The sequence below is a fragment of the Heterodontus francisci genome, unplaced genomic scaffold, assembly GCF_036365525.1.
Source record: "Heterodontus francisci isolate sHetFra1 unplaced genomic scaffold, sHetFra1.hap1 HAP1_SCAFFOLD_837, whole genome shotgun sequence".
In the NCBI taxonomy this organism is placed as follows: Eukaryota; Metazoa; Chordata; class Chondrichthyes; order Heterodontiformes; family Heterodontidae; genus Heterodontus; species Heterodontus francisci.
This window is the reverse complement of record NW_027140645.1, coordinates 1-144,179: the sequence shown is the minus strand read 5'-3', so window position 1 is coordinate 144,179 and position 144,179 is coordinate 1. Positions and strand designations below refer to the sequence as shown.

General features: G+C 45.0%; 7 protein-coding genes across 12 annotated transcripts in view; 4 read left to right on the top strand and 3 right to left on the bottom strand.

Moving 5' to 3' along the window:
• Positions 1-11,961, top strand: part of dxo (decapping exoribonuclease) — a 20,571-nt gene extending 8,610 nt beyond the window's left edge. Inside the window, exons 2-7 of the mRNA XM_068025841.1 lie at positions 3,856-4,344; positions 5,914-6,140; positions 7,384-7,603; positions 8,561-8,696; positions 9,850-9,944; positions 11,099-11,961. Coding sequence (XP_067881942.1) covers positions 3,887-4,344; positions 5,914-6,140; positions 7,384-7,603; positions 8,561-8,696; positions 9,850-9,944; positions 11,099-11,219 — 1,257 coding nt within the window. The 5' untranslated portion in view covers positions 3,856-3,886 and the 3' untranslated portion in view covers positions 11,220-11,961. The remainder of the gene's footprint in view (positions 1-3,855; positions 4,345-5,913; positions 6,141-7,383; positions 7,604-8,560; positions 8,697-9,849; positions 9,945-11,098) is intronic.
• Positions 11,962-11,967: 6 nt separating this feature from the next.
• On the bottom strand, positions 11,968-27,132 carry slc25a17l (solute carrier family 25 member 17-like). Of its 2 annotated transcripts, none has more exons than XM_068025842.1 (9): positions 27,036-27,132; positions 22,797-22,857; positions 21,322-21,388; positions 17,618-17,772; positions 15,108-15,224; positions 13,394-13,539; positions 13,102-13,197; positions 12,931-13,013; positions 11,968-12,778 (listed from the first exon to the last, which is right to left on the bottom strand). In XM_068025842.1, exons 1-9 carry the CDS (start codon positions 27,102-27,104, stop codon positions 12,631-12,633), a joined length of 942 nt encoding a protein of 313 aa, XP_067881943.1. In that variant the 5' UTR covers positions 27,105-27,132; the 3' UTR covers positions 11,968-12,630. The 2 variants fall into 2 exon arrangements, with proteins under 2 accessions (XP_067881943.1, XP_067881944.1); XM_068025843.1 differs by having other exon boundaries at positions 11,968-12,773.
• A 13,256-nt stretch (positions 27,133-40,388) lies between these two features.
• anks4b (ankyrin repeat and sterile alpha motif domain containing 4B) lies at positions 40,389-48,386 on the top strand. 3 transcript variants are annotated; one of them, XM_068025861.1, is made up of 3 exons: positions 40,409-40,979; positions 44,378-45,508; positions 47,517-48,386. In XM_068025861.1, the coding sequence occupies exons 1-3, from the start codon at positions 40,816-40,818 to the stop codon at positions 47,518-47,520; spliced, it is 1,299 nt and encodes a 432-aa protein (XP_067881962.1). In that variant the 5' UTR covers positions 40,409-40,815; the 3' UTR covers positions 47,521-48,386. The 3 variants fall into 3 exon arrangements, with proteins under 3 accessions (XP_067881964.1, XP_067881962.1, XP_067881965.1); XM_068025864.1 differs by lacking the exon at positions 40,409-40,979 and adding an exon at positions 43,444-43,506; XM_068025863.1 differs by lacking the exon at positions 47,517-48,386 and having other exon boundaries at positions 40,389-40,979; positions 44,378-45,512.
• A 1,110-nt stretch (positions 48,387-49,496) lies between these two features.
• On the bottom strand, positions 49,497-84,674 carry crym (crystallin, mu). Its single transcript, XM_068025865.1, has 8 exons — positions 84,445-84,674; positions 83,065-83,212; positions 77,026-77,088; positions 75,956-76,057; positions 55,859-56,042; positions 53,509-53,630; positions 52,561-52,645; positions 49,497-50,094 (listed from the first exon to the last, which is right to left on the bottom strand). The coding sequence occupies exons 1-8, from the start codon at positions 84,609-84,611 to the stop codon at positions 50,018-50,020; spliced, it is 948 nt and encodes a 315-aa protein (XP_067881966.1). The 5' UTR covers positions 84,612-84,674; the 3' UTR covers positions 49,497-50,017.
• A 6,162-nt stretch (positions 84,675-90,836) lies between these two features.
• On the top strand, positions 90,837-114,557 carry si:ch211-256e16.3 (kelch-like protein 3). 3 transcript variants are annotated; one of them, XM_068025847.1, is made up of 9 exons: positions 90,837-90,912; positions 95,141-95,840; positions 98,719-98,905; positions 100,475-100,621; positions 102,120-102,248; positions 105,056-105,232; positions 106,028-106,174; positions 107,576-107,741; positions 113,296-114,557. In XM_068025847.1, the coding sequence occupies exons 2-9, from the start codon at positions 95,166-95,168 to the stop codon at positions 113,420-113,422; spliced, it is 1,755 nt and encodes a 584-aa protein (XP_067881948.1). In that variant the 5' UTR covers positions 90,837-90,912; positions 95,141-95,165; the 3' UTR covers positions 113,423-114,557. The 3 variants fall into 3 exon arrangements, with proteins under 3 accessions (XP_067881948.1, XP_067881947.1, XP_067881949.1); XM_068025846.1 differs by having other exon boundaries at positions 112,561-113,385; XM_068025848.1 differs by lacking the exon at positions 100,475-100,621 and having other exon boundaries at positions 112,561-113,385.
• Positions 114,558-120,809: 6,252 nt separating this feature from the next.
• Positions 120,810-128,390, bottom strand: snu13b (SNU13 homolog, small nuclear ribonucleoprotein b (U4/U6.U5)). The gene is made up of 3 exons (XM_068025849.1): positions 128,216-128,390; positions 122,131-122,251; positions 120,810-121,245 (listed from the first exon to the last, which is right to left on the bottom strand). Exons 1-3 carry the CDS (start codon positions 128,216-128,218, stop codon positions 120,983-120,985), a joined length of 387 nt encoding a protein of 128 aa, XP_067881950.1. The 5' UTR covers positions 128,219-128,390; the 3' UTR covers positions 120,810-120,982.
• A 6,208-nt stretch (positions 128,391-134,598) lies between these two features.
• Positions 134,599-143,681, top strand: LOC137360386 (cytochrome b-c1 complex subunit 2, mitochondrial-like). The gene is made up of 5 exons (XM_068025866.1): positions 134,599-134,707; positions 138,373-138,462; positions 139,910-140,059; positions 140,896-140,960; positions 143,605-143,681. The coding sequence occupies exons 1-5, from the start codon at positions 134,663-134,665 to the stop codon at positions 143,663-143,665; spliced, it is 411 nt and encodes a 136-aa protein (XP_067881967.1). The 5' UTR covers positions 134,599-134,662; the 3' UTR covers positions 143,666-143,681.
• The last annotated feature ends 498 nt before the right edge of the window (positions 143,682-144,179 follow it).

The window sequence follows — 144,179 nt, the reverse complement described above, 5'->3', positions numbered from 1 at the left end:
AATGTCTCCTCATCTCCATCTTAAATGGGAGATCCCTTATTTTGAAACTGTGTTGCCTGGTTCCTGATTCCCCCACAAGGGGAAACATCCTCTCGGCATCTACCCTGCCAAGCCCCCTCAGAATCTTGTATGTTTCGATAAGATCACCTCTCATTCTTCTAAACCCCAATGAGTATAGGCCCAACCTGCTTAACCTTTCCTCATAAAACAGACCCCTGCATCCCAGGAATCAACCTAGTGAACTTTCTTTGAACTGCTTTCAATGCAAGTATATCCTTATTGAAGTAAGGAGACCAAAAATGTACACAGTGCTCTAGGTGTGGTCTCACCAACACCCTGTACAGTTGTAGCAAGACTTCCCTACTTTTATACTCCATCCCCCTTGCAATAAATGACAACATTTTATTTGCCTTCCTAATTACTTGTTGTACCTACAAGCTAACGTTTTATGATTCTTGTACAAGGACACCCAGATCCCTCTGTACCGCAGCATTCTGCAGTCTTTCTTCATGTAAATAATAATCTGCTTTTCTATTCTTTCTGCCAAAGTGGACAACCTCACATTTTTCCCGCATTATATTCCGTCTGGCAAATTTTTGCCCGCACACTTAACCTATCTATATGTCTTTGCATACACTTTGTGTCCTCTTCACTACTTGCTTTCCTACCTATTTTTGTATCATCTGCAAATTTGGCTACGATACACTTGGTTCCTTCATCCAAGTCATTAATCTAGATTGTAAATAGTTGAGGCCCCGGCACTGATTCCTGACACACTCTACTAGTTACAGTTTACCAACCTGAAAATGCCCCATTTATCCTGACTCTCTGTTTCCTGTTAGTTAGCTAATATATTACTCCCAACACCATGAGATTGTACTTTCTGTATTGACCTTCTATGTGGCATTTCCCTTTTGGAAATCCAAATACATTACATCTACTGATTCCCCTTTATCCACCCTGCTTGTTGCATCCTCAAAGAACTCAAATAAATTTATCAAACATGATTTCCCTTTCATAAAACCATGTTGACTGTGCCTGTCGTAAACTACTCCATCACAAGGACCTTCATGGTCTGTATGCCTTAGCACCAACCACATGATGCATTTTGCCGGTGAGCTAAATTATACTAGATTGCACCAGATGGAAAATGTGTAAGGGAATTTGATATTTAAGAAGATAGGAAATTATTAATACTGAATCATATTCCCTTCTGTTTGTTAGTGTCAATCACGCATTGCTTTTTCCTAACTTTAATTATTGGATTGAGTATGATGAGAATTTGTGAATAGACCAAAACTGAACTGTACAAATCGATAGTGAGATCCTCATTACTAAAATTAATTGCATGTCAGAAGATATTTGCAGAAGCACCCAGTGCAAGGACATGGTATTGAGTCTGAATTTTGGACCAGTAAGAACACACTTTCAATATTGGATTAACTTTGGTCACCTAAGGGAGCAGAGGAAAGTAACAAGGATGATCATTTCCAGTAAGATAGGTTAAGGAGGTAAGTTTAATGAGAATGAAAGGACAAGTGTTTTGAAGTAAATTCTTGCATATCCCACTGCTGAGCCTGGCAATCTACAACCAAGAATCTTTAGCGAAGGATACTGGATTACGGCATGAGGCAAAGGGGACAAGATAGTGATAGGTCTTGTTCAGAGGGAGGGGACATTGTTACGACTGAGGCAGGAGGAGTGCACTGTTAATTCAGTCCCACTTCTCCACAGGTCACAGCATATCATTAAATGTTCCCACTTACCAAAATAGCTAATTAGGTACTCTATTTGACCCAGAATAAAGCACACCAACCAAGTTTCTTTAATAAACAACAAAATTGTCCATTTATTATAAAACCAAGTCTTAACCAATAATGAAGTAAATAGATATGCGAATCAAAATATTAAAGCCCCGCATTTTTTTTTATGCCCTAGCCCTCGCACGCACACATGCGTCCAAAATCCGATTTAACCGGGAAAAAGGGGATTTTTGCTTACAGCTGTTTCAAAGGAATAAAAAAAAAACTTAGACTGCCGTGATCTATAAGGAAGTTCTTTGGTTTGGTGAGGTGTTCCAAGTGGAATAGTTGGCTGCCACTAAGAATTGTTCTAGGCGAGGTTGCTGAACAGTCTGTTTGGTAGGTGTTCAAAGAAATTCAACTGTAGAAGGCTTCACATTGGTCTTCCATCAGGTGTGTAGCAACAGGTGCCAGTTCTCTCTCATTTGATGCAAAAGTCCTATTTTTAAAGATGCAAGGTTTCTGCAAGCATTCAGGATGTCTTCAAAATTACAGGAGGGAACAGTACAACTTCATACCAGCTTTTGCTTTTCCAGAGCAGGGATTCTTTAAATAGAGGTAATAGTTGTCTGATTGTTCTTCTTAGTTTACTGGTCAAAGCCAGGAATCTCTTGTTGACCCTGCTTTTTTTTAAGGCATTCATAAAATTCAGCTACCTCCAGATGTTTCGATGTCAATGAAATTTTTTTTTAGTTCTTTAAAACTAGGAATCTATATTTTTTTAACAAAAATATGGACTCTTGTAACAACATGAAGGAATTGGAGGATATCAATGCACAGAATCTGACTGCTGCACTGTAGAACGAGCTTGTGTGACCTAAACTCAAGCCACAAAAAGTTTCTGAAGTGCGCTGTGTACAAGCCTTTTGATTAGTTTAAGATCACACTTGCCACTTACCTGCATGTTCTATTCTATTCTATGTGGGCGGCACAGTGGCGCAGTGGTTAGCACTGCAGCCTCACAGCTCCAGCGACCCGGGTTCAATTCTGGGTACTGCCTGTGTGGAGTTTGCAAGTTCTCCCTGTGTCTGCGTGGGTTTCCTCCCACATGCCAAAGACTTGCAGGTTGATAGGTAAATTGGCCATTATAAATTGCCCCTAGTATAGGTAGGTGGTAGGGAAATATAGGGACAGGTGGGGATGTGGTAGGAATATGGAATTAGTGTAGGATTAGTATAAATGGGTGGTTGATGGTCGGCACAGACTTGGTGGGCCGAAGATCCTGTTTCAGTGCTGTATCTCTAAACTAAAACTAAACTAAACTAAACACAGTCTTGAGTGATGGGAAGCATCAGGAATCATCATTCTTTGAAGTGCATTCCCATTGCTGACGGTCATACAGGATCATTGTGGGTAACAGCCTGATCAACATCACCACATTGTAATTGATTACCCTTGTCCCACTTGTTCCCAATGGCCTATTTCTGTGATGGAATTCTATTAACTCGTGGATCAAATGCCCTGATTTAAAAGCAAAATACTGTGGATGCTGGAAATCTGAAATGAAATAAAATAAAAACAGAAAATGCTGGAAATACTCAGCAGGTCTGGCAGCATCTGTGGAGAGAGAAGCAGAGTTAACGTTTCAGGTCAGTGACCTTTCATGAGTTCAGATGAAAGATCACAGACCTGAAAGGTTAACTCTGCTTTTCTCTCCACAGCTGCTGCCAGACCTGCTGAGTATTTCCAGTACTTCGTTTTATTTCAGAATACGTAACAGTTCCATACTTTCAGTACACCGATAATGCAAATTATCTATTATTACACACTTTAACATTTTAAGGGTTTTTAACAAAAAAATGTTAATTGTATTTGAGAAAGTATCATTCACTGTTAATAAAAGTTTCCAAAAATAGAACAAGCCATTTAATTACCATCAAAATGGGTTTGATCGATCGATTGATCGAGGTTGGGAGCCACATGAGTCTTTTAATGAGTCATGTGCAAGTCTGGAGCCGCAGGTTGCAGACTCCTGGTCTAAACTAGAGATGTGTCACAGAACATTGCTTCTGTTGATTACATTTAATCTGTTATTTTTCTTAATTTCTTGCAGGTTTTTTTATTAAATCAAAAAACGTGACAATATGGATCGGCATTTCAACGCTAGCAGGGAATCGTACAGGGGAGTCTTTAAACGAAAATCAGGTGATACACAAGAGAGTCTGACTACATTACCGAGGATGGATGCTGTTAAACAATGCATTCCACACACAAACAATGAGGACAAATGTGAACTTTCCCTTCCTGTACAGCCAGACTATTATGACAAGAACTTCCCCGATTACCGGCAGCCTGTTGAGATTGGCTGTTTCTCGTTAGATTCACGTCGCCAACTCTTCAATGATGCCAGGCAACTAAAATACTGTGTGAAACCCACCAGCAAGAATCCAAATTTCAATCTGAGAGATGGTTACAAAGACAGATACATAAAAAGGAACGATAACATTAAGGAAAAGCTGGACCATATCCTGAAGTGGATATTACTGAACAAACACAAATTCCCCATGCTGTCTGGCAATGACAAATCGCCTCCTTTGACAAAGTAAGTTGTGACGTTAGCTGTTAAATAATATATTTTGTAGTATAGATCCTGAGGGATGTGGTGTGGAACATTTTCAGCTTCAGAATCTATTGTCAGCATCCAGCACCCTGCAGTAAAATACAGTGAAGTTCCTTGGATGCTGCACTGAACCACATCCTCGGTTTCTACCTCAGAAGAGCATCCCCCAAATGCACACTACCACGGAGTGAAAGTGCCAGTTTAATGATGAATTAAGGGCAGACTTCCACTTCGCCGCCAGGAACTGATCAAGTTCGTTTTATATGTGACCCTTACAATCAGCCGGGGATACATTTGAAATCAAAACAAAGTGCTGGAAATACTCAGCAGGTCTGGTAGCATCTGTGGAGAGAGAAACCGAGTTAACGCTTCAGGTCAATGAGCTTTCATCAAAACAATCGTTAACTCTGTTCCTTTCTCCACAGGTGCTGCCAGATCTGCTGAGTATTTCTAGCACTTACTGTTTTAATTTCAGATTTCCAGCATCTGCAGTATCTTGCTTTTATTTTGGGGGATACATTTGAACCCTGGCCCAGAGCTGAAAAGCCAAAGCCTGGCCTACTATGCAGACCGTTCAGGAAATACGAGCAGACAAAAACTTTTTAATGATATAGCTGTTTTGTTCATTATATTTTTGTATGAAAATATCACCCTGAAGTTACCAGTTTTTTAACTATACGGTAGCTGAGCACTTTGTGGCTGTGTGCATTTGTGAAATGACGTGATAGTCTATCATCTTGACTCCTTCACTTTCTCTCCCTTTGTTTTATGTTCCAATGCTACATTTATAGAAGTTTTCTCAATAGGTGAACAAAACAAGTTTCATGTTGGTGCAAAGTAAATAAAGCTGAGCTCGTTGTGAAAGTCAGATATTTAAGGCCTGAACTGATTCCGAAGTGAAGTGAGATTTGCTCCCCCAGGGAAGCTCACTCTGCTGTCAGTCTGAGCTCTGTATTCAGGCTGCAGTTGCACTATATGATGTGAAGCAAAGGGCTTTGCAGTTGTACAGTGAATGCTGCTTAAAACTACAATTCCCAATATCACTTCAGGGAGAATGGAACTTGTCAACAGAAAACGCAGGAGACACTCAGCAGCTCAAGCAACATCTCTTGAGAAAATAGGAGTGAGGTGATGTTTTCTTAATCAACCCTTCCTTAGGACTTTTGTCATTGCTCTTGCTGGACAAAGAAGTTTTTCTTTTACAATAATACAATTGTACTGAAATTTACATCTATTTTTAAAAATACAGAAGCTAGATAAAATGGCATTACATTTCTCTCACATTCATAAATCAGACTTCAGTCCCAGATTTAAATCTCAATGTTCTGCCTTTCATCCTACTGCAGAGGATAAGGTGAGAATCATATTTTAGGAAGAGGGATATGGAATGAATTGTGCACATTGCATGCCTGACTATTAGTCAATAACAGTATACCCCTGACTGTTTGACAATGGAAACAGATCAGCCGTGCTGCGATTTTTTTTTTTTTTTTTTTTCCCTTCTGTGCATGTTTTTTGCTGGTTTGAGAAGTTGTCTATTTCTACTTGCAGTCAGCTGCACACAGACTTCATCACATGGAGAGGACATCTGACTAAAATTCTAACCACCCCTTATGAGAACCGGGAGGGCTGGCTGATGGCAGTGACTCGATTTAATGGAACCTATTACATGAGTGAGGTAGAGACCGAGGAAGCTAGACGGCAGAGAGAGCAGCGGACCGAAATGCAGGAGAAGTTGATGTATGGAGGATATAAGTTTGAGCAGTACTTGTGTGCAGGTGAGCGATTTATCCATTGCTTTGGGCCAGACCAGCTGTCAAAGGTTCGTAATGATCAGATGGAATTAATTAAGGTAAATTTGAGTATTGCTGAAAACAGAGACATTTTTGTCAAAGCTTTTTGTCTTGCACTCATCAGGACAATTCACAAGAATACCAATGTAAGGGAAAGCAACAAACGTATACTGTATGCTGATTGGTTGGCAAGTGGACTCTGTTAGAGGCTTTGCCATGGAGAATGCACCAGAGAAATTTATCTTTTCAGCAAGTTGATTTTTATTTGCTTTGACTTCAAAGAGCTACAAGAAGGTTTAGCTAATAAAGAAAGTATAAAGAACAGTTAAAAATGCCATTGATTACCCACTGCACTGGTGATGTGACACTAGCTTGTTTAATATATTAATATCCATATGCTATGGGGAGGAAGATTACATTTATGCACTTAATGCTTTATGATGCTCTTAATTATCTCACATTTCTCCTGCGCTAAATCACCTGTAGTTACCAGTGTTTCAACCCCGTGTTATAAAGTTCAAAAGAATCTCGCCAGCCACAATCAAGTTTCACAGAATCTTTGAAAGGACATCATCTATAACTCTTGTCGCTGGGTGTTTATCACAGTACAGATACAGAATTAAACTTTCCCATCCTCACACTTCACTGAAATCCTAACAAAGACGAGTGCTTATCCAATCTCATTTAAAGGACAAGGAGATTAAATTTGTAACTCAACTGGTAGGTGCAGTCACTGTTGTTTGTTTGACTGTAAAAAGCTGAGCAAATATCATCTGTTTGGAACAAGACTATGGGTTATAAAGATAAGCACAGATAGAGGTGTACAAATTCCTCACGGAATTCCCCAGATAATTACTGAAAGACCATACTATCAAAGAAGAGGTGTTTTGTTTTGCAATTCTCTTGCAATCTTCCTTTAAATCTCATTTATCGTAGGCCAATAAAGATCCAGGTCTGTGTCAAGTTAACGCTCAGCCAGAGCACTTTGATTGCTGTTCAACGATCACCATTAGAATATGCACATCTGTAGATATTGGTTGATGCTTTACATGGTCAAATAGCTGACAATACTCACTGTGCAGCTTTACATGAACAGCATGAAAAGTAGCCACATGTGTAATCCTGGAGGCCACCTGGTAATCCTGGGGTCATACGTCCACCATCCACCCCCAGACCATGAGGGATAGGAAAGCGGAAAATTGACTAATATTCACAGTATTTCTTTCAGCTAAACCAGGTGAGCATCCCAATCCAGCAGGCGTGGTAAACACCAATGAAGCATTTTGTTGCGTGGTTCGAACTCGGCTGAATGGCCACTCGCTCGTATTCTCTGGTGAGGTCGACTGCAAAGACAATTCTGACCCGAGGTTAAAAGCCCCACAGTGTTACGTGGAGCTAAAGACAAGCAGGGAGATGTACAGTCCAAACCAAGAGAGGAATTTTCACAGGTTGGTAGCCTTTTCCTCCTGCACCACCATGAAGATGATTAAATTAACCTGTTCTAAATGTCTGCCTGGTTGATGCACATCCAGCTAATTAATACATTCCTGTAAACATCTGCAGGGCGCAGCTGTAGTGTTGTATGAGGTGCTTGACTGAAGTGGTTTCAGAGAGTCTTGTAAATATCCACATATGTTCCACTGCTACACTGTGACCTCAGGATAAAATTGCTACAAACTGTGTGGAACTTAACCATCAGTGATCGCTGTTTGCCAGACATTTTTGAAATGGGAAATAATTCATTTTAAAAGCAATAGAATTATTGTATTTTTTTGTATTTTATTGCTAAATTTCAAAATGACACCAGAAACACGAGACTAATGGTGTCGATCATTGCTGTTTGTGAGAAGACTGGAAATAACAGATCAACACAAAGATGCTGATTATACAAATTCTTGGCAGGACTAATCCCAGTAAAAAGGTGGAAGGCAGAGTAAAGAGTCACAATTCAAAGGGGGAGAATATGGCAGCTCTGCAGGGAGATGTTTGAGAGTGTGTTCATTAGCTGAATAATCACGAGGGAAAAATATAAGTAAAGCAGACCTATTTTTAAAAAGGAACTTTAATTACATTCTTCCCCATCATAGTTCACAATGCGAACCTGCTCTTACCTGAATTTGTCAGTGTACAAATTAACTATGAACTGTTGAAGGGTGCACATCAACACTATTTCGGGCAACACTCTGCATCCTTAAATCTAAAGTATGCTTTCTCCATACTGTGTTTTTAAATGCTTGTGTGATTGTGGTGCAGCTGTCATTCCCACTATTACACGTTGCCACAGTCCTGTTTTGGCTACAGTCAGGATGAAGGAACACAAGTTCCAGTTGCCAAATGAGATGCATCTCAACAATGGGCACAACAAAGGCATTTGGAATTTCTGACTGTCATCCTTGTCTTTGCAGATTTAAATTGATCAAATGGTGGGCACAGTCCTTTCTGCCTGGAGTACCTCGGATAATTGCAGGCTTTAGAGATGATAATGGGATAGTTGTTTCACTTCAGTCTTTCGAAACTATGAAGATTCATCACCTCGTCAAGGTTTGCACAGACAAACTCAATTAAATTTCAGAATTAATTCTCCGTTATAGTGTGCAGGCTGTGTAATTATAGAAAAAGGAGGAATATAAGATAAGCATACAATAAAAACAGTGAAGCTGGCCGTCACTTTGCTTATACCAGTTACACCCACAGAATTAACGCCAACTATTAGAGTAAGCTCTTCAAAGGTAAGAATTTTGGGGGTGCTAAAACAGATGAACAAAAATCTCAATCATGAAGCACTGTCCAAAGTTCTCGCTAACTCCAATCTATCTTTGGAATTAACAACCAAATTGTTCTAGACTGGATTTCTATATCTTTGTGTAGTTTGTGGTACAGCTCAGAGGGGGAACAGTCAACTCGTGATGCCTTACATAGACGGCAAAAAGCACCTCCTTAAATAATAATTTCACTGTAATAACTCAAGCCTACACTTGCTGCGGTAAGAATTATACTAAGGTCAGTGCGGTCCGATATAAATTTTCACCACTGGTGAAAACTGGAACTTTCCAGATATATGCGAAAATATATCAGAATCCCTGCTTAACATTTGAACAGAGATCAAAAGTATTTAATTTAGACAAGTTTTCTGAAAATTCCATACAAAATGGTCATGTGATAAAATGACCTCTAATGTGGAGGATTTTACAATAGATCTTTTGTTAAAACCTGGCAGCAGCCTTTTAGTCCCACTTGATAGGATCTTCACATCCTGTCATTGGACCGTGTCCATAAACAAAGTAGGTTTGTTGTCCTTTTCTGGATGATGTATTTTCCTCCAGAAAGAGATCTACCACTGACCACACCCCAGGTTGTTTTAACTGAGCCAAGTGGGCAGCTCCCTGATGGCTAGACTCAGCTGCACAGACCAGGAGGTCCCATGTTTGATTCTGTAAGAGGTCAACAGTTGAGATGCTACATTTGGCCTGTGCTCTTTCAGAAGATTGGGACTAATTTTGATTCTTGCCTTCAGGATGTTAAATAACTTGGAGCTGCCACAATAGCACTGATTGGAAGTAATGAGGTGAATGACCTATTTCTGTATTCCTGGGTGGGGGGTTTCATGTAATTGTGTGATTACCAGAGCAGTGCCTCTCTGTTCATGCCAGACTTCAGATTAAAGACACTTACATTTTGTTCCCATCTCAAACAGAACGAACGGAATTGCTGGAAGCCTGCAGTCTGTCTAAACTTCTGCAACGCTTTTCTGTCCTTTGTGAAGCAGGTGGTGACCCAAGATAATCACCGGTACGAATCTATTTAATTGTCCATTGGGATTCTGTTCTATTTCAGTAAAAGGTTATTTAAAGTACAGATCTAAAGGGACTTGCAAAAGCATTTATAGACCCATTTTTAAAAAAAAGTCTATTTTGACCTTTTGCTTTGTCCACCCCAATTGCTGTAACTAAGATACCCATTCAGTCCAATGATTTTAATTCACTGGACTAGCATATATAATATAGGAAGATTAATCTGTAACTTTAATGACCTAATCAGGTCAAACTACAAAACATTATGGGCGGCGCAGTGGTTAGCACCGCAGCCTCACAGCTCCAGCGACCCGGGTTCAATTCTGGGTCCTGCCTGTGTGGAGTTTGCAAGTTCTCCCTGTGTCTGCGTGGGTTTCCTCCGGGTGCTCTGGTTTCCTCCCACAGCCAAAAGACTTGCAGCTTGATAGGTGAATTGGCCATTATAAATTGCCCCTAGTATAGGTAGGTGGTAGGGGAATATAAGGAAAGGTGAGGATGTGGTAGAAATATCGGATTAGTATAGGATTAGTATAAATGGGTGGTTAATGGTCGGCACAGACTCGGTGGGCCGAAGGGCCTGTTTCAGTGCTGTATCTCTAAATCTAAAATCTGATTGGCTGGCTAAAAAATTCAGAACACTATTGATTTCAATCAGAAATGGATTTTCAGTGAGCTGTTGCTGGGTTCAAGAGTGAAGACAGAAGTAAACTGGGTAAATTCCATAAACAGCTTTTATAAAAAGCTCACATTAAACAGAAGGCATAGGAGGAAAAGACTAGCTAGCCAAGAAACAGAAGAAATGCTAATTCAAATTCAACCATTTATTTTTTCTCTATAAGTCTTACTAACTTCAGAACTAAATGTACTCAGATGAACAGCAAAGTACAATATTATTCCCCACTTTATTTTTCTCCTCTCCATAATAGAGGGAAGCCCTAATGATCCTTATCTGACACATGGGATTCAATGTTTTTTTCAGGTCTGATAAGCTAATATAAATCAGTAGTTACTGTGCATTGTAATTGTACCCGGTTACTGTGCAACAAAAGTTGAGGCATCAAACACTGGTGTGCTCCTGTTGTACGGATGCTGTTATTACCATGGATCTTTAAAACACTTCAGATTAATAGTCTAACTTTTTCTTTGTCTTAGGATGGTGACCCTTTTCTCTTGGGAGCCTGGTAAAGATATTTCATATTCCGTGCACACAGACCAGACGTACACCTTCTTACCAGACTGGTACATGGAAAATATTGTACAGAAAAGTAACTAGTGCACTGTGGGTGAGAAACAATCCCATCATCTGACGGAGTATGAAAGGAAATGTGATGCTGAACTGCTGTCTTGTAATTTGTGGTTCTGTACAAAGTAACTTTTAAAATGTACATAATATTGCAGAAAATAGAGACATATTGTCGAAGCTTTTCATCTTGCACTCATCAGGACAATCGCAAGAATAACCAATGTAAAGGAAAACAACAACTTATACTGCATGAGAAGAGAGTGCTGATTTGATTGGTAAGTGAACTCTGGGGGTAGAGGTGTTGCCATGGAGAGTGCACCAGGTTATAGTGACTGATAGTTAACTGCCAAGCTTTGTTTAAAATGTAAACCAGGCAGCTTGACTCTGGTCAAGACATTGCCCTGAGGAATGAACCAGACAAAGAATATGTACAAACATTGTGCCTGTTTCAGCTGAACAAAATAAGTGATAGCCATTTGCTGGTTCAGTCTGCAGGGCAATGCCTTGACCTAAGTCAAGCTGCCTGTTCTTTAAATTTCAGACAAAGCTTGGCAGTTAACGCAATCACTGTAACCTGGTGCATTCTGCCAAGCAGTACTCTCCAAGTTATCTTCCCTTACATTGGTTATTGCGGATTGTCCTGATGAGCGCAAGATGAAAAGCTTCGACAATATGTCTCTAATAGTAACAGAACTTGAGTATTGCTGAAAATATACTATTAATGTACATAGTCTTCATAATAAAAGTGTTAAAATACACAAGTATAAATCTCCCCAGCCATGGAAACAGTCTTTTATTTGTTTTGTTTCAATAAGTTACAATTTCCATAGTTAACTACTCGTTTTGAGGAAACTATAACAGTGCACACAGTAACAGTCAAACATCTGCAAGCTGAGAGCCAGCATCTTCTACAACTCCCCTTTAACAAACAATGTCTGTCGTTAACATTGCAAAAAAAATTCAACTGAGGTTCTTCACTGCAGCTCCATTTTCCTCACTGGATTGAACTACATCCAGTGCCATGTAATCAAAATACAACTTAAAAGTACAGAGCCAGTGTTACAAATTATTAACGCACGGACACCGAGACACCCATACTTTAAGAAAAAAGTGCACACTTTTTCACCCAACACCCACTGTTTTATCCTGCATGCAGATTTCCCCCACTTTTGTCATTTGTGAAAAAGTAATTAACATAGTGGCTACATTATGTACCATGCTGTTTTTGAAAGGACTTCTCTTTTGTAATTTCTGTTCCTCAGTATTGCAACAGCTTTGCAAACTCAAATGATACACACATGACAATGTGCAGCTTTCCCACCTTAACATAATCCCTTCAAGGAAACAAGATGGTACCACCCAGCTTTAATGCTACTTCAGCAGTAAAGCAGAGGTTGAACAGTCACTCTGCAAGTCTCTGATCAGCTTTCTGATTGTTCACTTAGTGCTTGGCCACCTTAGATAATCCCATGATTTTGAAGGTTACCCCTGCAATCCTCTCGTAGACCAGAAACATAAGAGCAGCCGTAAGAACTGTCTGAAGTAACTTGGCTTCGAGACCCTTGTAGAGCCCTGGGAAACCACCTGTTCTGTCAAAAAGAAATAAAAGCTCATTTAAAAGAGTTACTCATATATAATTTACTGAAAATTAGAGACCATTTGAAATTATCAATAGCTTGCTTGAAAAGTAGTGCAAAACTAAATACTGTCAATCAGATTAATGGCTTAGGTTTTCCCTTACTTAATCCGCTTTGATATCAGGTTAATAACTGCACGGATGCTCTCCTGGATCGTACTCTGTGACTGCCTTTTATTCGGTTCAAACTGCAAAAGAAAGGAGGGAGATAAAGCTAAAGGAAAAGATGTATGTAACTGCCGAGAATTTGATATATGCATATGTTGCTCTCTGTACCCGTAGTATAGCCTGCACAATCTGCAAGGGGTAGGTCACTGTTGTGGCAATCGCTTTTGCTATGGCTCCGATCAGGAATATTTCCCAGGACGATATCTGCAGAGAGATTCATCATAATGTTAAATCCTGTGTTCTTTTGAAATACTGCTGGTAATTATCATGTCTTTTTAATGCCAGAAAGATAATCATCTGTCCCCACACAGTTCAAGGAAGAACTACAGTTCTACCATTGAAATACTACAGCTCAGGCAGTGAGACCATGAGCTTGAAAGTGCTAAATGCCTGCACGTACCCGTCTCCCTGCTTTGTTGGCTTGTCGTTTCAACCCCTCATAAAACATGAACTGGATTCCAGGATTACAGACCAAGATAAGGGATGGTAGGATCCCATTCCAGAGAGTTCCCACACCTTCGTTTGTGATGATTTGTTGAAAGGCATCTAAATAGAAAGGAACGGTTAAGTTTGACTACACCATTTTCTTCCCCCCCCCCCCCCCCCCCCCCAACTTCTGACCCACTGCATATTTATTACAATGTCCCCCATCTCCACATCTGTGGGCGGCGCAGTGGTTAGCACCGCAGCCTCATAGCTCCAGTGACCCAGGTTTGATTCTGGGTACTGCCTGTGTGGAGTTTGCAAGTTCTCCCTGTGACCGTGTCGGTTTCCGCTGAGTGCTCCGGTTTCCTCCCACCGCCAAAGACTTGCAGGTTGGTAGGTAAATTGGCCATTGTAAATTGCCCCTAGTGTGGGAAGGTGGAGATGTGGTAGGGAATATGGGATTAATGTAGGATTAGTATAAGTGGGTGGTTGACTGTCGGCACAGACTCAGTGGGCCGAAGGGCCTGTTTCAGTGCTGTATCTCTGTATGACTCTAAATAAATGGCCATTAACGTTCCTCAGTATGGCACAGCTAGCATTGTGTGGCTAGGTTATTACATTGTTTTCAAATCCCGCTATGGCCTCGCCCCTCCCTATCTCTAATCTCTCCAGCCCAACAACCCTCCAAGATATCTGTGCTCTAATTCCGGCCTCTTGTGCATCCCTGATTTTACTCGCTCCATCATTGGCCATGCCATCAGTTGCCTGGGCCCCAAGCTCTGAAATACCCTCCCCGCCTCACTTTCCTCCTTTAAGTTAAAACCTATCTCTTTGACCAAGCTTTTGGTCATCTGACCTAATACTTCCTTTTGTGGCTCACTGTCATACTTTGTTCTATAACGCTCCTGTGAAGCACCTTGGGACATTTTAGTTTGTTAAAGACGCTATAAATTGTTGTTGAATTATATAGAATACACGGCACAGAAACAGGGCGAGCGGTCCGTGCCAGCATTTATACTTCACTTGAGCTTCCTCTCATCTTTCCTCATCCAACACCCAGAGTAACCCTCTATTCCCTTCTCCCTCGTGTTTGTCTAGCTTCCCCTTAAATACATCTATACAATACACCCCAACCACTCCTTATAGTAGCAAGATCCACATTCTCACCACTCTGGGTTAAGTAAGTTTCTTCTGAATTCCCTATTGGATTTCCTGGTGATCGTCTTATATTAATGGCCTCTAGTTTTTCTCTTCCCCATAAGTTCTTATTGAAAATAAGGAAAGAACTGGGGACCGACTAATATATTCAGACCTGATTGTCCAGTTTGATCGGTGTGTAAGAATATTTCATTTTCAGATATTGGGGTATAATGGTTTTTCGGAGGGAAGGGAAACCCTCAACTTCAATATTTGGTATGTTTTACAGAACCAATTCTGAAGTTTTCTCATCACTAAAATTAAAATTGATAAACAAAGGGGTTGTGTATACTGTGAATTTCCACACCATCACATCCCTTTAGTCAATACTGTTAGTTTCTACAATTTAACAGCAAAAAGGGTTTCTTTTCCTTTGACTCACTTGCAAACCCTTTTTTAATTACCCCAGTACACTTTGTTTTTTGCATTTCTAACCATTGAAGCAGAAATGAGTTACTGAATGCAGTACATTTACCAGTTGGAAGACTCACCGAGAATACCTTTGTACTCAGTCTGTTGGATATCCTCCTTTCTAAATTTTGCTCCTTGCAGTTTCAACCTTGTGTTAACGACCCACATTGGTGTCGTTAGGAAAACATTAGTAGCACCTGATGAAACAAACAGACTGTTATCTCTAAAAAATCCTCGACAGTCCTTTGGTAAGTGCAAGTTGATCACTGTATGCCAGCGTACAACTTGAGTCTTAAATTGCTGTACAGTACATCACAGTTAGTAGCACAGGAATGGGCTTTTCCTATTAATACTCACATTCTATCTGAAGATTTACTGCCTTGATTAAAACACAATGTCAAGAGTTGCACCAAAAATTTGGATTTCATTTCAAAATGGATTATTCCAGCAAAGCAACTGTATTTTTTTTATTTTTATGTGTACGTTCAACTTTCCAAGAGGACAGTTCAAGTCTATTGTTAAATAATCTCAAATTATGCTGACTCCCCATCATAAGTCAACTTTTTTTTTTATATACAGTGCCTTGCACAAATTTTCTACATTAAAGGTGCTATATAAATGCAATTTCCCTATAGTTATGTCCACTTATCACATAGGCAGATACCTCCCACTTGAAAGGTGGTTAAAATCAGGGACCCCATAACCTTCAGTATTTATTTTAAGTATTATTTACTAAACAATCAACTATAATGGGTACAATAGCGTAGTGGTTATGTTACAGGCTTAGTAATCTAGAGGCCTGGACTAATAATCCAGAAACATGAGTTCAAATCCCACCACAGCTGGGGAATTTAAATTTACTTAAATAAATCTGAAAAGCTAGTCTCAGTAATGTGACCCATTCTAGTTCACTAATGTCCTTTAGAGAATTACAGAAGATTTAGGGAAGGAAACTTACTGACCTTATCCGGTGTGGACTACATGTGACTCCAGATCCACAGCAATGTGGTTGACTCGGAACTGCCCTTTGCAATAGCCTACAAGCCACTCAGTTGTACCAAACCACCTTGAACTCCCTACCTAACAGTACGGTGGAAGTACTTTCACCAGACTGCAGTTCAAGGTGGAAGCTAGTCACCACTGTCTCCAGGGCAATTAGGGATGGGCAATAAATACTGGCCATGCCAGTGATGCCCATATCCAGTGACTGAATAAGGTGGAGAAGGGCTGGTTTTAGTTTTTTTTTTGAAGTATAGAAACTTTTAAGATAATGAAATAAGTTGAGATGTGATCTGTTAGAACGATATTTTTGTTTCTGATCTGTGCCTGAAATCTCCTTTCCAATCAGAACTACCCTCCACCCCACAGCCATTCCATTTACCAACTCATCAATCCTAATCGTTGTAAAGATTCTACTTGGTGATCTTTGCCTCTGTTTCCTCAGCCCTACCTCAGCCCCTTGTTATATTTCCTCTCTCAGTTTTTGCCCCTCTCTGTGACATGGTTACTAGATTACAGTTCCATTGATGCTGGTCCTGTGCCAATATGGCCATTTATCATGGGTAAGTTTAATCCTCATGCACCTCAAGCAAGACAGAGGATCAGTGGTGGGCACCCTGTCCTATTCTATCCCTCCCTAACTGAAAAGGGCCAAGGCCAGTGGAACAACCTTGTACCCAGCTGAGATCAGCTCATTTAGATCAGACCGAGGAACTGAATTTGGGAGATTCCTTGTCTGTACTGCTCACCCTGTCAAAGATGGATAAAACCAACCGAGCAGTCAACAAAACCCTGCATTTTGCTCTTACCTTATAATTGCCCGACCCAATGAAAAATGACCAGGCTTTCTCTCCCCCACCCGCCCCACACCACACGCCCCCCACCCCAAAGAAAAGTTTGTAATTTGAAACAAAGTTCAAGAATTTTACTTTTACAGGTTCTCTGACTCCACCCACTGTCCCTATGTTTCACCGCTCACAAACCCTCTTCAAATCTGAAGTTTCATTGTTCAAGTACAGACTTCCTTTCTTTCAAGAACAGTCACTTGTTTTATGGTTTTGGCACTCGTTCCAACATCTGCATGGTACAGATTTTCACATTAAAGTTTCAGGAACGCAAGGAGCAGCTGAGTGTATTGTGAAGTTGTAGAATAAAAAATATCTTTATTGTTCAACCCTCTGTAAACTTGAGCTGGTGCAAAACTCTGCTGCCCACGAGCCTATTCCCACCTCTCTGTCATCCAAGACACTCCTTAAAACCTACCTCTTTGACCAAGCTTTCGGTCACCTGCCCCTAATATCTCCTTCTGTGGATCAGTGTCATATTTTGTTTTATAATGCTCCTGTGAAGCACCTTGAAAGGTTTTATTATGTTAAGAATGTTTTATAAATGCAATTGTCATCGTTGCTGCGAAGACTTTTAATCAGTGTTTGTCATTAAATGTTCAGGAACTAAAGATCAAATTCTAGCAATGATATTCTAGCACATTTCTCAACTGATTAACAATCAGTGCTGAGAATCTAGCAATTCAAATAAAGTCTGTATTTGGTACGTTGAGCTGCTTGCAAACCCATTAAGCATCAGTCTTTACCTGCAATGCAGCCCATGAGCAGATCTTTGCCTGGTGTCGCCCTGGCATTACTCTTCACCAACATTGCTTTCAGGCTGTTGAATGTGTAGAAGTAAACAAAGTTTGAACAGCAAAGGCTAGAAATGACAGGGAACCATCCACGATACAGAGCTGATCTGGAACAGAGAAAAAGTAGTTTCAGCATTTCATGGTTGACGTTGCAAATCCCTCCAAATGAACTGAACCAGGAAGTATTTAATAATTCACAGTCTCTAAACTAGTTAGAAATGACACATTCCCACTTGTACCTCAGTCAGGGCTCAGAGCAGCTAAACCTGCAAATGCTGATAGACATTATTTCTGGTTTTCACTTGAACCATTTGTAAATGGAACCTGTTTGTGAAGGTCAGCCAACATCTGGAAGGCGGGAAAAAATAATTTGGGAATTTCCTGTGTGTGCATATCCATCAGAGCCATAGAGAGATACAGCACTGACCAAGGCCCTTCGGCCCAACGAGTCCATGCCGGACATCAATCACCCATTTATACTAATTCTACATTAATCCCATTTCCCTCTCACATCCCCACCTACCCTCAATTCTCATACCACCTACCTGCACTAGGGGCAATTTACAATGGCCAATTTACCTATCAAAGAACAGTACAGCACAGGAACAGGTCATTCGGCCCTCCAAGCCTGCGCCGATCTTGATGCCTGCTGAAACTAACACTTCTGCACTTCCGGGGCCCATATCTCTCTATTCCCTTCCTATTCATATATTTGTCAAGATGTCTCTTAAACGTCGCTATCATATCTGCTTCCACCACCTCCCCTGGTAGCAAGTTCCAGGCACTCACCACCCTCTGTGTAAAAAAATTTGCCTTGCACATCCCCTCTAAACTTTGCCCCTCGCACCTTAAACCTATGTCCCCTAGTAACTGACTCTTCCACCCTGGGAAAAAGCTTCTGACTATCCACTCTGTCCATGCCGCTCATAACTTTGTAAACCTCTATCATGTCGCCCCTCCACCTCCGTCGTTCCAGTGAAAACAATCCGAGTTTTTCCAACCTCTCCTCATAGCTAATGCCCTCCAGACCAGGCAACATCCCGGTAAACTTCCTCTGTACCCTCTCCAAAGCCTCCACATCCTTCTGGTAGTGTGGCAACCAGAATTGCACGCAATATTCTAAGTGTGGCCTAACTAAGGTTCTGTACAGCTACAACATGACTTGCCAATTTTTATACTCTATATATATCAACCCGCATGTCTTTGGCTGTGGGAGGAAACCAGAGCACCCGGCGAAAACCCACGCAGTCACAGGGAGAACTTGCAAACTCTGCACAGGCAGTACCCAGAACTGAACCCGGGTCACTGGAGCTGTGAGGCTGCGGTGCTAACCACTGCGCCACTACACGCCTGAAACACCAGGACCCATCATCTCTGCCCAGATGCTGTTTGACCCATTTATATCCAGACTTGCCTTTCTTAGTTTAAGAGTGACCATAGAAAAATTACGGCACAGAAGGAGGCCATTCAGCCCATCGTGTCTGTGCAAAAACTAATCATTTAATCTGTTTGAATTGCTTTGGTACAAAATAAACAACATTTGGACTTGCCACTTATTCCTGAAACTTAATTCTCAATAATTACAAAAGAAAAACAGGAGCAAATAGATTTACTTTGCACTCAGGCAAAAGTTGTTACCTGCTGAGCATTGCTTACAGATTAAATACATTAAATAACACAGCTGTTAAAAACTCAGCATTCTTTAGTAAGATGAGGCTAGTAGTGTTTGTCCTTCATAGTCAAAAATGAGCATGATAAAAATTAGAATTCACTGAATTGAGTTTCAGGGACAATTAGAATTCACTGAATTGAGTTTCAGGGACAATTAGAATTCACTGAATTGAGTTTCAGGGACAATGTGTTCAATCAGTCCAATTTGAGCACAAAAAGATCTGTTGCACGTCAGACACACACGGTGTGAAAGAGGTGCTTGCAACTTTGGACTTGCGAACCTCACATTTCCTCTTGGCCAGTGCACTATGTTCTGTTCATAGGAGGTGGCACCTTTGTTGATGACACTGTCATATAGAGTGATCCTGTGGGAGGTTCTCCCATGTCTCAGGGCAACGTTAAAACTCTTCAGAGAAACCTTCAGGGTGTCCTTGAAGTGCTTTTTCTGCTCTCCATGTAAATGTTTCCCTTCAATTAGTTCATCGTAGAAGAGCTTTGTTTGGTAAATGCTCATCAAGCATTCTGGCAACATGTCCTGCCTGTCTTATCTGAGCTTTCTTCAGGAGTGTGGATGGATCATAGGAAGTAGGAGCAGGAGTAGACCATTCAGTCCTTCGAGCCTGCTCCACCATTCAAACATGATCACCTACCTCTACTCCATTTTTCCCCACTATCCCCATATTCCTTGATGTCATTAGTATCCAGATATTTATCAATTTCAGTCTTGAAAATGCTCAATGATTGAGCCTCCACAGCCCTCTGGGGTAGAGAAGTCCAAAGTTTCATCACCCTCTGAGTGAAGAAATCCCTCCTCATCTCAGTCTTAAATGGCCTGCCCCTTATTCTGAGACTGTGTCCCCTGGTTCTAGACTCACCATCCAGAGGAAATATCCTATCCACATCTACCCTGTCACACCCTGTAAGAATTTTGTAAATTTCAATGAGATCACCTCTCATTCTTCGAAACTCTAAAGAATACAGGCCTAGTTTCCTCAGTCTCTCCTCAAAAGACAATCCCACCATCCCAGGGATTAGTTTGATGAACCTCCGTTGCACTCCCTCTATGGCAAGAATATCCTTCCTTAGGTAAGGAGACCGAAACTGTACACAATACTCCAGGTGCGGTCTCAACAATTGCAGCAAGACATCTTTACTCTGTATTCAAATCCCCTTGCAATGAAGGCCAACATACCTTTTGCCTTCCTAATTACTTGCTGCACCTGCATGCTGGCTTTTAGTGACTCATGAACAAGGACACCCAGGTCCCTTTGGACATCAACACTTCCCAACCTCTCACCATTTAAGAAATACTCTGCCTTTCTGTTTTTCTACCAAAGTGGATCACTTCACACTTATTCACATTATATTCCACCTGCCATGTTCTTGTCCATTCACTTAGCCTGTCCAAATCCCCTCGAAGCCTCCTAGCATCCTCCTCACAACTTACATTCCCGCCCAGTTTTGTGTTATCAGCAAATTTGAAAATACTACAATTGGTCCCCGCATCATGTCAGCCAGGGAGAGAATCTCATTATTAGGTACCTTGTCTTGCTATCTGATCTTGAGTCGTCTCTGCAAACAGGTCATGTGAAAGTGGTGTAGCATCTTTGTGTGCCTGGAGTAAACTGTCTACATCTCAGGCATACAACAGAGTAGGAAAGCCAATCGCTCTGTATACCTTCACTTTTGTCGAGAGACTAATTCCTCTTCATACCCAGGCAGTTTTTTGTAGTTTGCCAAAGGCAACACCGGCCTTGGCTATTGTAGCATTGACTTGGTTGTCAATGTGAAATGCTCAGGAGAGAGTTCTGAATTGCAGCTGTTAAAAGATCAGTACTCTTTAATAAGCATGGCCAGATAAGGGAGAAGAGAATAGAAGTATATGCTAATAGGGTGACCTGAAAAGGGGTGGGAAGCATAAACACCAGCATGGACCAGTCAGGCCGAATGGCCTGTTTCTCTGCTGTAGACTTTGTAATACTCACAAGCCTTCCTCTTTCACAATCTCCGCCAGTATCACAGGTGTGGAGCTAGATTTCCGTTTCTCATCAACTAAAATAAATGCAGGCACGAGGGAGGAGAGTTAGAAACCAGAGTCACTACGATTAAACAATATACATTACTGGCCAAACATGTACGTGTACTGACCTCGTAATTTAGACAAATATTGTATTTGATTTCTTTGCTCTTGTTTAAAATACATCCATCCCATGATCACTCTGCTCCAGGGGAGTGGAAACTACCACACCAATGCACAGACAGACTATAAATGTGCCTGTACAACTACAGCAATACATTAACTGGTGTCCAAGTTTCTCCTTTACATCAGAACCTTAATTCCCAGTTCGACAGCCAAACCCTTCCATGTTAAGCAGCCCACAGTTTATTTTAGAAGGATCATGCTGCTGGTTTGAGGGTAATCGAGGACTCGAGTCTTCTTAGTTGGGTGGGTGGTCAAGGCCTCATTTGTTTAACAAGAGACAGCTGGATCATATCATGGGGAGGTGGTAGGGCTAGTATGAGATCAGAAGGGCTGAAGGACCTTCTCTATCCAAAGCAAGCTTGTGCTCATGAGACTGCCACGGAAATAATTGGAATGTTGCAAAATAGCAGAGGAGGCGGGACTGAATTCATTTTCATTAATGAAATGAGAGGACCATTAAAAAGTAAATAATTAGTCAGTCAGGAGCATCTAGGCTGTAAGTGATGAAAGTTTGTGGGTATTTGTTGCTCTACTGAGCCTATAAATCAATCTGAAGATCCTCATTTCACCTTCAAACACCCCAGTGGCTTTGCCCCACTTGAAATACCAGAGGTCATCCCAGTAACCTCCTTCAGCCTGTGCCCCCATTCACAATCTTCACTTATTCACCACAATCCCGCCCTCAGGAATACCCAACCAAAATCCAGAATTCACTTCCCCCAAAAAAAACTGTTGAGGAGGGGGTCGCCTCATAGATTTTTGTTCAGTAAGGGTTTCAGAAGCAAGCCGGGTAGATGAAATTAAGGTACACATCAGCCAAGATCTAACTGAATGGCAGAGTGGGCTAAAGGGGCCAAATGGCCTCCTCCAAATTCCTAAAATGCCTCCACCTTCCTCCCTCCCTGTTCTCTTCCACTGCTTGTTTAGCCTTGCCTCTTATCTCTCTCTACCTTGTTGCCCATTTTATTCTCAGTATCTATAAAACTCTGATGCACCTTCCCAACACAGTCAGAGCTTCAAATATTTCTCAGTATCTATAAAACTCTGATGCACCTTCCCAACACAGTCAGAGCTTCAAATATTTTAATCAGAATCTTCATAATAAACGAGATTATTTTAAAAAAAAATCAAATTGCACCAACATAACAGCAGTTCGCTTTGTAATTCTATGCAGTGATTTGGGGCCATAAATTGTGTCTTTTACTGTACAAACTCTGGGTTCACAATAAACGAGATTATTTATGTCACAATTCCTACCTTGAAGCCGTATCCTTGCAGTATCCAAAGGGAAAAATGTTGTTGTGGCAGTCACACTACCCTAAAAAAAAAGTGGAGCGGAACAAAATAAAGTGTTACTCTGCACTATCCAAAATGGGTCACGTGAGAGTAAATGGAAGCGGGAATACTGATGTATATTCCTCTCTCTAGCCCAAGGACACTGACCTGACCCACCTAACTCCAACCAGGTACATGATTCTACCCATTAATTCATTGGGAGAAGGTCCCACCTATCTGGTTTAAGCTGATTTTTGACGATTAATGAGTTACCTCCTGGGGTTCCTGACTCACAGGGTCAACAGACTGAACTTCATTTTAAAAACTAGAATGAAACAAAAAATCATACTAATGGTCTTAAGACATTTTTAATTCATTCACAGGGTATGCTAACACTGGCCGTAGCACCCAGCCCTAGTCACAAATAGGCAACAATTGTCATGTTGTGTATTACATGAAGTATTTCATTTAAGATCACAAGCACAATTAATAATTGTGTCCCCTTGCAGTTTGATGACTTGTGCAACTAAATGACATGGGATGAAAACAGGCCTTTCTTGGTCACAGCATTGACATCACACCGTCACACTCTCAAAACACATTGACATCACACCGTCACACTCTCAAAACACATTGACATCACACCGTCACACTCTCAAAACACATTGACATCACACCGTCACACTCTCGAAACACACTGACATCACACCGTCACACTCTCGAAACACACTGACATCACACCGTCACACTCTCAAAACACACTGACATCACACCGTCAAACTCTCAAAACACACTGACATCACACCGTCAAACTCTCAAAACACACTGACATCACACCGTCACACTCTCAAAACACACTGACATCACACCGTCACACTCTCAAAACACATTGACATCACACCGTCACACTCTCAAAACACACTGACATCACACCGTCACACTCTCAAAACACACTGACATCACACCGTCACACTCTCAAAACACACTGACATCACACCGTCACACTCTCGAAACACACTGACATCACACCGTCACACTCTCAAAACACACTGACATCACACCGTCACACTCTCAAAACACATTGACATCACACCGTCACACTCTCGAAACACACTGACATCACACCGTCACACTCTCGAAACACACTGACATCACACCGTCACACTCTCGAAACACATTGACATCACACCGTCACACTCTCGAAACACACTGACATCACACCGTCACACTCTCAAAACACATTGACATCACACCGTCACACTCTCAAAACACACTGACATCACACCGTCACACTCTCAAAACACACTGACATCACACCGTCAAACTCTCAAAACACACTGACATCACACCGTCAAACTCTCGAAACACACTGACATCACACCGTCACACTCTCGAAACACACTGACATCACACCGTCACACTCTCAAAACACATTGACATCACACCGTCACACTCTCGAAACACACTGACATCACACCGTCACACTCTCAAAACACACTGACATCACACCGTCACACTCTCAAAACACACTGACATCACACCGTCACACTCTCGAAACACACTGACATCACACCGTCACACTCTCGAAACACACTGACATCACACCGTCACACTCTCGAAACACACTGACATCACACCGTCACACTCTCGAAACACATTGACATCACACCGTCAAACCCTCAAAACACATTGACATCACACCGTCACACTCTCAAAACACACTGAAATCACACCGTCACACTCTCGAAACACATTGACATCACACCGTCACACTCTCGAAACACATTGACATCACACCGTCACACTCTCGAAACACATTGACATCACACCGTCAAACTCTCGAAACACTGACATCACACCGTCACACTCTCAAAACACATTGACATCACACCGTCACACTCTCAAAACACACTGAAATCACACCGTCACACTCTCAAAACACATTGACATCACACCGTCACACTCTCAAAACATTACCAAGTTTCTCACAGTAAATAAAGTACTTTTGTTATATAGGAAATGTGGAACCAATTTGTGCAGATTAATGGGAATCAGTTCATCAGTTTTGGGTGATGGTAAACGTTAACTAGGATACGGGGAGAACTCTCTCCACTACTTTCATTCAAATATCGCATCAACCTGCAAGGTCAGGCAGGGCTCAGTTTAACCTCCCATCCGAAAGTCAGTACCTCCGACCACATCCCCTCAGTATTCCAGTCGACAACATTCAGGCTAATATGTTCAAATCTGAGAGTGGGGCATAAACACACAACCATCTAGTTCAGGGGTGAGTATTGCTAAGGCAGTCACTCCATTGTGCTAATGACTGGCTCAAAACATACAACTGTTCTCCCCCTCTGTTAAAAAAAAGCAATAAAGTTTGAAAAGCAACAATGAAAAAACCATTAGTGACATATATATTAATGACTTGGATGTGAATGTAAGGGGCATGATTAGTAAGTTTGCAGATGACACCAAAATTGGTGGTATAGTGGACAGTGAAGAAGGTTGTCTAAGGTTACAACAGGATATTGAGAAAATGGGAAAGTGGGCAAGGGAGTGGCAAATGGAATTTAATGCAGACAAGTGTGAAGTGATGCATTTTGGGACGTTAAACCAGGGCAGGACATATACAGTGAATGGCAGGGCCCTGGGGAGTGTTGTTGAGCAGAGACACCTTGGGGTGCAAGTACGTAGTTCCCTGAAAGTGGCAACACAGGTAGACAGGGTGGTGAAGAAGGCGTATGGAATGCTTGCCTTCATCGGCTGAGGCATTGAGTCTAAGAGTTGGGATGTCATGTTACAGTTGTACATAACGTTGGTTAGGCTGCATTTGGAGTACTGTGTGCAGTTCTGGTCGCCGCACTACAGGAAAGATGTGATTAAGCTAGAGAGGGTGCAGAAAAGATTCACAAGGATGTTGCCTGGTTTGGAGGGCTTGAGTTATAAAGAGAGATTGGATAGGCTGGGTCTGTTTTCCCTGGAGCGAAGGAGGCTGAGAGGGGACATGATAGAGGTATATAAAATTATGAGAGGTATAGATAGGGTAGAGTCTGTTTCCCATGGTAGGGGTGAGTAAAATTAGAGGGCATAGATTTAAGGTGAGAGGGAGGAGGTTTAAAGGGGATCAAAGGGGTAAATTTTTCACACAAAGAATAGTGGGTATCTGGAATGAGCTGCCTGAGGAGGTGGAGGAGGCAGGAACAGTAGCAACATTTAAGAGGCATCTGGACAGGTACTTGAATGAGCAAGGCATAGAGGGATATAGAATTAATGCAGGCAGGTGGGATTAGTATAGATAGGCATTATGATCGGCATGGACACGATGGGCCGAAGGGCCTGTTTCTATGCTGTACGACTCTATGCCTTAAAACATATGGTTGAGGTAGAGACAGGTGATATTTTATTAGTAATGAATGGAAATGTTACATTTAGAACTGGTTACAGGTGTAGACCAGGTTTTGAAGGGCATTATCGACATGTAAAACTGGGAGTTGCACAAACATTTCATTGACACACACATTGCAAGAGAGAAAACGACATCAAAACACTCAGTCCCAGGGGAGTTGACATAGGACCAGTCATTTCACAGTAACAGAGAGTCTCCGAGGTGCTACAGGGAAGGGGCAGGAAGAAGCTGAGGGCTCGATTAATGAGCAAGGAGAGCGGGACAACTCACAAACCCACTCAATCTCAGGGATATTTTCCAAAAATTTGACATACATCAAACCGTGCGCCACTGAAAGTAGAAATGAATGATTGGCAGTTAGCAGTACATCCGCTTCTAGAGCAGAGAAACCTGCTTCCCTCGGACCCCTTCCACCAAACAATGATCAAAAGAAGAGTTTTATCAAACTTTTCCAAAGACTGATTTTGTGTTTTTGTTTGCAGTAGATCGGGTCTGAATTTTCATTGAACAGCTGGAACCTTTCAGTAAATCACCCAGCGACACAATGACTGTAGTCCTGCATTTACCAAATCCAATCTTGTTGCTGACAATTAGATGGAGTTTCCCCCTCTCAATGCTCACATTTCAAACTCAGCATTAAACAGTTCATGCAAACACTGGCCCGTACAATTACCCCAAAGAAAGAACTCAGCTCCCATGTTCACCCTAACCCAGCACACTACACTCCTTCCTGCCCAGATTCTACAGACAGGTAGTACATGTGTTTCTAACATGATAAAGCTTCCTTCAAACTCCGTGTCCTCACAACTTACCACCACCCCGGCCACAGCATGGACAAGCGTCTCATAGGAAGCGGGAGGAGAAGCAGCTGAACCCCTCATGGTTAGTCCTGGAGGGTGAAAGGAAGATTTCCTGCAAGTCAATGGGGAGGAGACACTTCCTGCAAGTGACTCCTCCCCGTTAAACCGGCTTAGACCCACTCCAGGAACATGCAACACCCTCTCCGGGGAGATACAACAAGCACCTCATTTACAGAATAGAGTGCACAAAGTCAGACCGGAAAGACAACATAGAATGTGTTAGCCCAGAGTTTCCCAGGAATTATCATTGCTGCTTCTAAAGACACCGATTTAACTACAGGCACTAATTTTAATAGAAACCCCCCTTCCATACAATACAGACCAATGGACCTCATGTGTTATAATAAAAGCAAAATACTGCGGATGTTGGAAATCTGAAATAAAAACAAGAAATGCTGGAAACACTCAGCAGGTCTGGCAGCATCTGTGGAAAGAGAAGCAGAGTTAACGTTTCGGGTCAGTGACCCTTCTTCGCAACTGACAAATATTAGAAAAGTCACAGATTTTGAGCAAGTGAGGTGGGGGAGGGGCAAGAGATAACAAAGGAGAAGGTGTAGATTGGACCAGGCCACATAGCTGACCAAAAGGTCATGGAGCAAAGGCAAACAATATGTTAATGGTGTGTTGAAAGACAAAGCATTAGTACAGATTAGGTGTTAACGGACTGAATATTGAACAGCAGCAAGTGCAAACCTGAAAAAAATACAGTGGGTAAGCAAACTGAACAAACTAAGATGAAATGAAATAAATGCAAAAAAAAAAGATTGTAAAAAATGAAAAAAGAAAAAATAACTAAAAATGAAAGTAAAATGGGGGGCTGTCATGCTCTGAAATTATTGAACTCAATGTTCAGTCCGGCAGGCTGTAGTGTGCCTAATCGGAAAATGAGATGCTGTTCCTCGAGCTTGCGTTGATGTTCACTGGAACACTGCAGCAATCCCAGGACAGAGATGTGAGCACGAGAGCAGGGGGGAGTGTTGAAATGGCAAGCAACCAGAAGCTCAGGGTCCTGCTTGCGGAATGAGCGGAGATGTTCCGCAAAGCGGTCACCCAGTCTGTGTTTGGTCTCCCCAATGTAGAGGAGACCACATTGTGAGCAGCGAATACAGTATACTACATTGAAAGAAGTACAAGTAAATCGCTGCTTCACCTCAAAGGAGTGTTTGAGGCCTGGGATAGTGAGGAGAGAGGAGGTAAATGGGCAGGTATTACACCTCCTGCGAGTAACACCTCATGTGTTACTCATTATTTATGTAACAAACATCTGTCAGTGACCAAGGAAGTAAAGCAGCCACATCGATCGAAAACACTCAGATGCTCTTTATCTTATCAACAAACACACAGGGTTAAAGGTCACCTGGAATCTAGAATTCATTTTTCACTTACTAATTAGAAATGCAATCAGCCACATCGGGATTCCCAGTTCTGATGAAGGGTCACTGACCTGAAATGTTAACTCTGTTTCTCTCTCTCCACAGACACTGCCTGACCTGCTGAGTATTTCCAGCACTTTCTATTTTATTTCAGCTTTCCATCATCCACAGTATTTTGCTTTTATCCCAATTCTCCACATGGGCCTGGTGAATTTTACAGATCTGAATGGCATAAGAAATAGTAGCAGGAGGAGGCCATTCAGCCCTTCAAACCCCCTCCACCATTCAATGAGATCATGGCTGATCGACTACTTCAACACCATTTTCCTGCACCATCCCTCTATGCCTTGATGTTTTAAATATGTGGAAACCTATCAATCTCAGTTTTGAACATACTCAACGACTGAGCCTCCACAGCCCTCTGGGGCAGAGAATTCCAAAGATTCCCCTCTGACTGAAGAAATTCTTCCTCATTTCAGTCCTAAATGGCCTGCCCCTTATTCTGAGACTGTGTCCCCTGATTCTAGACTCCCCAGCCAGGGGAAACATCCTTCCTGCATCTACCCTGTCGAGCCCTGTAAGAATTTTTTATGTTTGAATGAGATCACCTCTCATTATTCTAAACTCCAGAGAATATAGACCCAATCTATTTAATCTTTCCTCATAGGACAATCCCTCCATCCCCAAAATTAGTTTGGTGAACCTTCATTGCACTCTCTCTATAGCAAGTATATCTTTCCTTAGGTAAGGAGACCAAAACTGCACACAATACTCCAGGTGCAGTCTCACCAAGGCTCTGTATAATTGTAGTAAGACATCTTTACTCCTATTCTCAAATCCTCTTGTAATAAAAGCCAAGATACCATTTGCCTTCTTAATTGCTTGCTGTACCTGCATGTTAGCTTTCAGTAATTCATGAACAAGGACACTCAAGTCCCTTTGAAGATCAACACTTCCCAGCTTCTCACCATTTAAGAAATACTCTGTATTCCTGTTTTTCCAACCACAGTGAATAACCTCACATTTCTCCACATTGTATTGCATCTGCCAAATTTTTGCCCACTCGCTTAGAGAGATAGATAGGAACATAGGAGCAGGAGTAGGCCATTCAGCCCATCGAGACTGCTCTGCCATTCAAACAGATCATGGCTGATCATCTATCTCAGTGCTACTTACCCATGCCATCCCCATATCCCTTGATGTCATCAATATCCAAATATCCATCAATTTCTGTCCTGAACATGCTCAGTGATTGAGCTTCCACAACCCTCTGGGGTAGTGAATTCCAAAGATTCACCATTCTCTGAGTGAAGAAATTCCTCCTCGTCATTAGCCTCTCCAAATTCCCTGGAAGCGTCTTTGCATCCTCCTCACAACTCACACTTCCACCTAGTTTTGTGTCATCTGCAAACTTGGAAATATTACATTTAATCCCCATATCCAAATCATTGATATAGATTGTGAACAGCTGGGGCCCAAGTACTGATCCTTGCGGTACCTCACTAGTCGCAACCTGCCAACATGAAAATGACCCATTTATTCCTACTGTCTTCTGAGCGTTAACCAGTTCTCAATCCATGCCAGTATATTCCTCCCAATCCCATATGCTCTAATTTTGATTATTAACCTCTTGTGTGGAACCTTATCAAAAGCTAATGAAAATCTAAATATACCACATCCATCGGCTCCCCCTATCTATTCTGCTAGTTACATCCTCAAAAAACTCCCGACAGGTTTGTTAAACATGATTTCCCTTTCCTAAATCCAGGTTGACTCTGCCCAATCCTACCAATATTTTCTAAGTGTCTTGTTATCACATCCTTTATTATAGATTCTAGCATTTTTCCTACAACTGATGTTAGACTAACAGTTCTATAGTTCCCCATTTTCTCTCTCCCTCCTTTCTTAAAGAGTGAGGTTATATTTACCACCTTCCAATCCGCAGGAACCATTGCAGAGTCTATTGAATTTTGAAAGATGACCAACAATGCATCTACTATCTCTACAGCCACCTCTTTCAATATTCTGGGATGTAGATCATCGGGTCCAGGAGATTTATCTACTTCAGCCCCATGAATTTCTCTAGTACTATTTTTAATTAATATTAATATCTTGCAGTTCCTCATTTACACTATCCCTTGATTCTCCATTATTTCTGGGAGGTTTTTAGTATTTTCCACTGTACAGACAGACACAAAATAAAAGCAAAATACTGCGGATGCTGGAAATCTGAAATAAAAACAAGAAATTCTGGAAATACTCAGCAGGTCTGGCAGCATCTGTGGAGAGAGAAGCAGAGTTAACGTTTCAGGTCAGTGGCCCTTCTTCAGAACAGGCAAATATCAGAAATGTCAAAGGTTATAAGCAAGTAAAACGGGGGGTGGGGCAAGTGGCGCAGTGGTTAGCACCGCAGCCTCACAGCTCCAGCGACCCGGGTTCAATTCTGGGTTCTGCCTGTGTGGAGTTTGCAAGTTCTCCCTGTGTCTGCGTGGGTTTCCTCCGGGTGCTCCGGTTTCCTCCCACATGCCAAAGACTTGCAGGTTGATAGTTAAATTGGCCATTATAAATTGCCCCTAGTATAGGTAGGTGGTAGGGAAATATAGGGACAGGTGGGGATGTGGTAGGAATATGGGATTAATGTCGGATTAGTATAAATTGGTTGTTGATGGCCGGCACAGACTTGGTGGGCCGAAGGGCCTGTATCAGTGCTGTATCTCTAAACTAAACTAAAGGAGAAGGTGTAAATAGGACAAGGTCACAGAATAGCTGACCAGAAGGTTGTGGAGCAAAGGCAAACAATATGTTAATGGTGTGTTGAAAGACAAAGCATTAGTACAGATAGGGTATTAACAGACTGAAAATTGAACAGCAGCAAGTACAAACAGTGAAAAAAAACAGTGGGTAAGCAAACTGAACAAACTAAGATGAAATAAAATAAAATAAAACAAAAAATATATTTAAAAAAAGAGCAAAAAGAAAAAAATAACTGAAATTAAAAGTAAAATGGGGGGCTGTCATGCTCTGAAATTATTGAACTCAGTGTTCAGTCCGGCAGGCTGTAGTGTGCCTAATTGATAAATGAGATGCTGTTCCTCGAGCTTGCGTTGATGTTCAGTGGAACACTGCAGCAATCCCAGGACAGAGATGTGAGCATGAGAGCAGGGGGGAGTATTGAAATGGCAAGCAACCGGAAGCTCGGGGTCCTGCTTGCGGACTGAGCGGAGATGTTCCGCAAAGCAGTCACCCAGTCTGCGTTTGGTCTCCCCAATGTAGAGGAGACCACATTGTGAGCAGCGAATACAGTATACTACATTGAAAGAAGTACAAGTAAATCACTGCTTCACGTGAAAGGAGTGTTTGGGGCCTGGGATAGTGAGGAGAGAGGAGGTAAATGGGCAGGTATTACACCTCCTGCGATTGCAGGGGAAGGTGCCGTTGGAAGGGGACGAGGTGTTGGGGGTAACGGAGGAGTGGACCAGGATGTCACGGATGGAACGATCCCATCGGAATGCTGACAGGGGAAGGGAGGGGAAGATGCATTTGGTAGTGGCATCACGCTGGAGGTGGCGGAAATGGCAGAGGATGTGGAGGCTGGTGGGGTGGAAAGTGAGGACAAGGGGAACCCTGTCCTGGTTCTGGGAGGGAGGGGAAGGGGTGAGGGTAGAAGTGCGGGAAATGGGTCGGACACAGTTGAGGGCCCTGTCAACCACAGTGGGGGGGAATCCTCGGTTGAGGAAAAAGGAAGACATACCAGAAGCACTGTCATGGAAGGTAGCATCATCAGAGCAGATGCGTCAGAAACGGAGAAACAGGGAGAATGGAATGGAGTCCTTACAGGAGGCAGGGTGTGAAGAAGTGTAGTCCAGGTAGCTGTGGGAGTCGGTGGGCTGATAATGAATCTTAGTAGACAGCGTATCCCCAGAGATGGAGACAGAGAAGTGGAGGAAGGGAAGGGAAGTGTCAGAGATGGACCATGTAAAGGTGAGAGAAGGGTGGAAATTAGAAGCAAAGTTGATAAAGTTTTCCAGTCCGTGGCAGGAGCAGGAAATGGCACCGATACAGTCATCAATGTACCGGAAAAAGAGTTGGGGGAGGGGGCCTGAGTAGGACTGGAACAAGGAATGTTCGACATATCCCACAAAAAGACAGGCATAACTAGGACCCATGCGGGTACCCATAGCGACACCTTTTACTTGAAGGAAGTGAGTGGAGTTGAAGGAGAAGTTGTTTAACATGAGAACAAGTTCAGCCAGTCGGAGGAGGGTGGTGGTGGATGGGGACTGATTTGGCCTCTGTTCAAGGAAGAAGCAGAGAGCCCTCAAACCGTCCTGGTGGGGGATGGAGGTGCAGAGAGATTGGATATCCATAGTGAAGAGGAGGCGGTTGGGTCCAGGTAACTGGAAATTGTCAAAATGACGTAGGGCATCAGAAGAGTCACGGATGTAGGTGGGAAGAGACTGGACCAGAGGAGAAAAGGTAGAATCAAGATAGGAAGAAATAAGTTCAGTGGGGCAGGAGCAGGCTGACACAATGGGTCTGCCGGGACAGTCCTGTTTGTGGATTTTAGGAAGGAGGTAGAAGTGGGCTGACAGGGGTTGTGGGACTATGAGGTTGGAAGCTGTAGAGGGAAGATCTCCAGAGGAGATGAGGTCAGTGACAGTCCTGTGGACAGTGGCTTGATGTTCAGTGGTGGGGTCATGGTCCAGAGGGAGGTAGGAAGAAGTGTCTGAGAGTTGGCGCTGAGCCTCTGCCAGGTAGAGGTCAGTACGTCATACAACAACAGCACCCCCCTTGTCTGCAGGTTTGATGACCATGTCGGGGTTAGACCTGAGAAAACAGAGTGCAGCAAGTTCAGAGGGGGACAGGTTAGAGTGAGTGAGGGGAGCAGATAAATTGAGATGACCAATGTCGTGCCAACAGTTTTCAATGAAAAGATCAAGAGAAGGGTAAGAGGCCGGGGGAGTGGTCCAGGTAGAGGGAGAATGCTGCAGGTGAGTGAATGGGTCTGCTGATCGGGGGAAGGACTCCTGGTCAGAGGAGTGAGCCGGGATGCGGAGGCAACACAAAGTATTTGTTTAGTTTCACTGCCATTTCCTTATTCCCCACTATAAATTCTCCTGACTCCACCTGTGATGGACCCACATTTGTCTTTGCTAATCTTTTCCTTTTGAAATACCTATAGAAGCTTTTACAGTCCGTTTTTATGTTTCTCGCTAGTTTACTCTCACATTCTACTTTCCCTTTCTTAATCTTTCTCTTGCTCCTCTTTTGCAGAATTCTAAAATGTTCCCAATCACTTAACCTTTTTTCAGCAACTTTATACACCTCTTCCTTTGATCTAATACAATCCTTGATTTCTTTATTTAGCCACTGTTGGAACTCTTTCCTTGCTGGGTTTTTGTACATTAAAGGAATGTATTTTTGTTTTAAACAATGTATTAGTTCTTTAAATGCTAGCCACTGCCTGTCTACTGTCATACCTTTTCATGTAATTTCCCAACCTACCATATCCAATTTGCCCCTCATACCTTCATAGTTTCCTTTGCTTAGATTTAAGATGCTAGTTTCTGATGAACTACATCACTTTCAAACTTATTGTAAAATTCTATCATATTATGGTCACTCTTTCCTAAAGGCTCCTTTACAACAAGAGTATTAATTAGCCCTTTTTTATTGCATAATACTAGATCTAAAATAACCCATTCCCTAGTTGGTTCCTCAACATACTGTTCTAGAAAACCATCTCGCATACATTCCAAGAATTCATTCTCCACAACATTAGTACTAATTAGGTTTACCCAGTCTTTATGTAGATTGAAATCCCCCGTGATTACTGTATTACCCTTGTTAGACATTTCCTGATTTACACTGTGATTTACATTCCCACTGCTGTTTGGTGGCCTATAAACAACTCCTGTCAATGTTTTCTGCTCCTTGTTGTTTCATAGCTCCACCCAAAGTGATTCTACATCTTGATCTTTAGAACTATGGTAATCTCTCACTACAGTACTAATGGCCTCTTTAATTAACAGAGCTACCCCATCACCTTTTCCCACCTTCCCATCCTTCCTGAATGTCATGTACCATTGGATATTCAGGTCCCAACTTTGGTTTCCTTGTAGCCACATCTCAGTAGTGGGTATCAGATGATACATATCAGTTTCTATTTGAGCTGACAAGTTATTTGTTTTATTGCAAATGCTGCAGACATTCAGATACAGAGCCCTCAGTTTACTGTTTTTGTAAACTCTGGCCCTATCTGCTGACACACTGTAAAGTTTGCCATCATTGTCCCTTCCTACCATACTCTGAAAAGTTCTTCTCTTTAAAAGGATTGAAAGGAAATGTTGTATTTTGGGCACTTTTGAGATTCACAGCCAATTATTAACACAACATCATCTTTATTCAATTAAAAGAAAGGATGCAAATATTGGAACTCCAACAAGAGAAGAAATATCAGCAAGAACAAATCATTCCGCCTTGAGCCTGTTCTGCCATTCACTGCAACAGAAAATGCTGCAAAAAACTGCAGCTCAATCAGGACCCGTACGAGAAAATACAGAGTAACATTTGATCGAAGGGTTATAGAGACATTAATCTATTTTTCACTTTGCAGGTCATACAAGTCCCTACCTCCTCACACAGGGGCTTTCCAGGCTGTTGAACTTGTAAACCAGGAGCACAGAGGATCTTATACCAACCACCATCAGCAGCCGCCACCCGGAGAGGTCAGTGTGAATCACCCCTCGGGCAATTGTGTATGTTTTCCCACCAGCTGGCAGGAATAGTACACCGTTAACTTGCATTTATATAGCGCCTTTCACAACCTCAGAACATCCCAATCCGTTTCATAGCCAATGAAGTACTTCTGAAGTGTAGTCACTGATGTAAAGTAGGAAACCTGGTATCCTGCGCACAGCAAGCTCCCACAACCAACATTCACTAAGACATTTTATCTGGTTATCATATTGCTATTTGTGGGAGCTTGCTATGTGCAAATTGTCTGCTGCAGTAGACAACAGTAACTACACTTCAAAAAGTACTTAATTGGCTGTAAAGAAAGGGTTTGGGACATCCCTAGGATGTGAAAGGCGCTATATAAATTTCTTTCTTCACGGTTCATGGCAGGACAGACCCACCAGAGGTGGCGGCACAGTGGTATACAGTCAGGAGGGAGTTGCCCTGGGAGTCCTCAACATTGACTCTGGACCCTATGAAGTCTCATGGCATCAGGTCAAACATGGACAAGGAAACCTCCTGCTGATTACCACCTACCGCCCTCCCTCAGCTGATGACTCAGTACTTCTCCATGTTGAACACCACTTGGAAGAAGCACTGAGGGTGGCAAGGGCACAGAATGTACTCTGGCTGTGGGACTTCAATGTCCATCACCAAGAGTGGCTCGGTAGCACCACTACTGACTGAGCTGGCCGAGTCGTAAAGGAGATAGCTGCTCGACTGGGCCTGCGGCAGAAGGTGAGGGAACCAACAAGAGAGAAGAACCTACTCAACCTTGTTCTCACTAATCTAACTGTTGCAGATGCATCTGTCTATGACAGTATTGGTAGGTGTGACTACCATATAATTCTTGTGAAAATAAAGTCCTGACTTCACACTGAGGATACCTGCCATTGTGTTGTGTGGCACTACCACCGTGCTAAATGGGATAGATTTCAAACAGATCTAGCAATGCAAAACTGGGCACCCATGAGGCGCTGTGGGCCATCAGCAGCAGCAGAATTGTACTCAACTACAATCTGTAACCTCATGGCCCGGCATATCCCCCACTCTACCATTACCATCAAGCCAGGGGACCAACCCTGATCCGATGAAGAGTGCAGGATGGCATGCCAGGAGCAGCACCAGGCATACCTCAAAATGAGGTGTCAGCCTGGTGAAGCTACAACCCAGGACTACTTGCATGCCAAGCTGCGTAAGCAGCATGCGATAGACAGAGCTTAGAGATACCATAACCAATGGATCAGATCTAAGCTCTGCAGTCCTGCCATATCCAGCCGTGAATGGTGGTGGACAATTAAATACCTAACTGGAGGAAGTGGCTCCACAAATATCCCCATCCTCAATGATGGGGGAGCCCAGCACATCAGTGCGAAAGATAAGGCTAAAGCATTTGCAACCATCTTCAGCCAGAAGTGCCATGTTGATGATCCATCTCAGCTTCCACCTGAAGTCCCCAGCATCACAGATGCGAATCTTCAGTCAATTTGATTCATTCCGCGTGATATCACGAATGACTGAAGGCACTGGACACTGCAAAGGCTATGGGCCCTAACAATATTCTGGCAATAGTACTGAAGACTTGTGCTGCAGAACTAGCCACGCCCCTAGTCAAGCTGTTCCAGTACAGCTACAACACTGGCATCTACCCTGCAGTGTGGAAAATTGCCCAGGTATGTCCTGTTCACAAAAAGTTGGACAAATCCAACCCGGCCAATTACCACCCCATCAATCTATTCTCAATCAATAGCAAAGTGATGGAAGGCGTCGTCGACAGTGCTATCAAGCAGCACTTGCTCAGCAATAACCTGCTCATGATGCTCAGTTTGGGATCCGCCAGGGCCACTCAGCTCCTGACCTCATTACAGCCTTGGTCCAAACATGGACAAAGGAGCTGAACCCCAGAGGTGAGGTGAGAGTGACTGCCCTTGACATCAAGGCAGCATTTGACCGAGTGTTGAATCAAGGAGCCCGAGCCAAATTGAAGTTAATGGGTATCAGGAGGAAAATTCTCCGCTTGTTGGAGTCATACCTAGCACAAAGGAAGATGGTTGTGGTTGTTGGAGGTCAATCATCTCAGCCCCAGGACGTCACTGCAGGAGTTCGTTGGAGTAGTATCCCAGGCCCAACCATCTTCAGCTGCTTCATCAATGACCTTCCCTCCAACATAAGGCCAGAAATGGGGATGTTCGCCAGGGTTTGGGAATGTGTCCGTACATGGACACCAATGTACGTGGTAAAAGATGTTGAGGTCCGTGATTGGTAATTTCAGGAATGAGAAATTTCCCATTGGCTTCTTATTTCCAACCAGAGTGGCTGTAAAAAAAAAATTTGCAAGTCGGTTTCACAGCTGACAGGTGCTGGGAGCAGGAACAGGAGTTTCTGAACTTCGGATGGATTCGTGGTTTTATGGCGGGCTTTTAAAAAAAAATTGGTAGCAGCCGGAAAACCACAAATCTGTCCGAAGTTCAGAAACTCCTGTTCCCGCTCTCAATTATGGTCAGAGAGATAAAGGGGGAGAGACAGAGACAGAGGGAGGGAGAGAGAGGGGGGAGAAACAGGGGAAGAGAGGGAGAGACAGAGAGAGGGGAGACAGGGAGAGAGGGAGAGGGAGAGGGGTGGGAGAGAGAGGGGGGAGAAACAGGGGAAGAGAGGGAGAGACAGAGAAAGGGGAGACAGAGAGAGGGGAGAGCAAGAGAGGGGGGAGAGAGGGAGGAGAGATAGAGAGAGGGGAGCAAGAGAGAGAGAGGGGGAGAGCGAGAGGGAGGGGTGAGAGAGAGAGGGAGAGAGGGGAAAGAGAGAGAGAGGAGGGCGAGAGAGATGGACACAGAGGGGAGAGAGAGAGAGAGAGAGAGAGAGAGAGGAGAAAGAGATGGACACAGAGAGGAGAGAGAAAGGGGAAAGAGAGAGAGAGGGCGAGAGGGGAGAGAAAGAGATCAAGATCACTCCTGACAGATGGACAGCTATCCAGATTCTCTACATTGCTACATCATGTGTGCAAGCAGACATTGATTACTTGTGCAAGCAAAAACAGTGCTAGGGAGAAATGTGTTTGAAATTGGACTGTGTTTTGATGGCATTATTTTGGCTATCTACTTATATACAGATTAATTGACCTCATGTCCGTGGCTGTCAATAATTTTGTCAAATGTCCGTGATGCAACACATTGGTGCCTATCCCTGATGTTTGCTGACGATTGTATGATGTTCAGAACCATTTGCAACTCCTCGGATACTGAAGCAGTCCGTGTCCATATGCAGCAAGACCTGGACAACATTCAGGCTTGGGCTGATAAGTGGCATGTTACATTCACACCACACAAGTGCCAGGCAATGACCATCTCCAACAAGAGAGAATCTAACTATCTCCCCTTGACAATCCATGGCATTACCATCACTGAATCCCCCACTATCAACATCCTGAGGGTTACCATTGACCAGAAACTGAACTGGACCAGCCACATAACTACCGTGGCTACAACAGGTCAGAGACTGGGAATTCTGTGGCGAGTAACTCACCTCCTGACTCCCCAAAACCTGTCCACCATCTACAAGGCACAGGTCAGGAGTGTGATGGAATACTCTCCACTTGCCTGGATGGGTGCAGCTCCAACAACACTCAAGAAGCTCAACACCATCCAGGACAAAGCAGCCCGCTTGATCAGTACCCCATCCACTACCTTCAACATTCACTCCCTTCACCACCGACGCACAGTAGCAGCAGTGTGTACCATCTATAAGATGCACTGCAGCAATGCACCAAGGCTCCTTAGACAGCACCTTCCAAACCCGTGACCTCTACCAACTAGAAGGACAAGGGCAGCAGATGCATGGGAACACCACCACCTGCAAGTTCCCCTTCAAGTAACACACCATCCTGACTTGGAACTATATCACCGTTCCTTCACTGTCGCTGGGTCAAAATCCTGGAACTCCCTTCCTAACAGCACTGTGGGTGTACCTACCCCACATGGACTGCAGCGGTTCAAGAAGGCAGCTCACCACAACCTTCTCAAGGGCAATTAGGGATGGGCAATAAAGGTTGGCCTGGCCCAGTGACGCCCACATCCCATGAATGAATAAAAAAAGTAAATTTTTTATCCAATTGGACACTGATCCACCTATTCCATGAGCCTCAATTTTGTTAACCAGTCTTTTATGTGGTACCTTATCAAATGCTTTCTTAAAATCTTTATAAACAACATCCACCACATTCCCTTCATCAACCTTCTCTGTTACTTCATCAAAAAATTCAATTTGTCAAACATGATCTGCCTCTTACAAATGTGTTCTGGTTATCCTTAATTAACTTGAGCCTCTCTAAGTGTCCATTGATATTTTCCCTGATTATTGTTTCTAAAATCTTACCCCGCACTATGTTAAACTAACTAAACCAGATTCAGCAAGGCCTCCTTTCTAGTTGGGTTGGGAACACGTGGATTTTGCCATTCCAGAACCAAGGGCAATTAGGGAAGGGCAATAAATGCTGGCCTTGCCAGTAACACCCACATCCCATGAAACAATTGAAAACAAAGTGCTAGGTTGCATTTACTTTCTGTGCCATGTTGGGAGCCTCTGTGCAGCCACTGAGTGTTGCTTTTCTCAATTGAGTTTCCTTATTAAATGACTGAATCCCTCTTTAATGGTTCACTGTGTATCTGTAGCAGCTCCTTCCAAACACTTCTTGCTTTATAGAATATAATTATGAATATGAATTCATTATGCTTTTCAACCGGAATAATCTACAGCGATATGTATATGAGGGCATCGAATGGGAAAAGAATTTCCAGTCTTGACATCCGCCTAGAATTCAAAGGTCGCTCAGTGTTAATTAATGACTGGTCTTTGTCTTTAAGGTGGCTCCGCAATTTCTGAAAATGAATAACGCAAATTAAAATTGCAATAAAAAAGCTGAACGATCGGTTACAAATATTACAAACAATGCAAAGTAGTGGGAATGTTGCATTGTGAAAAATGCGAAAACAAATAAAGATTTTCTTTTTCTCTGCGAAACGCTTCGGGTGAACAAAGACAAACAGCAGCTGAAATATCTTAAACACAGGAACTCGGATTATTTTTTGCAGTTCAGTTTAAAACGACAAACGGTTCGATTTTTACAAAACACAACGTTTGTAAAACCAGAAGAAATGGTGCTGAAGGAACGAGAAGAAAGGTCAATGAGCTGGGTCACCTTAAACACCGCAGTGTCTGCAAGGCGGACCTTGTCCCTAATATATCACCAGGGGAGGTGCCGTGAATCTATCACTCACTGTCTCAGCCCTGATACCCGCAGTGAGGGAGTATCTGTGTCTGAGTGAGTGAGTATCTGTGTCTGAGTGAGTGAGTGAGTGACGGAGTACCTGTGTCTGAGTGAGTGAGTGAGTATCTGTGTCTGAGTGAGTGAGTGAGGGAGTAGTTGTGTCTGAGTGAGTGAGTATCTGTGTCTGAGTGAGTGAGGGAGTATCTGTGTCTGAGTGAGTGAGGGAGTATCTGTGTCTGAGTGAGTGAGTATCTGTGTCTGAGTGAGTGAGGGAGTATCTGTGTCTGAGTGAGTGAGTGAGGGAGTAGTTGTGTCTGAGTGAGTGAGTATCTGTGTCTGAGGCACCCTCCGGATTTGAACCATGACTGACAGGTACCACAAGGCAGCCAGGGATGGTTACCTCAACCCTCTAAAGGAAGCCACCAAGAGAGATCTCAACAACCCAGATGAAGATGGAATGACCCCAACCCTTTGGGCAGCGTATCACGGGCATCTGGAGGCCCTTCAGCTCATCTGTAGCAGAGGGTGGGTATCAAAGCCTGTTCCTCATGTCTGTCAGCTGTTAACGCTCTCGCCTCTGAGTTCGACGGTTTTGGGTTCAAGATACACTCCAAACTTGAGCACGTAATGCAGGCTGAGCAGTACTGAGGGAGTGCTGCATTGTCGGAGGGTCAGTACTGAGGGAGCGCCGCACTGTCGGAGGGTCAGTACTGAGGGAGCGCCGCACTGTCGGAGGGTCAGTACTGAGGGAGCGCCGCACTGTCGGAGGGTCAGTACTGAGGGAGCGCCGCACTGTCGGAGGGTCAGTACTGAGGGAGCACCGCACTGTTGGAGGGTCAGTACTGAGGGAGCGCCGCACTGTCGGAGGGTCAGTACTGAGGGAGCGCCGCACTGTCGGAGGGTCAGTAGTGAGGGATCGCCGCACTGTGGGAGGGTCAGTACTGAGGGAGCGCCGCGCTGTTGGAGGGTCAGTACTGAGGGAGCGCCGCACTGTCGGAGGGTCAGTACTGAGGGAGCGCCGCATTGTCGGAGGGTCAGTACTGAGGGAGCACCGCACTGTCGGAGGGTCAGTACTGAGGGATCGCCGCACTGTCGGAGGGTCAGTACTGAGGGAGCACCGCACTGTCGGAGGGTCAGTACTGAGGGAGCGCCGCACTGTCGGAGGGTCAGTACTGAGGGAGCGCCGCACTGTCGGAGGGTCAGTAGTGAGGGATCGCCGCACTGTGGGAGGGTCAGTACTGAGGGAGCGCTGCGCTGTTGGAGGGTCAGTGCTGAGGGATCGCCGCACTATGGGAGGGTCAGTACTGAGGGTGCGCTGCGCTGTCGGAGGGTCAGTACTGAGGGAGCGCTGCACTGTCGGAGGGTCAGTAGTGAGGGAGCGCCGCCCTGTCGGAGAGTCAGTACTGAGGGAGTGCTGCATTGTCGGAGGGTCAGTACTGAGGGAGTGCCGCATTGTCGGAGGGTCAGTACTGAGGGAGCACCACACTGTCAGAGGGTCAGTACTGAGGGAGCGCCGCACTGTCGGAGGGTCAGTACTGAGGGAGCGCCGCACTGTCGGAGGGTCAGTACTGAGGGAGCACCGCACTGTTGGAGGGTCAGTAGTGAGGGAGCGCCACCCTGTCGGAGGGTCAGTACTGAGGGAGTGCCGCACTGTTGGAAGGTCAGTACTGAGGGAGCGCTGCACTGTCGGAGGGTCAGTACTGAGGGAGCGCCGCACTGTCGGAGGGTCAGTACTGAGGGAGCACCTTACTGTCGGAGGGTCAGTAGTGAGGGAGCGCCGCCCTGTCGGAGGGTCAGTACTGAGGGATCGCCGCACTGTCGGAGGGTCAGTGGGAAGTTGTGTGTGGAATCAGAGGAGATAGGGGAAGTGTTAAATGAATATTTTGCGTCAATATTTACAGTAGAGAAAGAAAATGTTGTCGAGGAGAATACTGAGATACAGACTACTAGGCTAGATGGGATTGAGGTTCACAAGGAGGAGGTGTTAGCAATTTTGGAAAGTGTGAAAATAGATAAGTCCCCTGGGCCAGATGGGATTTATCCTAGGATTCTCTGGGAAGCTAGGGAGGAGATTGCAGAGCCTTTACTATAAGGGGGAGGGAGTATAAAAGTAGAGAAGTCTTGCTACAACTGTACAGGGCATTGGTGACACAGCACCTGGAGTACTTTATACAGTTTTGGTCACCTTATTTAAGGAGGGATATATTTACATTGGAAGCAGTTCAGAGAAGGTTCATGAGGCTGATTCCTGGGATGAAGGGGTTGTCTTATGGGGAAAGGTTGAGCAGGTTGGGCCTATACTCATTGGAGTTTAGAAGATTGAGAGGTGATCTTATTGAAACATATAGGATTCTGAGGGGGCTTGGCAGGGTAGATGCTGAGAGGATGATTCCCCTCATGGGGGAAATCTCGAACTAGGGACACAGTTTCAGAATATGGGTCTCCCATTTAAGACGATGAGGAGGAATTTCTTCTCTCAGAGGGTCGTTAGATTTTGGAATTCTCCTCCCCAGCGAGCAGTGGAGGCTGGGTCACTGAATATATTCAAGGCTGAGTTAGACAGATTTTTCATCTACAAGGGTTATGGGGGGGGGGGGGGGGGGGGCAGGCAGGAAAGTGGAGTTAAGGCCACAGAGAGATCAGCCATGATTTTATTGAACAGCGGAGCAGGCTTGAGGGGCTGAATGGCTTACTCCTGCCCCTATTTCCTATGCTCTTCTGTAGATATTTCTCGAATTAAGCAGCAGGTCAGACTGTAGAAAGATATTATGTCTTAATGGTTCAGGGGTGTGTCCCTCATCAACCTGAATTGATGCCACAACCCATGATCTTAAAGTCATGGTCTAGTGTTATCTGACTGCAGCGTTGCCAGGAGTAACAGTACATGGATACTGATTGTTGCTAGTCACTGTCAAAGCACATGAACCTTGCTGAGCGTTCAAAGTGCACAACTACTGACATGACTGCGAGAAAGAAAGAACAAAATATTTGCATTTATATAACGCTGTTAACCACAGCCTCAGATGACTCAGGATGCTTTACAGCCAATGAGGTAGTTTTTGAAGTGTAGTCACTGTTGTAGGAAATGCGGCTGTCAGTATGCGCACAGCAAGCTCCCACAAACAGCAATGTGATAAAGATCAGATAATCTTTTTAGTGGTGCTGATTGTGGGGTAAATATTAGCCAGGACACCGGGGACAACTTACTGCTCTTCTTCGAAATAGTGCCAAGGGATCTTTTACATCCGCCCGAGGGGACAGACGGGACCTCAGTTTAATGTCTCATCTGAAGGACGGCACCTCTGACAGTGCAGCACTCCCTCAGTAGTGCACTGGGAGTGTCCGCCTGGATTTTGTGCTCAGGTCTCTGGAGCCCACAACCTTCTGACTCCGAGATGAGAGTGCCAAAAGCCTTAATTAGTGGAAACAATCTGTCTCACAAGTTGTTAAAAGTGTTGAACGTGTCCAGTGGCTGAGTTAATAATTGTCCTACTCAGTTTGACATTTGACAGGTTCAGGCCCAATCTGTACTGAGGAAGCTGGACTTTACTGAGTTAAATCACATTAGGGAATTGGTGAAGCCACTGTTGGCTTCAGTGTCCTTCAGTCGTGAGGAAATCAGCCTGTTTTCCACCTCTGATCCACTGCCCTTTCCTGGAAACCGGTCAGTGCAGATCACAAGTTAGATCAGGCTTGGTTGTGATGTCTTCATGGTCAAATCAGCCCTCACTGTCCAGGCTAAAGTATCAAGAGTGGCCACTCGGGTAAAGTATCAGAGGGCTATTGTCATCCAGAGCCCAATGTGAGGCACCAGTTCCAGGGGATGATGGGTAAGAGGACAAAGTTAGAGAATCTGAAACAAAAGACTTGTTCATTATTGTAAAACCCTGTATCACATCAGGTCTTTGTGGTTGGTCTTTCAGAGGTGATCCTGATATATGTGACATCTGGGGCAACACCCCCTTGCACCATGCTTCAATCAACGGCCACCTTCACATTGTCACTTTCTTGGTCAACTTTGGTGCAAATATTTGGGCCTTGGACAACAATTTCCATTCTGCAATGGATACTGCAGCCAGTAAAGATCGAATGGAATGTGTCCGCTTCCTAGACACAGCTGCCACCAAGCAAACCACCATGAATCCGAAACACGTCGCCAGGCTGAAGGAGAAAGCGGTAAAGGACAGTGAGAAACAGATCAAAGTGTGCGAAAGACGCAAGAAAAAGCACCAAAGTCGGATGAACAAGATATATAGCCAGGGGCTGGAGGCCCAAAGCAGTGGTGCTGCCCCAGTACAGAGTGGGACTGTATCTGGTGTTGGTGATCCCTTCAAAGTGGGTGGATCACAATACAAAGGTAGCATTTCTTCCATCGTGAAAGGATCCCTGCAGAAGAGACTTCGGAAGAAGGATAACAGCAAAAACATCCTGGAGCAGCAACCAGGAAAGGATGTCATCTTTGTAAGTCACGAAGGAAGCAGCGAGATTCGGGCAAACGTATTGAATGTGTTTAATGAACAAGATGAGGAGAATGCAGCCTCTCCTGATTGGAAGCACTCTGAAGATGGTTGTAATTTTGGCCACGAGTCTCTCTTCCATCGACCTGGTTTGGGAAATATGCTCTTCAGAAGGAATTTTGTCTTGGGTTTGAATGTGGAAGAGGAAATGTTCAGCAATAATGAGACAGAAGATGTTGGTTCCAAATTGCGCAGTGAATTATTGAAACCCAAGGAGAGGTTTACAGGTCCTGAAACCTTGGATAGATTCAATGAAGACGAGGAAGATGATTTGCCCTGGAACGAGGATGATATAGGTCTAGATGATGACGAGCCTGAGACAACACCACTTGAAACCTTCTTGGCATCTCAGAACATGACAGAGTTCATCCCTTTCCTGGCCAGAGAGCAGATTGATTTGGATTCTCTCATGCTGTGTTCTGACGGAGATCTGAAGAGTATCCATCTGCCTCTTGGACCACGGAAAAAAATTATTTCTGCAGTAGAAAGAAGAAAGTTAATCTTGGAAACACCAGACAAACTAGTTGATACTGTATTGTAAGTATCACAGTATTAAAAGCATGTAGTGCTGTTTGCTACCTAGTTAGATACATGTGTTCTCTGTTAATATGTATTAAATGAAATTTATTCAATGTATCCTTTTTCAGCTGAGAGTATCTGCAGCTTGAAGGGTAAAAGTCATGAATATAACTGCAGTAGTACTTTAAGCTGGGTCAATGGATTGCATTCTTGCCTCCGACTCAGGAAAGTTGTGTTTTCAAATCCCATTCCAGGACATCAGCATATAACTGAAGTGATACTTCAGGAGGGAACTGAGGTGCTGTCTTTGGGATGAGACCTTAAACTGTCCTCATCTGTCCTCTCAAGTAGGATGCAAAAGATCCCACAGCCACTATTTGAGGAGTGAGATCCTCACAACAGGCTCCAGCCCATAATGTCTCGTTGACTCCTGAAGTAGCCTAAGCAAACTAGCAGTTTAGAAAGGTGGTGGATCTCCTGCACCATCTCATGGCAGGCAGAGATAGACAATAAATGCTGGTGTTGCCAGCGATGCCCACAGTAGCAGCAGTGTGTACCATCTACAAGATGCACTGCAGCAATGCACCAAGGCTCCTTAGACAGCAACTTCCAAACCCGTGACCTCTACCAACTAGAAGGACAAGGGCAGCAGATGCATGGGAACACCATCACCTGCAAGTTCCCCTCCAAGTCACACACCATCCCGACTTGGAACTATATCGCCGTTCCTTCACTGTCACTGGCTCAAAATCCTGGAACTCCCTCCCTAACTGCACTGTGGGTGTACCTACCCCACACGGACTGCAGCGGTTCAAGGAGGCAGCTCACCACCACCTTCTCAAGGGCAATTAGGGATGGGCAATAAATGAACAAAAACCCCAGGGTCAGCACATTATTCTTTCATGGGATGTGGGCATCACTGGCAGGATTTGTTGGCCATGCTTAATTGCCCTTGAACTAAGTAGCTTGCTAGGCTATTTCAGATGGCAGTTAAGAGTCAACCACATTGTTGTGATTCTGGAATCACATGTAGGCCGGACCAGGTTATAAAGAATAAAAGCAAAACACTGCGGATGCTGGAAATCTGAAGTAAAAACAAGAAATGCTGGAAATACTCAGCAGGTCTGGCAGCATCTGTGGAAAGAGAAACTGAGTTAATGTTTCAGGTCCTGCTGAGTATTTCCAGCGTTTTCTGTTTTTATTCCAGCCTGAAGGATGGCAGATTCCCTTCCCTAGTTTCATGGCAGCATTACTGAGACGAGCTGTCAATACCAGAATTTTTTAATGAATCAGTTGAATTTATTAAATAATTAAATTTAAATTCCACCAGCTGCCATGGTGGGATCTGAACCCGTTTCCCTAATGTTCTGCCTCTGGATTACTAGTCCAGTGACATTTACCACGATGCCACCATCTCCCCTGTACTGTAATACAGTCCTGCCATTTCCAAGACAAGACTGTATCATAGTGATTGCTACATTTTAATGGGTAATGTACCTTGTACTTGAAACAAATTGTTCGTCACAAAATAACAACCTTTAGAACACTCATAAGAAACAAGAGGAATGAATTGTGTTACCACAATAGTTACTTAGTTGTGTGTGGTACTGTAACACATATTCATTTGTATATTTCTACCAGCTCTGTTTATAAAGCCCAGCTAATACAATGGAAAAAATTCCCTGCTAGGAATGTGCATCTGGTGTGTTACTGAGCTAAAACACGCCAGGAAGCTCCCTGGTCAGTTCGCCAATCCGACCTGGGCAGGTGTTAGGCTCAATGTTTCCGACATTACAACAGTGACTACACTTCAAAAAGTTCTTCATTGACTGTAAAGCGCTTTGGAACATCCTATGGTCATGAAAGGCACTATATAAATGAAAATCCTTTACTTTTCTAACAAAGTTATCTAGAAGATGCAGTACTTTACTGTGAAATGAAGTCCTTTCAATCACCTACATTTTCAGTACAAAGTGTGGTTTCGTCTTTATTTTTAATGTGTAACTTTCTTTTAACAATGAAATAGGTAAACAAGTTTGCACACCATCGAGAAGTATTGCAGTCCGAGCAATCTCCAGCATTTACTCCAGGACCATCTTTGTTCTGTGGAAGTGGCAGAATTGGTCAGTATGTTATGGAACAACATTACAGAAACCCTGAACCACAGCGGAGCCCCCATTTATCCATTGTACTGAAGGAGGATAAATAGAAATTAGTGCATTCGTAAAAGTTGCCAGATTTTTATCTTGCATGTTTAGGTGTAGCAAATGGTAATTAAGATGTGTGCAATACAATTAGAAAGTTTCAGTGTCTTACACAAGGATTTGTTCTAGAATATTCTGGAAGATAATTGGAATGCAGATCACAGAGGTTCCAAAGTATGAAAAGTTTCTTCAGAGTCCACAGCTCAAATCCACCAATATTCATGTGCTTTGGCTGATCCTTATTCATTCATTTGGGGCTCTTCTAAAGCTGGGAGAGGCATGTTTTTGGGGAAGATTTTACGCGGTATCTGCCTGCACCGTCTCTGAAGTGGGAATGCCTGATTCCAACACTAGCAGCTGAAATGGGAACATTTCTATCCCCCAGCACTGACATCTCTCACCTTAACCAACTTCCTGAATCTTTGACATTCCCAAATTGATGGAGCTGTTGTATATTTCTGGTTCAGTACTTGTACAGCACATGTGACCCTTTTTAAATGTTTGTTCTATTCCTGTGTTATTTAATCTTTAACATTTATTACAAATTGCTTTGTAACGATAGATCTTTTAACTGTTATTGGGATGTCTCCCTCTTTTAAGCTGCTCTTTAGTCAGTCACTGTTATGTAACATTAGTATGTAAATGTGGACAGTTTCAAATCACCATGTGTATTAAAGGAGATCATTTGACAATTTCTTGCCATTGGGACATTTTAAATGGAGTGCATGGCACAGTCTTTTAATATAAATGTAAGATAGTCACCAAGAAATCCAATAGGGAATTCAGAAGAAACTTCTTGACTGAGAGAGTGGTGAGAATGTGGAACTCGCTACCACAGGGAGTAGTTGAAGTGAATAGCAGAGATGCATTTAAGGGCAAGCTGGATAAACAGGAGGGAGAAAGGAACAGAAATATATGTTGATAGGGTGAGATGAAGCAGGCTCATGTGGAGCATAAACCGGTTGAGCTGAATGGTCTGTTTCTATGCTGTAAACTCGATGTAATTCTAACCTGCTGTTGGTTTTCTGATGTGAGGAATCTCATGTTCTGTTATCCTCTCCTGAGGAGGCAGAACCTGGACCCTAACCATAACATGAAGGCCCCCTAACCCAGCCCTGCTGTGTGTGAGAACTGCCCTTATGACCTCAGCTCCACAGGGAACATCTAAAATGGAAAAGCAATGCTTACATGTGGGACACGGGATCTATAAACCTAATCTGGCTCTCGCACAGCTGATGTTACTGTCAATCTGTCTTCATACCTCTCCCAATTTCTCTGCCGTTAATGGTTTTCTGCCTGTGTAGAATTTTACAAAGGATTTGATTAATTTCAGCTCAAAGGAGGAAAACTCAGTGCTGCAAATGGACAAAGTTTAAATGGACCAAACCAGGCAGTCTAGGTAAGGTCAGTAATAAATCAAAAACAAAAATAAAAACCTGGATATTACATTGTCCAGTAGAACCCCAGGAGAAACAGCTAGGAACCTTTCTCTGATGTTACACTGGGAGATTGTAAGGGAATCCAGCTTCCAGTTATGGCACGTATCCTTAAATTCATCCGATATCTACATCAAGAGGGAAGTGTGAACAGTCCTCTCCGGGTCTTCCCAATTTCCACCACAACTACGCCCCCATCTACAGACCCTGGCTCTGCACCACATACAACAACTGTCATCGCACTTCATCAAAGCCACTTCCAAATGCTATCAGATTGTATCTTTGGATCATCATTCAGTCCCACACTAAGACCCTGTTAAAATAAATCCTCACTCCAGACAAGAAGGGACAGTACTAACTACAAAACACAGTGATGTAAGGTTTTTTTATTTTTATTTGATAAAGTCAACTGGTAGTCTCATTAATAACTTGGTTTACATTTGTCATAAAGACAGAATGTGTCAATTTAGCTCATTTATCAGCTGTCTCCCCTCCGCTCTGAAATGTTTCAACACAAGATAAGTTGACAAACATGATTACAATTAGACATGAACCTGAATAGCAGAAATTTGCCTGGCTATGGGAAAAGAGGAGGGGTGTGGGACTAATTGGGATAGCTCTTTCAAAGAGCTGGCATTGACACGATGGGCTGAATGGCCAGTACTGTGTCATTTTGTATGATTCTGTAAGCTGATGAAATCAAACAAGTAACAAACATTGGTAACAATTGGGTTGAAGTTCAACTACTGATACTGTGTACAAGATCAGAGGGGTTTGTTTCTAACTTGCAAAGGCTAAATTACATTCATTTCTTCCATTATTCTGATTCAACATCATCTGATTCAGTGAAACAATCTTCAGTAGAAGGGAAACTGTATTTTTTGATGTTATAATTTCTGTTTATTTTTAATTTCCCAACAATCATAAACCAGCTTCGCAGTAACGGTGTCTTCAATGGCCATTCCTGAAAGAAATTAACAACACAAAGACACTTTAGCATTCAAAGCTTTATTTAAGTAACAAGATTGACTGGCTTGATGCAGATTCTGTGCACTGGCCACATCCATTCTTGTGCTCATTAAACTGATGGCAAAAGTACAAATGCAAAGTCAGACTCACTGGATCTTTTTAAAGTTTAAAAGATGGTCTTGCATCAGTTCTGTCTTTTCCCAATGTGGAGGCGGCCAGGAGGGGAGGAGTGGGGGGGGGGGGGGGGGTGGGTGGTGGCGTGATCCACTGATTGACACATAGCAGCAAGATCCTGGGTTCAATTCCCGCTCCCCCTGGCCTCAGTGTCCAAAGGATGTAAAACCAGCCAGAATTTCACCCCCGTCGCCAGCTGGATGTGCAGGGAGGGCCGGGTGAGGAAAGATCAGGCTTGCTGGTGATGCTGCAGCAGTTGAATAACCTACTAATGCTCACATGCAGAAAGAAAAAATCACTAGAGGCCAAATGGTGCTGTGAAATGGTATCTCAAAAAGCAAAGTGCAAATAAAATTGGAGTTATACTGCACTCTGTGTGTCAATGCAAGACCAGAGTTATACTGCACTCTGTGGGTCAATGCAAGACCAGAGTTATACTGCACTCTGTGGGTCAATGCAAGACCAGAGTTATACTGCACTCTGTGGGTCAATGCAAGACCAGAGTTATACTGCACTCTGTGGGTCAATGCAAGACCAGAGTTATACTGCACTCTGTGGGTCAATGCGAGACCAGAGTTATACTGCACTCTGTGGGTCAATGCAAGGCCAGAGTTATACTGCACTCTGTGGGTCAATGCAAGGCCAGAGTTATACTGCACTCTGTGGGTCAATGCGAGACCAGAGTTATACTGCACTCTGTGGGTCAATGCGAGACCAGAGTTATACTGCACTCTGTGGGTCAATGCAAGACCGGAGTTATACTGCACTCTGTGGGTCAATGCAAGATCAGAGTTATACTGCACTCTGTGGGTCAATGCGAGACCAGAGTTATACTGCACTCTGTGGGTCAATGCAAGACCAGAGTTATACTGCACTCTGTGGGTCTGCAAGACCGGAGTTATACTGCACTCTGTGGGTCAATGCAAGACCGGAGTTATACTGCACTCTGTGGGTCAATGCGAGACCAGAGTTATACTGCACTCTGTGGGTCAATGCGAGACCAGAGTTATACTGCACTCTGTGGGTCAATGCAAGACCGGAGTTATACTGCACTCTGTGGGTCAATGCAAGACCAGAGTTATACTGCACTCTGTGGGTCAATGCGAGACCAGAGTTATACTGCACTCTGTGGGTCAATGCGAGACCAGAGTTATACTGCACTCTGTGGGTCAATGCAAGACCAGAGTTATACTGCACTCTGTGGGTCAATGCGAGACCAGAGTTATACTGCACTCTGTGGGTCAATGCGAGACCAGAGTTATACTGCACTCTGTGGGTCAATTCGAGACCAGAGTTATACTGCACTCTGGGTCAATGCAAGACCAGAGTTATACTGCACTCTGTGGGTCAATGCAAGACCAGAGTTATACTGCACTCTGTGGGTCAATGCGAGACCAGAGTTATACTGCACTCTGTGGGTCAATGCGAGACCAGAGTTATACTGCACTCTGGGTCAATGCGAGACCAGAGTTATACTGCACTCTGTGGGTCAATGCAAGACCAGAGTTATACTGCACTCTGTGGGTCAATGCGAGACCAGAGTTATACTGCACTCTGGGTCAATGCAAGACCAGAGTTATACTGCACTCTGGGTCAATGCGAGACCAGAGTTATACTGCACTCTGTGGGTCATTGCAAGACCAGAGTTATACTGCACTCTGGGTCAATGCAAGATCAGAGTTATACTGCACTCTGTGGGTCATTGCAAGACCAGAGTTATACTGCACTCTGGGTCAATGCGAGACCAGAGTTATACTGCACTCTGTGGGTCATTGCAAGACCAGAGTTATACTGCACTCTGGGTCAATGCGAGACCAGAGTTATACTGCACTCTGTGGGTCATTGCAAGACCAGAGTTATACTGCACTCTGGGTCAATGCGAGACCAGAGTTATACTGCACTCTGTGGGTCAATGCAAGACCAGAGTTATACTGCACTCTGTGGGTCATTGCAAGACCAGAGTTATACTGCACTCTGGGTCAATGCAATGCATGAAGCAAAAATTTAAGTACAGCTGACCCTTGAAGCACATTCTTAAAGTGGACTCCATACCATTAGCACGGGATTTTACAGCTGGTTGTAATGTGTTTTGGTGAATTATTTATCCTTTAACACCAAACGGTGACAATTAAGCAAATTCTACAACAGAATAAAATGTATCTGAAAGTGACTTTTTTTGAACTCAATTCGAAACTGTATTGAATCTTTCACTAGAACACAGAGCAGCAGTCAATGGCCAGCTTTCCCCTGTCATCAGCTCTCTTAATAATGGCTTGTTTGTTCTTACCTAATGATTTGAAAACCGTGGTCCTCTCACACAGAGCAGGTTTACTTCCTTTCACCACTTCTCCCAATTCCGCAAAGATCTCAGCCTGTGAGATGAATTGAAAAGAAGCTTTGTTCCTGTCCATGAACATCAAACAACAAATCTTTTACAATTTAATTGAAAGAGCAATTAAATCCAACCAGTGGCAACAGAGTGCAATTCAATGATTGGATACGATCAGGATTCCACTTTGGTGAGTTTGATAATATATATTACAACCTTACTAGAACTTCTCTTTTGAATCTTTCTGCACTCTTATTCCTGCCTTGACAATTTTGTATCCTTATCCCCTTCTGGCTTCTTGCTCAAGCATCCATTCTTCACCTGTGGAGTCTCAATAGTTGTGCTTATTTGACTTTGATGTGCATCACTATCTATTCTCACTGGACCCTAACACACCTGCACTTTACAGTGATGGTGGGAGGATGGGAAGGGAAGTGGGTGGGATGGCCGGATGTCACTAATTAGTGATCAGGAGCAGGAACCTTGACTGATTTTTCCCTTCCCTGGCTCCAGAATTACAGGTGTCGTTCCCAAACAGGACCCAGATAACCCGTCTCGAAAGGACGAGCTTTGGGTCTGCGTGATTCAGTAATTCACCGAGGCATTGGGGGAAACTCCTGCAATCGTTTCTGCAGAATGGCGATTAAACTCATGGGATGTGTCAGAAACTGTATCAGAAAGTATTTAATTTTAAAGAATTATTTCCACAGCAACACAGTGGAGCAAGGAGGAGGTTGTATTCTGGGTGATCTCGGCTGGAGGTCCCCAAGCAGAGATCTGGAAAGGCAAAGGATAGAAACAATGTCCTGAAGCCTTCAGATCAACACCAGGATTCAGAATCAGTGAAGGGCTGGACAATCACATCAGAATCGAAGTAAAGTACAGAACTGAAATGAAATGCATTACGCCCGAGAGGATGACATCCCCAGATTCGCTCATGGCTCCCTCTCTGCTATCCACATACAGGACAGCACTCTTCATTAGCTCATCATCCAGCTCCCTCCAGCCTGGGCGACAAGCTCCAACAGCTGCAAGATAAAGTAATGCACCACAAACATACATTAGAGAATTGAACTGGAAGAATGTTAATGCTCTTTAACAAACAGGTATTTTATGAGCTTTTCCCCTACCTGGAGACCTTAAGAAGGTTGTGAGTTCAAGTCCAACTTTAGAAACTTGAGCACATAATCCAGGCTGACACTCCCAGTGTAATACTGAGGGAGTGCTGCACTGTCAGAGGGGCAGTGCTGAGGGAGTGCTGCACTGTCAGAGGGGCAGTGCTGAGGGAGCGCTGCACTGTCAGAGGGGCAGTGCTGAGGGAGCTCTGCACTGTCAGAGGGTCAGTACTGAGGGAGTGCTGCACTGTCAGAGGGGCAGTACTGAGGGAGTGCTGCACTGTCAGAGGGGCAGTGCTGAGGGAGTGCTGCACTGTCAGAGGGGCAGTGCTGAGGGAATGCTGCACTGTCAGAGGGGCAGTGCTGAGGGAGTGCTGCACTGTCAGAGGGGCAGTACTGAAGGAGCTCTGCACTGTCAGAGGGTCAGTACTGAGGGAGTGCTGTAGTGTCAGAGGGACAATGCTGAGAGAGTGCCACACTGTCAGAGGGGCAGTGCTGAGGGAGTGCTGCACTGTCAGAGGGGCAGTGCTGAGGGAGTGCTGCACTGTCAGAGGGGCAGTGCTGAGGGAGTGCTGCACTGTCAAAGGGGTAGTACTGAAGGAGTGCTGCACTGTCAGAGGGGCAGTACAGAGGGAGCGCTGCACTGTCAGAGGAGCAGTACTGAGGGAGCGCTGCACTGTGGAAGGGGCAGTACTGAGGGAGCGCTGCACTGTCAGAGGGTCAGTACTGAGGGAGCGCTGCACTGTTAGAGGGTCAGTACTGAGGGAGTGCTGCACTGTCAGAGGGGCAGTACTGAGGGAGTGCTGCGCTGTCGGAGGGTCAGTACTGAGGGAGCGCTGCACTGTCAGAGGGGCAGTACTGAGAGAGCGCTGCACTGTGGAAGGGGCAGTACTGAGGGAGCGCTGCACTGTCAGAGGGGCAGTACTGAGGGAGCGCTGCACTGTTAGAGGGGCAGTACTGAGGGAGTGCTGCACTGTCAGAGGGGCAGTACTGAGGGAGTGCTGCGCTGTCGGAGGGTCAGTACTGAGGGAGCGCTGCACTGTCAGAGGGGCAGTACTGAGGGAGCACTGCACTGTGGAAGGGGCAGTACTGAGGGAGCGCTGCACTGTTAGAGGGGCAGTACTGAGGGAGTGCTGCACAGTGGAGGGGCAGTACTGAGGGAGCGCTGCACTGTTAGAGGGGCAGTACTGAGGGAGCGCTGCACTGTCAGAGGAGCAGTACTGAGGGAGTGCTGCACTGTCAGAGGAGCAGTACTGAGGGAGCGCTGCACTGTTAGAGGGGCAGTACTGAGGGAGTGCTGCACTGTCAGAGGGGCAGTACTGAGGGAGTGCTGCGCTGTCGGAGGGTCAGTACTGAGGGAGCGCTGCACTGTCAGAGGGGCAGTACTGAGGGAGCACTGCACTGTGGAAGGGGCAGTACTGAGGGAGCGCTGCACTGTCAGAGGAGCAGTACTGAGGGAGTGCTGCACTGTCAGAGGAGCAGTACTGAGGGAGCGCTGCACTGTGGAGGGGGTAGTACTGTGGGTGTCCTGCACAGTCTGAGGTGCCATTAAACTGAACCTTTGGTTCAGACAGATGTTAGAGATCTCAGAAACCATTTCAAGAAGAGCAGTGAGTTGTCCTAGCCAACATTCCTCCCTCAGCCAACACCAAATTAACTTTCCACCCATTTCATTTACTATTCGTGGGATCTTGCTGTGTGCAAATTTTCCTTCAGTGTTTACCTAAATAAGGAGAGAAAGTAGAGGTCATACATACTTCAATGGATGCCCAACAGGTTGGAATCTCCTGAGGATATGACAGAAGGTTAAGAAAACGTGGGCAACGAACAAAAATTAACAGCAGCGGGAGCTGGGCACTCTGAATCCCGGGATTGAATCCGTACCACTCAGCTGGATGTAAACACCCCAAATCCTGGGATTCAGCCAATCGTGGGTGAGGCAGAGACCCAATGCTGAGGTTTCATGCCATCGAGAGGCCTTCATCCCCAAGTTACTGGAATGTTTCCTTAAGTTATGCTTTTGAAAATATCTCCAAAACTTTTTGTGTAAATTCTCAACACACTGATTCCAAAATGAAACAGGAATGTAAATATGTTTCAGCAACTTGTGAAGGTGCAGGCTCGGTGAACTCGGTACATACCATTAACATGGGCTCCAGGTTTCACCCATTCTCCAAACAGGACGGGCTCCGTTGCCATGGTGACTGTTATCACCACATCAGCACCAAGAACAGCTTCTTTTGCAGATGCACACACCTGGACTGGTCCCTTAACTGTTTTAACAAACTTCTCGACTCGCTCTCGAGTTCGGCTCCACACTTTCACCTGCGATGATCCAATCAATGGAATAGAAGTTATTTCAGTTAAAAATGTAGCAGATGAATAAACGTTTGAGATACTGGGAATATTTTCACTGGAACAGAGAAGCCAAGAGGAGATTTAACTGAGCTCGTTATAATTACAAATGGGAAAGATTGTTCATTCTAGTGGTTCCACAAACAGCAATGTGGTAATGACCAGGGAATCTGTTTCAGTGTTGGTTCAGGAATAAATATTGGCCAGGACGCTGGGGAGAACTTCTTGGAAATAGTGTCCTGTGATCTTTCAGATGCACCTGAGGGGGCAGACAGGACCTCAGTTTAATGTCTCACTTCTCGCAGTGCAGCACTCACTCAGTACTGACCCTCCCACAGTGCAGCACTCCCTCAGTACTGACCCTCCCACAGTACAGCACTCCCTCAGTACTGACCCTCCCACAGTACAGCACTCACTCAGTACTGACCCTCCCACAGTACAGCACTCACTCAGTACTGACCCTCCCACAGTACAGCACTCCCTCAGTACTGACCCTCCCACAGTACAGCACTCCCTCAGTACTGACCCTCCCACAGTACAGCACTCACTCAGTACTGACCCTCCCACAGTACAGCACTCCCTCAGTACTGACCCTCCCACAGTACAGCACTCCCTCAGTACTGACCCTCCGACAGTGCAGCACTCCCTCAGTACTGACCCTCCCACAGTGCAGCACTCACTCAGTACTGACCCTCCCACAGTACAGCACTCCCTCAGTACTGACCCTCCCACAGTACAGCACTCCCTCAGTACTGACCCTCCCACAGTACAGCACTCCCTCAGTACTGACCCTCCCACAGTACAGCACTCACTCAGTACTGACCCTCCCACAGTACAGCACTCCCTCAGTACTGACCCTCCGACAGTGCAGCACTCCCTCAGTACTGACCCTCCCACAGTACAGCACCCACTCAGTACTGACCCTCCGACAGTGCAGCACTCCCTCAGTACTGACCCTCCGACAGTACAGCACTCCCTCAGTACTGACCCTCCCACAGTGCAGCACTCCCTCAGTACTGACCCTCCCACAGTACAGCACTCCCTCAGTACTGACCCTCCCACAGTACAGCACTCACTCAGTACTGACCCTCCCACAGTACAGCACTCCCTCAGTACTGACCCTCCCACAGTACAGCACTCACTCAGTACTGACCCTCCCACAGTGCAGCACTCCCTCAGTACTGACCCTCCCACAGTACAGCACTCCCTCAGTACTGACCCTCCCACAGTGCAGCACTCCCTCAGTACTGACCCTCCCACAATACAGCACTCACTCAGTACTGACCCTCCGACAGTGCAGCACTCCCTCAGTACTGACCCTCCGACAGTACAGCACTCCTTCAGTACTGACCCTCCCACAGTGCAGTACTCCCTCAGTACTGACCCTCCCACAGTGCAGCACTCCCTCAGTACTGACCCTCCCACAGTACAGCACTCACTCAGTACTGACCCTCCCACAGTACAGCACTCCCTCAGTACTGACCCTCCCACAGTGCAGCACTCCCTCAGTACTGACCCTCCCACAGTACAGCACTCACTCAGTACTGACCCTCCGACAGTGCAGCACTCCCTCAGTACTGACCATCCGACAGTACAGCACTCCCTCAGTACTGACCCTCCCACAGTGCAGCACTCCCTCAGTACTGACACTCCCACAGTACAGCACTCACTCAGTACTGACCCTCCGACAGTGCAGCACTCCCTCAGTACTGACCCTCCCACAGTACAGCACTCACTCAGTACTGACCCTCCCACAGTACAGCACTCCCTCAGGACTGACCCTCCAACAGTGCAGCACTCCCTCAGTACTGATCCTCCAACTGTGCAGCACTCCCTCAGTACTGACCCTCCCACAGTACAGCACTCACTCAGTACTGACCCTCCAACAGTACAGCACTCCCTCAGGACTGACCCTCCAACAGTGCAGCACTCCATCAGTACTGATCCTCCAACTGTGCAGCACTCCCTCAGTACTGACCCTCCCACAGTACAGCACTCCCTCAGTACTGACCCTCCCACAGTGCAGCACTCCCTCAGTACTGACCCTCCCACAGTACAGCACTCACTCAGTACTGACCCTCCGACAGTGCAGCACTCCCTCAGTACTGACCCTCCCACAGTACAGCACTCACTCAGTACTGACCCTCCCACAGTACAGCACTCCCTCAGGACTGACCCTCCAACAGTGCAGCACTCCCTCAGTACTGACCCTCCAACAGTACAGCACTCTCTCAGTACTGACCCTCCAACAGTGCAGCACTCCCTCAGTACTGACCCTCCAACTGTGCAGCACTCCCTCAGTACTGACCCTCCAACAGTACAGCACTCTCTCAGTACTGAACTGCAGTGTCCGCTTTGATATCTGTGCTCACGTCTCTGGAGTTTGGTCTAAACCCACAACCTTCTGTCTTAGAGGCAACAGCGTTATCTAACACTCACAGAGTGATAGGGCCACTAGATGCTTTGTCACAGGGTGTGATGGAGGCAGAGACCATGGCAACTTTTAAGGGCAATCGGGATGACAATTTGAAGCACAGGTAGGATGAGGAGGAGACAGCAGGACTAGGGGAATGTGCATGGCTGCATAAGAGTTAAGGCTGACACAGGGATCAGCACAGGACTCGCTGTGCTGGAAACTGCCAGCCGATCTTCGTCTGTTTTTAGATTGCTTCTGAGGTCTAATGCTGGTCCTGGGTAACTCAAAAAACTCACTCAAGTCTTGGGAGGATGTTTGATTGTGGGGATCGCAGACTCACACTCGCGACACTCACTCTCAGCTCGACTCAGCATACTCGCACTCACTAGCAGCTAATATACTAGAGATAGCTATAGAGATAGATAGCTATCATCGAGATAATATAGAGATCGAAAGATCTCTAGAGATAGATAGATATCGAGCTCACTCACCTCTCACTCAGCTCTCACTATCGATATCAAGACTCTCACTCACTCAGATACTCTCTCTAGATACGATCTATAGCTAGATATATAGAGATAGATATAGAGATAGATAGATATATAGAGATAGATAGATATCACTCAGAGATACAAGCTCACTAGCGAGATAGCTCGCTGTACTCGAGCTCAGATAGCTATTATAGAGATAGATAGATATATAGATGATATATAGAGATAGATAGATATATAGAGATAGATAGATGTATCGAGCTAGATAGCTCTACTCGATACGCTACTAGACTAACTCAGCTCTACTCAGCACTCTCAGCTAGACTAGATAGCTCTCTCACTCACTAGATACTATCGACTCACTCTAGACTCGACTCAGAACTCTACTCAGAGACTCGATATAGAGATAGATATGGTAGAGATAGATAGATATAGAGATCGATAGATATATAGAGATATATGCTAGACTCGACTAGACTATATAGAGATAGATATATATAGCGATAGATATAGATAGATAGATATCACTCAGCTCACACACTCTCACTCGCACCTCAGATCGATAGCACTCTCAGCACTCGATATAGAGCTAGCTAGCTATACTAGCAGATAGATAGATATCTATAGAGATAGATAGATAGGATCTACTAGACGACTAGCATCGACTCTCAGCTCACTCGACTCACTCTCACTAGAGATAGCACTATCGACTATCGACTCGACACTCTCTCGAGCACAATACTCTCACTCACTCACACACTCTCACTCACTCGACAGCTCTCACTCAGACTCACACGACTCACTCACGACGACTCTCACTCACACACTCTCACTCACACTCTCACTCACTCACACACTCTCTCTACGATCGACATACTCTCACTCACTCAATACTCACTCACTCACTCACACTCTCACTCACTCACACACTCTCACTCCCACTCTCACTCACTCACACACTCTCACTCACACTCTCTCTCCACTCGACACACTCTCAGCTCACTCACACACTCTCAGATCACTCACGACACTCTCACACATACTCTCACTCACTCGACACACTCTCACTCACACTCTCACTCACTCACACACTCTCACTCACTCACACACTCTCACACATACTCTCACTCACTCACACACTCTCACTCACACTCTCACTCACTCACACACTCTCACACATACTCTCACTCACTCACACACTCTCACTCACTCCTCACTCACTCACACACTCTCACTCACACTCTCACTCACTCACACACTCTCACTCACACTCTCACTCACTCACACACTCTCACTCACTCACACACTCTCACACATACTCTCACACTCACTCTCACTCACACTCTCACTCACTCACACACTCTCACTCACACTCTCACTCACTCACACACTCTCACTCACACTCTCACTCACTCACACACTCTCACTCACTCACACACTCTCACTCACACTCTCACTCACTCACACATACTCTCACTCACTCACACACTCTCACTCACTCACATACTCTCACTCACTCACACACTCACACACTCACTCACTCACTCACACTCTCACTCACTCACTCACACACTCTCACTCACTCACACACTCTCACTCACTCACACACTCTCACTCACTCACACACTCTCACACATACTCTCACTCACTCACACTCTCACTCACTCACTCACACACTCTCACTCACTCACACACTCTCACTCACACTCACACACTCTCACACATACTCTCACTCACTCACACACTCTCACACATACTCTCACTCACTCACACTCTCACTCACTCACTCACACACACTCACTCACTCACACACTCTCACTCACTCACACACTCTCACTCACACTCTCACTCACTCACACACTCTCACTCACTCACACACTCTCACACATACTCTCACTCACTCACACACTCTCACTCACTCACACACTCTCACTCACTCACACACTCTCACACATACTCTCACTCACTCACACACTCTCACTCACTCACACACTCTCACACATACTCTCACTCACTCACACACTCTCACTCACTCACATACTCTCACACATACTCTCACTCACTCACACACTCTCACTCACTCACACACTCTCACTCACTCATACACTCTCACACATACTCTCACTTACTCACACACTCTCACTCACTCACACACTCTCACACATACTCTCACACTCACACACTCTCACTCACTCACACACTCTCACTCACTCACACACTCTCACTCACTCACAGTCACTCACTCACACAGTCTCACTCACACAGTCTCACTCACTCATACACTCTCACTCACTCACACACTCTCACTCACTCACACACTCTCACTCACTCATACACTCTCACTCACTCATACACTCTCACTCACTCACATACTCTCACTCACTCACACACTCACTCACTCACTCACACTCTCACTCACTCACACACTCACACACTCTCACTCACTCACACTCTCACTCACTCACACACTCTCACTCACTCACACACTCTCACACATACTCTCACTCACTCACACACTCTCACTCACTCACATACTCTCACACATACTCTCACTCACTCACACACTCTCACTCACTCACACACTCACACTCACTCATACACTCTCACTCACTCACACACTCTCACTCACTCACACACTCTCACTCACTCACACACTCTCACTCACTCACACACTCTCACACATACTCTCACACTCTCACTCACTCACAGTCTCACTCACTCACAGTCTCACTCACTCACACAGTCTCACTCACTCACACAGTCTCACTCACTCACACACTCTCACTCACTCACTCACACACTCACACTCACACACACTCTCACTCACACATACTCTCACTCACTCACAGTCTCACTCACTCACAGTCTCACTCACTCACACAGTCTCACTCACTCACACAGTCTCACTCACTCACACACACTCACACACACATACTCTCACTCACTCACAGTCTCACTCACTCACACACTCTCACTCACTCACACACACTCACACTCACACATACTCTCACTCACTCACAGTCTCACTCACTCACACAGTCTCACTCACTCATACACTCTCACTCACTCACACACTCTCACTCACTCACATACTCTCACTCACTCACACTCTCACTCACTCACACACTCTCACTCACTCACACACTCTCACTCACTCACACACTCTCACTCACTCACACTCACACACACATACTCTCACTCACTCACAGTCTCACTCACTCACACAGTCTCACTCACTCACACACTCTCACTCACTCACTCACACTCTCACTCACTCACATACTCTCACTCACTCACATACTCTAACTCACTCACACACTCTCACTCACTCACACACTCTCACTCACTCACACACTCTCACTCACTCACACATACTCTCACTCACTTACACACTCTCACTCACTCATACACTCTCACTCACACACACTCTCACTCACTCACACTCTCACTCACTCACTCACATACTCTCACTCACTCACACACTCACTCACTCACATACTCCCACTCACTCACACACACTCACTCACACACTCTCACTCACACACTCTCACTCACACACTCTCACTCACACACTCTCACTCACACACTCTCACTCACACACTCTCACTCACACACTCTCACACTCTCACTCACTCTCACACATACTCTCACTCTCACACATACTCTCACTCACTCACATACTCTCACTCACTCACACACTCTCACACATACTCTCACTCACTCACACTCTCACTCACTCACACACTCTCACACATACTCTCACTCACTCACACACTCTCACACATACTCTCACTCACTCACACACTCTCTCACTCTCTCTCACACTCTCTCACTCTCTCTCACTCTCTCTCACACTCTCTCACACTCTCTCACACTCTCTCACACTCTCTCACACTCACTCACTCACTCTCTCACTCTCTCACTCTCTCACTCTCACACATACTCTCACTCACTCACACACTCTCACACATACACTCACTCACTCACACACTCTCACTCACTCACACACTCTCACTCACTCACACAGACTCACTCACACACTCTCACTCACACATACTCTCACTCACTCACAGTCTCACTCACTCACACAGTCTCACTCACTCACACACTCTCACTCACTCACACATACTCTCACTCACTCACACATACTCTCACTCACTTACACACTCTCACTCACTCACACACTCTCACTCACTCACACACTCTCACTCACTCACATACTCTCACTCACATACTCTCACTCACTCACACACTCTCACTCACTCACACTCTCACTCACTCACTCACATACTCTCACTCACTCACACACTCTCACACTCTCACTCACACACTCTCACACTCTCACTCACTCTCACACATACTCTCACTCATTCACATACTCTCACTCACTCACACACTCTCACACATACTCTCACTCACTCACACACTCTCACTCACTCACACACTCTCACACATACTCTCACTCACTCACACACTCTCACACACTCTCACTCACTCTCTCACACACTCTCACACTCTCACACTTTCACACTTTCACACTCTCACACTCTCACACTCTCACTCTCTCACTCTCACTCACTCACACACTCTCACACATACACTCACTCACTCACTCTCACTCACTCACTCACTCTCACTCACTCACACACTCTCACTCACTCACACACACAGACACACACACACAGACTCACAAAGACACTCACACACAGACACTCACACACACAGATTCACACAGACACACACACACAGACTCACAAAGACACTCACACACAGACTCACACACACAGACACACACACAGACTCACAAAGACACTCACACACACAGATTCACACAGACACACACACACAGACTCACAAAGACACTCACACACAGACTCACACACAGACTCACACACACAGACTCACAAAGACACTCACACACAGACACTCACACACACAGATTCACACAGACACTCACACACAGACTCACACACAGACTCACACACACAGACTCACACACACAGACACTCACACACAGATTCACACAGACACTCACACACAGACTCACACACACAGACACTCACACACAGACACTCACACACACAGATTCACACTGACACTCACACACAGACACACACACACAGATTCACACAGACACTCACACACAGACTCACACACACAGACACTCACACACACAGACACTCACACACACAGACACTCACACAGACAGATTCACACACAGACTCACACACAGACTCACACACACAGACACTCACACACAGATTCACACAGACACTCACACACAGACTCACACACACAGACACTCACACACAGACACTCACACACACAGATTCACACTGACACTCACACACAGACACACACACAGATTCTCACACACACAGACACTCACACACAGACACTCACACACAGACACTCACACACAGACACACACAGACACTCACACACAGACACTCACACACAGACACTCACACACAGACACACACACACAGACACTCACACACAGACTCACACACACAGATTCTCACACACAGACACTCACACACAGACACTCACACACAGACACTCACACACAGACACTCACACACAGACACACACAGACACACACACACAAAGATTCACACACAAAGATTCACACATACACTCACACACAGACTCACACACAGACTCACACACACAGACTCACACACACAGACTCAGACACACAGACTCAGACACACAGACTCACACACACAGACTCACAGACACTCACACACAGACACTCACACACACAGATTCACACTGACACTCACAGACACACACACAGACACTCACACACAGACTCACACAGACACTCACACACAGACACTCACACACAGACACTCACACACAGACACTCACGCACACAGACTCACGCACACAGACTCACGCACACAGACTCACGCACAGACACTCACACTCACACACAGACTCTGACACACAGACTCACACACACAGACACTCACACACAGACACACACACTCAGACACACAGACTCTGACACAGACACTCACACACAGACACTCACACACAGACACTCACACACACAGACTCACACACAGACACTCACACACAGACACACACACACAAAGATTCACACAGACACTCACACACAGACTCACACACAGACTCACACACACAGACTCACACACACAGACTCACACACACAGACTCACACTGACACACACAGACTCACACACACAGACTCACACACACAGACTCACACACACAGACTCACACACACAGACACTCACACACAGACACTCACACACACAGATTCACACTGACACTCACAGACACACACACAGACACTCACACACAGACTCACACACACAGACCCACACACACAGACTCACACAGACACTCACACACAGACACTCACACACAGACACTCACACACACAGATTCACACTGACACTCACACACAGACACTCACACACACAGATTCACACTGACACTCACACACAGACTCACACACAGACACTCACACACACAGATTCACACTGACACTCACACACAGACACTCACACACACAGATTCACACTGACACTCACACACAGACTCACACACACAGACTCTCACACACAGACTCTCACACACAGACACTCACGCACACAGACTCACGCACAGACACTCACACTCACACACAGACTCTGACACACAGACTCACACACACAGACACTCACACACAGACACACAGACTCTCACACACAGACTCTCACACACAGACTCTCACACACACACACTCACACACAGACACTCACACACAGACACTCACACACACAGATTCACACTGACACTCACACACAGACACACCCACAGACTCTCACACACAGGCTCACACACACAGACTCACACAGACACTCACACACACAGATTCTCACACACACAGATCCTCACACACACAGATCCTCACACACAGACACACACACAGACACTCACACACAGACACACACAGACACACACACACACAGACACACACACACAGACACTCACACACAGACACTCACACACAGACACTCACACACACAGATTCACACAGACTCACACACGGACTCACACACACAGACTCAGACACACAGACTCAGACACACAGACTCAGACACACAGACTCACACACAGACACTCACACACACAGATTCACACTGACACACACAGACACACACACAGACTCACACACACAGACACACACACACAGACACACACACACAGACACACACACACAGACTCACACACACAGACTCACACACAGACACTCACACACAGACACTCACACACAGACACACACACAGACACACACACAGACACACACACTCAGACACACACACTCAGACACACACACTCAGACACACAGACTCTCACACACAGACTCTCACACACAGACACTCACGCACACAGACACTCACGCACAGACACTCACGCACAGACACTCACGCACACAGACTCACACACACAGACACTCACACACGCTCACACACAGACTCACACAGACTCACACAGACTCACACAGACTCACACAGACTCACACACACAGACACTCACACACAGACACTCACACACAGACACTCACACACAGACACTCACACACACAGATTCACACAGACTCTCACACACAGACACTCACACACACAGACTCACACACACAGACTCACAAAGACACTCACACACAGACACTCACACACACAGATTCACACAGACTCTCACACACAGACACTCACACACACAGATTCACACAGACTCTCACACACAGACACTCACACACACAGACTCACACACACAGACTCACAAAGACACTCACACACACAGACACTCACACACAGACTCACACACACAGACTCACAAAGACACTCACACACAGACACTCACACACACAGATTCACACAGACTCTCACACACAGACACTCACACACACAGACTCACACACACAGACTCACAAAGACACTCACACACACAGACACTCACACACAGACTGACACACAGACTCACACACAGACTCTCACAGACTCTCACACACACAGGTTCACACTGACACTCACACACACAGATTCACACAGACACTCACACACAGGTTCACACAGACACTCACACACAGATACTCACACACAGACTCACACACAGTCACACACACTCACACACAGACTCTGACACGCAGACACTCACACAGACTCACACACAGACACACAGACTCACACACAGACTCACACACAGACTCACACACAGACTCACACACAGACTCTCACAGACTCTCACACAGACTCTCACACACAGACACTCACACACAGACACTCACACACAGACACTCATACACACAGACACTCACACACACAGACACTCACACACACAGACTCACGCACACAGACACTCACGCACACAGACTCACGCACAGACACTCACGCACAGACACTCACGCACAGACTCACACACACAGACTCACACACACAGACTCACACACACAGACACTCACACACAGAGACTCACACACAGAGACTCACACACACAGACTCACACACAGACACTCACACAGACACTCACACAGACACTCACACAGACACTCACACAGACTCTCACACAGACTCTCACACACAGACACTCACACACAGACACTCACACACAGACACTCACACACACAGACTCACACACACAGACTCACACACAAAGACTCACACACACAGACTCACACACACAGACTCACACACAGACTCACACACACAGACACACCACACACAGACACACCACACACAGACACACCACACACAGAATCACACACACAGACTCACACACACAGACACTCACACACAGACACTCACACAGACACTCACACAGACTCACACACAGAGAATCACACACACAGACTCACACACAGACTCTCACACACAGACGCTCACACACAGACGCTCACACACAGAATCACACACAGAATCACACACAGAATCACACACAGAATCACACACACAGAATCACACACACAGACACTCACACACACAGACTCACACACACAGACCCACACACACAGACTCACACACACAGACTCACACACACAGACTCTCACACACACAGACACTCACACACACACAGACACTCACACACAGACACTCACACACAGACACTCACACACAGACACACACACACAGACACACACACACAGACTCACACACACAGACACACACAGACACTCACACACAGAAACTCACACACAGACTCTCACACACAGACACTCACACACAGACACACACAGACACATACACACAAAGATTCACACACAAAGATTCACACAGACACTCACACACAGACTCAGACACACAGACTCAGACACACAGACTCAGACACACAGATTCACACTGACACACACAGACTCACACACAGACACACACACAGACTCACACACACAGACTCACACACACAGACTCACACACAGACACTCACACACAGACACTCACACACAGATTCACACTGACACACACAGACACACACACAGACTCACACACACAGACACACACACAGACTCACACACACAGACTCACACAGACACTCACACACAGACACTCACATACAGACACTCACACACACAGATTCACACTGACACTCACACACAGACACACACACAGACTCACACACACAGACTCACACACACAGACACTCACACACAGACACTCACACACAGACACACACACTCACACACAGACTCTGACACACAGACTCTGACACACAGACACTCACGCACACAGACTCACGCACAGACACTCACACTCACACACAGACTCTGACACACAGACTCACACACACAGACACTCACACACAGACACACACACTCACACACAGACTCTGACACACAGACTCTCACACACAGACTCTCACGCACAGACACTCACGCACAGACACTCACGCACAGACACTCACGCACAGACACTCACGCACAGACTCACACACACAGACTCACACACACAGACTCACTCGAAGACACTCACACACACAGACACTCACACACACAGATTCACACTGACACTCACACACAGACACACACACAGACTCACACACACAGACTCACACACACAGACTCACACAGACACTCACACAGACACTCACACACACAGATTCTCACACACACAGATTCTCACACACACAGATCCTCACACACAGACACACACACAGACACACACACAGACACACACACAGACACTCACACACAGACACACACACACAGACACTCACACACAGACACACACACACAGACACTCACACACAGACACTCACACACAGACACTCACACACACACTCACATACACAGATTCACACAGACTCACACACAGACACTCACACACACAGATTCACACTGACACACACAGACACACACACAGACTCACACACACAGACTCACACACAGACTCACACACACAGACACTCACACACAGACACTCACACACAGACACTCACACACAGACACTCACACTCAGACACACAGACTCACACACACAGACTCACACACACAGACTCTCACACACAGACTCTCACGCACACAGACACTCACGCACAGACATTCACGCACAGACACTCACGCACACAGACTCACACACACAGACACTCACACACAGACTCACACACACAGACTCACACACACAGACTCACACACACAGACTCACAAAGACACTCACACACACAGATTCACACAGACTCTCACACACAGACACTCACACACACAGACTCACACACACAGACTCACAAAGACACTCACACACACAGACACTCACACACAGACTCACACACACAGACTCACAAAGACACTCACACACAGACACTCACACACACAGATTCACACAGACTCTCACACACAGACACACACACACAGACTCACACACACAGACTCACAAAGACACTCACACAGACTCACACACAGACTCACACACACAGACACACAGACACACACACACAGACACACACACACAGACACACACACACACAGGTTCACACTGACACTCACACACAGGTTCACACAGACACTCACACACAGATACTCACACACAGACTCACACACAGATACTCACACACAGTCACACACACTCACACACAGACTCTGACACGCAGACACTCACACAGACTCACACACAGACACACAGACTCACACACAGACTCTCACACAGACTCTCACACAGACTCTCACACACAGACACTCACACACAGACACTCACACACAGACACTCACACACAGACACACACACACAGACACACACACACAGACTCACACACACAGACACTCACACACAGACACTCACACACAGACTCACACACACAGACTCACACACACAGACTCACACACACACAGACTCTCACACACACAGACTCTCACACACAGACTCACACACACAGACTCACACACACAGACTCACACACACAGACACACCACACACAGACACACCACACACAGACACACCACACACAGAATCACACACAGAATCACACACACAGACTCACACACACAGACTCACACACACAGACACTCACACACAGACACTCACACAGACCCACACACACAGACTCACACACACAGACTCACACACACAGACTCACACACACAGACTCACACACAGAGAATCACACACAGAGAATCACACACACAGACTCACACAGACGCTGACACACACAGACTCACACACAGACGCTCACACACAGACGCTCACACACAGACGCTCACACACAGAATCACACACACAGACTCACACACACAGACTCACACACACAGACTCTCACACACACAGACTCACACACACAGACTCACACACACAGACACTCACACACACAGACACTCACACAGACACTCACACACACAGACACTCACACTCACAGACACACACACAGACTCTCACACACAGACACTCACACACAGACACTCACACACACAGACTCTCACACACAGACTCTCACACACAGACACTCACACACAGACACTCACACACAGACACTCACACACAGACTCACACACACAGACTCACACACACAGACTCACACACACAGACTCACACACACAGACACTCACACACAGACACTCACACACAGACTCACACACACAGACTCACACACACAGTCTCACACACACAGAGACACTCACACACAGACGCTCACACACACAGACACTCTCACACAGACACTCTCACACAGACACTCACACACAGACACTCACACACAGACACTCACACACAGACTCACACACACAGACTCACACACACAGACTCACACACACAGACTCACACACACAGACACTCACACACAGACACTCACACACAGACTCACACACACAGTCTCACACACACAGAGACACTCACACACAGACACTCACACACACAGATTCACACAGACTCTCACACACAGACACTCACACACACAGACTCACACACACAGACTCACAAAGACACTCACACACACAGACACTCACACACAGACTGACACACAGACTCACACACAGACTCTCACAGACTCTCACACACACAGGTTCACACTGACACTCACACACACAGATTCACACAGACACTCACACACAGGTTCACACAGACACTCACACACAGATACTCACACACAGACTCACACACAGTCACACACACTCACACACAGATTCTGACACGCAGACACTCACACAGACTCACACACAGACACACAGACTCACACACAGACTCACACACAGACTCACACACAGACTCACACACAGACTCTCACAGACTCTCACACAGACTCTCACACACAGACACTCACACACAGACACTCACACACAGACACTCACACACAGACACTCATACACACAGACACTCACACACACAGACACTCACACACACAGACACTCACACACACAGACTCACGCACACAGACACTCACGCACACAGACTCACGCACAGACACTCACGCACAGACACTCACGCACAGACTCACACACACAGACTCACACACACAGACACTCACACACAGAGACTCACACACAGAGACTCACACACAGAGACTCACACACACAGACTCACACACAGACACTCACACAGACACTCACACAGACACTCACACAGACACTCACACAGACTCTCACACAGACTCTCACACACAGACACTCACACACAGACACTCACACACAGACACTCACACACACAGACTCACACACACAGACTCACACACAAAGACTCACACACACAGACTCACACACACAGACTCACACACAGACTCACACACACAGACACACCACACACAGACACACCACACACAGACACACCACACACAGAATCACACACACAGACTCACACACACAGACACTCACACACAGACACTCACACAGACACTCACACAGACTCACACACAGAGAATCACACACACAGACTCACACACAGACTCTCACACACAGACGCTCACACACAGACGCTCACACACAGAATCACACACAGAATCACACACAGAATCACACACAGAATCACACACACAGAATCACACACACAGACACTCACACACACAGACTCACACACACAGACCCACACACACAGACTCACACACACAGACTCACACACACAGACTCTCACACACACAGACACTCACACACACACAGACACTCACACACAGACACTCACACACAGACACTCACACACAGACACACACACACAGACACACACACACACTCACACACAGAAACTCACACACAGACTCTCACACACAGACACTCACACACAGACACACACAGACACACACACACAAAGATTCACACACAAAGATTCACACAGACACTCACACACAGACTCAGACACACAGACTCAGACACACAGACTCAGACACACAGATTCAGACACACAGATTCACACAGACTCACACAGACTCACACACAGACACACACACAGACTCACACACACAGACTCACACACACAGACTCACACACAGACACTCACACACAGACACTCACACACAGATTCACACTGACACACACAGACACACACACAGACTCACACACACAGACACACACACAGACTCACACACACAGACACACACACAGACTCACACACACAGACTCACACAGACACTCACACACAGACACTCACATACAGACACTCACACACACAGATTCACACTGACAGTCACACACAGACACACACACAGACTCACACACACAGACTCACACACACAGACACTCACACACAGACACTCACACACAGACACACACACTCACACACAGACTCTGACACACAGACTCTGACACACAGACACTCACGCACACAGACTCACGCACAGACACTCACACTCACACACAGACTCTGACACACAGACTCACACACACAGACACTCACACACAGACACACACACTCACACACAGACTCTGACACACAGACTCTCACACACAGACTCTCACGCACAGACACTCACGCACAGACACTCACGCACAGACACTCACGCACAGACACTCACGCACAGACTCACACACACAGACTCACACACACAGACTCACTCGAAGACACTCACACACACAGACACTCACACACACAGATTCACACTGACACTCACACACAGACACACACACAGACTCACACACACAGACTCTCACACACAGACTCACACAGACACTCACACAGACACTCACACACACAGATTCTCACACACACAGATTCTCACACACACAGATCCTCACACACAGACACACACACAGACACACACACAGACACACACACAGACACTCACACACAGACACACACACACAGACACACACACACAGACACTCACACACAGACACACACACACAGACACTCACACACAGACACTCACACACAGACACTCACACACACACTCACATACACAGATTCACACAGACTCACACACAGACACTCACACACACAGATTCACACTGACACACACAGACACACACACAGACTCACACACACAGACACACACACAGACTCACACACAGACTCACACACACAGACACTCACACACAGACACTCACACACAGACACTCACACTCAGACACACAGACTCACACACACAGACTCACACACACAGACTCACACACACAGACTCTCACACACAGACTCACACGCACACAGACACTCACGCACAGACATTCACGCACAGACACTCACGCACACAGACTCACACACACAGACACTCACACACAGACTCACACACACAGACTCACACACACAGACACTCACACACAGACACTCACACACAGACACTCACACACACAGATTCACACAGACTCTCACACACAGACACTCACACACACAGACTCACACACACAGACTCACAAAGACACTCACACACACAGACACTCACACACAGACACACACACACAGACTCACAAAGACACTCACACACAGACACTCACACACACAGATTCACACAGACTCTCACACACAGACACACACACACAGACTCACACACACAGACTCACAAAGACACTCACACAGACTCACACACAGACTCACACACACAGACACACACACACAGACACACACACACAGACACACACACACAGACACACACACACAGGTTCACACTGACACTCACACACAGGTTCACACAGACACTCACACACAGATACTCACACACAGACTCACACACAGATACTCACACACAGTCACACACACTCACACACAGACTCTGACACGCAGACACTCACACAGACTCACACACAGACACACAGACTCACACACAGACTCTCACACAGACTCTCACACAGACTCTCACACACAGACACTCACACACAGACACTCACACACAGACACACACACACAGACACACACACACAGACTCACACACACAGACACTCACACACAGACACTCACACACAGACTCACACACACAGACTCACACACACAGACTCACACACACACAGACTCTCACACACACAGACTCTCACACACAGACTCACACACACAGACTCACACACACAGACTCACACACACAGACACACCACACACAGACACACCACACACAGACACACCACACACAGAATCACACACAGAATCACACACACAGACTCACACACACAGACTCACACACACAGACACTCACACACAGACACTCACACAGACCCACACACACAGACTCACACACACAGACTCACACACACAGACTCACACACACAGACTCACACACAGAGAATCACACACAGAGAATCACACACACAGACTCACACAGACGCTGACACACACAGACTCACACACAGACGCTCACACACAGACGCTCACACACAGACGCTCACACACAGAATCACACACACAGACTCACACACACAGACTCTCACACACACAGACTCACACACACAGACTCACACACACAGACACTCACACACACAGACACTCACACAGACACTCACACACACAGACACTCACACTCACAGACACACACACAGACTCTCACACACAGACACTCACACACAGACACTCACACACACAGACTCTCACACACAGACTCTCACACACAGACACTCACACACAGACACTCACACACAGACACTCACACACAGACTCACACACACAGACTCACACACACAGACTCACACACACAGACTCACACACACAGACACTCACACACAGACACTCACACACAGACTCACACACACAGTCTCACACACACAGAGACGCTCACACACACAGACACTCTCACACAGACACTCTCACACAGACACTCACACACAGACACTCACACACAGACACTCACACACACAGACACACACAGACACACACACAGACACTCTCACACAGACACTCACACACAGACACTCACACACAGACACTCACACACAGACACTCACACACAGACACTCACACACAGACACTCACACACACAGACTCACACTCACACACAGAGTGAATAGCAGACTAGGCACAAGGGGCTAAGTAGTCTCCTCTGGTTCCTATGTTAATGTTGCTTCTCTTTGCACACACACAGACTCACGCGTGCACACACACATGCAAAATAGAGACAAGAAGAGGGAGAACTTGTAAAAGTACCTGCTTGAACGGAAACATTTGGGTGAAGATTTCATAGTGACTCACAGCCTCAGACCCGGCTCCCAGAATACACAACACATCCAGGTGCTTCCGCTTCAGGTACTGGATCAAAATGGATAAAACTGAGAGTTAGACGAAAAGTCTGAATTGCTTCGGTGCCCCTCTCTCTGAGGCAGCAGGGTGGATGAGAGGTGACAACCTCTGCGACTGGCTTTATAAACTCTGGTTCTCTCTCCCCCAATCCTGCACTTGTTCCTACAGCTGTCACTAAAGTGAGAAAGGAATGATTTACAAGCATGATGTTCCTGAACCACTCTGCAAACATGCTTTGAAGTGAAGTAACCGTTGCCCAGGGACACACGGCACCCATTTTGCACACAGCAAGATCCCAAAGTGATGATATGAAACACTGGTTAATCTGTTTTTGGCACAGCTGATTGTTGACTGCCAGCACTGGAAGAATCTCCCTTCCTCACCTTTTGAGATTCCTGTGGGGTCTATAACATCCACCTGAACAGACAGACAAGGCCTTGGTTTAACATCTCACCTGAAGTGACATCCGACTTGAACATTGTTAAAGACCCCGGGTTAGACTTGGCTTCGACTTCACTCTTCCTAGGAGAATTTGTGGTTAGTGTTCTTGAATTGGAATGAATAACTTGTGGGCCTCCTTCATTGGGGGATTTGTCCCTCCTGATCTACACAGATGGGGAAAGTCCAACTCCAGGTTTAATCTCTGGTCTCTGCTGCATTAACTGATCTCTGTCACAGTGGTGTTGGGAACCTGTTACCCTCAGCACCAGTGAGCTAGAGAGAAGAAAACCCAGCCAGGCTTTACTGCTCCTGACTGCCATGTAACAACAAACACTTGCATTTATAAAGCACCTTTAATGTAGTGAAATGTCCCAAGATATGTGTTCAGCAGAACTTCCTTGACCAGCATGTTCTCAGTCCAGCTAGTGCAAAGTATCCACAGGAGATGGGAACAGCCTCAGCCATTCTTACAGGATGAAAAAAGCCCTTCCCATCTCACATTGCGATGTTCCCATTTAGTGACAATTTTTCCTTACCTTCGTTGCGATGGCAGAAACCGCAGCAGTTCTCTTTTCAGTGATCACTGCTCCGTCCATCACCTTCAGAAACAATAGAGAGAAAAGTGAATCACCCGTCAACAGATTATACACAGCACAGACTCCATTATCTACACTCCAATATCCACTCGCAGTCTTCGTGAAAAACCCTTGCTTCATCACCTATTAACCCCAAACCCATCTTGTCTGTTACAAGTCAATCTCAGAGCCCAAGGAAAATGTTTGTTTTAGACTCATCTTCCTAACGTGTACCAAACATGCAAGATCAAACCTGCAGCTCTCCACTCTCCTAGTCTCAGTATTGAAGGTGGATTCCCTGCATTGTGACAAAATGAAGGTTGCATTGTACCACAGTCAACTGTCAGAGACTGAAAGATAGGTTTAAATGTTACATAGAACTGAAGTGCAAGTGTTGTTTCTGTATATTCACATGCTCCCCTCGATGTGAAGTAGTAGATGTATCCACAGGTTGAGTATCAATCCAATGGGGTTGGATGTGAACACTCTACAGCAATTACCATCCTTATACCAGCAGATGTAGGATTAACCCTATATGGCAGGAGGGTTATGGGCTGGACAGATACAGCAGTGGAGTATACACAACTGTTGCACATGGACTGGACAGATACAGCAGTGGAGTATACACAACTGTTACACATGGACTGGACAGATACAGCAGTGGAGTATACACAACTGTTGCACATGGACTGGACAGATACAGCAGTGGCGTATACACAACTGTTGCACATGGACTGGACAGATACAGCAGTGGAGTATACACAACAGTTACACATGGACTGGACAGATACAGCAGTGGAGTATACACAACTGTTGCACATGGACTGGACAGATACAGCAGTGGAGTATACACAACTGTTGCACATGGACTGGACAGATACAGCAGTGGAGTATACACAACAGTTACACATGGACTGGACAGATACAGCAGTGGAGTATACACAACTGTTGCACATGGACTGGACAGATACAGCAGTGGAGTATACACAACTGTTGCACATGGACTGGACAGATACAGCAGTGGAGTATACACAACAGTTACACATGGACTGGACAGATACAGCAGTGGAGTATACACAACTGTTACACATGGACTGGACAGATATAGCAGTGGAGTATACACAACAGTTGCACATGGACTGGGTAGATACAGCAGTGGAGTATACACAACAGTTACACATGGACTGGACAGATACAGCAGTGGAGTATACACAACAGTTGCACATGGACAGGACAGATACAGCAGTGGAGTATACACAACTGTTACACATGGACTGGACAGATACAGCAGTGGAGTATACACAACTGTTGCACATGGACTGGACAGATACAGCAGTGGAGTATACACAACTGTTGCACATGGACTGGACAGATACAGCAGTGGAGAATACACAACTGTTGCACATGGACTGGACAGATACAGCAGTGGAGTATACACAACTGTTGCACATGGACTGGACAGATACAGCAGTGGAGAATACACAACTGTTGCACATGGACTGGACAGATACAGCAGTGGAGTGTACACAACTGTTGCACATGGACTGGACAGATACAGCAGTGGAGAATACACAACTGTTGCACATGGACTGGACAGATACAGCAGTGGAGTATACACAACTGTTACACATGGACTGGGTAGATACAGCAGTGGAGTATACACAACTGTTACACATGGACTGGACAGATACAGCAGTGGAGTATACACAACAGTTACACATGGACTGGACAGATACAGCAGTGGAGTATACACAACAGTTACACATGGACTGGACAGATACAGCAGTGGAGTATACACAACTGTTACACATGGACTGGACAGATACAGCAGTGGAGTATACACAACTGTTACACATGGACTGGACAGATACAGCAGTGGAGTATACACAACTGTTACACATGGACTGGACAGATACAGCAGTGGAGTATACACAACTGTTGCACATGGACTGGACAGATACAGCAGTGGAGTATACACAACTGTTGCACATGGACTGGACAGATACAGCAGTGGAGAATACACAACTGTTGCACATGGACTGGACAGATACAGCAGTGGAGTATACACAACTGTTGCACATGGACTGGACAGATACAGCAGTGGAGAATACACAACTGTTGCACATGGACTGGACAGATACAGCAGTGGAGTATACACAACTGTTACACATGGACTGGACAGATACAGCAGTGGAGAATACACAACTGTTGCACATGGACTGGACAGATACAGCAGTGGAGAATACACAACTGTTGCACATGGACTGGACAGATACAGCAGTGGAGTACACACAACTGTTACACATGGACTGGACAGATACAGCAGTGGAGTATACACAACTGTTGCACATGGACTGGACAGATACAGCAGTGGAGTATACACAACAGTTGCACATGGACTGGGCAGATACAGCAGTGGAGTGTACACAACTGTTACATATGGACTGGACAGATACAGCAATGGAATATACACAACAGTTGCACATGGACTGGACAGATACAGCAGTGGAGTGTACACAACTGTTACATATGGACTGGACAGATACAGCAGTGGAGTATACACAACAGTTGCACATGGACTGGACAGATACAGCAGTGGAGTGTACACATTGTTGCACATAGACTGGACAGATACAGCAGTGGAGTATACACAACAGTTGCACATGGACTGGGCAGATACAGCAGTGGAGTATACACAACAGTTGCACATGGACTGGACAGATACAGCAGTGGAGTGTACACAACTGTTGCACATGGACTGGACAGATACAGCAATGGAGTGTACACAACTGTTGCACATGGACTGGACAGATACAGCAGTGGAGTATACACAACTGTTGCACATGGACTGGACAGATACAGCAGTGGAGTATACACAACTGTTGCACATGGACTGGACAGATACAGCAGTGGAGTATACACAACTGTTGCACATGGACTGGACAGATACAGCAGTAGGAACATAGGAGCAGGAGTAGGCCATTCAGCCCTTCGAGAATGCTCCACCGTTCAATAGGATCATGGCTGATCATCCCCTTCAATGCCTTTTTCCCACACTATCCTCATATCCCCTTGTGTCACTGGTATTTAGAAATCTGACAATCTCTGCTTTAAACATACTCAATGACTGAGCTTCCACAGCCCTCTGGGGTAGAGAATTCCAAAGATTCACAACCCTCTGAGTCAAGAAATTTCTCCTCATCTCTGTCCTAAGCGGCTTCCCCCTTATTTTGAAATCACATCCCCTGGTTCTAGACTCCCCAACCAGAGGGAACGTCTTACCTGCATCTACCCTGTCTATCCCTTTAGGTATTTTGTAGATTTCAATGAGATCACCTCACATTCTTCAAAACTCTTGCGAATACAGGCCCAGTTTCCCCAATCTCTTCATAGGACAGTCCTGCCATCCTGGGAACAAGTCTGGTGAATCTTCGATGCACTCCCTCTATTGCAATAATATCCTTCCTAAGGTAAGGGAACCAAAACTGCACACACTACTCCAGGTGCGGTCTAACCATGGTTCTATACAATTGAAGCAAGACTGCACTACTCCTGTACTCAAATCCTCTTGTGATAAAGGCTAACGTACAATTAGCCTTCCTCATTACTTGCTGCACCTGCATGACTTATTAACAAGGACACCCAGGTCCCTTTGTACATCTACACTTTCTAATCTCTTACCATTTAAGAAATACTCTGCACATCTATTCCTCCTACCAAAGTGGATAACCTCACATTTTTCCACATTATATTCCATCTGCCACGTTCTCGCCCACAAAGTCTTTCCAAATCCCCTTGAAGCCGCTTTGCATCTTCCTCAAAACACACATTCCCACCTAGTTTTGTGTCATCCACGAACTTGGAAATATTACATTTTGTCCCCACATCCAAATCATTGATATATATTGTGAACAGCTGGGGCCCAAGTACTGATCCTTGCGGTACCCCACTAGTCTTGACAAGGTGGATGTGGAGAGGTTGTTTCCTCTTGTGGGTGAGTCCAGAACTAAGGGACACTGTTTTCAAATTAGGGGTCGCCCTTTAAGGGCAGAGATGAGGAGAAATCTTTTCTCTGAGGGTTGTGTGACTTTGGAATTCTCTGCCTCAGAAGGTGGTGGAGGCGGGGACATTGAATATTTTTAAGGTGATGGTAGATAGATTTTTGTTAGGCAAGAGAGTTAAAGATGATCAGAGGTAGATGTGAGTGTGGAATTCAAGACACAAACAGGTCAGCCATGATCTTATTGAATGGCGGAGCAGGCTAGAGGGGCCGAATGGCCTACTTCTGCTCCTAATTCGTATGTTCGTATGTATGTCACAACCTGCCAATGCGAGAATGACCCGTTTATTCCTACTCTCTACTTTCTGCCTGTTAATCAATCCTTAATCCATGCCAGTATATTACCTCCTATCCCATGTGCTTTAATTTTGCTAAACAACCTCTTGTGGGAGACTTTATCAAAAGCCTTCTGAAAATCCAAGTATACCATGTCCACCGAGTCCCCTTTATCAATTCTGTTAGTAACATCCTCAAAAAACTCCAATGGGTTTGTCAAACATGATTTCCCATTTATAATCCATGTTGACAATGCCCAATCAAATTATCCAAATGTCCATTTATCGCATCCTTTAGAATAGATTTTCCCAAAGACTGATGTAAAGCTAACAAGTCAGAAGTTCCCTGTTTTCTCTCTCCCTCCCTTCTTAAATAGTGGGGTTACATTTGCTACTTTCCAATCTGCAGGAACCGCTCCAGAATCTATAGAATTTTGGAAGATGATCATCAATCCATCCACTATCTCCATAGCAACCTCTTTCAACATTCTGGGATGTAGAATATCAGGTCCCGGGGACTTATCAACCTTCAGCCCCAGTTACACACTGAGTGGAGATACGGGAGTGACGTATACACAACAGTTACACACTGAGTGGAGATATGGGAGTGAGGTATACACAACAGTTACACACTGAGTGGAGATACGGGAGTGACGTATACACAACAGTTACACACTGAGTGGAGATACGGGAGTGACGTATACACAACAGTTACACACTGAGTGGAGATACGGGAGTGAGGTATACACAACAGTTACACACTGAGTGGAGATACGGGAGTGACGTATACACAACAGTTACACACTGAGTGGAGATACGGGAGTGATGTATACACAACAGTTACACACTGAGTGGAGATACGGGAGTGACGTATACACAACAGTTACACACTGAGTGGAGATACGGGAGTGACGTATACACAACAGTTACACACTGAGTGGAGATACGGGAGTGAGGTATACACAACAGTTACACACTGAGTGGAGATACGGGAGTGACGTATACACAACAGTTACACACAGAGTGGAGATACGGGAGTGACGTATACACAACAGTTACACACTGAGTGGAGATACGGGAGTGACGTATACACAACAGTTACACACTGAGTGGAGATACGGGAGTGACGTATACACAACAGTTACACACTGAGTGGAGATACGGGAGTGAGGTATACACAACAGTTACACACTGAGTGGAGATACGGGAGTGAGGTATACACAACAGTTACACACTGAGTGGAGATACGGGAGTGAGGTATACACAACAGTTACACACTGAGTGGAGATACGGGAGTGATGTATACACAACAGTTACACACTGAGTGGAGATACGGGAGTGATGTATACACAACAGTTACACACTGAGTGGAGATACGGGAGTGAGGTATACACAACAGTTACACACTGAGTGGAGATACGGGAGTGAGGTATACACAACAGTTACACACTGAGTGGAGATATGGGAGTGATGTATACACAACAGTTACACACTGAGTGGAGATACGGGAGTGACGTATACACAACAGTTACACACTGAGTGGAGATACGGGAGTGACGTATACACAACAGTTACACACTGAGTGGAGATACGGGAGTGACGTATACACAACAGTTACACACTGAGTGGAGATACGGGAGTGATGTATACATGGCAGATACGTACTGCCTTTAAGATGCCATTGCTTGGGTCAAACAGCAGCACTGTTGCCTGATGGGATGAAGTCTCAGAGTTGGTTGTTTGATAAAATCTGACCATTTTTGTTGCCAAGGCATCATCCTCTGCACTGTACGCTGGCATCACACCTAAAAAACTGAACAAAGTTCAACTGTCAGTTCAACAGAAAAAGCAGAAACAAGGTGAATATTTACAGAAAACATTAAAGAACCGACTTGTTTCCCTAATTACAGCGAGCAAATTGGGACAAATATTGTGTGTTAAACACCTGCCCAACTCCAAAATGATCAAAGTACGACCAAGGGTTTTCCCAGCAGTGGAGAAGGGGAGGAAGGAAAGGGGTAAGGGGGTGAGGTCAAGGGTGAAGGGAGGGTGAGGGGAACTTTCACTCATTTCTCGACATGAACATTTCCAAAAAACACTGTAGAAGAGTACAAAGTAAAAAATACATCTACAAGGCACACGTCAGGAGTGTGATGGAATACTCTCCACTTGCCTGGATGGGTGCAGCTCCAACAACACTCAAGAAGCTCGACACCATCCAGGACAAAGCGGCCCACTTGATTGGCACCCCATCCACAAACATTCACTCCCTCCACCACTGACACACAGTGGCAGCAGTGTGTACCATCTACAGGATGTACTGCAGCAACGCACCAAGTCTCCTTAGACAGCACCTTCCAAACCCGCGACCTCTACCAACTAGAAGGACAAGGGCTTCAAATGCATGGGAACACCACCACCTGCAAGTTCCCCTCCAAGTCACACACCATCCTGACTTGGAACTATATCGCCGTTACTTCACTGTCGCTGGGTCAAAATCCTGGAACTCCCTTCCTAACAGCACTGTGGGTATACCTACCTCACATGGACTGCAGCGGTTCAAGAAGGCAGCTCACCACCACCTTCTCAAGGGCAATTAGGGATGGGCAATAAATGCTGGCCTAGCCAGTGACACCCACATCCCATATGCCATATGAATAACAAAATATATAACCTGCAGCACTTGCTGCAGGGAGCTGGGCCCTGTCTAAGCATTTGGCTGCTCACAACACGTCCCAAAGTGTCCTTGTGACCCCGTCTACCCTCACACCCTCCACCCTGGCATGTGAGAGTGAGTGAGTGGATAGAAAACATTAGAAAGGGCTGGTGGGTGGATTTTGCGGTCAGATTGGGACAATTTGTTTCTCGGTGCTGATCAGTCTTGGAAAGATGTCAGCAAAGATTTCGCAAGAAGTTGGCGTTCCTTTTGAAAATAGAAAAAATAAACAAATGCAAATGAAGGACAAAAATCTCCCCGAGCCCCTTGTGCAAGCTCAGAGTTCGGGGCTGCTTTAATAATAAACACTCCCGGTTAAAAGTCCGCACCCTTTGTACTTGGCGATCGGGACGGTGGACCGGACCGGCTGCTCCACCCCGCCGCCGCCTTCACTCGAGAAGTTACCGAGCGCTCTCTCCAGCACCGGCAACAGCTCCGAGTTCTGCAGAAGCTGCTCGATCTCCCCGGATCCGATGTAGATCGGTTCCCCGGCCATTGCTGGGATCCTTGTCTCGGGTTTTGAGAGCTGACTGGCCAGTCCTGACAATACCTTATTCACTAACCCAGGGACCCAATCAAAGAGAATATGTTAAATGATCTGATTAAACATTAGCTCTTTGATTCATCCTTCAATAATATGTCACTCAGCCAGTGAACCATTTTGGGGCAGCATTTTCCTATAAAAATTTTACAAATTATTCATTTAATCAAGGTAGATGGCAGAACCCTTAGGTGTATTGTCAGGCAGAGAGATCTGGGAGTACAGGTCCACAGGTCACTGAAAGTGGCAACGCAGGTGGATAAGGTAGTCAAGAAGGCATACGGCATGCTTGCCTTCATCGGTCGGGGCATAGAGTATAAAAATTGGCAAGTCATGCTGCAGCTGTACAGAACCTTAGTTAGGCCACACTTAGAATATTGCGTGCAATTCTGGTCACCACACTACCAGAAGGACGTGGAGGCTTTGGAGAGGGTACAGAGGAGGTTTACCAGGATGTTGCCTGGTCTGGAGGGCATTAGCTATGAGGAGAGGTTGGTAAAACTCGGATTGTTTTCACTGGAACGACGGAGATGGAGGGGCGACATGATAGAGGTTTACAAAGTTATGAGCGGCATGGACAGAGTGGATAGTCAGAAGCTTTTTCCCAGGATGGAAGAGTCAGTTACTATGGGACATAGGTTTAAGGTGAGAGGGGCAAAGTTTAGAGGGGATGTGCGTTGCAAGTTCTTTACACAGAGGGTGGTGAGTGCTTGGAACTTGTTGCCAGGGGAGGTGGTGGAAGCAGGTACCATAATGACGTTTAAGAGGCATCTTGACAAATACATGAATAGGATGGGAATAGAGGGGATACAGTCCCCGGAAGCGCAGAAGGTGTTAGTTTAGACAGGCATCAAGATCGGTGCAGGCTTGGAGGGCCGAATGGCCTGTTCCTGTGCTGTACTGTTCTTTGTTCTTTGTTCTTGGTAAGATGAGGTTTAAAGATACTTTGCATTTATGCAAAGACAAAACAGGAATAAACTGTAGGAATTTGGGGATAGCTAAGGAGATGTGCGGCCGCACCTGGAGTATTGCGTGCAGTTCTGGTCACCGCATTATAGGAAGGATGTGGAAGCTTTGGAAAGGGTGCAGAGGAGATTTACTAGGATGTTGCCTGGTATGGAGGGAAGGCTTACGAGGAAAGGCTGAGGGACTTGAGGTTGTTTTCGTTGGAGAGAAGGAGGAGGAGAGGTGACTTAATAGAGACATATAAGATAATCAGAGGGTTGGATAGGGTGGATAGTGAGAGCCTTTTTCCTCGGATGGTGATGGCAAACACGAGGGGACATAGCTTTAAGTTGAGGGGTGATAGATATAGGACAGATGTCAGAGGTAGTTTCTTTACTCAGAGAGTAGTAGGGGCGTGGAACGCCCTGCCTGCAACAGTAGAAGTCTCGCCAACTTTAAGGGCATTTAAGTGGTCATTGGATAGACATATGGATGAAAATGGAATAGTGTAGGTCAGATGGTTTCACAGGTCGGCGCAACATCGAGGGCCGAAGGGCCTGTACTGCACTGTAATGTTCTATGTTCTATGTTCTATGATTTCTTTTATTCGTTCATGTGTGAGGCTTGCTGGCAAAGCCAGCATTTATTGCCCTTGAGAAGAAAGTTCCAGGATTTTGACCCAGCGACAGTGAAGGAACAGAGATATAGTTCCAAGTCAGGATGGTGTGTGACTTAGAGGGGAACTTGCAGGTGGTGATGTTCCCATGCATCTGCTGCCCTTGTCCTTCTAGTTGGTAGAGCTCACGGAAGGTGCTGTCTAAGGAGTCTTGGTGCATTGCTGCAGTGCATCTTGTAGATGGTACACACTGCTGCCACTGTGCGTCGGTGGTGGAGGGAGTGAATGTTTGTAGATGTGGTGCCAATCAAGCGGGCTGCTTTGTCCTGGATGGTGTCGAGCTTCTTGAGTGTTGTTGGAGCTGCACCCATCCAGGCAAGTGGAGAGTATTCCATCACACTCCTGACTTGTGCCTTGTAGAGAGTGGACAGGCACTGGGGAGTCAGGAGGTGAGTTACTTGCTACAGAATTCCCAGCTTCTGGCCTGCTCTTGTATTATGTGGCTGATCCAGTTAAGTTTCTGGTCAATGGTAACCCCCAGGATGTTGATGGTGGGGAATACAATGATGGTAATGCCATTGAATGTCAAGAAGAGGTGCTTAGGTTCTCAAATAAAAACAGAAAATGCTGGAAATACTCAGCAGGTCAGGCAGCATCTGTGGAGAGAGAAACAGAGTTAATGTTTCAGGTCTGTGACCTTGCATTAGTTCTGATGAAACATTAACTCTGCTACCTGGGTACAGAGTGGAAATGTTGGTAAGGATGAGACAACAGCTGTCAGAAGAATGGACATGAAACAGAATGGGAGGTGTGCAGAAGCATTGAGGGTAGAAGTGAGACATAATAAAGGCAACACGAGGTAAACAAGGAGAGAGCAAGTTGTTAACAAAAGTCAAAGAGGCTTTGACATTATAAGATAATAATCATAGGGGACTTCAAATCAATGGCTTTAAGCTGAAATGTAGAGATGGTCTGTAAATCTTGGTGGATTTTCACCCCAGTGATTTGAAAGCATGTTGTCAGGGATTATTTCTGATTACACATCACAAGAAACATATTGTGGTGCAAACTGGGCTAACACCTCTCCAGCGTTATCATAAACATTTTTATCAGTTATTAGAGGTTGTGGCTCACAATGATCACTGTACTGCATATTGAGTGCACCCCAAACTTAAGCCTACCTTGGGACAAAAAAATAAACTGATTAATATTTCTCTAGCTTTTATCCAATTTAAATTGATTTTTAAAATGACTGCACCTGCATTAATTTAGCACTGTTTAAAACACCTTTCTCTCCTTCACTACAAAGAAGGGATTAGCTTCATAACTGTGTTTGCAGCAATATATGGGGAGAATAAGTTTAATTGTATATAATTAATACATAGTTTTAGAAGTCTACATTTATATTTAGGAATGTTATATATTTGGAAGTAATGTTAATTATAGTCATGTAGTAATTATTTGGTACATAATACTTAGTCTTTTATCCTTCACTGAACACATATAGTACTTATATGTATCTTTATGTAAATTTATCTTCAATAAATTACAAATTACTATCTTGGTGAAATGAAATACATTGAAGTAATCTATGATTCTGCAAATTGTCAAGGATGTGTTCACATGAAAATGAAACATTTATTTTTAAAATATTCAATTTCTAAGTCTTCATTTAAACATGCAACATCTAACATTAATAGCGCTGCATATTCATTTTATTTCAAATTTTCTGAAATAAATAAACAAACTGGTCTTTCTCCCTATTCTACTTGCACTGAAACAGGCCCTTCGGCCCACCGAGTCTGTGCTGACCATCAACCACCCATTTATACTAATCCTACATTAATCCCATATTCTCTACCACATCCCCACCATTCTCCTACCACCTATCTACACTAGGGGCAATTTACAATGGCCAATTTACCTGTCAACCTGCAAGTCTTTGGCGGTGGGAGAAAACCAGAGCACCCGGAGGAAACCCACGCGGTCACAGGGAGAACTTGCAAACTCCACACAGGCAGTACCCAGAACCGAACCCGGGTTGCTAGAGCTGTGAGGCTGCGGTGCTAACCACTGCGCCACTGTGCCACCTTCTGTTTTAAATACTCCATTTGTACAATTGTACTGTCTTGATGCCATCTCACAAATTTATTTCTTCATTACAGGCAGGTTTGAAAAATGTCACCAGTAACTGTTAAGGATATTGAGGCAGTAAAGAGGGGACAGTGCAGATTCACCAGGATACTGCCTGCTGTAAGGAAATGCAAATAGAAAGAACGTTAAAATTGGAGCAGTTTTCATGACAGCATAACTAGGAAATGATTGATCAAGGTATTTAAAATTATAAAGGGATGAGGTGGAGTAGATAGGAACCATTTCCAGGGGTCTAGAATGGAATTACATCAGTGTAAGATTAAACGTAAGAGATTTAGGACAGAGGCCAGGAGAAACATCTTCACACAGAATGGAATGCAACAATAACTTGCATTTATAAAGCCCCTTTAACATGGTGAAATACCCAAAGTGCTTCTTTGGAGCATTACCAAACAAAATTTGGCCATGTCTGCATTTAAGATCAGGTTAGATAGGTGATTGAAGGAAAGGGAAATAAAGGGATTTGGGAACAGGGCAGGCCCCTGGGATTTGGACTATTGCTCATGTGGAGGATAAAGACCAACATGAACTGATTGGGACAAATATCCTGTTTCTGTGTTGTAAGTTTATTAGATTAATTTTGCATATCATTGTTTTTTACGCAGCGATTTGTTACGATCTGGAATGCGCTGCCTGAAAGGGCGGTAGAAGCAAATTCAATAGTAACTTTCAAAAGGGAGCTGGATAAATACTTAAAGGGGAAAGATTTGTAGGGCTATGGGGGAAGAACAGGGGGAGATAGAACTGATTAGATAGCTCTTTCAAAGATCTGTCACAGAATGATGGGCCAAATGGCCTCCTTCTGAGTCCTTGGACCCCTCCTATTTCTCATCCACAAGCTGCCCTTCAGCGAAAGTATTCAAAAACACTTCACCGATTTCCACATGTACGCTGATGACACCCAGCTCTACCTCACCACCACCTCTCTCCACTCCTCCACCGTTGCTAAACTATCAGACTGTTTATCCAACACCCAGTACCGGATGAGCAGAAATTTCCTCCAATTAAACATTGGGAAGACTGAGCCCATTGTCTATGGTCCCTGCTACCAACTCTGTTCCCCAGCTATCGACTCCATCCTTCTCCCTGGCAGCTGTCTGAGACTGAACCAGTCTGTTCACAACCGTGGTGTCACATTTGACCCCGAGATGAGCTTCTGACCTCATATTCGTGCCATCACCAGGACAGACTATTTCCAACTCCGTAATATCGCCTGACTTCACCCCATTGCTCATCGACTGCTGAAACCCTCATCCGTGTTGTTGTTATCTCTATATTTAATAATTCCTACACACCTCTATCTGGTCTCCCACATTCTACCCTCCGTCAACTTGAGGTGATCCAAAAATCTGCTGTCCGTGTCCCAACTCGCACCAAATACCATTCACCCATCACCCCAGTGCTCGCTGACCTACACTGGCTCCCGGTCAAGCAGTGTCTCCATTTAAAAATTCTCATCCTTGTTTTCAAATCCCTCTATGACCTCGGCCCTCCCGATCTCTGTAATCTCCTCCAGCCCCACAACCCTCTGAGATCTCTGCACTCCTCCCACTCTGGGCTCTTGCGCATCCCTGATTTTAATCATTCCACCATTGCCAGGTGCATATTTGACTGCCTGGGCCCTAAGCTCTGGAATTCCCTCCCTGTGTCTGCGTGGGTTTCCTCCGGGTGCTCCGGTTTCCTCCCACATGCCAAAGACTTGCAGGTTGATAGGTTAATTGGCCATTATAAATTGTCCCTAGTATAGGTAGGTGGTAGGGAAATATAGGGACAGGTGGGGATGTGGTAGGAATATGGGATTAGTATAAATGGGTGGTTGATGATCGGCACAGACTCGGTGGGCCGAAGGGCCTGTTTCAGTGCTGTATCTCTAAACTAAACTAAACTAAACCTGGCTGTCTACCTCTCTCTCCTCTTTTAAGGCTTTTCTATCTCTTGCCCTAAACATTTCCTGAGGTAGCTCGCTGTCAAATATTGATTTTTAGAAGTGCCTTGGGATGTTTCACTAAAGACAAGTTGTTGTTGTAGGTTCTCTGTGAGACAAGGGATCACAGAGCAGTAACTGGATTGCACCTTATTGCTCTAAGCTTCTATGATTTTATGCTTATTCCTTGTTTTTCATCCCCCAAAAATATACTTTGTTCATAAAAAATCTGTAACATTACAAAAGAATTCCAAGTTGCCATTCCAGGAAGTGCAAATCAGTTTTCTTCAATACAGAAGGTGAGTTTCCTCACAAGCCTTCCATTCCACATGCAATGTAGATTTGCATTACACAACAAAACCATATTTTGGTGCAATCCAGCCCAAGGGGTTTTATACAGGTTCCAGCCCCTCGGTTCACTCTAACAGGAGGACCTTAACACAGTGGCCTTCCCCCTGCTTATTCCTTGTTTTTTCTTTGCAGACCTTCCCTTGTAGGAGATTCCAGGAATTATGTGTGTGTGCAAGTGGGTGGAGTTAAAGTGGCGGAAATAAGAGCTGGCGGCTGATTTCCGCTTCCGAGCAGAGTTTTCTTGCAGGAGTGCGAAGCGGAGCCAGGTATGTGCGTCCGGGTGATTGACAGCTCCCGGGTCCAGGGAGAGACAGTGATTCGGGTGTGCACACAGGGAGGCTTTCCTCTAAAAATCCTATTGCAAATTCACTGCTCAGCTTATCATTTGCAAAAAAAAAATAGAAAAAAAGGTCTCCACTGCACATTGGAGAGCCGTCCCAGCTGCAATGGGGGGGGGGGGGGAGAGATCTTGGCTTGAGTTGATGAGAGGTGTGTCCATCTCTGCAATGGTTACAAGCTCAGGTGCTACTTTCCCGTTGCAGTCTTACGGAGCTGAATACTGCCTTTCTGTGCATGTCTGATTGTCCACTGCTTAAACTGGGTGTGCAAGTTAACAAGAGTTCAGCTGCAATCATCAATGATAACCCATGCATTGTAATAGTTGCAGCATGTGGAGTGAGGTAATGTTATTTTCCGCCCTCCATGTGAAAGTGGCATTGTCTTCAGTTTGCCAGATGCTGCAGTGATGTAGTCTTGTTGCGTTCTGTGTGGCAGCATTACTGTCGCTTCTGTCTCTGTTAAAGATGATGTAGATGATTGTGGCTGTGGAGAGAGAACTCGTGTGTCAGGAATCCTGCTGCCATGTAAATGCAGACTAACATTAACAGCTGATACTGTTCCAGGTTAATGTCTTGAAGCTTGCAAATTAAATATGTGACCGGGAGCTCCGGGTCACTGCATTACTTGGGGTGTCTCCATTGACTTCAGTTCTTATGTTGGCAGATATCTTCCTGCTGGTAGGTATTATTCCAATATTGTTTCAAATGTTCTACCAACAACAACTCCTTTTTATGTAGCACCTTTTTAATGTAGTAAAATGTCCCCAGGTGTTTCACAGGAGTTTTGGAAAGCAAAATTAGACACTGAGCCATATAAGGAGATACTGGGGCAGGTGACCAAAAGCTTGGTCAAAGAGGTTGGTTTTGAAGAGGAAAGAGAGTTAGAGAGATGGAGATGTTTAGGGGAGGAAATTCCTGGTATCTGAAGACACAGCCACCAATGGTGGAGGGATTAAAATCGGGAATGCTCAAGCCAGAATTAGAGGAACACAGCGATCTCGGAGGGTTGTGGAGCTGGAGGAGGTTAGAGATTGGGAGGGATGAGGGATTTGAAAATGAGGATGGGTAATTTTTGGGAAAGATGTTTGGGTACGGCTAGTCCCAGAATAGCTAAATGTTGGACAGGTGACACTGTCACGGGGAAAGGCAGTTTGCTTTTCGTTGCTGTCCAGATTTCTCCTATTTCTGTTTTGTGTCCTAAATAGGGAAAGATTTGGTTTAAAAGATGTTTAACATTTAGCAGAAGTTGAGTGAAAACAACACTTAACTCTGCTTCCTGGCCCCCACCCTGAGCGCAGTAGCTTCTAGCAGTACAAACAGGAAAGGATCTCTTCTGCCCAGTAGAATTTGGTAGCTGATTCCTGGCTAAGGCAGGCAGAGTCCTTTATTAATGGGAGGCAGTGGGAGTGTGGGGGTGGGGGGGAGGGAGGGGCTCCATTAGCACTGAGAGTGGAATCTGTGTCTCGTGCTGGGTCACACTGGCATATAGTTCTGAGTGCTGTCTCTGTTCCAGAACCTCAGCTGATGACTGCTCTCGCTGTCAGCCTGAGCAGTGACTATTGGTTCACTGTACGGAATGGCCTAGCATTCTATTTAATATCAAACCGCTACAAATCTACGTGGACTGCAGCAGTTCAAGAAGGCAGCCCACTCCACTGTCTCAGGGCAACCAGGGATGGACAATAAAGGCTGGACTTGACCAACAATGGCCACATTCCCAGAATGAATTAAAACTGGGAGGTGGCACATAATATCCCGTTAGATCATTCCCTGTGTCATCAGAGACTCTTTAAGACATCATGGAGTCAGCCTTGGGACTACAACAAGATTTAAGCACTGCAGCTGTTTTTTATGCCTCAGTGCCCACAACTTGGAGCAAAAGTGTTTAATTCTTTGTTTAATGTTCCAACTGGAGAAAAAATCCACTTGCTAAGAGCTAGCCATGGCTTAGTGGGTGGCACTTTGGCTTGTGTTTGGAGGTTGTGGGGTTCATGTCCCATTTCAGAGATTGGAGTAAGATCTACCCCTAATCTTGCACCTTTGTGAATGTGTTAGTCAGTAGAAGCTAATTATGCGGAGGATCCTCTCTACATAAAATGTAGAGTTGATGTTCTCGGGCTGCCTGTAACCTGTTCTAAAGCAACAAATGGGAGTTGAGGGGAGACTGAGATGCTTCAACCTCTTGTTGCTGCCCTTTGATCTGCTGTTGAGACATCTCAACGATGCTGGTATGTTGTTGCTTCAGTAAATGTTAATCACCGACAATGAGCTGGGATTTAGATATCTTCAGTTGGGGAGTTTACTTGTACAAGTCGCAGCAATGTTCGGTTGGAGTCTGGTGTGATTGAGTTCGGAAAGATTTTCGTCATCCTTTCTGAGCCCCACAATGATTAGAATCATCTTTTCCCTAATACATTGTAACTGTAGAAAATAAATTCACTTGGGCAAAGGTTAAATGTGGGCGACGCAGTGGTTAGCACCGCAGCCTCACAGCTCCAGGGACCCGGGTTCAATTCTGGGTACTGCCTGTGCGGAGTTTGCAAGTTCTCCCTGTGACTGCGTGGGTTTCCTCCGGGTGCTCCGGTTTCCTCCCACATGCCAAAGACTTGCAGGTTGGTAGGTAAATTGGCCTTATAAATTGCCCCTAGTATAGGTCGGTGGTAGGGGAATTGAGGGAAGGTGGGGATGTGAGCGGGTAATGGGATTAATGTAGGATTAGTATAAATGGGTGGTTGATGATCGGCACAGACTCGGTGGGCCGAAGGGTCTGTTTCAGTGCTGTATCTCCAGAAAGTTTTTTAAATTGGATATAGCAAGCCAGTTCTTGCTGTTGGGGGACAGTCAGCATTACTAGCTGCTCCCTCTTGACTGGCGTTTAAAAATTGCAAATGCCAACAGCGACTAAACCCAAAATTCTGATCTAAGCTTACGTTTGCTGATTTTGTAGACTCTTGTAGCACAGAAGGAGGCCATTCGACCCATCATGCCTTTGCCAGGTGTTTGAAAGAGCTATCTAATTAGTCCCACTCTCTGCTCTTTCCCTTGCACTGTTGGTTACACTTTTGTTTTGTCAGTTGCAATATATCCAAAAGTCTCTCTCACGTTGACATGTTCACTAGTACAAAGGCAAAATACTGCAGATGCTGGAAATCTAAAAATACAAACAGAAAATATTGGAAATATTCAACAGGTCAGGCAGCATCTGTGAGGAGACAAACAGAGTTAATGTTAAAGCTCATGATCACGAAGGCACTGATATTTTGTACAGAATCCTTCATGACCTTGCAGCCATGGTGTACTTTTTGAAGTGCAGTCACTACAATGTAGTAAACAGTAGCCAAGTTGCGCACAGCAAGCTCCCACAAACAGCAATGTGATAATGAGCAGGTAATCTGTTTTCAGTTGAGGGATAAATATTAGTCAAAGAGTGCAGGGAGAACTCACCTGCTGCTCTTGGGATAGTCAGAGAGATACAGCACTGAAACAGGCCCTTCGACCCACCGAGTCTGTGCTGACCAAACAACCACCCATTTATACTAATCCTACATTCCCTACCACATCCCCACCATTCTCCTACCACCGACCTACACTAGGGGCAATTTACAACAGTCAATTTACAAGTCTTTGGCTGTGGGAGGAAACCGGAGCACCCGGCGGAAACCCACGCGGTCACAGGGAGAACTTGCAAACTCCGCACAGGCAGTACCCAGAACCGAACCTGGGTCACTGGAGCTGTGAGGCTGCGGTGCTAACCACTGCGCCACTGTGCCGCCCGATGTGGCATGAGTGGCCATGAGATCTTTTAAATCCACCCGAGGGGCAGTTGGGGCCTTGGTTTAACACCTTATCTGCCCCAGCGCACTGCTCTGGATTATACACTGAAGTCTTGGAGTGGGATTTGAACCTATGACTTTCACAGTCTGAGGTGAGGGTGCTACCAGTGAGTTAAGGAATTATATTAGACTCTACTGGCTGTTGGCAGCAGAATACACCATACCCAGACTCTCTCTTTCAAAGAAGCAGGATGGGCTGAATGGCCTGCCCTGCTGTAAGATTCTATGAGGTGTTACTTGACCCTGTATCCTCTGGTGTGAGCTTTGCCAAAGGGAGATGGGTTGGCTTTTTATAAATTAATGTGTCCCCTTGTATTTGACAGGGGTAATTTTTGGGAGGAGGGTAATATGGAACTGCTCACTGAGGACACTCGGAACCAATTAGAGTGTGAGGACTACTTATTTCTCGAATCAGAGCATTCCAGCAAAGTTCTGGATGGACTCAACAGCTTGCGACTGAACAACGCTTTCTGTGATGTTATTCTGTGTTGTGACGGTCAGGAATTCCCCTGTCATCGCATCGTTCTCGCCTCCTTCAGTTCCTACTTCAGGGCCATGTTTTCCACAGACCTGGTTGAGTCCCGGCAGGAGCGGGTGGCGATAAATGGTGTCGAGCCACAGATGGTGGGGTTGTTGGTGGCCTATTCCTATACAGCCCGTGTGCTCATCACACGAGCCAATGTCCAGGCCTTGCTGGCAGCTGCCAACCTGTTGGACATCATGCCTGTACGGGAAGCCTGCTGTAAGTTCATGGAGCGGCAGATGGAAGAGACAAACTGTGTGGGCATCCACTGCTTCGCTGAGGCCCACTCCTGCGTGGAGCTGCAAACCAAAAGCCTGGACTACATCCTGCAGCATTTCAGTGTGGTTCACATGCAGGAGGAGTTCCTCTCGCTGTCGGCAGAGAAGCTGACGGAAATTATCGCCAGCGACGAGCTGAGTATCACCACGGAGGAGATGGTCTTCGAGGCTGTTGTCCTCTGGTTGGAAAAGGATCACTCGAGAAAACAGAACTTTGAGAAGGTAAAGGACATTCTTGTGTTCTGCTGCCTCCCCATAGTGACCTGAAAATGGAGGTGTTTGACGTTTAGACTGCTGGGATGGATTTGATAAAAGCAGTGGTTGGGGTTAAGGGTGGAGATTAAATGTAAAAGCTTTGGAACAGAGAAGAAGAAACTTTATTTTTTTTTTCTCTCCACACTGGGTTGTGGGGTTATTAACTGCACTCCTGGAGTTAGTGATCGAATGAGGGGCCAGGCCAACGTTTAAGATGAGGTTAGATACTTGATTGAAGGAAAGTGGGATAAAGGGATATGACAATAGGCACATGGGATTAGGATATTACTCGTGTGGGGGATAAACACCAACACAGGTTGAGGAGCCAAAATGGCCTGTTTCTATGTTATAATTTCTGTGTATGTTAATTCTTTATGGTGTGCACGGTGCTAGCAATTTCATATAGAATCAGAGACTTGTACAGCAGATAAGGAGGCAGTTCGGCCCATCGAGTCTGCACCAGCTCTTTCAAAGAGCAGTGCAGCTCGTGTCACTCACCTGCTCTTTACCCATATCCCTGCAATTTCTTTCCTCACAGTATTTTGATCCTGAATAAATTGTTTGTAGATTAACTTCCAGCAGGAAAAGCTCATCAAACCTGCTCTGCCATTTCACTGGTTCTGTCTTTTCTTTATAAATCTCCCAGTCCAGCAACACCACAATTTAAAAATTCTCATCATTGTTTTCAGATCCCTCATGGCCCCGCCCCTCCCTACCTCTCTCATCTCCTCCGGCCCCACTGCACTCCTCTAATTCTGGTATCTGTGCGTCCCCAATCTTCTTCACTCCACCATTGGTAGCCGTGCCTTCAGCTGCCCAGGGCCCCAAGCTTGAATTCCCTCCCTAAACCTCTCCACCCCTCTCCTCCTTTCAGGATGTTCTGTAAATTTATCTCTGACCAATCTTTTGGCCACCTGCCCTGATATCTCCTCTGTCAGAAATGCTTGTGAAGTGCTTTGTGATGTTTTTACAATGTTGAAGGTGCTATATAAATGCAAGTTTTGTTTTAACTATTTTATAAACCTCTATCAATTCACCTGAAGTGAAATAGGCCCAGATTTTTAAACCTCTCTGAGCAACCAAGTTTGTGTTTTAAACTGGGAATCTTTTGTGACTGTTTCTAATGTACAGCTGTGTCTCTTCCCCACCCCCCCCTTGCCTTGTATAATGAAGCAATCCCAAGTGTCTGTTTTTGGTATGGTTCCAAGATTCTCTTAATTTACTTGTGTTCTGTCCTTGCATTGCTTTCCTTCCACAAACCCTCTCTCTAGTCAGTGTGCTCCCATCCCTCAGCAGAAAGATGACTGGTTGTGCCAACAATATCACTGGTGCAGATGGAGGCAGGAACAGTGTCTGGTGCCAGTGGAGACTGTGAGCATTAGAGTAGCCAAGTCAATATAGGATTTTGGAATTGAAATGGAGATGGTTCTCAGTCCAGTAATTTTTCACTCCACCGTCACCATGTTTAAACTGTGAGCCTGACGGCCTGATTAAATCATCTTGTGGAAATTGCTGGACATAAAATTGTTCATTTAATAATATCACATCCACAATCCTTTTGAGATCTGCTGATCTTGCCTTTAGAGGTGGCACTGAAATCCTTCTCTACCGGTTACAACAAACAGTTAAATTGCCTCTACGCCTCCTAACTGTGAACAGGGTCACTGAGTGATACAGCCAATGTCATTCAGCCCATTGTGCCCGAGCAGAGTCATGGGAGGTTTAATTCACAGAATCACAGAATTGTTACAGGGCGGAAGGAGGCCATTCGGCCCATCGTGTCTGCACCGGCTCTCCTAATGAGCATTTCACTGAGTTCCATTCCCCTGCCGTCTCCCCATAACCCTGCACATTCTTCCTTTTTCATATAACAGTCTAATTCCCTTTTGAATGCTTCAGTTGAATCTGCCTCCACCACGTTCTCAGGCAGCACATTCCAGAGCTTAACCACTCGCTGTGTGAAAAAGTTTTTCCTCATGTCACTTTTGCTTCTCTTACCAAATACTTTAAATCTGTTCCCTCTCGTCCTCAATCCTTTCATGAGTGGGAACAGTTTCTCTCTATCTACTCTGTCCAGACCCCTCATGATTTTAAATACCTCTATTAAATCTTGAGTTAAGGCCACAATCTGATCAACCATAATCTTTTCAAATGGTGGAAGAGGCTCAAGGGGCCGAGTGGCCTACCCCCTGCTCCTATTTCTTTCGATCTTAGAACCTGACCCTTCCTTCCACATGCGTTGGAAGCAGTTCAGAGAAGGTTTACTAGACTAATATCTGGAAGGGGCAGGTTGTCCTATGAGGAAAGGTTGGACAGGCTGGGCTTGTATTCGCTGGCGTTTAGAAGAGTAAGAGATAACTTGATTGAAACATAAGATCCTGAGGGATCTTGACAGGGTGGATGTGGAAAGGATGTTTCCGCTTGTGGGAGAATCGGGAACTAGGGGTCACTGTTTAAAAATACGGGGTCACCCATTTAAGACAGATGAGAATTTTTTTTTTTCCCTGTGGGTTGAGTGTCTTTGGAATTCTCTTCCTCAAAAGGCAGTGGAAGCAGAGCCTTTGAATATTTTTAAGGCAGAGGTAGATAGATTCCTGATAAGCAAGGGGGTGAAATGTTATTGGGGGTAGGCGGGAATGTGGAGTTGAGATTACAATCAGATCAGCCACGATACTGAATGGTGGAGCAGGTTCGAGGGGCCGAGTGGCCTACTCCTGCTCCTAATGTGTATGTTGGCATGATCTATCATTCCAAACTGGGACTGGGGTGACAGTTCAGTGCATTTTTGGCAAGCTTTTCCTTTTTGTATAGGAAACTGCAGTCACACTTTTTAAACTGCTTTCAGATTTTGGAGCACGTTCGTCTGCCCTTAATTAGTCCGTATTACATCCATGACATCATAGAGTCACTGAGCATTGTCCAGGAGTCTCTTGCGTGCCAGCGATTGATTTCCGAAGCCAAGGACTACCTCTTGTTACAAGACAGACGTGGGGAACTCTTTAGCTCCAGGACTCGTCCTCGCAGATCCACTGGTGAGTGCAGCAGCAACCAGGTGTTCAGTTCTGTGACTCGACACTTCTAAAAGCAGGAACGTGAGGTGTCCGAAAGTACTTTTTGAAGTGTAGTCACTGTTGTATTGTAGGAAACACAGCAGCCAATTTGCACACAGCAAGATCCCACAAACAGCAATGTGAAAAAGACCAAATAATTTTTTTTTGTGATGAGGGATAAATGTTGGCCGGAACACGTGATAACTCTCCTGCTCTTCTTTGAAATAGTGCCATGGGATCTTTTACGCCCACCTGAAAGAGCAGACGGAGCCTTGGTTTTAATGTCGCCTCTGAAAGACGGCACCTCCAACAGTGTAACACTCCCTCAGTACTGCGCTGGCAGTGTCTGCCTGGATGCTGAAGTCTCTGGAATGGGACTCGAACCCACAACCTTCTGACTGGGAGGCGAGAATATTACTCACTGAGCCACGGCTAACGTGCATTAGGATTCTGGGATGTTGCAAACAGAAACCATGGGAGCACTTTTTGTCATCCAGAGATGAATGGTGGCATATTATTTAAACACAGCTGAGTTACAAACATCTTTATTCCCCTTTTCAAATGTTACATTCTTGACAACTTTTTCCCAAATCTAAATAACTTGTATGCCGCCTCCTTCCTCAGATCTTCCCACACCCTCTATATTTTGACCTTTCTTTGTCATAGAGCTTGATTCCAGTGCAAGAGCTCAAAGTACGGAACAAATGGTATTTGCTTGGCAGAATCGTGCCACTCCCTCGGGGTGTTGTCCAGTTGTAGCTATGGTTTTATCTTGTCTTAGTGCTTCTCATCAGTCAAGATGAGTTAGGATCCAGCCCAAATGTACTTGGCAGTACTCTCTGATACAGAGGATTCACATGCATCCTGTGTGGCCTCTGTCTCTCACACGAGCACAGACTGTGCACCCTGAGCCTGCTTTCATGGACATTGTGGAGAGAGGGTCCCTGACCATGTCAGCTGTTAATGGATACTCCTTTGCTTTCTCGCTCCCACCCCTCTCCATTTTGACATTGGACCCTATCTCCGATTCTATATGGATAAACCTCAGTGAAAGGGGATATACCAGCTGTGGTTTAGATGGCTAGCCCTCTCCTCTGAATCATTAGGGTGGATTCGAATTCCAATCCAGTTACTTGAGCACATAATCTAATCCATACTGAGGGAGTGCTGCACTGTCTGAGGTGCCGTCTTTTGGAAGAGGTATTAAACTGGGGCCCTGTTTGCCCCCTTGGGTGGATGTAAAAGACCCTGGGGCACGATCCAGAGAAAAGCAGGGGAGTTCTCACCAGTGTCCTGGGGCCAATATTTATCCCACAACCAACATCACCAACAGATCACCAGGCGACTGTCAGTGGGATTTTGCTGTGCCCAGATTAGCTGCCACATTTTTGACATTACAATGGTGACTGCACTTCAGAAATTTCACTGGCTGTGAAATGCTTTGGGATATCCTGAAGTTGTAAAAGGAGCGATAGAAATACAAGTCATTCTTTGTACAAGTTCTAGGTAGTTAACAAGTTTATAAATGGCGCTGGCCATTTGCTGTTCCAGGTACAACCGAGGTAATAATTGCGGTCGGAGGGGAAGATGACAAAGTGGTTCTCCGCAGTGTGGAAAGCTTTGATCCTGTTAGCCGTCAGTGGAAGTGCCTCGCCTATTTGCCCTTTGCTGTTAGTAAGCATGGACTTGTTGCATCAGGTATGGCTGGTGTGGACTTTTACCATTCTTTTATCACAGGAAGTGTGCGAGTATGTTCAGTCAAGATGAGTTTTAAATGTTCTCTCTTGGAGGTTTCACTGCACCGTTTTAAGGGACACTGAGGGAGGTGATACCCTCCACAATTTATTTTATATAGGTATGGGGTCAAGAACAGTGACTGGGGCGAACTTATTAAATGGACCAACTGCAGGTGTTTGCCAAGATTCATGGAGAAAAATTGTCCCTCGCACCGCATCTCGAATGTTGTCTTTCTCCCCTCCTGTCCTGTGGACTGCTCCTTATTCGGGGTTACAGTCCCACAGTTCCACTCTTAAAGATTATTCCTGCTGTCATGTGTAACCAGTAGCTTAAAATCTTTATTTGCCTTCCTATTGTTTTAAATTCTGGAGTACATGAACCTTCTAATGGCAAATCATTGAGTGTTAAAGTTTGAAGGTTGTCCTGAGTAGTTTTAGTATGCAGTCTCTACGCTCAGTCTGACAGAGTTGGATCTGTTCATAGATACTTTAGGAGAAAGAATGAATGAAATGGGCCAATAAAAACTAAGTGACCGATGTTAAATTCGGGGCCAGCTGAATAAAACAGCTGCTCGCATTCCTGTGCACTTCATATTTTCCAATGGCCTCTGTGAGTAGTTTCTCTAAAGACATTAGTGTAAAAATGTAAGAAATACCAGGGGAGCAATCCTCCAAGTCAAACACTTTCTCAACAGTCAAGTATCCTGTAATACCCCAAGTTCACACACACAGATTGGTCACGAGGGATGTGAGCGGAGCAGCATAGTTTAAAAAAGACTCCTGTTTAACTGTCTTATCTTGTTGACCTACCCATACTAGCCCATTGTAACATTAATTGCCTTATTTTGCTTCCTCACTTGCTGTAATCCTGTACCATCCATTACCAGCTTGGTTCAGTTGGTAGCCCTCTTGTGGTCTCCAACCACCAACTGCATTTCTATAGCACCTTAATGTAGTAAAACATCCCAAGATGCTTCACAGGAGTGTCGTCATGCAAAATTTGACACTGAGCCACTTAAGGAGATATTAGGACAGATGACCAAAAGCTTGGACAAAGAGTTAGTTTTATGGAGCAATTTAAAGGAGATGAGAGGTTTAGGGAGGGATTTCTAGGGGGAGCTCCAGAGCATTATGCTATTACCAGTGGGGAATTATTAACCTGTAGTGTGCTGTCCACGCAAGATATAAATGTTGGTCTGCTATCAAAGTTGCCCTTTTGTCAAGAACACAAGTGCAGTGTTTGAAATGAGTACAAGTCCAACAGATGCTATGAGAGCAACTGGAGAAATGCTGATCCTGAACTATAATGTGGAATTTTCTACCTGTTTTTTTGAGTTTGTAATACCTGCAAGACTTGCACCTTATACTGGGCTTGTAAGTTTATCCAGGCAGGGGGTGTCTGGATGAGTTTGTCTGAAATGTTGGGTGATTGAACAATAACAATCCAGTTCTTTGAGTAGGTTCGACCCTTTACTTGGCCGGCGGGGAGTTTCCTGATGGTTCTGCGAGCAAAGAGATGTGGCGCTATGACCCGTGTTTTGATATGTGGCACGAGATGGCAGCAATGAACGTGGCACGATCTGAACTAGGTAATCATCTTTACCAAAAATCTTTTCTTCCCCTTCCCTGCCCCTCCTCCCTCTTTTTAGACACTTTAAAAGTTGTCTGGCTCTGATTCCCACCCAGAACTGCTCAACACTCTGGCTAGTTTGCGTTGGTAGATGTGATCTATGAGTGTTGGAGTGAAAGTGACCTTCCTCAGCTTGTGCCTCCTGTAGGACAAGCACAGCTCCACAATCGTGAGATGTGTGGGCATTATCCTCGCGAGTGAAGGTCAGGGGCTGGGAAAGATTTTTGACATGAGGGTTTTTTTTTTAAAGAATGTGGAATGTCTTATCAAGGTGTTGGGGTGAGCTGTTTAAAACCTGCAACTGTGATGGAGTAGATGGGACCACCCACAACTGGCCAACACCAAGTGATAGTTAAGTCACCTGTCCACCTTCAGACTGTGCCGATGGAGGAGGGGAGCAGGCCCCTCGATGGAGGAAATGTCCTCAAAAGGTAAATGAGCTAATCATTGACTTAGACAGCAGCTTCGACAACGTGCAAGTGACATGACCTCCGTACAGAACAAATTCACTGAAAGAGTAACTGTGGACAGCCCCAAACACAACCCCAGGGTTTATGTCTCTGCATTAGAAGTGAGGAGGATAGTCGGAGGCTGCAGTGATAATGATCTACCAAAAACAGATGAAAGCAGAATCCACAATAGTTTTTTAAAAGTTGGTAAATATTTTCAATTTAAAAAATATTAAGGGTATGTGTGAGTGCAGGGGAGTGGGATGTGAGAGCGAGGACAGAGTGTGATGGGCACCCTACAGGGCAATGAAGGGAAGTTTTGAACAACCTATACACAATGGTTGCTCACCAGACACCATTCACTTGCTGGTGTTCCCATATCTTTAGACACGTTACAAGGTTTGCCCTGATGGTGTACAGGAGGATAGAATCTTCATCGGCAGCAACAGGCACTGCAGGAATAGCTCACTGCACAGCTTGTCCCCAATTTCCTCATCCTTGTGTCGCTGAGCGTCTCTCCCGGGGAGACGAGGGGAAGACTCTCCCGTTTTGAGCTGTCTCTTTTCATGCATCTGAAGTTGCTGGTACTAACTGATCTAGGTGTTCTGATATAAGATTTATCCCAGTGAGGCAACCTTTTCCACAGTGGTTAGCACCGCAGCCTCACAGCTCCAGCGACCCGGGTTCAATTCTGGGTACTGCCTGTGTGGAGTTTGCAAGTTCTCCCTGTGTCTCCGTGGGTTTTCTCCGGGTGCTCCGGTTTCCTCCCACAAGCCAAAAGACTTGCAGGTTGGTAGGTAAATTGGCCATTATAAATTGCCCCTAGAATAGGTAGGTGGTAGGGAAATATAGAGACAGGTGGGGATGTGGTAGGAATATGGGATTAATGTAGGATTAGTGTAAATGGGTGGTTGATGGTCGGCACAGACTCGGTGGGCCGAAGGGCCTGTTTCAGTGCTGTATCTCTTATTAAAAAAAAAAACCCCAAAAAAACCTTGATGCCCGCAGACCTCAAACTTGCTCAATAGTGAGGCCGAACCAGAGGAAATAACTAGAACAGACCTGGAGTTTGTAACAAATGTCTTTGCAAAAAAGTTTTGATTAAACTTTGTGGAGCTAATCAGCCCATTGAGTCTGTTCTGGTTCTCTAACAGCTTTCATTCTCATAACTTTTTTCTCATGTCTATCTACTTCCCCTTCTCAAAGATATTGTAGATACTGTTTCTCGCAACCTCTTTTATATGTAAGAACATGAGAGTGTATATTAATCAGCTTCCCTAGATTTTCTTTGCAGCAAAGAGAGAGCAGCTGAGATATTGGAATCTAGGAGCAGGCATCGTGCTGGGCTCGGTTGGTTAAGTCCATACTAACCCCATTGTCACATTCAGTTAGATTGGTTTCTAACCCCTCTTGGAATGTTGACTGCACAAAGCAAACTGGTCCGAAACACGGGGGTCATTTTCAGTGTTTTTGTTACACTTGTATGAATTTTGGGGTCAAGGTGAGGTGTTGCTGAATGGTGTAAAGCTGCCTGTAATGTGCCTCACAAACATCACCACCCCCCCCCCACCCCGGATTGGAACACTCTCATTTCCATTTCCAATTCTGTGGCTAGTCAGCTCATTCCAAGTTAGTGTATTGAGCTGTTAGCTCTGATGACACAGACTGATTGTCACGCTGAATCCACATGGGCACCAACCCACAGGGGGACTTCCGTTAAGTTGGGCTTTTTTAATAATTGATTGTCAGGGTGTGGGCACTGTTAGCAAGGCTGGTATTTTAATTGCCTATCCCGAGTTGTCCTGAGAAGTTGCTGGTGAGATTTGTTCTTTAACTGCTCCATGTAGCAGTTTAATACAACTGAGTGGCTTGCTGGGCCACTTCAAGGGGGAGTTAAGAGTCAATCAAGTTGGGTTGGACTGGAGTCAAATATAGGACAGATGGGTAATGATGGCACATTTCCTTCTCTAAAGGACATTAATGAACAGTTGGATTTTTGAGACCATCCCGCAACTTCATGGTCACTTTTACTGACTCCAGATTATTTTCAAATTCTCAGACTGCAATAGTGGGATCTGAATGTGTATTTTCTAGATTATTAGTTCACTTGCATGCTATGCTATTATACCCAGCCAGGCTGGTTTTGAATCTGGGTAATGGAGGTGAATGGCTAGCGTATGATCCACTATACCAGTTAATTGTTTCCCCCATGTGTGTTCTCTAGATGTATGGACAGTTCTGTTGGTGGTAATACAGTTTGGAATGAGGAGTTGAATTGAGTTTTTTTTTTTTTTTCCTCCCCTCCCCCCTCTGGCAGGCCTTGCCATGTTGGATGGCTTTGTTTTTGCAGTGGGAGGATGGGAAGGATCATCGAGGCTGGATTCTGTGGAATGTTACAATCTACACACAAACACATGGCACTTCTTGGAATCCATGAAGATGGCAGTGACGAGTCCGGCTGTGGTGGCTTTTCATGGACTTCTGTATGTAGCAGGTAAAATAAAATGTGATACTGTCCCGGATACCTGTTGGACTCAGCACTGACTATAACTGCCTTGTGAGGTTCTAAGAGACAAAGGACTTGCATTTATCTAGCACCTTTCATGACCTTTTGAAGTCCCAAGATGCTTGGCAGTTAATTAAATACTTTTGAACTCCAGTCACTGATGTGATGTTGGAAGTGTGACAGCCAGATTGTGCACAGCAAGCTCCCACAATCGTGATCTACTGTTTCCCTGTTCTGGTTGAAGGATGCTTAGGGCAAATTCACCCCTACAAAAAGGACCAGTTTCCTGCCTTGTCTTTTTCACAGTTGACCAGTGTTGGTTGTTATCAAATTGTCAACCATGTTTTGCCGCCTCTGAACAGAGTAGAGGTAAATGCAAAGGGACAACATGGGAATTTAAATATCGCTCACCTTTTAATGTTTGAAGCTTCTGTCTGCCTTTAACTCTGGTTGCATTCATGACCTTTGGCCAACAGACAAGGACACATTTGAATTCTAGCTCTCCTGTGAATTTGATTTGCTGATTTTGGGCAAGTTTTGACTTCAGAGCGTTGGAGGCCTGAGGCTTGTGGAGTAAGGAAAGCTCGAGAGCACTCCTACTGGCTGAAGCAGGAATAGCATCAATGTCCACAGTAGTGAGTTGGACCATTGGAGGGTACGTTTGGGACAGATGAGGAGGGAAGGAAAGATGATGACAAATGGCAAAAAAAGTATTCAAATTTGTTGCCCTGAAGCTTTATGGAAGTTGGTGAAATCTAATGCTAATGAGGTTTGACTTTGCAGGGGGTGCTGTGTTGGAGGATGGTGACGGGATGGATCTGGTTCAGGTGTACAACCCGAAAATCAATGCCTGGTCCGAGGTGGCTCCAATGCAGATTCCACGCTCTGGTTCAGCTGCCTGTGTCCTCCAAGGAAAGATTTACGTCATTGGTAAGAAGTGAGAAAGGAAGATTTGCATTTCTGTAACGCCTTTCACAACTTCATGTTCCAAAGTGCATTATGGGTAATGAAATAGCTTTTGAACTTGCACCAAGTCCTGTTCGTCCATCACCCCTGTCAGCGCTGATTTACGCTGGCTCCATCAGCAATGGCTCGCTTTCAAAAATTTTCATCCTTTGTTTTCAAATCCTACAACCTCCTCCAGCCCTACAACACTTCAAGATCTCTGTGCTCCTCCAGTTCTGGGCTCTTGTGCCTTCCTGATTTTTTTTTTTTCATTGCTCTATCATTGGTGGCTGTACCTTCACCTGCCTAGGCCCTAATCTCTGAATTCCCACCTCTACCCCTCATTTTTTTTTTTCTGTCTTTTTTCAGATGATACTTAAAACCTACCACTTTGACCAAGCTTGGGTCATCTGTCCCAATATCTCTTTATATGGCCTGATATTGCTCTTGTGAAGTGCTGGAATGATTTACTATGTTAAAGGTGCTGTATAAATCCAATTTTCTCTTGCAATTGACTCAATTCATAAATGCACTTCCTGTATACATATTTTTAAGTTGGAACAAGAAAAATCAATGTAAAACCAACAATCTGAACCCACTACAATCCAGGGCAGAAAGGGCTATCGCCAGGGCCGAAGGGCCTGTACTGTGCTGTACTGTTCTATGTTCTAACCAGACTTGGTACACAATTGAACTGTTTACATTTTGTCACATTATAATTTTGCCACATGGTTTTTGTGGGGGCCACTTGTGTAAAGGAAACTGTCCCTATGTGACCAGCTAGTGAAAGATTTGGGAAGAAATGTCCTATTGCCCGTCTACTGAAGCTGGGCATAGAAATGTTTGGGAGGGTGAATCTAGTAATGTTGGTTTTGTAAGTGGAGTTGGTGGACTGCAGCCTGCGGGAGGTATGTGCATCTTTTCTCTTCATTCTCTGGATGTGGGAGACCCTGGCAAGGCTGGTATTTATTGCCCCTCCCTAGTTGCCATTGAGATGGTGGTGGTGAGCCTTCTTGACTGTTGCAGCCCAAGTGGCAATGGTGTTGGGTCATTCTCCTACAGTCTATATAAATGGTCTTATTGGAGAAGCACTATAGAGAAATGGAACTGTAGTTTCTCAGAACATACCCTGAGGTTAAGGGAGCTGGCTTCAGTAAATACTGGTATGCTGCTCCCTGCCATTACGCTATTCTATGTGATCGGCTCTCTGCATTGTAGAGCAGAACCAGCACAAACAGCGCACAGCTGAAAACTAACAGAACGGCAAAGGAATTGGAGAAGGGTTGCTGCCCTCCCCTGGACGGGTACAGTGGAAAGTGGGGCACATGTGTTTGGGAAGCGGCAATAAACTTGCTGAGTGTGTAAGTTTGTACATCTCCTCCCCAGGTGGCTGGCATGCCTCAACAGAGAACACAGACAAGGTGGAACAGTATGACCCTGAAACCAATGTTTGGAAGATGTGTGCCCCCATGAACGAGAGACGCTACCGGCCAGGAGTGGCTGTGATCGACGGCAAGATCTATGTGCTGGGAGGAGAAGAAGGGTGGGATCGGTAGGTGCAAGCGGTTCCATCATTGAGTTAGATTGTGGCTGATCTGTTTCTCAATCCCTTTTTTTTTCTGCCTTGTTCTGTAAGTGTGAATCCCCTTGCACAACAAAAATCTATTATTCTGGCTTTGAAATTTTCAAACCAACTTCGAGCCTCAACAGCTTAATGGGGGAGAGAGTTCCAGATTTCCACTACCCTTTTATAAACTTCGAGGATTTCCTTAGTTTGTGTCCGGCAATATTTAAAGAGCATCATTTCAAGGTGTTGCTGCAGGATGATGAAATAACCGCAGAAATACTGTGTTTGAAATTCCTTTTCTTGTATGACTGCATTTCACTCCTTTCTGTATAAACTGGCCAGTGGGTTTACATGAGGAATTACTATTTGACACGAGATTTGTGAGACTGTTTTTATCCCCTAATGCTGTACATCAATTCACATACAGAAATATTTCTGATCAATTTAGATTATAATTTGCAAAACCCAAATTTCAGGCAATTTCCTTTTCCACTTACTTGTGCTACAGAGATTGTGTCTGGCTGTTGCACTAAATTGTGCTTTTTAAAAAAAATTGATGTCACGTGGAGATCCCAGTGATTCTGAAGCAGTAAGAATGGCTGGAGCTTTTGCTACTGCTTTTCTAGATAAATAGACTGAGGAGGAGAAGCAAAAATCATACAGCACTGAATGAGGACATTCGGCCCATTGTGTTTGTGCCAGTTCTTTGGAAGAGCTATCTAATTAGTCGCACTCCTCTGCTCTTTCCCCATCGTGCTGCATTTTTTTCCCCCCTTTGGTTTAAAACCATTTCTGTAGCAACTTAACTGGAGTCTTGGCTCAGTCCATTGAGTCTGACTCAATCATTGGGAAAGCGTAGAGAGATGGGCTGATGCTAGTGAATTATATGGCTCCTCGATGGTGCTTCTGCACTCTGATGGGCTCCAGTGTGAGCTCAGAGTTGCTCACTTAAAGTTCAAGCTTTCATATGTAACTTTGGGAAGGTGGTGATGTAGTGGTAATGTCACTGGACCAGTAACTCAGAGATCCAGGCTAATGCTCTGGGGGCATGGGTTTGAATCCCATCACGACAGATGGTGAAATTTTGAATTCAGTTAATCTGGGAATTAAATTCTAGTCTAATGGTGACCATGAAACCATTGTTGTAAAAACCTGTCTGGTTCACTAATGTCCTTTAGAAAATCACATGGCCTACAGGTGACTCCAGACCCACAGCAATGACTCTTAACTACCCTCTGAAATGGCCTAGCAAGACACTCAGTTCAAGGACAATTAGGCAATAAATGCTGGCCTAGCCAGCAATGCCCACATCCCACAAACTAATATTTAAAAAAAAAACCTTTGTCTAACCACTGCGTGAAGGGAATTTTGTTCTTTTTAAACACATTTGCACTTGTAGGATTTGTTTTGAAGTTTGCTGGCTTGTTTATATTGGCAAAGGTTCTGCATAATATGAGGGATAATTGCTTAATGAGCACAAACTTCAAGCAAAAAATTAATTAGATTAGTCCCAGTAGATAAAAATTGAGTTTTTTCTCCCATAGCTTTTATTCATTTTTTTAAAAATGTAATTGTTTTAGAAACTTGATGTGAAGTCATTCATTTTGGTAGGAAGAACACCGACACTCTAAAATAAAGGGTACAATTCTAAAGGGGGTGCAGGAGCAGAGAGACCTGGGTGTATATGTGTATAAGTCATTGAAGGTGGCAGGACAGGTTGAGAGCAGTCAATGAAGCGGCACAGTGGTTAGCACCGCAGCCTCACAGCTCTAGAGACCCGGGTTCGATTCTGGGTACTGCCTGTGCGGAGTTTGCAAGTTCTCCCTGTGTCTGCGTGGGTTTTCGCCGGGTGCTCCGGTTTCCTCCCACATCCAAAAGACTTGCAGGTGAGAGGGAAATTGGCCGTTGTAAATTGCCCCTAGTGTCGGGAGGTGACGGGGCATATGGGATTACTGTAGGGTTAGTATAAATGGGTGGTTGTTGGTCGGCACAGACTCGGTGGGCCGAAGGGCCTGTTTCAGTGCTGTATCTCTAAATAAGAAAGTATACAGTATCCTGGGCTTTATTAATACAAAGTGACTCCTGACAACGCAGTGCCCTGCTGATGTCATCAGTGCATCAAGCTGTGCACATGTGCAGTTACATCTTGCCAGGACGAAGTGGCGCGTGCATAGGATGATGTCATCACGCAACTCCAACGGCATCGTGTATCCGTGTCTGGCCCATCTTTGCACATGCGCGATAAAGCGCCATTGGGTATCCAGCCCCCCCATTCGGCTGGAGGGAGCGGCTGAATGGGAGATTTTGAAGCTGGAGCTCGATCTCTATCGCTCCCTTCTTCCCTCCCCACCCCCCCAACTCAGCTACTCGTTCCCAACCCACCTGGCTGCTCTCTCTTCCCCCACCCCCACCCCCGGCAACCCGTTCCAGGCCTCGACGCTTCCTCCTCTCAGCCACACGCTCCAAACCTCACTGCTTTCCCCCCGCCCGCCCGCTCCTCTGGCCAATTTTGTTCCTCGCTCCCTGCCGCCCCGCTGTCCGGCCGCTAGCTCCAGGCTGCGCCACTTTCCTTTCAGCCACTCACTCCTGCGTCGCCCCTTGCCACCCACCTTGCCGCTTTGGCGTGTGGAGACCAATCAAACGTAGGCGCGAGTGGCCGAGAGGAGGGAAGCATTGCTGCCTATAACTAGCCGCTGGAGCGGGGAGCAAGCGAGTGACCGGAGAACGGCATGGCGATAGCGGGGAACAATCGGCCAGGGGAGCGGGGGGAAGCAGCAAGGTCTGGAGCGAGCGGCTGAGTGGAGGGGAGGAAGCGAGTTGCCGAGGAGGGGACAGCGGCCAGTGGGGTAGTAGCTTTCTTAAGCTCCATCCTACACTTTCTGTACTCCACTAATGCTTCCGTTGATTTGCTCTCTTTGTATTTGCTAAAAGCCTCTCTTCTCCTTCTCATCATACCCTGAATATTTCTGGTCATCCATGGTTCTCTGGGCTTGTTGCTCCTACCCTTGAGGGAACATGTTAGGTCTGTACCCTCCCCATTTTCTTTTTGAATGCCCCCTTCTGCTCTTCTGTAGATTTCCCGACAAGTAACTCTTTCCAGTCTACCTTGGCCAGATCCTGCCTTATTTTACTAAAATTCGCTCTCCCCCAATCCAATACCTTTTTTTTGCAACTTGTCTATTTCTTTCCCCATAACAAGCTTAAATTGTACCATGTTGTGGTCGCTATCGCACCCCCACCAACACATCAACCACCTGTCTGGCTTCATTCCCCAGAATTAGGTCCAGCACTGCACCCTCCCTTGTTGGATCCTCTACGTATTGAGCTAAAAAGTTCTCCTGTATACATTTTAAGAACTCCACTCAATCGAAGCCCTTAACACGATGACTATCCCAATTAATGTTGGGAAAGTTGAAATCACCTAATATAATTACCCTATTTTTACACACCTGTGAATTACGCACATATTTGCTCCTCAATTTCCTGCTGACTATCTGGGGGTCTATAATAAATACCGAGCAATGTGGCTGTCCCTTTTTTTTTATTCCTAAACTCTACCCATAAAGCTTCATTTGATGCCCTCTCCAAGATATCATCTCTCCTTACTTCAGTAACTGACTCCTTAACTAATATTGCAACGCCCCCTCCTCTTTTACCCCCTGAAGATTCTATATCCCGGGATATTGAGCTGCCAATCCTGCCCCTCCCTCAACCATGCCTTCGTGATGGCTACCGAATCACAATTTCACTGTCGATCCTTGCCCTTAACTCATCCGTTTTACCTGTAATACTCCTGGCATTAAAGTAGAGGCCATCCGTCCTGGTCTTACTCCCTTGAAACTTACTTCTGTTGTATTCCCTCTGACTTCTTTGCTTTCCTGTGTTTAGCTGTGTCCCTATTCTGCAAGAAGTCTGCATCCCCTCCCCCTGCCAAATTAGTTTAAACTCCTCCCAACAGCACTAGACAACCTGCCAAAGATGCTCCTTAAAAACCTACCAAACTTTTGGTCACCTTTTTCTAATGTTTCCTCCTTTGGTGCAATGTCTATATTTTTGGTCTGATAATTCTCAAGTGCCTTGGGGAACTTTACTATGTTAAAAGTGCTGTATAAATGCAAGTTGTTGTAAACATGCCATTGGGGTGGAGGTATTGCTCAGGGGCTTTGTTATTTAAAAGACCTTTGGGGGCAAACTTTTTTTTTTGAGGGGGAGGTAGTCTGTTTCTCCAACTTACTGCCCACGTGGCAAAATTGAACATATTAGAAAACTGCAAGTCTTGGCTTCCATTGAGAAGAGTTGGCCATATTTTCATGGCAGTGGTACCAACTCTCTTCAAACAATATTTTCTTTGTAATTAAGTAAATTATTCCTTTGGTGCAAAAGCTTTTCTCTAAACGGGGCTTTTTTTGTTTGGTTCCCCAAACGCTGTGCTTCTCATAAGCCTCAAATGATTGGGGCTGTTTCTGCTAATTTACCTCCTGTATTGAGATTTATTTTGTTCCAGTCCCTCTGCACTGCTGAAGACCACTGACCTCACACCTTTCCAAATCCAGTTTTACTTCACTTCTGTGTTCTTGGAGGTGATGTAGTAAAAACCTCCCATCTCTCAATTCACTGCACAACCTGTCATGTTGCAACTGTGATTAAAGGCAAGGCTGCAGCACAGAATACTGTTTTTCTTGATTGTTTATCTGATTTTAGTTGCAGAATTCCCTAGATCTCATTTTTACTCCCAGTCTGTTTTGTGTGCGAAGCCCAGTAATCTCTCCCTTTATCATTGATTGTCCTAAACCCTTGTTTCCAGATACCATGACACCATTGAGCAGTACAGTGAAGAAACTGGCAAATGGGAGATATTTGGAGAGATGCTCACGAGTCGCAGTTGGTTAAGTTGTGTCTCTGTGAAGATACAGAAAGATGCATGGCCCAATCACACAGACGATCAAGAACATTGTGTGGATTGACATAAATCTCATCTCTCACACTGTGGCTATGTGCCATTTTCAGCAACTGTGTGTAATGGTTGTCATCTGCAATTTGCAGAATAAGAATGTGCAATCTTCATAAAGGGACATCCCGTTCCACCAGGTACAAGCTTATAGAAACGCATTGGGGGATCATTTTAACATTGCAACCTGGTGGAGTGGGACACAAGCCCGTCATAAAACCCACCTGGATTTTGTTAACACCAGTTTCAACAGGATGAAAACTGGATGGGTTTGACAAGGGGGCAGGGGAGGGGTCATCTTGGACAGGGGAGTTGGTCTGTTTCTCCAAATTACTGCCCAAGTGGCAAAATTGAACACATTAGAAAACTACAAGTCTTGGCTTCCATTGAGAAGAGTTGGCCATATTTTCATGGCAGTGGTACCAACATTCTTCAGGTATTCTGACTCTTCAAACAATATTTTCCTTGTAATTAAGTAAATTATTCCTTTTGGTGCAAAAGCTTCTCTAACCGGGGCTTTTTTACCTCCTGTATTGAGATTTTTGTTCCAGTCCCTCTGCACTGCTCATTGAATTTTTTTTTAATATTTAGGATGTGCACATTCCTTCCTGCAGTAGCAGCCAGATTCAGAAGGCTGATTTCTTGTTCATTGTATTTTCCTGCATCATGCAACTTGCAAATACTGGATGTTTTCCCAAGTGTCCAGTTATTTCAATGAGGATGAACCTACACCAGATAGCCTGCTGCAAATTTACAGTTTGAGTTTTTAAAAACTCACCACCTGTACAAGGGAACTTTTAAACTTGTTCTCATTCCAGGAAAGTCTTCACTTATACAGGTACAAGTTTTAAAGTTTTTGTATCCCATGCTTAAAATGGATTCCAGCACAGTACTGAGGAAAGCCAGCCTGTCTGGGCTGCAGTTTCTATTGTAAACTGTTTGCAGTAAGGACCCATTGCCAATACTGGCTCTTATTCTCCCTGGGTATCTTGATAAGAGTTAGACTGTCTTAGTTACTGAAGATAAAGTTACTTCACCAAGAAGTGAAGTAAGTCTGCAAAGAAGCTGATATCTGGGTGGGGAAATGTCCTGAAGTCAGTTTCTTTTTAGGCCACTCTAATCAAGATGTTGGGTTTGAATCTGTACCGTTAGCTGATCCCTAACACTGACTGGGAATGGCCCAATTGTTCAGTGCCCTTGTGTTAATGAATTCCTACTCCTGCTTTCTTTATACTTTGGCCCCTTCTGAAAACCTGTGTGGCTATTTCATGAGTGTTGAACAGACTCTCTGGCAGTTGGCCTACTTGTACACTACATTGGTAATGGGCTGTTAATCCATCACACTAAGATTCCTACTCCTCTCTGGGACTATTCCTCCAGAAGGAAGCTGCTACCTTCAAAGTGGGGTGGTATGGGACAGGGAGGTGGAAATATACTTTTATAAACTGTCTAGTAGAATAGAGGTGTTTAATGGCTATTTGTTGTAAGAATTGCTGCTGTGGTTCTCTAACCCCCACTTGGTGGTACTGTTTCTAGTCACTGAAATGTACCTCAGTCAGCTAACTTCATTCTCAAACCCTGCAAGTGTTAACAGTTTGATCAGGATTCTGAGACTTTACCAGCTTTTAACCTTCCAAAAAATCCATGTTTTAAAAGCTTCACAAGAACAATGCTGTGCTTAAAGACTATAATCTCTCAATGCAATAAGATATTTTAGCTGTAATATATGTATTACCCTATGGGTTTTTAAAGAAAACCAATTATTTGTTCACATGTGCAAGAATGCTTTCATACCTCAGTACATAACTAAAACTGTTACATCATTTAATGCAAATATCAATGTATAATTTGTAATAAAATTTTCATTTAATTATTGGACTAGTGATGGTTGTGCAACAGCATACTTTTATCACCATCTAAAAGGCACAAGTTAGGAGTATAGTGGAACACTCTCCACTTGGCTGGATGAGTGCAGCTCCAACAGAATAATCCAGGACAAAGCAGCCTGCTTGATTGGCATCACCTCAACCATTCACTCCCTTTAAGTGCACTGCTCAATCTACAAGATGCACTACAGCAACTCAAGGCTGCTTTGACAACATCTTTCAAACCCATGACCTCTGCCACCTAGAAGAACAAGGGCAGCAGATGCATGGGAACAGCACCACCTGCAAGTTCCCCTTCACGTCTCACTGTCCTGACTTGGAAATACATCACCATGCCTTCACTGGCTCAATCTTGGAACTCCCTCCAACACCACTGTGGATGCACCTGCACTACGTGGATTGCGTGGTTCAAACAGGTGGCTTACCACCACCTTCGCGTGCAATTAGTACTGGCCAATAAAATTTTGCCTTGCTAGCAAACACTCTTATCGCATGAACAAGTAAAAGAAAATCCTAGTTAACCCTGAACAGAGCCCTCATATCTTCTCCACCAGAGTGCATATTTCCACCTTTCCTCATAAGACAACCCCTTGATCCCAAGCATCAACTTATTAAACCTTCTGCGCTGCTTCCAATGTATGTCCCTGAAATGTGACCAAAACTGTACAGTACTCTAGGTGCCATCTCACCAATGCCCTGAATAGTTATAGTAAGACTTCCCTACTTTTATACTCCATCCCCCACTTGCACTAAATGCCAACATTCCAATTGCCTTCCTAAATACTTGCTGTACCTGCCTGCTGACTGAGTCATGTACAAAGACACCCAGGTCCCTACCTACCAGAGCATTCTTCAGTCTCCATCTACTTAAATAATCTGCTTTTTTATTCTTCTGAAGTGGATAACCTCACATTTTCCTCACTTTATATCACTTTGCAGACTCTGTCCTCCACACAACTTGCTTTCCTGTCCATCTTTGTATCAGTAAATTTTTGACAATACAGCTGGTCCCTTCATCCAAGTCATTAATAATAGATCGTATATGGTTGAGGGCCCAGCATTGATCCCTGTGGCACTCTACAGGTTAGTTTGCCATCCTGAAAATGACCTATTTATCCAGACTGTTTCCTGTTAGCCAGTCTCTATCTAGGCAACTCTTTGGACTAAAAAATTGGTTTAAAGAAAACAGAAGTCTTCCATCAGCCCGCATCCCAACAATATAGACCACCAAGCAGTTTACTTACTTGGGGTGCGTCATCCCTTTTGATGCCAGCATAGACAAGGACGTGAATAGGCGTTCAAACACAATCTGTACAGTACATTCAGCAGACTGTACAAACGAGCATGGAGCAACCAAAGCCTCAGAGAACAGACCAAACAAAGCCATAATTCTCACCACCCTTCTATATGGCACTGAGTCATGGGTCCTATACCGCCGTCATGTACGCCTTCTAGAGCGCTTCCTCTGCAGCATCCTCAAGATCCGCTGGCAGGACAAAGAGACAAATGTAGGTGAGGACCTGGAAACAATCATTATTACGGAAGAGGTAGTGTTGGGCAAGCTAATGGAGCTAAGGATTGATCAGTCTCCTGGCCCTGATGGAATGCATCCTAGGGTACTAAAAGAGATGGCGGGAGAGATAGCAGGTGCACTGGCGATAATTTTCCAAAATTCACTGGACTCTGGGGTAGTCCCAGCTGATTGGAAAACAGCAGATGTGATGCCACTGTTTAAAAAGGGAGGTAGACAAAGAATGGGGAATTATAGACCGGTTAGCTTAACCTCTGTAGTGGGGAAGATGCTTGAGTCTATTATCAAGGAAGAAATAGCAGGGCATCTCGATAGAAATTGTCCCGTTGGGCAGACGCAGCATAGGTTCATGAAGGGCAGGTCATGCTTGACAAATCTTTTGGAATTCTATGATGACATTACGAGCAAGGTGGACAGTGGGGACGCAGTGGATGTGGTGTACCTAGATTTCCAAAAAGCCTTCGACAAGGTGCCACACAAGAGGCTGCTGTATAAAATAAGGATGCATGGCGTTAGGGGTAAAGTATTAGCATAGATAGAGGATTGGTTGACTGACAGGAAGCAGAGAGTGGGGATAAATGAGTGCTATTCTGGTTGGCATTCACTAGTGGTGTGCCTCAGGGATCGGTGTTGGGTCTGCAATTATTTACAATTTATATAGATGATTTGGAGTTGGGGACCACTTGTAGGGTGTCAAAGTTTGCAGATGACACTAAGATGAGTGGCAGAGCAAAGTGTGCAGATGACTGTGAAACTCTGCAGAGGAACATAGATACATTGAGTGGGCAAAGGACTGGCAGATAGAATACAATGTTAATAAATGTGAAGTCATTCATTTCGGTAGGAGTAACAGTAAAAAGGATTATTACTTGAATGGTAAAAAGTTGCAGCATGCTGCTATGCAGAGGGACCTGGGTGTCCTTGTGCATGAATCGCAGAAGGTTAGTCTGCAGGTACCGCAAGTAATTAGGAAGGCAAATGGAATTTTGTCCTTCATTGCTAAAGGGATTGAGTTTAAAAGCAGAGAGGTTATGTTGCAGCTGTATAAGGTACTGGTGAGGCCGCACCTGGAGTACTGTGTGCAGTTTTGGTCTCCTTACTTGAGAAAGGATGTACTGGCACCGGAGAGGGTGCAGGGGAGGTTCACTAGGTTGATTCCGGAGTTGAGGGGGTTGGCTTATGAGGAGAGACTGAGTAGATTGGGATTATATTCATTGGAATTCAGAAGAATGAGGGGGGATCTTATAGAAACATATAAAATCATGAAGGGAATAGATAAGATACAAGTGGAGAGTATGTTTCCACTGGCAGGTGAAGCTAGGACAAGAGGGCATAGCCTCAAGATTAGAGGGAGCAGATTTAGGACTGAATTAAGAAGGAACTTCTTCACCCAGAGGGTTGTTAATCTATGGAATTCCTTGCCCAGTGAAGTAGCTTACGCTTCTTCAGTAAACTTTTTTTTAAAGCTAAGGTAGATATCTTTTTGAATAATAAAGGAATTAAGGGATACGGTGAGAACACGGGTAAGTGGATCTGAGTCCACGAAAAGATCAGCCATGATTTTATCGAATGGCGGAGCAGGCTCGAGGGGCCGGACGGCCTACTCCTGATCCTACTTATGATCACAAACATTGAAGTCCTGGAAATAGCCTGCATCGAAGCCATCCTCCTGCAAAGCCAACTGCATTGGGTAGGTCATGTTGCCCAGCTTATGCTGTATGGAGAGCTGACCACTGGTAAAAGGAACAGAGGGGCCCCATGCAAACGTTTCAAGGACTCCCTAAAGAAGACCTTCTCTGTGTGCCACATCGACCATTGCCAGTGGGAAGCGCAGGCCTTAGATCGTGATGCCTGGAGATGCTACATCAGGAGGGCTACAGACACCTTTGAGACTGAACGAAGAACCAGCATGAAAGAGAAAAGGAGGATAGATCCAATTGCCCCCAGCAGTGACTACACTTTCATTTGTACCCACTGTGGGAGAATCTGCCAGTCACGGATAGGCCTGACTAGCCACCAGTGGGCCTGCAACCGATGTGTACAACCTTCCCAAAATCTTCACCCGTGAATAAATGCCAAGAGTTTCCCGTTAGTTAGCCAGTCCTCTATTCATACTGTTACCCCCAACATGAGCTCTTACCTTGTGTAGTAGTCTTTCATGTGACACCTTATTGAATGCCTTTTGAAAATCCAAATACACTGCATCCACTCTTTATCCACCCTGCTTGTTACATCCTCAAAGAACACTAATAAATTTGTCAAACACAATTTCCCTTTCACAAAACCATGCTGACTCTGCCTGATTGTATTGTGATTTTCTAGACATCTTGTTACTACCTCATCATGGATTCGAGCATTTTCCTAAAGACAGATGCTAGGCTAACTGGCCTATAGTTTCCTGCTTTCTGTCTCCCTCCTTTCTTGAACAGAGGTGTTCCATTTCCAATCCACTGGGACCTTTCCAGAATTCAGAGCACTTTATTTTAATTCTTGCCTGACCCAATACCTGCCTTCAGGTTGTAGATTTCTGACTGTGGCCTCTTGTGTAGCTGTGCCTTCAGCAACCTCCATCATATTCTCCATTACTCCCCCGCACCTCGTCATTTAAAACCCTTAGAAAAACAAATTTATGGCACAGAAGGCCATTTAACCCATTGTGCCTGTGCCAGCTGAAAAACAATCTGATCTAATTCCAATTACTGGCTCTGGGTCCATAGCCCTGTAGATTATGGCACATAAATAAAAAAATGCAATGGGAGTGTCTGCCTCTACCACCCTTTCAGACAGTGTTCCAGATCCCCATCACCCTTTGAACGAAAACATTTCAACTCGCCTCTAACCCTACCAATTACTTTAAATCTATACCCCCTGGTTACTGACCAAGGGAAATATGTCCTTTCTATCTCAGCCTCTCAATTTTACACAATTAAATCTCCCTTCTGCCTCCTCTGCTCCAAAGAAAACAACCCCAGCATATCCAATCTTGCTTCATAGCTAAAATTTCTAGTCCTGGAAACATTTTCACATCTCCTCTGTACCCTCTAGTTTAGATCCACCTCTGCCAAAGCCCCTGCTTACCCCTAAGGAGGTATCTATTTTGATTCTCTGAACAGTTGGATGCATTTCTATTAGAAATAAACATTGTCCTTTACCAGCTGGCTTTTCTTCTGGGACTAGCCCTCTTGGATGTAGATATCACTCCCTTTATCCTGTTGTGCCATCTTAGCCAGAACACCAGTGATGTTTGTGGGATCTTGCTGCACACATTTGCCTACAAAACAGTACCTACACTTATAAAGCAAGTTGGAAAATCTGGTGGACGTGAAGGGCAGTATAGAAATGGAGCTGGTTCTATCTTTTGACTTGCATTATTAAAAACCCAACCACTCTAAGAACATAATAGGAGCAGGAGTAGACCATACGGCCCCTTGAGCCTGTTCCACCATTCAATATGATCATAGCTGATCTTCTGCCTCAATTCCACTTTCTCGTCCACTCCCCATTTCCTTTGATTCCAAAAGACCAGAAAGTATCTCTCGAATATACTCAACAATGGAGTATCCACAACCCTCTAGAGTACAGAATTCTAAAGGTTCCCAACCCTTTTGAGTGGAGAAGTTTCTCCTCATTACAGTCCTAAATGATCCTGAGACTGTGATCTCACGTTCTAGATTCCCCAACTGGGGGAAATAACCTTAGTGTCTACCCTGTCCAGACCCCTCAGAACCTTGTATGTTTCAATAAGATCACTTCTCATTCTTCTAAACTCCAGAGTACAAGCCCAATTTACTCAGCCTCTCGTCCCATGAGCCAATCTAGTGAACCTTCGCTATTGGATAAGCAAGAGTGAAATGTTTCACAATTTTACAGATAGCATCCTCAATCTGTAAGTGATAGAGTTTATGGCTGGTATGCAAAAATACACTAGTCCCGACATTAGCATCAACTACTTGAGTTTGCTAACATTAGCAAAGCAACCGCAACTAACCTTTGCATTTACCACTCCAGCCATACTGCTCGCATTTAGTGTACAGTAGCATAGTGGTTATGTCGCTGGACTAGTAATCCAGAGGCCTAGTCTAATGATCCAGATATGAGTGCAAATTCCACCGTGGCAGCTGGGAAATGTAAATTCAGTTAATTAATCTGAAATTAAAAAGCCTGCATCAGAAATGACCACAACATTACCAGATTGTCTTAAAAGTCCACCTGGTTCACTAATGTCATTTAGGGATGGAAAGGTGCTGTCCTTACTCAGTCTGGTCCATATGAGACTCTTTAAAATGGCCCAGTAAGCAACTCGAGTGTATTTCAAGAAGGTGGCTCATCACAACGTTAAGGGAAATTAGGGATGGTCAATCAATACTGGCCTAGCTAGCAACACCGACATCCCTTCAATGAATAAAAAAAGGTTCAGGAGACTCAACCCATCAGATTGGATCAAAACCTCTACCTGCATCAGCAACAGCTAGTATTTTCCTACATGAGTATTTGTGCTAAATAGGTCAAAGGCAAGGTAAGCAAAGCTTACACTATGGGAAAAATGAAGATTTACCTTTTGGATTAGAGATTGCTGTCCCCCAGTGATAAGTGCTACCATCTAAAGACAGTAAAAGTGATTACTTTGTTATACAGTGCCAGTCCAGCATTTGAAAGGCAAGTTTCAGGGGCATAAATCTTAGGTAGTATTCAGGAGAAGCACTTTTTATTGAAGAAATTAAAGTACATTACAAATGTGCCCTCAAACAATCCTACCGCAATGTTCAAAAGATTAGAAAAAAAAAAGTGTAATGTACACGACTGACTGTTAGAAGCCATTTCCTGTTCAGCCGCTGAATTTTCCACTGACTGTCACGGCAATTCAAACCAGTAAACGCTCAACTGCTTGTTGAACAGACTGGATCTGTGGCTTCAGCTGAGAGCCTTCCTTTATGGTGACCGAGGATGCAATGACTGGCCGACACACCCCACATGCACGACCCAGAGCCTGTTTGGATCTTACAAAAACATAAGGCACATTTTTGTCTTCACAGAGAAGAGGTAAATGAAGAATAATCTCCAACGGTTCAGCATCTGCAGCCATCACTATGAACTCAGCAATTCCTCTGTTCAAGGTCTTGGTGGCTGCAAAGAAAGACATATTTATCAATTCTCTCTCTGCTCTTAGACAGATGAGGGGAAAAAGCACTCCCTGCACTGTCAACCCCCTCACCCCAGGGAAAGAGTCCTTCCACACTGTCACCCCTCCCCACCTCCCAACCCAATCTGCTTTCAATTTTGATTGCAATCGTTACATTCAGTACAGAAACATTGGTCCAAATTTACTTTTACCAAACATCATGCCAGACATACATCCAACCTCTTGCCCTTTCCTACACTGTGCCCCTCTGCAGAACGGAGCAGACCTGAATCAATCTGTTAAATTTGCTGTATCGCCCACATCATCAATTTTCTTTTCCACAGAGCTCAGTGACCATTTGCAGGACCTTGCTGTGCACAAACTGTCTGCCACCACACAAGGAATCTATTTATTTATTTTTATTTATTCAGAGATACAGCACTGTAACAGGCCCTTCGGCCCACCGAGTCTGTTGCAACCAACAACCACCCATTTATACTAACCCGACAACAATCCCATTTTCCCTATATTAGGGGCAATTTACATATCACTTGCAAGTCTTTGGATGTGGGAGGAAACCGGAGCACCCGGCGAAAACCCACACAGACACAGGGAGAACTTGCAAACTCCACACAGGCAGTACCCAGAATCGAACCTGGGTCCCAGGAGCTGTGAGGCTGCGGTGCTAACCACTGCACCGCCCTGTTGGCTGTACAGCATTTTGGGATGTGTGATAAGCTGCTATACAAATGCAGGTTCTTTCTTAGGCTATCAAGAGCAGCTGGAATCACTTCCAACTTAAAAATAAACTTCTACCTGCAGATTACAAGTAGCGTTATGACTCCAGTTTAATATCCAATACTGTACTCAGGATGTAAAACATGAAGTACCTTCATTAGCTCCCTTTCGAAGTTGCTTATAGTTCCCTGCTTGCTGTACAAGATCCATTATCGTCTTTGTTAGCTGGGCATCCGCGAGAGGATAGGCTTTTGGGTTAACGTCTTGTTCTGTCTACAATAAAAACACAAGATATAGTTAGCTGATTAGAAGGGAGCTCAATATTTTTTTTTTTTTTTAAATATAGCACTGATTAAAGTGCACATTAAGAAACTGTAAAGGAACATTCACTTGTATTGCACTACAAACCATCAACCACCTGTTCTCAAAGAACTAACGCACTGATTATTGAGCCAGAATGCAGCCGAGAACACAGATTTTACATTCAGAAAATGGCAATTACAAAAGTCAGTACTGAAACCAGTTACCACAATACATTATAAAACCCTTATAAGCCAAACAGGACTTTAGGGCTCTTGGATACAATGACACTGAATATCCCATTTTCTCAAATAAAAAAAGTCCAGTTAAACCAGACTCTCTAACACAGAATCCCATAACCATCAAAAAGTTACAGCACAGAAAGAGGCCATTCAGCCCATCGTGTCGGTGACAACTGAAAACACTAGCCACCCAATCTAATCCCATCTTCCAGAACCTGGTCCATAGCCTTGCAGGTTACAGCACTTCAGGTGTATGTCCAGGTACATTTTAAATGAGTTGAGGGTTTCTGCCTCCACCACTGATCTGGGCAGTGAATTCCAGACACCCACCACCCTCAGGGTGAAAAAGTTTTTCCTCTTGTCCCCTCTAATCCTTCTACCAATCACCTTAAATCTGTGCCCCCTGGTAATTGACCTCTCTGCCAGGGGAAATAGGTCCTTCCTGTCTACGCCCCTCATAATTTTGTACACCTTGATTAAGTCACCCCTCAGCCTCCTCTGTTCTAAGGAAAACAACCCTAGCCGATCCAATCTTTCCTCATAGCTGGAATTTTCAAGCCCTGACAACATTCTTGTAAATCTCCTCTGTACTCTCTCCAGATCAATTATGTCCTTCTTGTAATGTGGTGACCAGAACGGTACGCAATACTCCAGCTGTGGCCTAACCAATGTTTTAGACAGTTCCAGCATTACATCCTTGCTTTTGTATTCTATACCTCGGCCAATTAAGGAAAGCATTCCATATGCCTTCTTCATCACTTTATCTACCTGTGGACTAAAGGCCCGAACCCGAACCAGACGACATTCCAGACAATGCATATTGTGTTGAAGATGGTTGTATTCTGGTGTTGTAGTGAGAGTTTCCTGGATAAAAATGCCTAAACATACCTAGATAAGTTATGGTGGTTTACTGATTGATACATTGTTTACTCATTTTATTGATCGTTTTTACCTGGCATTCGGGCTCGTGTTGGACACGCTCTATCACAACCTCCTGTAAGTGGTTCCTCTGTTAATGTACTTTTTGGACTTGAAAAGGTGATTTTGTTAGTTATTTTAAGCTTGTGCAGATCAGCAACAAAGTGAAAAACGGAAGGTATGTTAACTGATGGTCAGGTTGGGTTGGGTGCGGGAAAAATGGAAGGACTCGAGCCAGGCTCGGGGTCGGGTATCATTTGCAGACCCGAGCCAGCCTTTACTATGGACTCCAATGTCTCTCACTTCCCCTACCTTCTCAATATCCTCCCATTTATTATGTATTCCTTGTTTTATTTGCCCTCCCCAAATTCATTACCTCACACTTCTCCATATTGAATTTCATTTGCCACTTTGTCACCCACACAATCAAACCATTGATATCATTCTGGAGTCTACAGATATCCTCTTCACTATCAACTACATGGCCAATTTTTGTGTCATCTGCAAATTTACCAATCATGCCTCCCACATTTATACCACAAACAACAAGGACCCAACTCTGAGCCCTGTGGACCACCACTGGAAACCGCCTTCCATTCGCAAAAACATCCATTGCCCATTACCCTTTGTTTTCTATCACTGAACCAATTTTGGATCCAACTCGCCACATTCCCCTGTATCCCATGGGCTTTTACTTTCTTGACCGTGTGGACCTTTTCAAATGCCTTAGGGCGGCACAGTGGTTAGCACCGCAGCCTCACAGCTCCAGTGACCCGGGTTTGATTCTGGGTACTGCCTGTGCGGAGTTTGCAAGTTCTCCCTGTGACCGCGTGGGTTTTTGCCGGGTGCTCCGGTTTCCTCCCACAGCTAAAGACTTGCAGGTTGATAGGTAAATTGGCCATTGCAAATTGTCCCTAGTATAGGTAGGGGGAAGGTGGGGATGTGGTAAGAATATGGGATTAATGTAGGATTAGTATAAATGGGTGGTTGATGGTCGGCACAGACACGGTGGGCCGAAGGGCCTGTTTCAGTGCTGTATCACTAAATAAAATCCTTGTAGACCACATCCACTGCACTACCCTCATCAATCCTTCTTCAAAAAATTAAATTGTTAGTAACACATGACCTTTTAACAAATCTATGCTGACTATCCCTGATTAATCCATGCCTTTCTAAGTGACAGTTTATCCTATCCCTCAGAATTGATTCTAATAATTTGCCCACAACCGAGGTCAGACTGACTGGCCTATAATGATTTGGCCTATCCCTCACACCCTTTTTAAACAATGGTACAATGTTTCCAGACCTCCAATCATCTGGTACTGTGCTTGTATCTAGTGAGGATCCTCAGAGCATCCGCTATTTCCTCCCTGGCTTCCTTTAACAGCCTGGGATGCAATCCATCCGGCCCCAAGAACCTAGCCCACATCTTCTGCATCCACTCATAAGTTACCTTGTACATCTCCGATAGGCCCTCGCCTTTCCCTAGTTATCCCCTTGCTCTGAATGTACTAATATTTTTGGTCTTCCTTGATTTAACCTGCCAATATTTTTCCACCCGCTCTCTTTCCTAATTTCCTTTTTTTTTTATAAACTTCAACCCTATACTCCTCTAGGCTTTCTAAAGTATTAAGTTTTTTGCGACTGTCAAGCTTTCTTTTTCTGCTTTATCTGGAGGTGAACTTGCAGGCGGTGGTGTTCCTATGCATCTGCTGCCCTTGTCCTTCTAGTTGGTAGAGGTTGCGGGTTTGGAAGGTGCTGTCTAAGGAGCCTCGGTGCGTTGCTGCAGTGCATCTTGTAGATGGTTCACACTGCTGCCCCTGTCTGTCGGTGGCGAAGGGAGTGAATGTTAAAGGTGGTGGATGGGGTGCCAATCAAGCGGGCAGCTTTGTCCTGGATGGTACATAAGATGATAGGAACAGGAGTAGGCCATTCAGCCCCTCGAGCCTGTCCCGCCATTCAACGAGATCATGGCTGATCCACGGCCTAACTCCGTCCTGCCTTTGGCCCATATCCCTTAATATCTTTGTTTAACAAAAGTCTATCTCAGATTTAAAATTAACAACTGTTTTAGCTTCAACTGCTGTTTGTGGGAGAGAGTTCCAAACTTCTACCACTCTTTGCCTGAAGTGCTTCCTAACATCTCTCCTGAACGGTCTGGTCCTAATTTTTAGACTCTGCCCCCTAGTTTTAGAATCTCTAACCAGTGGAAATAGTTTATCTTTATCTAGCCTGTCTTTCTCTGTTAATATCTTGAAGACTTCGATCAGATCACCCCTTAACCTTCTAAATTCTAGCGAAAACAGGCCTAATTTGTGTAATCTCTCCTCGTAACAACCCCTGTAGTCCAGGTATCATTCTTGTAAACCTACGTTGCACTACCCGCACCCCCCCCCCACCCCACCCCACCCAAGGCCATTATATCCTTCCGAAGGTGTGGTGCCCAGAACTGCTCACAGTACTCCAAGTGGAGTCTAACCAGGGTTTTGTACAGCTGCAGCATAACCTGTGTCTTTATACTCCAATCCTCTAGATATAAAGGCTAGCATTCCATTAGCCTTTTTGATTATTTTCTGCACTTGCTCGTGGTATTTTAAAGATCTATGCACCTGAACCCCCAAGTCTCTTTGGACATCCACTGTACTTAACCTCTTCCCATTTAGAAAGTACCCTGCTCTATCCTTCTTTGGTCCAAAATGGATAACCTCATACTTGCCCACACTGAAATCCATCTTCCATAGTTTTGCCCATTCACCTAGTCTGTCAATATCTTCTTGCAATTTTATGCTATCTAGACTGTCTACAATGCCTCCTAATTTTGTATCAGCAAATTTGGATACATGACTTACTATGCCATCATCCAAATCGTTAATGAATAATGTGAATAATTGAGGCCCCAACACAGATCCCTGCGAGACACCACTAGTTACATCCTGACAATCAGAGTACTTACCCATTATCTCCACTCTGTCACCTACCACTCAACCAACTTCCTAACCATGTCAATAATTTGCCCTCAACTCCATGGGCTTCTACCTTAGTTAACAGTCTCTTATGTGGAAGTTTATCAAATGCCTTCTGGAAGTCCATATAAATAACATCCATAGACATTCCCCTGTCCACTACCTTAGCCACCTCTTCAAAAACATTCAATGAGATTTGTCAGAAATTGACCTTCCCATCATGAATTCATGCTGGCTGTCCCCGATTAACTGAAATGTTTCCAGGTGTTCAGTCACCCTATCCTTGATTATAGACTCCAGCAACTTCCCCACCACAGATGTCAGGCTAACTGGTCTGTAATTTCCTTGGTTCCCCCTTTCACCCTTTTTAAAAAGTAGTGTTGAGCTTCTTGAGTGTTATTGGAGCTGCACCCATCCAGGCAGAGTTGTACGTTGTAGATGGCCAGGCTTTGGGGAGTCAGGAGGGAAGTTACTTGTTTACACAGCTACACTGCTGGCCCTCTGATCTGCTGCCTGCACCATTCTGCAAGGCAATGGTGAGCCCAGCATGGCTGCCGTCTGCCTTTTAACATTGCAGTCTGCAGCTGCTTCCCACCTACATACTGGTGCTGCTAATGGGGTATCACACTCACCCCGGCCCAATTAGATCTTATGCTTTTGAAAATAGTGTGGTTGACGCGGTATGGGGTCGGGACCTAGAAACTATCCGGGCACCAGGGTCCTGATCCCAGAATGAAAATCCAGCTCATGGACTCAAATTCTCTCCATGGAGTGTATGTCCACAGTTCCCTGAAGGTAGCAGGTCAGGTAGATAAGGGGGGTTAAGAAGGCATACAGGATACTTTCTTTTATTAGCAAGGAATGGTATGAAACACTAGTTAGGCCAGAGCTAGAGTATAGCCTACAGCATTACACGAAGGATGTGATCACACTAGAGAGGGTATGGAGGAGATTTACAAGAATGACGTCAGGAATGGAGAATTTTAGCCACTAAGAATGGGGCTGTTTTCTTAATAGCAGAGGAGTTCGAGGGGGAGATTTAATTGAGGTGTACAATATTATGTGGACCCTAGATAAAATGGATAAGGAGGCCCAATTTCCTTTAGTAGAAAAGCCAACAAAAGGGCATAAATTTCAAGTAATTGATAGACGGATTAGAGAGTTGAGTTTTTTCATCCAGAGGGTGGTGGGGATCTGAAAGGGTTATCATAGAATGGTTACAGAACAGACCATTCGGCCCGTCGTGCCCATACTGGCTCAATGCAAGAGCAACTCAACTAGTCCCACTCCCATACCCTTTAATATTTTTTTGCCCTCCCAATAATTATCCAATTCCCTTTTGAAAGCTACGATTGAATCTGCCTCCACCAGACTCTCAGGCAGTGCATTCCAGATCCGAAACACTCGCTGAGTAAAGGAGTTGTTCCTGGTGTCGCCTCTGGTTCTTTTGCCAATCATTTTAAACCGGTGTCCTCTGCTCCAGGTATTTATATTTACACTGGAGATGGTGTGACCTACAGCTGGGAAGTGGGATCAGGCTGGATAACTCTTTGGGCCGACACGGACACGATGGGCCGAGTGGCGCAAATCGCTGAGCCACATGCGATTCTCCATCAGGTTGCGACGACGCAGCCGCCAGGCCTGAAGCTGCTAGGCCGAGACCGACCGCTGAAGCGTTCAAACCGGAGCGATTCAACTACCGCAGCCGCACTGAAAACACACAGCCTCGGCTGTGGAAGGCGCTCCTTCCCGCCGCCTGCTTCGGGGGAAAATGCGGGCCGAAGCCTGCGGCCTCCACACCCGCCCCCACTTACCATCTCCCCCTTTATAGATTCCAAACCCGGTAACTTGCTTGCCGCTGGCTGGATTTCCCCGCTGTCCCCTCGACTGCCGCTTCACGGAGGACCCGAGCCGACTGCACTAACCAGCACCGAGCTCACCGCCTTCACTATCAGCCTCCAGGCCGCACCAAAGAGACTCCAGTGGACAAGAGTACACTCCCCTTTAATCAAGGCCAGCCGAATCCCACAGCGCCACCTCCGCCTGGCGGTATCAATTACACCGCAGGCAGGCCATTCGGCCCATCTCAAATACAAACAGAAAGTGCTGGAAGAAAAACAAGAAATTCTGGAAATACTCAGCAGGTCCGGCAGCATCTGTGGAGACAGAAGCAGAGTTTTAATGTTTCAGGGGCGGCGCAGCGGTTAGCTCCAGCGACCCGAGTTCGGTTCTGGGTACTGTCTGTGTGGAGTTTGTAAGTTCTCCCTGTGACTGCGTGGGTTTCCTCCGGGTGCTCCGGTTTCCTCCCACAAGCCAAAAGACTTGCGGGTTGATAGATAAATTGGCCATTGTTAAAAGAAAATTGCCCCTAGTGTAGGTAGGTGGTAGGAGAATTGAGGGAAGGTGGGGATGTGAGAGGGAAAATGGGATTCATGTAGGATTAGTATAAATGGGTGGTTGATGGTCAGCGTGGACTCAGTGGGCCGAAGGGCCTGTTTCGGTGCTGTATCTCTGTGACCTTTCATCAGAACTGGCAAAGGTTAGAAATGTAATAGGTTTTAAGCAAGTGAAGGGGGAGTGGGGAATGAGAATAAAAGGGAAGGTGTGTGATAGGGCAGGAGAAATTAAATGACAAAGATGTCATGGGACAAGGGGAGTGCTAATGGTTGTGGTGACAGATAAAGCATGAGTCCAGAGACAGTGTTAATGGCAGAATGATGAGCAGCTCTGTCCAAAAGCACAACATGAAAAACCAAGTTTAAGGCAAGTACGTGGTTTAAAAAATAAAACAAAAAAATAAAAAAAAATAAAAAAAGGCCAGTCATGCTCTCAATGTTCAGTCTGGTCCATCTGAAGCTCATTTCACTCAGAATGACTGCCATGCCCGGCCATGCAACATCCAATTTATTTCTAAATGATTGCATGGTTTATCAGCTCGACTATATCTGGCTTTCGCAACGGGTGACACCACAGGGTAATCCTACATTAGTAATTAATTAGTAATATAAGATAATGTAGTTTCTATAGGACAACACTTCAAAAAGTACTTCCTTGGCTGTTAAACGCTTTGGCACATTTGGTCATCCTGAAGGGTGCTATATAAATACAAATCTTTCATTCTTTCAGAGGTTGCATCCTGGATGGCATTAATAATTGTTTGTTTATTATATTTCACAGAATTGTTACAGTGCAGAAAGAGGCCATTCAGCCCATCATGTCTACACCAGCTCTCCGAGTGAGCAATTCAGGTAGTGCCGTTCCCCTGCCTTCTCCCCATAATCCTGTATGTTCTTCCTTCTCATATACCAGTCTAATTCCCTTTTTAATGCCTCGATTGAACCTGCCTGCACCACACTCTCAGGCAGTGCATTCCAGATCCCAATCACTCGCTGTGTGAACATGCTTTTCACGTCGCCATTGTTTCTTTTGCCAATTACCTTAAATCTGTGCCCCCCCCCCCCCCTTGTTCGTGATCCTTTCACGAGTGGGAACAGTTTTTCCCTATCTACTCTGTCCAGACCCCTCATGATTTTGAATACCTCTATTAAACCTCCTCTTAGCCTTCCACTCAAGGAAAACAGTTCCAACATCTCCAATCTATCTTTGTAAATGAAGTTCCTCATCCCCGAATCTTTTCTGTACTCCAGTGCCTTCACATCTTTCCTTAAAAGCGGCACCCAGAACTGGACGCAAAACTTCAGCTGAGGCCAAACTAGTGTCTGATACAAGTTCAACATAACTTCCTTGCTCTTGTACTCTGTGTCCCAATTAATAAAGCCCAGGATACCGTATACTTTATTAACCACACTCTCAACCTGTCCTGCCACCTTCAATGACTTATGCACATATACCCCCCAGGTCCTCTGTTCCTGCACCCCCTTTAGGGTTGTATCCTTTATTTTATAATCTCTCTCTGCGTTCTACCTTCCAAAATGAATCACTTCACATTAAGTTTCTAAAACAATTAAATTGTTCAAAATGAATAAAAACTATGGGGGAAACAAAACTCAATTTTCACCTGCTTGGACTGATCTAAATAACATGCAAACTTCAAGCAAAAGGTTAAGTTTGTGGCGCCCCGAAAGGGCAGCTGCTTTAATATTTTTTGTTTCCGCTGGTGACACCAGGGCAACACAGTGTCACTTTCACATTTATATTTATATAGACATTTAGATTCAAATTATATAAGTTCAATTTCCCTATGAAATGTATAAGAAATACAATGTTGAAGAATTTGTGTTTAGCTTTATAACTGAGGATCTCTGTAGTTTTAGTGATCTGTTGTACACTTTGCCAATTGCCATCTTATCGGTAGACCATTAACGCACACTGTTTTCTTCAATAGCATTACCATCATTGAATCCCCCACTATCAACATCCTGGGGGTCACCATTGACCAGAAACTGAACTGGAGTAACCATATAAATACTGTGGCTACAAGAGCAGGTCAGAGGCTGGGAATTCCTGACTCCCCAAAGCCTGTCCACCATTAACAAGGCACAAGTCAGGAGTGTGATGAAATACTCTCCACTTGCCTGGATGGGTGCAGCTCCAACAACACTAAAGAAGCTCGACACCATCCCGGACAAAGCAGCCCGCTTGATTGGCACCCCATCCACAAACATTCACTTCTTCCAGCACCGACGCACAGTGGCAGCAGTGTGTACCATCTACAAGATGCACTGCAGCAATGCACCAAGGCTCCTTAGACAGCGCCTTCCAAACCCGGGATCTCTACCAACTCGAAGGACAGCAAATGCATGGGAACATCACCACCTGCAAGCTCCCCTCCAAGTCACACACACACTGAGGATTGGGAGCAGTTTAGAATTCAGCAAAGGAGGACCAAGGGATTGATAAAGAAGGGGAAAATAGAGTACGAGAGCAAGCTTGTGGGAAAGATAAAAACTGACCGTAAAAGTTTCTTTAGGTATGTGAAGAAAAAGAGATTCGTGAAGACAAATGTAGGTCCCTCACGGTCAGAAACAGGGGAATTTATTATGGGGAATAAAGAAATGGCTGACCAACTAAATGCATACTTTGGTTCTGTCTTCACAAAGGAGGACACAAATATCATAACAGAAATGTTGGAGAACACAGGGCTTAGTGACAGGGAGGAACTGAAGGAAATCAGTATTAGTAGAGAAATGATGGGATTGAAGGCCGATAAATCCCCAGGGCCTGATAATCTACATCCCAGAGTACTTCAGGAAGTGGCCCTAGAAATAGTGGATGCATTGGTGGTCATCTTCCAAGATTCTATAGACTCTGGAACAGTTCCTACAGATTGGAGGGTAGCTAATGTAACCCCACTATTTAAAAAGGGAGGTAGAGAGAAAGCAGGGAATTATAGACCAGTCAGCCTGACGTCGGTAGTGGGGAAAATTCTAAAGTCCATTATAAAAGATTTTATAGCAGAGCACTTGGAGAACAGCAATAGAATCGGTCAGAGTCAGCATGGATTTACGAAAGGGAAATCATGCTTGACAAATCCACTAGCATTCTTCGAGGATGTAACTAGTAGAGTTGATGACAGGGAGTCAGTGGATGTGGTTTATTTGGACTTTCAGAAGACTTTCGACAAAGACCCGCATGTAAAATTAAAGCGTATGGGATTGGGGGTAGTGTATTTGCGATGGATAGAAAATTGGTTGGCAGACAGGAAACAGAGTAGGGATAAATGGGTCTTTTTCCAAATGGCAGGCAGTGACTAGTGGGGTACCGCAGGGATCGTGTTAGGACCCCAGCTATTCATAATATATATTAATGATTTAGATGAGGGAACTAAATGTAATATCTCCAAATTTGCAGATGACACAAAACTGAGTGGGAGGGTGTGTTGTGAGGAGGATGCAGAGAGGCTTCAGGGTGATTTGGACAAGTTGAGTGAGTGGGCTAATGCATGGCAGATGCAGTATAATGTGGATAAATGTGAGGTTATCCACTTTGGTAGCAAAAACAGGAAGGTGGATTATTATCTGAACGGCTATAAACTGAGAGAGGGGAATATGCAACAAGACCTGGGTGTTCTCGTACACCAGTCGCTGAAGGTAAGCATGCAGGTGCAACAAGTGGTTAAAAAGGCAAATGGTATTTTGGCCTTTATAGCGAGAGGATTCGAGTACAGGAGCAGGGATGTCTTGCTGCAATTATACAGGGCCTTGGTGAGGCCACACCTGGAATATTGTGTGCAGTTTTGGTCTCCTTATCTGAGGAAGGATGTTCTTGCTATCGAGGGAGTGCAACGAAGGTTTACCAGACTGATTCCTGGATTGGCGGGACTGACATATGAGGAGAGATTGAGTTGGTTAGGATTATATTCGCTGGAGTTCAGAAGAGTGAGGGGGGATCTCATAGAAACCTATAAAATTCTAACAGGACTTAACAGGGTAGATGCAGGAAGGATGTTCCTGATGGTGGGGGAGTCCAGAACCAGGGGTCATAGTCTAAGGATACGGGGTAAACCTTTCAGGACTGAGATGAGGAGAAATTTCTTCACCCAGAGAGTGGTGAGCCTGTGGAATTCGCTACCACAGAAAGCAGTTGAGGCCAAAACATTGTATGTTTTCAAGGAGGAGTTAGATATAGCTCTTGGGGCGAAAGGGATCAAAGGATACGGGGAGAAAGCGGGAACAGGTTACTGAGTTGGATGATCAGCCATGATCATAATGAATGGCGGAACAGGCTCGAAGGGCCAAATGGCCTACTCCTGCTCCTATTTTCTATGTTTCTACCATCCACACTTGGAACTATAATCACCGTTCCCTCACTGTCGCTGGGTCAAAATCCTGGAACTCCCTTCCTAACAGCACTGTGGGTGTATCTACCCCACATGGACTGCAGTGGTTCAAGAAGGCAGCTCACCACCACCTTCTCAAGGGCAATTCTGGATGGGCAATAAATGCTGGCCTGGCCAGTGATGCCCACATCCCATGAATGAATAAAAAAAAATAAACGACTAATAAATTGCAATGGCATCGTCTATGATCAACTGATGAATTTAACTTTATATGTAAGATAGTGACTGAACCAGAACCAATAACAACATTGTAACAGTTAACATAGGAAATAGGAATGGGAAATATTGACACGGTAATGTACAGTGGTAAATGTTGACACAAAAGTATGATTAAAAGTAATGAGAACAGGAAGTAAAGTTTATAGATAGGAAGTCCATGCCCTACACAAGGTAATAATTTAGGTTTAATACAAGTTTAACACAAGTTTAATAATTTATAAATGGAATGGAACTAGCGATCTTCCGAGCTTGATTTTACAACGAAAGCAGAAAATGCCAGAAGCAGTCAGCAACGAAGCCAGCATCTATGGATAGAACAGATAAGTTATCAGTAATAGCCAATAAAATAAAAGCAAAATACTGCAGATGCTGGAAATCTGAAATAAAAACAAAGTGCTGGAAATACTCAGCGGGTCTGGCAGCATCAGTGGAGAGAGAAGCAGAGTTAACGTTTCAGGTCAGTGACCCTTCATCAGAACTGGGAACTTTCATCGAGTTTTGAAGAAGGGTCACTGACCTGAAACATTAAATCTGTTTCTCTCTCCACAGATGCTGCCAGACTGTTGAGTATTTTCAGCATTTTCTGTTTTTTTATTTCAATAATAGCCAGTTCTGTCGAAGAATCTTTACTTAAAATAGTAGCTAATCTGTTTTATCCACAGATGTTGATTGACGTGCTGAATACTTCCAGTATTGTCTATTTTTGTTTTAGATTTTCAACATCTGAACTTTTTTGCATGGTATATATGCAGAGTATAACATACAATATTATCACACAATGTAACCTAGGTGACACACAATGCAACATATACAACAGATGACACAGTAAAATGCAATGCACATGTACACTATGTATCTAATCTAGTATAATGTAATATTAAAACCGAGAGCAGTTCACAAGAACCTTTAAACATTACTTGTCTGTGATTGACAGATTCCTCCACATAGAGTGGGAAGGGCAACGGCCGCCATATTGTGTGTGTCTTTGAGGCGGTAGCTGGTGGACCGCCATATTGTATGTGTCACACCACTGGTTGCTGGCGAGCTGCCATACTGTATGTGTCAAGAGCAGTCGCGCGTAGGTCGCCATATTGTGTGTGTCAAGCGCAGTCGCTGGTTGGCCGCCATATTGTGTGTGTCAAGCGCAGTCGCTGGTTGGCCGCCATATTGTGTGTGTCAAGCGCAGTCGCTGGTTGGCCGCCATATTGTGTGTGTCTGAGTCGGGGGAGGCGACGCGGAGAGGATGAGGTTGGTGAGGAGAGTGAATTCTGCGCTCGCAAACCTTGCTGTAAGTGTCCCTTTCCGGATCCCTGCTGAGGGACTAGTCATTACTCGGCAATAAGCGCCCGGTTTCTTATCCGTAGAGCCCGCAAACGGAAAATAACCCGGTGACCCCGGTGCGGCCTAGGCCGCTGCCCGGGTAGGAGCGGCCGCTCGGCCTTCCCGGCGGTGACTCGCCCCTGAACCCATACTGATCCTCAGTAAGCACAGTCCGGCTGCTGAATGCAGTTGGAAGCGCGGTGACCGGGACACCCGGTGACCAGGACGAGCGCCGTGAGGTTACTGAAGGTCATCCCGCCACTGGGTGAAATGGAGAGATTCAGCCTCTCACTGCTCAGTTAAACCAGTCACAAACCCCAAATTCTCCCATTTCCAGGATCTCTTCTGCAAATTCATAGCATTTTAAATAAATACATTGCTATATATCCCAAACCAGTCACTGCAGCAGTACTGGTGTAGGATCTTGACATTGCAAAGGTTATTGTGAGATAGCAACAGCTGCACTATCCTTACACTGTCTTTAGGGACAGAGCCTTATGTTTTATATTTCTAATTTAACGATGGTTTTGGGATGGCGAGGGGAAATTTATTTTCAACAAGTTTGTTCGGCATTTTTATTATCTTTACAGTATTTGTTATACTGTGATTATTCATCAATAAATGTGGTTCAATTGCTCTTTCTTCTTCTTTGTCCTCCTTGTCTCGAGAGACAATGGGTAAGCACCTGGAGGTGGTCAGTGGTTTGTGGAGCAGCGACTGGAGTGACTATAAAGGCCAATTCTAGAGTGACAGACTCTTCCACAGGTGCTACAGATAAAATTGGTTGTCGGGGCTGTAACACAGTTGGCTCTCTCTTTGCACTTCTGTCTTTTTTTCCTGCCAACTGCTAAGTCTCTTCGACTCGCCACTCTTTAGCCCCACCCTTATGGCTGTCCGCCAGCTCTGGCGATCACTGGCAACTGACTCCCACGAATTGTGGTCAATGTCACAGGACTTCATGTTGCGTTTGTAGACGTCTTTAAAGCGGAGACATGGACGGCCGGTGGGGCTGATACCAGTGATGAGCTCGCTGTACAATGTGTCCTTGGGGATCCTGTCATCTTCCATGCGGTTCACATGGCCTATTTGGTCTAACCATCAGCCTCAAGAAAACGAACATCATGGGACAGGACGTCAGAAATGCTCCATCCATCATTATCGGCGACCACGCTCTGCAAGTGGTTCAAGAGTTCACCTACCTGGGATCAACTATCACCAGTAACCTGTCTCCCAAAGCAGAAATCAACAAGCGCATGGGAAAGGCGTCCGCTGCTATGTCCAGACTGGCCAAGAGGGTGTGGGGAAAATGGCGCACTGACACGGAACACAAAAGTCCGAGTGTTTCAAGCCTGACTCCCACTCCTCAGTATCTTGCTCTACGGCAGCGAGGCCTGGACAACGTATGTCAGCCACGAGTGTCGTCTCAACTCATTCCATCTTCGCTGCCTCCGGAGAATTCTTGGCATCAGGTGGCAGGACCGTATATCCAACACAGATGTCCTTGAGGCGGCCAACATCCCCAGCATATACATCCTACTGAGTCAGCGGCGCTTGAGATGGCTTGGCCATGTGAGCCGCATGGAAGGTGGCAGGATTGCTACTTAATTCTCATATAAATGTCACTTTGCATCAACAATGTTAAACATCCTATCTCGACTTTACCTTGATCGCTTCTGGCACAAAAAAGACAATAACTTGAGTATCACAACAGGTAAGTGGGAATATATAGAGGGACATTAGATACAAAAGCAAGGAATTTGTGTTGAATTTGCTCAAGACATTGGTTGGAATATTGCACACAGTTCTGGACACTTTGTTATAGGAAGGATATTCTTCTTCTTTGGCCACCTTGTCTCGGGAGACAATGGGTAAGCGCCTGCAGGTGGTCAGTGGTTTGTGAAGCAGCGCCTGGAGTGGCTATAAAGGCCAATACTAGAGTGACAGACTGTTCCACAGGTGCTGCAGATAAAATTGGTTGTCGGGGCTGTTACGCAGTTGGCTCTCCCCTTGCACTTTTGTCTTTTTTCCTGCCAACTGCTAAGTCTCTTCGACTCGCCACGCTTTAGCCCCGCCTTTAAGGCTGCCCGCCAGCTCTGGCGATCGCTGGCAACTGACATTAGATGGATATTTCCATGGATATTAGATCCATGGAAAGGGGGCAGTGAAAATTCTCTAAATTGCAGGGAAGATTTACAAAATTGTGAAAGTTTTTGAGCGGGTAAACGGTGACGACTTGGTTGTAAGGTCACTAATGAGTGGATATTTACTCAGCTAGAAGGAGAGGGAAGTTAGAAATTTTGTACCGTGGTTCGTTAAGATAAGGAACCACAAGCGATTATTGAGGCTGGATTCTAGTACAACTTAAAAGGAAATTTGATAGGAAAAAGCTGTTAATGAAAAGTGGTTTAATTTCAATAACTGGATTATTTGAATTAATAGTTAATTTGATTATTTTCTTCGAGAATAGCGCTTTGATTTGTCAAGAGTAGACTGTAATAGAAATGATAATGAGAAAAGCGATTGATCTAAAAAGCCCCAGTTGAATAGTTAGCACCAGCATAGACAAGATGGGCCAAATGGCCACTTACTTTGTCATTTTTATGATTCTGGTTTCTTTTTTTAAGGATGGTTCATTTTTGATTCATAACTGATAGGTGAAAATCATAGCAATATAGCATTCAAAGCCGATTTAGCAAGTTGAAAACTAAACTAGTTTAAAACTTCTGGTTGTGGTGTAGCACCTGGTTGTACCATGGAGCAGTAGTGCATACTGCATTGAGTTCCTGTGTTGAGATCTGCACTGTAAAGAGCAGCTGAGGGAGGTCAGAAGGAGGGGAGCTATATCTGGCCACCTGTCGGGCAGTTCCTGCTCAGAACAGCAGTAGTGGAGCAGGATGGTCACCCACCTTCTAATGTAGACCAGGAAAAGTAGCTAAAGCTGAAACAATAACAGTTTTTTTTATTCATTCATGGGATGTGGGCATCACTGGCCAGGCCAGCATTTATTGCCCATCCCTAATTGCCCTTGAAGAACAATTTATGTGGTCTGTATTGTACTGTCACTAATCATTAAAAGTTTAACTCATATTTAAAAACAGAAAATGCTGGAAACAGTCATTGGGTCAGGCAGCGTCTGCCGAGTGAGAAACAGATAATGTTTCGGGTCAATGTTTTTTCATCAGAATTGGAGAGATTTAGGGATGGAAGAGGTTTTAAGCAAGCACAGAGGCAGGGAGGGGGGGTGGGAAGAACAGGAGGGAAGGCCTGCAATAGGGTGGAAGGCAGGAAAGATTAAATGACGAAAGGAATGATGGTGTAAGGCAAATGGAGAGACCATCAACCTGAAATGTTAACTCTGTTCCCCTCTCTATGTATTTCCAACATGCGCAGTATTTTGCTTTTGTAGAACTTTAACAATTATGGGTTATAATCTGTTAAAAAATCAGCTTGCTCCAAACTTTGGACTGGAAATGATCTTTCAATCATGAGATGTGAAATGGAGCTTTAGTTTCTTCTACTATTTAAATACATATTAAAAACAAATGGAGCAAAAACCTTCATCGAGGTTTCCAGGACAGGTGTCCTGGCCTTTCTGAAATCTTTCAATTGATTGTCGTGAATTTTTGATTTCAGACAAAGAGGCTTTATTCACCCAAAGCTGTGCCTCAGTATGAGTTTACAGCAGCTGCAGAGAAACTACACCTTCCACCTCAGGAGCTGCAGGTCAGTGAACACTAGTCGCAACTTCTTTTCCAGAAATGTGATTTTGCCTTGATCATCTTTTTGAGCAAACCCCTCAATGGCATCACGGCTTTGTGCTACTTTGAGCAGATAGCTGATGTCCATGAAGGTGCCCTAGTATATATTGTAACAGTGTGCTGCATGCCGCTGAGGTTGCTTGTGGTCTGCACTTTCTGTATTGTTATGATCCGCATCACGCGTTCAATTTGCTCTTTAAAGAAAAAGAAAGACTTGCGTTTATGTAACACGTCACGACCACCGGACGTCTCAGCACTTTGCAGTCAATGAAATACTTATGAAGTGTAATCACTGTTGCAGTGTAGGAAATGTGACAGACAATTTTCGCACAGCTTCACAAGACTTGAGCACTTGTACATCTTTTAATTGCTGTTCACACATCCCCGAAGGGAAAAAATATTAAGATGGTTTGGGCTTGGTTCATTGATCTGGCGAGTAGTTGAGTCTGTGGACCAGAAGGTCCCAGGTTCAATCCTTTGGTGCTGAGTTAGCTGACTTCAGCCAGGGTGAGGGTAGGAACATAGCTGTGGCTTTTTAGCTCCCTCGCTGTCTAGGCTTGCATGTGAAGATTGACCATTGGGGCAAGATACTAGAGGGAGCAAGGGTTCTGTGGAACTGCCCACCGAGGAATCAGTACTTTCAGGAGAGGAAGGGAGGGAGAAAAATTACCAAGGAAAAACAATTGGAATTAAATATTAGAAATACTTTGCATGGAGCTAAACCAAGGCACTATATGCCTGTCCTGATGATTTAAATGCACCTTTCATGTCCTCAAGATGGCCTGAAGTCACATCTCGTGAATTTCTTTTGAATTGTAGTTACTGTTGTAGGGAAATGTGGTAGCCAATTTGTGCACAGAAAGCTCCCACAGATAGCAGTGAGATGACTGACCAGATATTCTGTTTGTTTGTAATGTTGGTTGATGACTAAATGTTGGCCAGGGCTTTGGGAGAACTTCCCAGCTCTTGTTTGAAGCGGTATCTGGACCTCCGTGTAATCCAAAAGACAGCACTTCCAACAGTGCAGCACTCCTTTACTATTGCCCTGAGGTGTCAGCCTAGATTATGTACTCAAATCCCTGGAGATAAGTGTTTATTTTGCTGTCCAGTTAATAAATCAGACTATGATTCGACTGTTTTGTACATGTGGTATTTGTGTGTTAGATAAAACATTGAAACTAAACCACCACCTAGTGGTCACAGCCTGCAACTACCGTGTTACCAGGACCTGTTTACATAGTGGAATTCCCATTTTAGCTTATTAAATAGGCATATTCAATGTTAAATGTTGAGTTAAAAGGTGTGACCAAAAATCATAACAGAAAATTAAGTTGAAAACATGTGCAGACTCAGGATTTTAAATTTAATATGGATAATCAAGTCTTTATGTGGACTGAATTTTTCCCCTGCAGGTGTCCAAATTGCCAAATGGATTGGTAATTGCCTCCCTGGAGAACTACTCACCAACCTCAAAGATTGGCGTCTTTATAAAGGCAGGCAGCAGGTATGAGAGTGCCAGTAACTTGGGCATCACTCATGTCCTTCGCCTGGGAGCAAACCTGGTAAGTAAAGTTTTAACAGAAAGCTTAGCTCCTTGAACAGCTTTTCACCTTTGCAACACATTTTCAAAATTTCTTTCTCGATATGTCATCTGTTTTAAATCAGAGATATATTATGTTTGCTTTCACCATCCTGAGTGGGGTAGATTGTTTTAAACAGTCTAATTGAAATTAATCTGGTTCACGCTTACATTTGTATGTGTATGGGTAAAGGGGAGTGTTTTCCCCACCCCTATCCCTGGGTTTTCTCACCTATCCTCCCCTCTCTCCCAATGCCACTTGCTGGGATACAATTCTGCTGGTGTCGGATGTTCTCTGGTTCATTTTCTGAGTGGCCATTTCTCATTGTGATTCTGGGGAAATGTTGCCAGGCTATTCAACTCTGTTGGGCATCACAACAATGTCTGATCGTGGCCTCACCTGCAAAGGAATCACTGGATATTGATCAGGAGCTGGAATTCTGACTAATTTTCTGTCATTGCTATTACTGATATAATGTCCTCATTTAACAATGTATTTTGGAATCTGGGTGCATTGGTTAAATTCACACAAACTGTCTTGTAGTATTACTGCCTTGAAGCATAGTTCTGGTTATCCATTATCCTCTATGTAGCACATATGTAGCTATCTGTTGTTCCCTCGGTAAAATGTGTTCTCAGTGCACCACACTGAACTCTCCAATTGCTGTGCTTGCATTCCTCAACGTACTTTTAACAGAGATTAATTTTGTCACATCTTAAAATGTATAAACTTTCCATTTTTCTGTGAAATTTAGAGTACAGAATTCTGTTAGCAACTGTAGTCTTTTAGTTTTAACCAAAGCTTTTTCTGTTTTACAGACAACAAAGGGAGCTTCGTCATTCAGAATAACCCGTGGGATAGAAGCTGTTGGAGGCAGCTTGAAGTAAGTGTACTTATTTCATGTTTTCTGTTCAATTTCTGTATCCACCAGGATGAGAAATATCAGAATCAGGGTGTGGGCTCGAATCAGGCAGTGCTAGCTCGGTGGGTAACACTCTCGCCTCTCAGTCAGCAGGTTATCAGTTCAAGTCCCATTCCAGAAGTCTGAGCACAAACTGTTGGCTGACACTCCCAGTACAGTACTGAGGCAGTGCTGGATTGTCAGAGATGCTGTCTTTTGGATGAGACATTAAACTGAGGCCCCGTCTGCGCTCTCCATTGGACATAAAAGATCCCGTAGTGCTATTCAAAGAGCAGGGGAGCGCTCATCAATATTTATCCTGTAACCAACATCACTTTAAAAAAAAAATTATCTGGTCACGATCTCATTCCTGCTTGTGGGACTTTACTGTGTGTAAATTGGTTTCCCCATTTTCTACAACAGTAATAACACTTCCAAACATGATTATTTGGCTGTAAAGCACTTTGGGATATCCTCAGATTATGAAAGGTGCTATATCAATGCAAGTTCTTCCTTTCTAGCCTTAGGGCCAGCAACTTCAAAACTGGTATCTACCCAGCAATGTGGAAAATTGCCCAGGTATGTCCTGTACACAAAAAGCAGGACAAGCCCAACCCGGCCAATTACCACCCCATCAGTCTGTCTCGATCAACAGTAAAGTGATTGAAGGTGTCATCGACAGTGCTATCAAGTGGCACCTGCTTAGCAATAACCTGCTCAGTTTGGGTTCCACCAGGGTTGCTCAGCTCTTGACCTCATTACAGCCTTGGTTCAAACATGGAGAAAAGAGCTGAGCTCAAGAGGTGAGGTGGGAGTGACTGCCCTTGACATCAAGGCAGCATTTGCCCGAGTATGGCATCAAGGAGCCCTAGCAAACTGGAGTCAATGGGAATCGGGGGGAAAACTCTCCGCTGGTGGGAGTCATAACTAGCGCAAACAAAGATGGTTGTGGTTGTTGGTCGATCATCTTTGCTTCAGGGCATCACTGCAAGAGTTCCTCAGAGTATTGTCCTCGGCCCAACCATCTTCAGCTGCTTCATCAGTGACCTTCCTTCAATCATAAAGTCAGAGATGGGGATATTCGCTGATGATTGCACAATGTTCAGCAACATTCAGGAGTCCTTAGATACTGAAGCAGTCCGTGTAGAAATGATCGGAACAATATGTAGGCTTAGGCTGATAAGTGGCAAGTAACATTCGCACCACACAAGTGCCAGGCAATGACCATCACCAACATAGAATCTAACCATCTCCCCATGACATTCAATGGCATTATGATCGCTGAATCTCGCACTATCAACATCCTGGGGGTTGGTTACCATTGGCCAGGAACTGAATTGGAGTAGCCATATAAATACCGTGGCTACAAGAGCAGGTCAGAGGCTAGGAATCCTGTGGCAAGTAACTCACCTCCTGACTTCCCAAAGCCTGTCCAGCAACTACAAGGCACAAGTCAGGAGTGTGATGGAATACTCTCCACTTGCCTGGATGGGTGCAGCTCCAACAACACTCAAGAAGCCTGACACCATCCAGAAGAAAGCAGCCTGCTTGATTGGCACACCATCCACAAACATTCACTCCTTCCACCACCGATGTACAGTGGCAGCAGCGTGTACCATATGCAAGATATACTGTGGCAACGCACCAAGGCTCCTTAGCACCTTCCAAATCCGCGACCTCTACCACCTAGAAGGACAAGGGCAGCAGATGCATGGGAACACCACCACCTGCAATTTCCCCTCCAAGCCACACATCATCCTGACTTGGAACTATATCGCCATTCCTTCACTGTCACTGGGTCAAAATCCTGGAACTCCCTTCCTAACAGCACTGTGAGTGTACCTACCTCATATGGACTGCAGCAGTTCAAGAAGGCAGCTCACCATCACCTCAAGGGCAATTTGGGGTGGACAATAAATGCTGGCCTTGGCAGTGACACCAACATCCCATGAAGGAATAAAAAAAAACTATATAGCCAGGTGCAGAACAGAAACATCCTGTACTCTGCGACTGCCAGTAATGCATTATATTTCCAGAATTCTTCCTTACACCAACTATTCTTATAGCCTGTTGGAGTGAAATTGCCAGTTTTGTGACAAATGTGATTTTCTTTTACAGTGGACCATGTCCATGAGCGACTGGCCAAAGTCATCTCACACTGGACCCTTACTGGCAGCGCACACCAGAGACTTTCATTTCAGCAGTGGGTGTACCACCCAGTCTGCCAGCCTTCGGTTTTAAGTAGATCACATCCAATTTATGAAGATAGTCCTAGTTCCACTCTGTCATTAGTCAGTTTCATGTGAATAGTAGATTCCTAAAATCCTATTGAGTACCCAGTGCAGGACAAGTTTAATGCCCCTTAATTTAAATTTGCATCTTGTCGAAACTGCAGGTTTCATTGACTGACCCATCTAGTCACAGTTACTGAAAATAAACCCTTGCCTGTTTTAATGCTGAAATTAGTTTACTGTACTTCTAAGTGTTTTGAATTTCCCTGTGTCAATGTGTGGCAGGTTGATGAATTGCTAGAAACATTTAAAAAGGAGGTTTACAAAGACATCTGAGCTACAGTTGACTTCAGTTTATTTCATCCAGAAATTACCGGCCATTTCTGCTTTTGCAGTGTGACATCTACGCGGGAAAATATGATCTATGCAGTGGAATGTATGCGAGACTATGTGTGAGTATAAGAACATAACATAAGAACATAAGAAATCGGAGCAGGAGGAGGCCACTCAGCCCTTCGAGCCTGCTCCGCCATTCAATGAGATCATGGCTGATGATCAACTGCAACACCATCTTTTGCACTATCCCCGTATCACTTGATGTTTTTAATATGTAGAAATCTATTGATCTCAGTCTTGAATATACTCGATGACTGAGCCTCCACAACCCTCTGGGGCAGAGAATTCTAAAGATTCACCACCCTCTGAGTGAAGAAATTCCTCCTCATCTCAGTCCTAAATGGCCTGCCCATTATTCTGAGACTTTGTCGCCTGGTTCCAGACGCACCAGCCAGGGGAAACATCCTTCCTGCATCTGCCTTGTCGTGCCCTGTAAATATTTTGTATGTTTGAATGAGATCACCTCTCATTCTTCTAAACTCTAGAGAATAAAGGCCCAGTCTATTTAATCTTTCCTCATAGGACAATCCCTCCATCCTGGCAAGTATTTCTTAAGGTAAGGAGACCAAAACTG

Excerpts from the sequence above, each read along its gene's own strand:
- slc25a17l (XM_068025842.1), bottom strand. The coding sequence starts at position 27,104 with ATGAGGGGTTCAGCTGCTTCTCCTCCCGCTTCCTATGAGACGCTTGTC. Across the intron at positions 21,389-22,796 it reads TGCAAGGATACGGCTTCAAG|TTGATGAGAAACGGAAATCT; the intron begins GTAGGAATTGTG and ends CATTTATTTTAG. Across the intron at positions 13,014-13,101 it reads TTGTGCAGGCTATACTACGG|TTTGAACCGAATAAAAGGCA; the intron begins GTACAGAGAGCA and ends TTTCTTTTGCAG.
- anks4b (XM_068025861.1), top strand. The coding sequence starts at position 40,816 with ATGACTGACAGGTACCACAAGGCAGCCAGGGATGGTTACCTCAACCCT. Across the intron at positions 40,980-44,377 it reads CAGCTCATCTGTAGCAGAGG|AGGTGATCCTGATATATGTG; the intron begins GTGGGTATCAAA and ends TTGGTCTTTCAG.
- crym (XM_068025865.1), bottom strand. The coding sequence starts at position 84,611 with ATGGCCGGGGAACCGATCTACATCGGATCCGGGGAGATCGAGCAGCTT. Across the intron at positions 77,089-83,064 it reads GCAATGGCATCTTAAAGGCA|GTGATGGACGGAGCAGTGAT; the intron begins GTACGTATCTGC and ends TTGTTTCTGAAG. Across the intron at positions 76,058-77,025 it reads TTTCTGCCATCGCAACGAAG|TACCTGAAGCGGAAGCACCT; the intron begins GTAAGGAAAAAT and ends ATTTTGATCCAG.
- si:ch211-256e16.3 (XM_068025846.1), top strand. The coding sequence starts at position 95,166 with ATGGAACTGCTCACTGAGGACACTCGGAACCAATTAGAGTGTGAGGAC. Across the intron at positions 105,233-106,027 it reads TGGACTTCTGTATGTAGCAG|GGGGTGCTGTGTTGGAGGAT; the intron begins GTAAAATAAAAT and ends TTGACTTTGCAG. Across the intron at positions 106,175-107,575 it reads AGGAAAGATTTACGTCATTG|GTGGCTGGCATGCCTCAACA; the intron begins GTAAGAAGTGAG and ends TCTCCTCCCCAG.
- snu13b (XM_068025849.1), bottom strand. Across the intron at positions 121,246-122,130 it reads TCGAAAGGGAGCTAATGAAG|CCACCAAGACCTTGAACAGA; the intron begins GTACTTCATGTT and ends CTTTCTTTGCAG.
- LOC137360386 (XM_068025866.1), top strand. The coding sequence starts at position 134,663 with ATGAGGTTGGTGAGGAGAGTGAATTCTGCGCTCGCAAACCTTGCT. Across the intron at positions 134,708-138,372 it reads CTGCGCTCGCAAACCTTGCT|ACAAAGAGGCTTTATTCACC; the intron begins GTAAGTGTCCCT and ends TTTTGATTTCAG. Across the intron at positions 138,463-139,909 it reads TTCCACCTCAGGAGCTGCAG|GTGTCCAAATTGCCAAATGG; the intron begins GTCAGTGAACAC and ends TTTCCCCTGCAG.